At 37.5% G+C, this 123,890-nt stretch overlaps 1 protein-coding gene across 1 annotated transcript; it reads left to right on the top strand.

The window, feature by feature from the left end:
* The first annotated feature begins 18,631 nt into the window (after window positions 1-18,631).
* On the top strand, window positions 18,632-95,583 carry LOC148871529 (cationic amino acid transporter 4, vacuolar-like). Its single transcript, XM_088967486.1, is given in 18 exon segments — window positions 18,632-18,800; window positions 18,879-19,147; window positions 19,878-20,079; window positions 20,256-20,340; window positions 21,271-21,411; window positions 21,490-21,608; window positions 21,702-21,798; window positions 66,108-66,280; window positions 66,402-66,468; window positions 87,570-87,728; window positions 88,353-88,494; window positions 88,497-88,592; window positions 90,836-90,944; window positions 93,361-93,473; window positions 94,725-94,800; window positions 94,965-95,076; window positions 95,078-95,222; window positions 95,300-95,583. Coding segments are annotated over 18 exon segments (2,211 nt in total). The 5' UTR covers window positions 18,632-18,738; the 3' UTR covers window positions 95,344-95,583.
* The last annotated feature ends 28,307 nt before the right edge of the window (window positions 95,584-123,890 follow it).

Genomic DNA, 123,890 nt, shown 5'->3' on the forward strand with positions numbered 1-123,890 from the left:
TGGTTATTTTCTTGTGCATTGCACGAGCCCCACTAGTATTTTATTAAAGATAATAAAAACATAAAATGTGTATCTGTTTCAATATGTATATATAGAGATTATCTAACTATATTGGTGAATTTCTATACTTGTGGCAATTGGACGTTACTCAAGGCCACCGGTTTCTACTTATAGGGAGACTATGGCCACTCATTCCTTCACTTTAGTCATCTACCTCTTATTTTTTGCAATTTTCTTAAGGCTCAATTTGGTAGGAGTATAAATACAAATATATAGAGTGCAAAACCTTATATTTTGTATTATTTTGTATGTATTTGCACCATATATATTTTATTTGTATTTGTATTCTTGCCAAACTAAGCCTAAGGCTCCATTTGGAAGGAATACAAATACAAATATGTAAAGCGCAAAGCCTTTGCATCATTAAAGATTCTAAATGTCCTTTCATGCATTGACTTGGCATTGTAAAGATAGGCCTTGCGTGGAAAGCTGTCAAGCCGTATTTAACGTGAAAAAAAAAATCAAAGAGGAAAAAATTAGAAATCAACTTTCTGAAAGAGATGGCAATTTGATCCGTCCTCATGAGACTCCACCCCACCCCACCCCACCCCACCCCAGTTGAGGTGGGTTTTCTGATCACTTATCAGGGTTTGGGGCAGGTTGCAGGGAAACTTGAAACTTTGGAGATTGGGGATAGGGGAAGGATGGTATTTGTCCACTCAACCCTGATCCTGGCCCACTGAGATGGGGTAGGGCAAATTTGTGGATCCCTATTTTCCACTGGGACCAGGATATAGTTAGAGTGAAGATGAGGCGAAGCAATTGAATTTGGGGTCAGAGATGAAATATACAAAACCCAGCCACACCTGCCTCGTTGCCTTTCCTATTTGCTTCTGAAAAGCACACTGATCAATAAAATTCAATCAAAACTGAAGCATTCCCAAACAGACCCTATGTAGAATGAATGGTATAATTGTAATAATCTGTCCAAACTCCAAACTAATTTTGGGTTGGCCCACCTAATATATGGTAGATTGATAGCAATAAGCCAATCATCACTAAATAGTGGGTCCTTTGTCAAGCCAATGTTATCAATAATTAAATACTGGAGCTTTATTTTGCAGTCACATACTCTGGCCCAAACTTGATATCTTTACCAAAAAAAAATTGCAAAATGGAAGGAGGACAAGAACTCTATCTCAGACAAAGGGCCAAGCAGTCTTTGTCCTGTCGATCCGCCATCATATTTCTTCATTCTCACTCATAAATGATATTATCTTCTGCTCATTAATACATACACCGACAAACTGTGGGGTAATTGAAACACATGCACATTAAATTCTCAAGAAAATTATTGCCGACCTGATTGATTTTATATCATCAATCTTGTCACGCAAAATTACTTAGAACCAATCAACTGCTATCATAAAGTATATATTTGGCATGGATGTTGCATTCAGAAAATGGTGGTGTATATATGTGGGTTGAAAGTGTTTTTTTTTTGAATAATAGTAGTACTTTCTGTTTGGTATCCGTGCTTTATATCTATTTTCATCATTAGTATCCATTATAGTAAGTCTATATTACTATCACATCATGTTTTCATCGGCAGCAATGAACTCCAAATCGAGAAAACGTCAAATTCGGCGTTACTCCAAACCATGCCTTTTTGACTTCCAAGGTGTGGTTTGGAGCACCATGTTATATGAAAAAATGGTTCCAAACATATTACCGTTTTCTGGAGCATTAATTTTTCCAATGTGGTGCTGATGTGTCACCATTTTTTGGAGCAATGGCATCGGTTCCAAAAACCGCCAAAATTGGTAATCAATCAATTGAGTTTTAATTAAAATTTATGGAGAAATACACTGCAGCCCACTGAAGAATCCTGAAATTACAACCCCCCATAGTCTATTAATAGCCCCCCTATAAACCGCATCCCATCCATGGATTTGGAATCAATCCACAGTCAGGATTCACCACCCCTGTTCGATGGGGCTAAGAATTCTGAGGTGGGATGAATAGTCATTTACCCTAGAATTTATAGGGTTGGAGTTTTTTTTTGGCATCGCAGATTTTCCCTTTTACAAACATGTCCAGGTGGTCGGTAATTCGGTATAAGGCTTGTCCACCCTAGAAAGAGGTCAAACCTCAAAACCGTTCTTGCAATAGCTTATCTCGATGCGAGTCTGGATCTACTGGCTATAATACATTGCTGGTCACATTCATCCAGCGGCATAATAGGAACATCAGCTATATATATTACAGGAGATATTCCCAATGTGTGGTTGGAAGAATTTGGCCAGCAATATGTTGTGATCAGGTCTATCAATAGGCCACTGATACAATATGGCCAATACATTGTTAGGACTATCAACGGATCGAGTCTAGGCCAGGACCAGTTAGAACAGGAATCCATCTGAAATAAAATATTGAGGATCCGGAACTGAGCTGGACCCGTTAGGGTTATAATTTTTAGATTCAGAACCAAACTAATTGGTTCTCTGAATAATCGGGTCTGACCCGACGACCCAATTATAATAAATAATAGATAAATATATATTATGCATGTAGCTCGGGTCAGGTATGAATCGGCTCGGAACTGAGTAGAATCAGTTCCGAATAATAATTAGTACACCATATCAACACCCAGAACCAATACATCAATTCCAGTTCCTAAAATCAGAACCGGCCCAATCGATTCGGCTCCATCGAATCCATCAGGTCACACCCGACCCATTGACAGCCCAATACATTGTACAGTTTTGATCCTTGCCTAAAATAAAACCCTCTTAGGCCAGCTCTAGTGGCATACCAGATTCATTAACTATTTTCAATATTCCAACAGTTCATTTGTACATGATGTAAAAAAGGCGCAGTTCTATCTAGGGGTGAGCATTCGGTTTATTCAGTTAAAAACCTAACTGAATAAATCGATTTTTTAAAAACTGAACTTATAAAATATAAAACTGAACTAAAACTGAATTATTAAGAAACCAAAAAAACCAAAATTGAATTTTTGGTTATTTTGGTTAAAACCAAATTTTATTAATATGAGCATTCGGTTTATTCAGTTAAAAACCTAACTGAATAAATCGATTTTTTAAAAACTGAACTTATAAAATATAAAACTGAACTAAAACTGAATTATTAAGAAACCAAAAAAACCAAAATTGAATTTTCGGTTATTTCGGTTAAAACCAAATTTTATTAATATTATACTAATACATATTATATATTATATATATTAATATATTTATGTATATTATAATATATGTATATGTTAATGTATTTTATATATTTTAATATTATAATATATTATGTTTTACATATTAATAATATATATTATATTATGTATACTAGTAGGGATCCGTGCATCATTAAACGAAAGCTAAATAATAGAAAGGGTAATTTACTAAAATACCTCTTATAGTTTCATGGATTTACTAAAATTTATCCAATAGCTAGCATTTTACTAAAACACCACTTATAATTTGCAATGTATTTAATTGATCTTCCATTAAATGACAGTGGAAAATGATAATGTTGACCCTAATGTTCATTTAAATAAATTTAATCAAAAGAAAATAAAAATAAAAATATCATTTTTGCCCTTAATAAGACACGGGCAACCATTCTATTGGCCATATTTGGTCAATTTTGTTTTTTGTGCAAAAAAAAATGTTAAGGGTATTTTTTGAATAAAAAAATCATGGGTGTAATGGCAAAACAAACACTCCTTAATGAAAAGTTGATTAAGTAAATAAGTTCTAAAATATATGGGATGTTTTAGTAAAATTAAAACTGAAAGGTAGGTTCAAGTAAATATGTAAAACTATAAGGTGTGTTCTACTAAATGACCCTAATAGAAACACACAAGAGTATACAATTGTTTTATATTTTCAACATTTTTAAATAATTAATAATTATTCATATTTTATATATTATTTTTAATATTTTTTTTATAATACAAAAATAACAATAATTAATTTAAGTTAGATTTATTCATCAAACTGATGAAACCGACCAACCCGATCAACTTGACTTGAGTTGGTCGGTTTTCTAGTATTTTAGGTCGGCTTTGATTAAAAATTTCTCAATTTGACCAAGTTAAATCAGTTTCACTTTGGCCATTTGTAAACCGAGCAACCTAACCATGGATATATAATGTTTTATATTTTAAATATAATTTTTAATATGGAAAAGTGGGAAATTTCCCATATTTCTTAGTCTAGAATGTTTTATATCAGAAATCTAATTTTTAATTTTATTTTTTATTAATTGCACTGTAATTTTTAAAATTAAATTAAATTTTTAAGTTTAAATCTTTTGAACTGACTAACCAAACAAAAAAATCAACACAAACTGATATAACTTGAGTAGGTCAGTTTTCACATAAGGTCAGTCGATTTCAGCTGACCAACTCCCAACCTGTCCAGGTCAATTTGGTTGGCCAAATAGCCTACGACTTAACCGAACCAACTAATGAACACATAGTTTTAGCTAAATTAGTAGTCTCATCTCTAATAAATAACAATAGTTTAATCTCCAATAATTATTGAAAATTTATAGCAAAAATATACAATTATTGAAAATATAATGACAATGAAAAAATACAATAAGTACTAAAAATATATTAACTTATTCAATAAATAGTATAATCTCAAATAATAGTTTAATCTCTAATAAATATTAATCAATAAGTTGTAACAAAAATACAATAAATACAATAAGTACAACATATTAAATTTAAAAATTTCAATAATAGTAGCTTAATCTCTAATTATTATTGAAAGTTTTCTGTTAATTAACAAAACAAAATAAATTTATACATAATCATTGAAAATACATTTATCACAAAAAAAAAAATAATTACTGAAATACCATAAATATTAATTTTAGTATATATAATTATATAATAAATACAGATTAAGAGTTTAAAATTATTATTAATAACTATTAATTTTTTAGAAAGTTATTTTCTCGTATTATTATTTGATATAAGTGAAATTATTTATTTACAATATTATGTAAAAATATTAAATTGTTATTAATTTCAATATTATGTTATAATTATTTTTCTACTTTTCAGACTTTTTTTTTTAAATTTATTACATAATTTCTTTATTTTAACTATTTAAAATTTAGTTATGTTAAATATTTTGCTATTTAAAATGTTTAGTTATTTAAATACTTAAATAATATGTAAAATATTTAAAATTTAAAATATTAATTATTTATTGAATTTAATTATCCATAAAATCATAATTTATACTATTATTACATAATTTTGTAATATATTAAATTATTGTTAATTTCATTATTATGTTAAAATTATTTTTTTACTTCGAAGTTTTATTTTAATTTATTCATAAATTCGTTATTTAGCTATTTAAAATATAGTTATGATAAATATTTATTTATTTAAATATTGAAATAATCTATAAAATATTTATTTATTTTTTTTTATTTGCATTTTATTTATTTAAAGATATTACATATTATTAAATATTTTAAAAACATTTAAATTGATAATCCAGAAAAACATAATTTAAATTGTTAGTACATAATTTCGTGATATACTTTGTAAAAATATAAAATTATTTTTTGTGTTTTTAATAAATATTTTAAAGTTATTATATAATTTTGTTAGAATATTTAGATAATTCTTAATTTTTTTTTATCTTAGATAGATATAGATAAAAAGTAGGGGAGAGGATAAATTGGAGTTAGAGATAATTTAGGAGAGAAACTCTATACCAAATTAGAGATAATTTTGGAGATAATTAGGAATTAGAGATTATTTTGGAGAAAGTGGGGGAGATAGTTTAGGAGAAATTTTAGGAGAAGTGATTATTTAGGTTATTAGGAAAGTGCATCTCATTGGTTGTTTCAAAAATGACATGGAATAAAAAATTAAAAAATTAAAAAAAGGACAAAATTTCTTGACCGCTTTGTTTATGTATATATATAGATAGATAGATAGATAGATAGATAGATAGAGATAGAGATAGAGAGAGAGAGAGAAAGATGATAAATTTCAATTAATTCGGTTTTTTCGGTTAACCAAATTTCCAATCCTGAAAACTGAAACTGAAGCTGAAATTTTTTAAAACCGAATCAACCAAACCAAAAAAACCAAACAACCGAACCAAATGAACCAAAATCAAAATTTTCAATTTGATTTTTGGTTTTAACCGAGCAATACTCACCCGTCAAGACTCATTTATCAATGCCGCTCAAAGATTATGCAAATGGATTTTACCAAGTCCATGTTGAAGCCTCGAAAGCCATATTCATGAAGATTTTGCTAAGGCCGTTTGCTAATAGCTTAAGTAGAACAATAAATCATTCAGTTCAGTCACTTAAAGCCATTATCAGTCAATCCTGAGAAAATCAAATGAACTAAAATTACATGTTAAAATTTTAGTTGTCAATTATAATAAGGTCTTATTAAAATAGATCCAATAGTACACATTTACATATAGGGTTGGGATCGAAGCTACCCTGACCCGGACCAAACCCAAGACATTGATAGGACCAAATTGTTGTAAAATTAAACTAGAATCTTAGTTGAGGCTCATTCAGTGGTAAGTCTTGATTCTTGAAAAATTCAACATGTGGTAAGTTATGAAGACCCTAGATCCCTATATGGCATCGTTTTCCAAACCGGATCAGACTGGATGGTCGGACCAGAAAATGGGAACCGGTCAGGTTATCAGTTCCGATTTTCCTCAAAATCGGATTTTTGCCAAAAAAACGTTGATTTGGTCAATAAACTACTGACCCGGGCGGTTGAACCATTCAAACCGTTCAATGGCTTTGACCATTTTTTGGTCAAAATGAGTCATCTATTCGGTTCAAACGGTCAGACTATTCAACCTGGGAACCGGACCCCTGACTGATTCGTTGTCTGAATCAGTCTTAAAAACCTTGTTGTATGGTCCTTCGTCTCCAAATGAAAAGATACCACCATATTTAAGAGCCCATTTGGGAGGGCTTGTGCGTTGAGTTGAACTATGGTGATTGAGCCACATATGGTTGCTAATCACTTGTGTTCCGGGCAAGCTACTTGCAGTAGCTTTGCTTTATAGTTGTATTTATTGTGTTCGGAATGCCAATATTGGCTTTTCAGGTTTTCACCAAACACTACTTATATCATATTCGTGTGGGGCCTAGCTTAGAACAGAAGAAGTCGTATCCCAAAAGCCCTCCCAAATGGGTACTAAATACTATTATCTGCTTAACATAATGGCCATTGCAGTGGAAGGAATGTTAATAATAAGTTAGATCATTTTGACAAGGGATACTATATATACTATTATAAAAAGTAGGTGTAACTTTTCTTGACTAAAATGTTCATATTTGTGGAGATTGGATACTATATATACTACTAAATACTATATATACTATTATAAAAAGTAGGTGTAACGTTCGCATAACCTTTACAACCATGCATTGGGAATATCTCTGTACTTGTGTGCTTTTTCTTTCATGGGAGATATTTCCAATACAAGGCTGCAAGAGGTTGTGCGAATGGTGTGAGTATGGGCTAGTGAGCACTAAAGCCAGTTTCATATTTGTGCATTTAGTCCATCTCTAATTGAAGGTTGAAAATGTAATTTCAATTATTATTTTTCACCTCATTTAATCTCCACATTAAGTCTTATATTTAAGGTATTAACTCCCATTCTCTCTTATTAAGTCTTATATTTAAGTTATTTTTTCACTAAGAAATGCTACTAATTAGATCTATGTTCAATACATTTAACAATGTAAACCCACATGCTTTAAAATAGATTAAAAAACAAAATCATTCTTTATCCAAGTGGTGATTAGGCAATTCAACCATTTGAATCAAATTGGTCAACCCATGAAGTCACTATCATATAATAAACTTTTTAAAATAGAAAGAAATATAGAAAATTACAAAAATATAAAAAAGTTAGATATATTTATGATATTTTCATTAATAAAATTTAAAAAAGTATAATAAATAAGAATTATTTTTATTAATGACGAAAATGAAATATATAATAAAAAATTGACCAAAAATGAAATTATTTTCTCTTTGGCGAGATCAATATTTCAACTTTGGGGTCAAATCTATCAACCTTTAGTGTCATAATTAAATAATAAAAAATAAATAAAATATAAAAACACAAAAATGAAAAAATATAGAAATTAAAAAAAAAACATTTTGGCACATGTAGAATATCATATTAAACAAAAAGTAAGTGTGACATATCAACATTATTTTTGCACACATAGAAATAAAAAAAAACAGAGAAAATTTTGAACACATCTATAATTTTATATTTACACCACTTTTAAAAATATAAATAATATTGCGGAACTTTCTTTTGATTAAAACACTAATTTTCTGAATTTAGTCCTTATTTAATAGTAAGGTTTAAAATGTAATTTAGACCATTACTTTTCACCTCATTCAATTCATTCTATTTAAATCCTACTTTTTTATAAATGAACAAAAAAAGATACACTAAAAAGATAAAACATTACAAAAAGAAAAGTCCTACCAAGTAGGTCGGCCTAACAAGGATACCTAAAACTCTACAACCCAATATGAGGTGTTTATGCAATCGGATTCGGATTTTGTAAATAAATAGGGACTAAATTCAAAAAATGCATTTACTAATTTTCATAAAATTATTTTAAAAATAATAATTAATTTCTCTTATTTTTTTTTCTTCTTTTAGGTGATGTTTGTGAGTACCTATTATTTTTAAAGTGGCTTTTTGGATTAGAGGTATTTTGGATTAAATAAGCAGCTTATGAGTGGTCATAGAATATGCAAGCTAAAACTATCCTTTTATTTTTTTCTTATTATTTTTATTAGAAAAAGACAAGTTGGTTAGTGGCCATAATTTAGTAGGTAAAGACAAGTGCAGAATTTTAAGTTCTGTTTGGATTAATTAACATATAAGATTGTCCTACCAACTGAGCCATTGTTTGTTTTTTATTATTAAATAATGCAAAAGGGGAATTCTTTCCACCATATTTTATGTAATTCCAAATCATTAATCTTATGTAACATTACAAATGGGCTTCCTTTCTAATGGGGGACTACTTTTTTTTTTTAAGCTTGATAAAGCAAAACTCAACCAGTAATGCTGAATAAGATAATAGAGAGAAAACATTTCACCTAGAAACAGACCAAAACTGTTGAACTAGAAAATGAGGCCACTAAGCACAAGAAGATAGCTAAACTCAAGAGGACTCTGTTAGCATAGGTAATTTAGGAATGCAAATGGATTGGAATTAATTTGAATCAGGGTATATTCAAATTTAATTTGATAGTACATATCTTAAACCTGATCTGATTTCACAAATGATTATTTGAATTCAAATTCATTCAGAATGTAAGATATCTGAATCTGAATGGATTCGATTTAAATTCTAAAAATTTCAATAAATTAATAAAAGAAAAAACATAACAGTTTATGTAAAGGAAAACAAAAAATCGGACCAAATCGTTTTAGATTGGATAAAGGGTGATTCAAATTCAATGTGATTTTTAATCGAATCCCATTAATATCCAATCAAATGGAATCCAAAAATTCCAAATAGGATTATCCGAACCTGACAAAAATAGGATTGAATTTGGATCGATCCATTTACACCCCTAAGGTAATTGATGAGATGCTAAGCCAATCCCAAACATTACAAACTTGCGCTTGTTGTTCACTATTAAAAGTAAACTATGCATGAAACAACAAAGGGTTTTGTTTAGAAGATGTATTCTAAATCATGGTTTTAAAAAATGACCCAGAAACGGAATCGTTTTGGCCACCAGTTTCCGGGTCAATGGTTCAACCGTACGGTTTGAATAGACGGCTCGTTCTGACAACAAAAATTTTAAAAATAAAAAATAGTTAAAAACCATTGAACAAGTTGATGGTTCAATCACTCAAATCAACAAATTGTTAACCGATTCAATGGTTTGGCTAAGGAGTAGATTTAGGGTAAAACGAAACCGGTTGCCTGTACGGTTCTTGGGCCAAACAGTCCAACCATCCAGGTCAATGGCGGTTCGAAAACCATGTTTTAAATTTTTAATGATTTGCCAACAAACTCAAACTAGACATAAAATCGATTTGACCACTAGGTCATGAATTGAATGGCTGAAAATTATTTTGCATCAAAATAAACTGGATAGATATCATTGCAAACAACACATGCACTTTATACCTTTCATCACCAAGTAAATATTTTTAAGATGTGGGACACTCTAAAAACTATTCTGTTTGTTGGTTCTTGCTCCATACATTGGATTGTTTTTAATAAATTAATATATAGAAAGCTGCAAGCATATTTATTCTTTCCAAGAATTTGATACATTCTGGAAGTGGGAACATTGCTTTCGATTATAATTAAGAGGATGTTTGGAACCCTGGTCGTTTAAAAAAAATGGTGTCATGTTGGATCCACATAGGTGTTTCAACAAACGTCTATGTATCTCATTGTTTGGTTCAACCGATTATTAAAAAAATGGGCATGCCCCAAAAATTGGGACCCCACCGATGCATGAAATGTATCGGTGAACCGTTTCCCCCAATGGTTGACTGATGTGTATCCTGTGTGGTATTTACCGTCGGAACGTACATGAAAAATGGTGATGAAAATCACCTTATCAAATAGCATAGTGTTGCTCATTGCCTACGTGGCAGAAGCATTTTTTTTATAAAAAAACGGGTCTTAAAAACATGGGCATTTTTTCTTAAAAATTGATCCCAAAAAATACCCACGCTTCCAAACACCATGTAAGATAGACCACTGATTGGGTGCTCTAGGCTTGATAGGATGGTACACAAGATAAGAAGAACTAAATGAAGAGAAAAAACCAAAATAAACTTAGGGTCATTCAGCATTCACTGTTTCTTTGCTAAATTGTGTGGTTCCCAGTAGTCAAAGGCCATTTCAGGTGGAGCTTCCTACCATTCCTTGTTGGATGTTCGAGAGTATTAAACATAATATCCACCCAGTCACTTTATTGTATAAAATATTAGTGTGCTTTGCACTTGTACAGAGGGTTTCAATTTGCAAGTTGTATTTGGGTTCTTTGGGGAGCCCGAATCTTCTAGTTGCATACCCATGTGGACACCATGTGTGTGGAGCATGGTTTTCAAAACCAGACCGAATCGGATGGTCGGACCAGAAAAACCAGGAATCGGTCAGGTGACCAGCTCTATTTTTTCTCAAAATTGGATTTTCTCCAAAAACTATTGATTTTGGTTAATAAACCACTGACCCGGCCAGTTAACCGTTCGAACTCTTCGAATCGTTTGAACCATTTTTTAATTTTTTTAATTTTTTGTTAGAACGGGCCGACCATTCAGTTCAAACAATTGGACCATTTGACCCAATAACCGGACCCTTGACCGATTCGGTCTCCAGGTTGGTTTTAAAAACCATGGTGTGGAGTACTGGTTTGTCATTTCTCATGTTTGGTCACATATCTCATTATATACAGAGCTCCTAATAAATGGTAAAAGCAATTAAAAAAAATTGGGACTTAACCTAATAATCTACAAAGGTCATCTATATTGTATATACTAGTAGGGTCCTATGTAATATATGCATGGGAAAATCAGAAAGTTGATTAATTTGATTAATTGATAATCTGAAAGATGCCAAGGATATATTTATTATTGTTAATTTTTTGCAGATGTAAAAAATATGGGAAAGGTTTATATTGTTACTCCATGGTGCTACACAATTGGTGGATCATCCTCCAAACCCATAAAGCCTCCCAACTCTAGTGCTAGCTCGATTTAATCATAAGTCTCCGCTACAACCAATAAGAGACCTTACCGATCAACTAGTTGATACTTTTATGGGATGTTTAAAACTAAATTAATAAAAAAAAAATCTTTCTTTATTGTTGTTTGCACAACAGAAAAATAAAAAATAGAAAGAAAAGCTTGAATATCTTAAAAATCATTAGTAAAAATATTGATATGAATAAATTACTTTTCAAAAATTTATGAATTGATATGAATAATTTTTCAAAATTTATTGATAGTAATACATTAATATTCACTCAATTAAATTGCCAAAAACATGTAAGCTAGTTTATGGAAATCACTACACCAAAACTTCCCATTAAATACCAAAAACCAATGTAAATAATCGATAATTATGGAAAATATAAGTAATTACCAAATATAAATAATAAATATTAAACTTCTCCAATAACTTTTCAATTTAATAGTTACCAAAAACCAATGTAAATGAAAATATCAATAATTAATTTTTATTACCAAAATTAATTTTTAAAATCAATCATTTTCAAAGATTAACTAAAAATCATTGAAAAATATTTTTTTGGAATTTTAAAAATAAATAATTATTTGAGAATTATTGAATCTTTTAGGTAAAAATTATCAATTTTAAATAATACAAATATAATTAATTTCATATAATAATAATAAAATTAGTATTTAAGTATTACATAATTAATATTTTTATAACAAAATTATTATAATTAATTATTAAATTTTATAATGACAATATGAAATAATAATTTAAATAATTATTAAATATTATTAATTTATTTTTATTGTTTATATTATTATATTATTTATTTTCTTCTTATTAGTGTTTTAGATACTTTTTACCCATCTTATTTCAATGTTTATGTTTTAACTTAAGTTGCTTTTAAAAAAATAACTTAATCATTAATGTTTTAATACATTGATAAAAAATTAAATGCATGTATTTAGAAGGTATAAAGAGAGAGATAGGGGTGGGAAAGAGGCGTTGGAATTAGATGGTTTATTGTGAGGTAGATTAACAGATGTTTTAGGAAGAAGTTTTAGGTGGGAGAGATAGTTTAGGAGTTTGGGAGAGAGAGAGAGAGAGAGAGAGAGAGATTTTTAAGGGGAAAGGAGAATTTCTAATTGGTTGTTTCAAAAATGACATGGAACAAAAAAAAAAAAAAAGATCAAAACTTCAAAGAAAAGTGAAAGAAGTAAGACTTCCTTGTTTTAGTGTGTATCTGTGTGTGTGTGTACAACCAAGTCAATACGGAGCTGGAAGTAAGTACTATTGAACTTATGTGCTTTGATAAAACTCATTGAAAGTACTAATGTTGTGCTAAGACTGCAATAAATCCAAGTAAACTTCTCTTATCCGTAATCTCATTAAATATATCATGATGAAGAAAGTGGAAGATTTACTTGTAAGTATCTTAATAATATCATCACCATAACTCTCCAAAAAGAAGAAGAAAGCTCTAAGGAAGATAAAGAACTACAAAAAGAAAAACAAGAAGGAAAGGAGCAACTCACAAAGACTTTAACGTCAACTCAATAAGGAGAAAGAAAGCATCAAGTCCATGAGTTTAAGTGTTCTATTTTTAGGTTCTTGATGTAGAGATGCACAAAACATTAAGCTCAACAAAATCAAACTTGGTTGAACCAATCTTAAACACCAATGGTCGGAATGGGTTTAGCTCCTAGGCTTTCCTATACTTTAAATTGGAATTAAAATGTTGAAAATCAATTTCATAAGCCAAGGAAAAAATTTCCTAAACATTTGAACTGAAGTTTTTGCAATTTCTAAGTATTGAATCTATCACTAACCGACTACCCTTGATAGTTGAGAGTGTACCAACTTATAGTCAAGTACCTATTTTAGCATATTCAACTACCCTTGATAGCCGAGACATTAAATGCATAGACACCATTCAGAAATCAACTACCCTTCACAACCAAAACAATGAAATTGAATGAATCAACTACCAAGAGGAAGTAGTCAATTAGAGGAGAAAAAAGATTCCTCCTTTTAACTTGTAGTTGGCTATTAGCTCATTATAGTCAGCTACTTCAACTAAATTTTGACTATTGTAGGGCATAATGGCTAGTTCCATATTTAGTATGCCTATCTTGTTTGTTAAATCTTCTTGTATAACTATTTTAATCATATATTGCACACACACACACATACACTAAACCTTTCATTCTTTTGCATTCAGTTTCAATATATTGAAGAAGACCTAGATCTAATTTTTTAAGCAAGTTTTGGATGTCATACCCAATACAATCCCCCCTTCTTAGGTAAGGCCATCGAGTCCAATAAGTGTGAGCTAAGGAGCTTGATTAGTTTTTAAGGTATGTTGAGGTATGTAAGGAACAATGAGGGTAGAGAATAAACCTAGGGGAGAGTCATACCTTAGAAAAGATGCACTATTTATAAAGTGGGTCTTTACAATTGTGGAGAAATGGTTACTCTAGTCGATTTGAGATTTTCACCTGTAACAGCAAAATCACTTAAAGGATTCAAAATCTTTTAGAAGGCCTTTGAGTTTTAAGGGTCATTTTTTTTCCCTTTTGATGCACTGTCAGAGGGGTTAGCTCAACATGACACATGGTGATACTAAAGTGAGGGAAACGAAGAGTCACGACCCAAGACATTGATCATACTTTAAAAGGGGAGGCATAGAAAACCCATTCTCCTATCATTTGTCTTCCCATCTTGTGTGCAATTAGGTTGGTTCCTTAAGTTGTTTTTTTGGTCTCTTCAACCTTTCCAAGCTCTTTACTCCCTTCAATTCACTACGTCATTTCCTCTTTTCTTTCTATTCTATTGTTGTAATGTCTTTCACCTCTGAGTTTTAACTCAAGGTTAAGCCTTCCATTTGGTCTTGACAATGTTAGTAGTATCCCTAGCAGTTCTCAATCAAGGTTGGGGTTTGAGACTCTGATCTCTAGACATCGTAAAGAGTTTGTTCTAGTTAGTGCCAACAAGCTTTAAATGTATGACAATAGCCTTCAGCCTGGGCTTAGGTTCCCGATTTGTCCATAAGTTGGCAAGATTCTATTTTACTATGGCTTAGCCTTGATGTAGCTCGTCTCAAATTCTTATAGGTTTCTAATCAAGTTGATCTTTATAACTTACCACAACAACTTCTCTTTGAACTTGACCTTATTTCAAGCCATCAAGACATTTTTGCTTTGAAGGTCCACCCAACAAATAGTGGCTAAGGGTACTTCTTTGCTTGGCTCCATACAAAGGTTCTCTTCAAGGCTCCTTCTTCCATCCATGATTGGGAGAAGAGATTCTTCTTTGTCTCCTATGAGCAGGGACGCTTTTGCAAGAGTAAAGTAGGGGAGTTTGCCCTCTCGAGATTGATCATTGATCATTTCCTTCAATGAAAAGGTGATGGTGGTGAATTTAACATCCATGAAGGCTTGGGTTAGGCAATACTTGACCAAGGGCATGATATTGAGTGTGTGGTTAAGCTTGGATCGCCTAGGTATTAGGCATTTCTTGATTTTACTAGAAGAAATATAATACAACAATAATCCTAATTGTAAAGTAGAAAAAAAGGAGAAAGGAATAAGAAAGAAGAGGTTGTTCAAGAGAAAGAAGGAAAGAGAAGAAAAGGGAGGAGAAGAGAGCTAAATTGAACCCCTCTCTTATCCCTTAATCAATTTGTATATGATGAAATAAAACAAGGAAATTACATGGGTGCCCCTATTAGGCAACTAACCCAAAGCACATAAGAAATTAAATGTTTTAAGGCCTATAAAGAAATCCCATTACAATAGAAATAAAGTAACTAAATAAATAAACAAAACTAAGGCCCACTCGGCCCAATCTCTCTACACTCCCCCTTAAGTTAAGCATAAATGTCAATCATGCCTACCTTGCTTATATAGTGTTGGAGCTTTGCCTTAGGAATTCCCTTGGTCAAGATATCTGCTAGTTATTTTTCTAAAGAGATGAAAGGAATACACACTTTTCCTTGCCACTCTTTCTCGTATAAAGTACTTGTTTACCTCAATGTGTTTAGTTCTATCATGTTGAACTAGGTTATGAGAAATGTTAATGATAACTTGATTATCACAATACAACATCAACGACCTACCATAAGAAATTCCCATTTCTTGTATAAGAGATTTGAACCATAAAAACTCCAAAACCCCATGGGTCATAGTTCTATACTTTACTTCAATTGAAGATCAAACAACCACAAACTACTTCTTACTCCTCCAAGAGACAATACTTCTAGCTACTATGGCATAATAATCTGACGTGGATCTTCTATCATCTGTACTACCTACTCAATTAGCAATTGTATAGGCCTCTAACATCATATGATCCAACTTATAAAAATGTATACCTTTCCCAAGAGTTCCTTAAGATAACACAACACTCTTTCTGTAGTAGTTATATATGTGTCTCTACAAGCATGCATAAACTAGCTAATCACACTCACAATGTAGGAAATGTCTAGTTCTGTGTTATAAAAATATATAGAAGCTTCCTCAACAATTTTTGAAACACTCCCTTATTGGTTAAGAGCTCTCCATTATTAGACAAGAGCTTATGGTTCATGTCAATAGGAGTAGAAGCATGTTTATCACTAAGGCACTAAGCTTCCTAGTCTCAATGAGAAGATCTATCACATATTTTCACTGGTTGGGGAAGCTTATATACTTAGTTCTACTCAAGCGTATCTAACAAATATAACTCATTCGCCTTATGGCCACTCCCAATCACATTTTGTGATGTAATGTCCTAAAAATCACAATAAGAAGGGAAGTGTAACACTACAGTTCAAAGATTTAGTCAAATTATTAATTGAAATCATATTAGTATTAACTTTTGGTACATGAAGTACGGAGGTCAAATTAAGGCAATCTGAGGTTCTAATGTCTCTCTTGCTTGAGATGGGGACAAGAGCCGTCAACAAAGGATATTTTTCCATGGCTAGATAAAAGTTGATAAATATGCAATAGCACAAATACCCAATTGAGAATTGGCAGAATGGAATTGTTACTAGGTGGAGCAGAAGTTGGGGAGGTAAATACAAAATGACTAATGATACAACCATACTTCTCATATTTAGCCCTGGCTACATTAACCTTGCCCCCTTTTCCATTCTTACTCTTTCTATCATTATTATTATTATTTTTTAAATCTAGGAGGTAAAAGCTCTAGAGACAACTTTCAATAGGTGTTTTTTGTGTGCTTTGGCTTCTTGTAGTATTCACGTACAACCTCCTTCCTTTCAGTGATCACTTTCTTCTTCATCCTAGCATTAGAAAAGTGATCTATTGAGATTTTCACAATATAAACTAATCTCCTACTTTCCTCACTATTGACCATAGCATAAGCCTAAGAAAGGGTCACATCCTCTTTAACCAAGATATTCTATCTAACTATATCATATTCAGGGTTGAGTCTAATAAGAAACTCAAAAAACCCAATTCCTCTCCACTAGTTTGCTATGAATTAAAACATTTTTTGTGCACTCCCATTAAACTATCTGCATCAAATCAATTTCCTACCAAAGAAACTTCAGCATTGAGAAATGCACAACTAAGGGCTTCTCCCCTATCTCAAATTATTCACATCATTCTTTAATTTATAAGCCCTAATAACATTCAAACATTATGATTAGGTCTCTTTAACATTGTCCCATACCTCTTTAGTAGTATCTATCCACAAGTAATGTTGACTGCTATGAGGCTGCATATAATTCACTAACTAACCTACAATAGTGTAATTTAATTTCCTACATCCACTTCTCATAGGTAGGGTCATCTTCCTTAGGTTTTTACCTTAATCCTAGTGATGTACCCCCATTTTCCTATACTATAGATATAGATTTTTATTGATTGAGACCATGCCAAATAGTTTGTCTCATTTAGCTTGACAATAGTCATTGCCTCAAGTAGAGTCTCCATAGATCCCCAAGTTACATCTGGAGTTTGTAGGACATTTTGTCTGAACTCTAGTTTTCTCCATTGATTAAATAGAAGTAAATGAAAATAAAAATAAGGTACTAGTAAAAAAACCAACCCGAAGCCAAACTTGTTTCTCTATAGCCAAAAGCTAAGGTTTCACAACACCTGACATAATATATATCTATGGTGGGGTCGGTTTGATTTTGGTTGATTTACAAATGGCTAAGTCGAAATTGACCCGACTTGGTTAGGTTGAGAAATTGTTGAATTGAAGCCCACCAGAAATACTAGAAAACTGAACAACTCGGGCCGAGTTGGGTTGGGTTGGTCAGTTTGATCAATTTCATCGATTTGATGAACATTTCTAGCTAAAATTAATTATTATTATTTTTGTATTGTAAAAATTATTAAAAATAGTATATAAAATATAGTTAATTATTAATTATTTAAAAAATTAAAATATAAAGGGAAAAGTACGGAAACACACGATGCAGAATTCTGAATTCCTGCCTCCCCTACAACTAGCCCTCTCCCCCCTATAAACCACATCCTGCCTGTGAATTTAGCATCAATTCACGGTCAGGATGCATTCCCCTTGTACTTTGGGCCTAATAAATTCTGATCTGGGCTGATTTGTACTTCTCCCAAATATAAAACAATTGCCTACTCTTATATGCTTCTATTGTTCAGCTTTGGCTTAAGAACCCTATGCATTAATCCCCGTTAGCAACTTTTTTATTTTAACTCAACATAGACATTCCTAAACTTGGTTGTGATCATTGCTTATGAATCAATCAAACTCCTGGACACTTGTATGTGGACCAATAATTATGTGAGAGGATATCCGAACTCCACTAGGGATCTTTTACACTTCTTTGAACATCTCTTTTGCTTATAGATAGTCTCTCTTGGAGAATCCCGGTCAGATCGGGCAGCATCTCGGGTTCTTGCCTTCTTTTCCATATATCGCGGCTGGAGTATGCGGGCAACGGGCAGGGTGAAATAGTTAGGAGCTTTCATGCACGGACGACCCTCTGCTTCAGCTTCTCCTATTTCTCCCTCCCCTGTTTCCGGGTTCGGGTGAGATTTTTTATGCCTTTTATTTTACTTAATCTCACCGCTTTCCTTGAAAGAGGTTTGAATTTTGTAGGATTTCAGGACAAGTGGCGGGTGGTTGGGTGTTGGGTTGTGCCCAAATCAACCCTGTTTTGGTGATTGTGTGAGGGGTGGACGGGGAGGAGAAGAAGCTGGTGAATTGATGGGGCGTGTGGTTGATTCTGAAATGGGTTGTCGTAGTGGAGATGGTGGAGGTTCTTCATGGGGAATTCGATGTGTTTTGAGGAGAAAGCAGGTTGATTCGGTTCATGTGAGGACAGAGGGTCAGCAGTTGGCTAAGGAATTAACTCTTCTTCAGCTTATTGTAATTGGTAATCATTTTTGATTTAGTCATTGAAAGTGGATCGGGGAGCTGAACTATCAGCTTTACTTGATTTATTTCATTGCTTTTATATGATTTCTTTAGTTAAAATGCCATTGGTGAGTGTGTCATTGTTTTTCTCCACTTATATGTTGTTTCTTTGCTATGACTTCGATGGTTATATTAATGGGTTTCTTCTCTTTTACTCGTCTTGTTGGGATTGTATACCCGAATTATTATTGTTATTATTTTTCTGGATTGCCTTTGACTTCAACACATTTGGGTGGTTGTTTCGAATTTTCTTTCTGGATTTTGTTCTCTGCATCATTGTTGAATTTGTTTTTTTCCTGCCCCAAAGATGGGTGCATTTGTTGTTTTAGATTGATGTGAAGCTTTTGTTTGCCATTATGCAGTTTTGGAGTTTGTTTTTCCTTTCTTCTCTTTATTGAGTTCCTCCTTTTTTCATGGTGAAGCATATTGCTTTGTTGGTGGGTAGTTTGGTACTCTGTGGCTAGTTTTTCTTGTGTAACAGATACAGATGGAACAACCTATGTATTAGAAATATTGTACAGAGTAGGAATGGTTTGAGTTGTGGTGTAGTCAGACTTGAAAGTTTGATAATTCTCTAATAGTATGACAAAGTTCTAATCATACCACATTGCCACTGACTTGCCTGCATTTATCCGTCTGAGTTGGGTATTCGTATATTTCTTACTGTTGAACTTTCACTTTATTATTAGGTGTTGGATCAACGGTTGGTGCTGGAGTGTATGTTCTCGTTGGAACAGTTGCTAGAGAGCAAACGGGACCTTCCCTTACTATTTCCTTTCTAATAGGTGGAATAGCAGCTGCTCTTTCAGCTTTTTGCTATGCAGAACTTGCAAGTCGTTGTCCATCAGCTGGAAGTGCCTATCATTATTCATACATATGTATTGGGGAAGGGTAAATATAGAAATTCCTAGATCATTTCAGTCTTCTAACCTCTATATAATTGCTTACATAAGCATTTCATGCCAAGAGAGGTTTTGGGTTAAAATGGCAAAACCAATGACCTAGGGGACTTCAATTTGTTTTCAGTTTTTTATTTTATTTTATTTTAGTTTTCTAAATGGTTTCAGTGTTGCTTGGTTGATTGGTTGGGCTCTCATACTGGAATACACTATAAGTGGCTCAGCTGTTGCTCGAGGCATATCTCCAAATCTGGTGAATTATGTCTTCCTTCTACAAACTCTCTCTTTACAATTATTTTCTTAATGATTTTTATAAATCTTTTTTAGGTATTTGCTGCTTTTTCTCCATTTAAATAATTTGTTTGCTCATGATGTCTGTTTACTAAAGGATCTGTTCTCTCTCTCTTCCTCTCTCTCTCTCTCTCTCCCCCTAATTATTGTCCTTTCTCTCTAAAGTTGTGCACATCTGTTTATTTGTTACAGCTGTGCCTATTATAGAAGATGGTTTTATGTTGTTTATGAGATGGTATCTTTTTATACAGTCCTAAGAACTTTTTCTAGAAAAATTGAAAATGTTGGTGATGCCATTCTGTTGTATGAATTTAAGAAAGTCATCCTTCCAATTGGTCCTAGTTTTTGCATATAAAATTAGTAACATGTTTCAGGATCAGTGGCGTCATTATCTCTGGCAGGAGATGCATCTATGGTTGAGGGTTGTATTGATTTCTCACCAGAAGCCCCAACAAATCTGTCATTATTTGGATTTATTCCAGAATTGTCACAAATAGTACTGTTCTATCCCTTTGGAAGTGTTAACAAATCATTTGCACAATAAAGCAGGAGTCTTAAGTGGAGGTTCCTGAGATCAAATACCTTAAGCAGAATAATTTCAGTAGGATGTTGGATTAGATTCTTAGTATTTTTTTTTTTTTATATTTGAATTGTAGTATAAACCTACTTAGGCACATGCCATGGTGAAAAAATGTTGGAAGATGAGGTTTAGTTGAGCAGTTCTATGCTTTTACAATTTCACTTTTTTAAAATAGAAAAAGACCCAAAGTAATGCATTAGGTTTCATTTGAATTTTGTTGCCTACACTTCTGCATGTTTAACTTATGTTGCAAAAGGTTTTGGAGAAACTTTACTCATTATGAAGAGAATACTTTCTCCCTTTTCTCTCCAGGCATTGTTTTTTGGAAGGGAGGATCATCTTCCAGCTTATTTAGCTCGTGTATACATTTCTAGGCTTGATGTAGTGGTTGATCCATGTGCTGCAGTATTAATCCTTATAGTTACTGGGATCTTATGTGTGAGAATCAAGGAGGTATCTTCTTAACAAAATGTCCTCTACATGTCAAAAAAGAATGTTTATCCGCCTCCTATTTAACCCTTGTTCTTGCAGAGTGTACTTGTTCAAGCCATTGCTACAATAGCAAATGTCTGTGTCATGGTTTTTGTCATAATAGTTGGTGGATATCTGGGTTTCAAGACTGGATGGCCTGGATATGAACTTCCTAGCGGGTAACAGAAAGCCATTTTCATATACTTTATTTTGATGGATGAAGTCTTTCTTTGATGGAAGCTTGATTTTTCTTATGCTTTTGAATTACTCAGCTATTTTCCTTTTGGAGTCAAGGGGATGCTTGCTGGGTCTGCAACGGTCTTCTTTGCATATATTGGGTTTGATACAGTTGCCAGCACAGCTGAGGAGGTATTTGAATCAACCTGGATACAACAGCAGATGGAGACTGATGGACACTTATAGATGTCTTCTATATGACCTTTTTTATTTTTTTACTGTTATGTGGATGTTCATTGGTTAAACGTCTTTTCTCTTCACAATGAAAGAATTTACAAGACATTTTACTTCCTTTCTTGACTCTGCATTGCAAGATCATGATCTTGCTTTAGTTTTCTTCTTGCAACCTTGTTGGATTTTTTTTTTGTTGGTAGGGCTTAAAACTGCATTTCCTTTTAGGGTAAATTACTCATACGTCCCCTAGGGTTTTAGTCAAATACTTAGAGACCTTTCCTTGGATTTACCTATTAATTAACTCACCCCTTGTAGTTTGGGGTTAAGTTACTTTTACCTGTAGGGAAGATGATTTTCTAAGTAGTGGTGTGTCATATTAGTGTGGTCCCAATGTATCATATCATGTGTTTCCTTTATTTTGTTTTTATCTTTACTTTATACGTTTGCTTCTTGGTCCATCTTAGGGACTTACTTGTAATAGTAAACATTTTACCTTATGATACTTGATTCCTTTTTGGGTGGGAAGGGGGGGGGGGGGGCTGATCATGAGATACACCCTGTATATTGAAGTCTAGGTTTCCTTCTTCCTTTGTTCCTCTATCACGCTAATTCTGATCTCTAAAGCTAGGCTATAACTTTCATAGTATAAGAGCAGGGTTACTAAGGAGTAATCTAATCAAGGAAAGAGGGTTGCTGTGTCTAGGAAGTTGAAGAAGACATCAGTCAATAGTCAGAAGTTCTTGAAATGGATTATCAATCATATTGGGTATCAGGACTTGCATCAACCATTGCTTTATGCTTTTGTTTAGTCAAGAAAATTATATTTTAGATCCAGAAAACTTTCCAGCTTTTTTTCTGTGGTATTCTTTGATTAATAAAGTTCCTTTAAAGTTGTTGATAAATCATGTATTGATGATTGGGGACCTTCACCTGTTTTGTCACATCTAGGATATAGATACTTTCTTCTGTTTATTGATGATTACACTAGATATACATGAGTATATTTTTTTAAGAAAGAAATCTAAGGTGCTTCCAAATTTTAAAATATTTCATGCTATGGTTACCACCCAATTTAGTGCAAGAATCAATATCTTTCATCTAGACTTAGGGGGACAATATTGTGATGAGAAATTTCAATCATATATGATGATCCATGGTATTTAGTTGCAAAAATTGTGTCCGGGAGCACCACAATAAAATGAGGTGGAAGAGAGGAAAAATAGACATCTTGGAGTGTTACAGTTTGAACTCTCCTACAATAATCCTAGATACCCCTTACCTTTTGGGTGGAGGCTACCTTAATTTCTGTGCATCTCATCAATTGCCTTATTTTTCCTCGTCTTGATAATTCCTCTCCATTTTAGTTACTACATAATAGCTTGCCAGATTTCTCTTGTCTTTGCTGTCTTTTTTGTTTATTTTCCTCATCTTTAATGCACTAAATTATCTTCTCAATCTGCACTATATGTGTTTGTTGGTTATAGTTCTAACCACAAGGATTTTATGTGTTATGAGTTATGACACTAGTGTCCAATCATATTTGTGTCTCTTGGAATGTAATGTTTCTTTAGAACATCTATTATTTTGCATCAATTGGAAAATCCTCTACCACTATTACTGTTTTGGCTGACTTTGACATTGCTGACTTTGTTCTTTATCCTTCCACTAATACTGATGCATGACATCTTTTGGTATATCAAAGGAAGAAGCATGATCTTCCACCTTCAGTCTCTTCTCTGTCTCTCTTAGAGTAAGTTGTTATAGTAGACATTCAAGACTGCTATCAGCCTTGAACCCTAATAGATTTCAGGCTCGAAAATAGAAAAAAAAAAGTATAGAGAAGAGAGGAGAAAGAGAAGAGAGAGTAGTAGAACACAAGGGTTAAAAGGAGAGACAGAATCTTAATGTTCTGCCGCCGCCACTTCTATTTAGTATTTATAGGTTATGCTCATTACATGGAAAGGACAAATCTGCCCTTAGTATTTACATAACAAATAGAACAAAATAAAACCGAAATAGATACCAACTGAAATAACCAACTGACCACCAGCTAACCCTAGGATGACTAGAACACATTCTACCCTACGGGACCATAGCTGTGGGGCCCACATCAGTGTTCTCTACACTCCCCCTCAAGTTGGGAATAAATGTTTATCATTCCCAACTTGGAGGGATCCGCCTCTAGCTTCTTCCTTGGTACAGCTTTGGTGAGGATATTTGCTAGCTGCATGTTGGATGTGATGTACGGGAGACGCACTTCTTGTGATGAGACCCTCTCTCGTACAAAATGTCGATCAACTTCAATATGTTTAATTCTGTCATGCTGCACTGGATTGTGTGCTATATTTATGGCCGCTTGATTATCACAGTACAACATCAGGGGTTTCTCATACTCAATACCCAACTCCTCAAGTAGTGATCTCAGCCATAGAATTTCAGCCATTCCGTTAGCCATTGACTTGTATTCAGCTTCAGCACTAGATTGGGAGACAACACTCTGTTTTTTACTCCTCCAAGAGACAAGGTTACCTCCCACAAGGGCACAATATCCAGAGGTAGACCTTTTGTCATCAACACTCCCAGCCCAATCGGCATCCGTATAGACCTCCACCTTCATGTGGTCATTGTTCTTGAACAGTATACCTCTACCCGGGCATCTCTTCAAGTATGCTAATATTCTTTCTGCTGCAAGAAGATGCGTGGTTCTAGGAGAATGTATGTACTGGCTGACAACACTAACTACATAACTGATATCTGGCCGAGTGAGGTAGAGATATAGGAGCTTTCCCACTAATCGCTAGAACATAACTTTGTCTACAAGAGGCTCCCTACTCTCTGCACTAATCCTGTGGTTCTGTTCAATGGGTGTATCCGCAGGCTTGACACCTAATTTTCCAGTTTCCGCCAACAGATCTGTTAAAATAGTGTTAAAATAATTTAGTTGCTGATGTTAGGGCCTGTTTGCAAATTAAAGTATTTTTTATTTCGTTTTTTCTTTCTGTTATGTTTGTTATTGTACTCAGGGGCACAAGGGTCTTTTCCCTTGTTATTTCTGCCGCTCTATATATATCTTAAAATAAAGGCTAGCGCCGCCAGCACTGTTACATTGCAAAACCCTTCTTTCTTCTCTCGTTTCTTTTCTTCTCTTCTCTTCCTCTTATTTCTGGCCGGCCATACTGTCAAGATGGTATCAAAGCGGGAATACTGATTAAAGAGAGCAGATTGAACAACCTTACTGAGAGCACAGGTCGAACAGACTAGCTGAACCTGGGTGGAACAGAAATCTGCTTCTGGACTAAAAAAATAGCTCTACAACTAGTACAGTTCTCCCCATTTTCTCTTCTTTACCCTCCTTGGTCATGTGCCGAGTGAAAACCCTATGAGTCTGGGCGGTTGAATGTTGTCGAATCTGTATGCCCCCTGTTTTTTTGGATCGTGTGATCCTGTTCATGTGTTGAGACAACTGTAGGTCAAAGATGACCTGTTTTCTCAATGGTTTGATTTGACTATAAGTAAGAAGGATCTCTCCTGCTGATTAGTGGCTGTTAGACATTCTGGAATTCTAGTAGGTTGGGACTGTTAAAACTATACAGGTCTGAAATTTGCCGAATAATACCTTTGTTTTGTTCGGAATTTGGTACTGTTTGTGCTCAACCTAGTTGTTAAACCCAAGTGTGTGGGTGTGGACTAAGTGGAGCATTGTTTTGTGGAGTAAGGAGGGGTCCTAAGTCCAGTGTTTGGGACTGATTATCTGTTTGACTATGTCGACTGAGAATTCTGCTACTTCAGAGATTTCAGGGAGCTACAATGGAGTGAGTGGGGGAATAAATATGAGCTTTCCCATGGCTGTTATTCCCTTTGATGGTCTGAATTACCTTGAGTGGTCTAGGGGAATAATTGGATACATCACTGCTAGGAGGAAAATTGGATACATCAATGGGAGAGTGAAGGAACCGAAGTATGGAAGTGCTGAGCATGATAGTTGGAACCAAGAGAACAGTATGGTGATGTCTTGGCTCTTGGTTTCAATGCTGCCACAAGTAAGGAAGACTTTTATGTGGGCTGAAACTGCTTGTGAGATATGGGAACAAACGAAGTCCACCTATTCAAAGCAGAGACACTATGCCAAGATATATCAACTGCAAGCTGAATCCTCTACTTGCAAGCAGGGGGAGAGGAGTCTCTTGATGTACTATTCTGATTTGACATCAATATGGAAAGAACTTGATCACTATCAGAATGTGAATTGGAAGTGTTATGAAGATGCAAAGGCCTATAAGTCACTTGTATCTCAACAACGAGTGTTTGCCTTCCTCCTAGGGCTGAATCCGTCGTATGAGTCCATCAGGGTGCAGATCTTGGGTAGTAAAGACTTGCCATCAGTTCAGGAGATGTGTGCCTTGGTGCAGTCATAAGAAAGCAGAAGAAGTGTGATGAATGGTGTAGAGGGGGAGTCAGTTGCCCTAGCTGTTCGGGGAAATTCAGATACAAATGTCGGAGGTGGTTTTAAAAAGGGTGACACTCAGAAAAAATCAGATGATAAGAGCAAGCTTTGGTGCACTCACTGCCAGAAGACACGAACACGAAAGATACATGTTGGGATCTCAATGGAAAACCTAAATGGGCACAAGATTTGGGTAAGAAGTCAGCACCTGATCAGGGCAAGAAACTAGGCCAGCAGAATCAAAAAAGGTATAACTCAGCTAATATGGCATCGACAGAGACTAGTCATTTGGTAACTCAGGAGAGGCATCCCAGTTCTGACCCTAAGGAAGATATTATCTCTACCTTGTTTGCGTCTACATCAGGTAAATGCAACAGCCTTTCATGTGTCATCTCATACTATTGATTCTCCTTGGATTATTGACTCCGAAGCCTCAAATCACATGATCGGTAAGTCAAATTTGTTTCAGACATATAACCTTCTCTCTGGGAGAGATAAGGTAAGACTGGCTAATGGTTCTTTTTCTACCATAGCTAGCTGAGGCACCATACCTCTCCCACTTGGCCTTACTCTTCCTAATGTACTGCATGTTCCGAAATTACCTATTAATTTGTTGTCTATTAGTAGTCTGACTCACTCCTTGAACTACTCAGTCACTTTTTTTCCGTCTTCATTTGTGTTTCAGGATTTGACCTTGGGGAAGACGATTGGTGGAGGAAACATGGTGGATGGTCCCTACGTGTTGGAGAATAATGCTGGTCTAGTGGCGATAGAGTCCACGAGTTCGTCAAGTGAGAGTCAAGCCTATTTATGGCATAGTCGTTTAGGTCATCTTTCTTTTGAGTCGTTAAAAGTTATGTTTCCAAAGTTGTTTGAGTCCTTGTCGGTGAGTCAGTTACAGTGTCAAACTTGCCAGTTGAGTAAGCATTGTAGAAGTTCTTTACCTTTACGAAATAAAAGATCTGAATTTCCTTTTCATATTGTTTATTCTGATGTTTGGGGCCATGTTACTCTACCTACTGCGGCTGGATATAAGTACTTCATTACCTTGATTGATGATTATTCTAAATAGACGTAGGTTTACCCTATGCGATCCCGAGATGAAGTGCCACAAATTGTGAAAGATTTTCAACACATGGTGCTCACTCAGTTCCAAACAGAAATCCATATCTTCTAGTCAAACAATGCGAAGGAATATTTCCATAGTGATCTCACAAAGTTTTTTGCTTCGAGTGGGTCACTTCAATGAAGCTCTTGTGCCAAGACACCCCAACAAAATGGTGTGCCTAAACAGAAGAACCGTCACCTTCTCGAAGTCGCTCGTGGCTTGTTGATTCATATGAATGTGCGAAAACAGTTTTGGATGGATGCAGTCTTGTGTGTGACATATATCATCAATCGCATGCCCTCTCGGCTACTAGAGTATAAGGCCCCACATCAGCTCTTGTTCCCTACAGCCCCGTTGTCCACCATTCCGATGCGTGTTTTTGGGTGTCGTTGTTTTGTCCATAACCTATTCCTTACTCGTGGTAAGCTTGATCCTCGGGCTATTCCTTGTGTTTTTCTTGGTTACCCTTTATCTCAAAAGGGGTATCGCTGCTACGATCCCATTGCTCGCAAGTACTATGTTTCCATTGATGTCTCATTCTTTGAGAATCAACCTTTTTTCTCGGTTTCTCCTCAGGGGGAGAGTAGGGTTGAGGAGAAACAGGCGATGACTCAAATTCAACTACCTTCTTTACCCGATCCTCCTCCATTCCGGGTTTTTCATCGTCGCCATAAGAGCCAGTAGAGTTCAAGAGCCGTGGAGCCTGACACTATGCAACCAACATCATCGGATTTGCCCGAGGAAGATCCGTCTCATCAGCCAGGTACACTTGCTCCCATTGATATATCTGTTCCTTTAAATGTTGATTCACCTGTCACCAATGATCTTAATATTCCTATTGCTAAGAGGAAGGTGTTAGGTCTTATACCACTAATCATCCTATCTCTAATTTTGTGTCCTATGAGCATGTTTCGCCTTCCTATCGTGCCTTTCTCTCTTCTGTGGACAGTGCCCCCGTTCCTAAGACTGTGGCAGAAGCTTTGTCAAAACCTGAATGGACAGATGCAATGCAAGAAGAAATCGATGCTTTACACAAAAATGGCACTTGGGAGTTTGTAGACCTTCCTGAAGGGAAGGAACCAGTGGGGTGCAAGTGGGTGTTCACAGTGAAACACAAGGCTGATGGAACTGTTGAAAGGTACAAGGCTAGACTGGTAGCAAGATGCTTTACACAGGTATATGGAGTGGACTATGCAGAGACTTTTGCTCCAGTAGCCAAGATGAACTCTATCAGGATTCTTCTTTCCTTGGCAGCAAATCTTGACTGGGATCTTCACCAATTGGACATAAAAAATGCTTTCTTGAATGGTGACTTGGAAGAGGAAGTGTACATGACCCAATCCCCAGGGTTCTGTGCCAAAGGCAGTGAACAAAAGGTGTGCAAGTTAAAAAAATCTCTATATGGGTTGAAACAATCACCTCGGGCTTGGTTTATTAAGTTTCATTTAGCAGTTCAACAGATGGGGTTCAAACAATGCCAGTCAGATCATACTCTATTTGTGAAAAGAGGTGAAGGCAAAATCGCAACCGTTATTGTGTATGTGGATGACATAGTGATCACAGGAGATTGGGAGGCTGAAATCTGGAGACTAAAAAAATTCTTAGCCACTAAATTTGAGGTGAAGGATCTAGGCCCCTTACGATACTTCCTTGGAATAGAAGTTGCGCTCTCTCACAAGGGCATCTTTATTTCCCAACGGAAGTATATACTAGATCTACTAGAAGATACAAGCAAGTTGGGGGTAAAACCATGTGATTCACTTATTGAACCCAATCACCATCTGGGAGACAGTTATGGAAAGTTTTTGAAAGATGTAAAGATGTTCCAGAGACTCGTGGGGAGGCTTTTGTATTTGTTTATGACCAGGCTTGATATTGCCTATGCAATGGGTGTCCTTAGTCAATTCATGCACAGCCCTAGGACAACTCACTTTGAGGCTGCAAAGAGGATCTTGAGATATCTCAAGAAGTTTCCCGGAGCTGGTTTGTTGTTCCAGAAACACAGTCACTTAAAAGTGGAAGTATATGCTGATGCAGATTGGGCAGGAGCAGTCAATGACCGAAAGTCTACCAGTGGGTATTGCGCCTTTGTAGGAGGAAACCTTGTCACATGGAGAAGCAAAAAACAAAGTGTGGTGGCTAGATCTAGTGCTGAAGCAGAGTATAGAGCAATGGCTCATGGGGTTGCGGAAATCATGTGGATAACAAATATGTTAGGTTAACTGGGTTTCACAGTAAGCAATCCTATGTCACTCTACTGTGACAATAAAGCTGCCATCAATATTGCTGCTAATCCAGTTCTGCATGATAGGACGAAACACATTGAAGTGGACAAGCATTTTATTAGAGAGAAACTTGAAAGTGGAGAAGTGTGTACACCATATGTCAGCTCAGAAGAACAACTTGCAGATATCTTCACCAAAGGTCTTCATCATGTGCGGCACAAAGATTTGTGTGGCAAGTTGGGCATGATTGACATCAATGCTCCAACTTGAGGGGGAGTGTTAACATAATGTTAAAATAATTTAGTTGTTGATGTTAGGGCCTGTTTGGAAAATTAAAGTGTTTTTTATTTCGTTTTTTCTTTCTGTTATGTCTGTTATTGTACTCAGGGGCACAAGGGTCTTTTCCCTTGTTATTTCTACCGCCCTATATATATTAAAATAAAGGTTGGCGCCGCCAGCACTGTTACATTGCAAAACCCTTCTTTCTTCTCTCCTCTCTTCTCTTCTTCTCCTCTTCTCTTCTCTTCTCTTCCTCTTATTTCTGGCCGGCCATACTGTCAAGAAGATCTAGAACATATTTCCTTTGGGAGACAAAGATCCCCTGTTTAGATCTAGCAACCTCAATACCCAAAAAATACCGTAGTGCACCAAGATCTTTCACCTCAAACTCTTGATGAAGGAGCTGTTTGAGGGACTCAATCTCATGGCTATCATTTCCTGTCACCCCAATATCATCAACATATACTGCAAGTAGTGTAAGAGAGGACTCCACCCTCTTGATGAACAGTGTATGATCTGACTGGGCTTGTACATAACTGAACTTCCCAAGGGCTAGTTTGAATCTATCAAACCAAGCTCTAGGTGACTTCTTCAAACCATACAATGCCTTATTGAGCCGGCATACCTTCTTACCTGTCTCTGTATCATAGAATCCAGGAGGCAACTGCATGTAAACCTCTTCCTGCAGGCCTCCATTCAGAAAAGCATTTTTAACGTCCATTTGGTACAAAGGCCAAGTGTGGCTTGCTGCAAGAGATAATAGAAATCGAATGGTGGTCATCTTGGCTACTGGGGCAAAGGTCTCCAAGTAATCTATACCATAAGTCTGGGTGAACCCTTTTGCAACTAGCCAAGCTTTGTACCTCTCAATGGAGCCATCCGCATTGTGCTTCACAGTAAATACCCATTTGCATCCAATTGGTTTCTTTCCTTTGGGCAGATCAACTAGCTCCTAGGTATTATTTTTCAACAGGGCATCCATTTCAACTTGCATTGCACATCTCCACTCCGGGACTGATAGGGCTTCTTGCATTGTTCTTGGAATAGGGACATTAGCAACGGAAGTAAGATAGGACCTATAGGAGGGAGATAGGCGATCATGGATAAAAATTGGGAAATGCAGTGGGTTGTAGATGTGGTGCAATGCCGTTTCCCTTTACGGACGACAATGGGAAGGTCAAGGTCGTCTACAGGAGGTGAAGTAGCAACAGTGGAAGGAGTCTCTGTGGGCCCTGGGACTGTAATACCTGGACTTGGAGCCGCAGAAGAGGTTGGAGTTGGCCTGGACTGCTGATGATCGGGATCAACCTGCCTGCATCGCCTGTGATAGACTCTCAACTCCTGATCCCTTTGACCACCCTCACTACTGCAGCCCTCATCACCCAATGGAATAGGTAAAGGAACAGCCCCAAAAGTATTAACCCTACCCTCATTGCGCTCCCCATGAAGAAAAGGACCCAAATCCCCACTCTCATTGCTCTCCCCCTAAGGAGAAACCCGAGAATAATAGGGTGTCTCCTCAAAGAAAGTGACATCCATGGAGACAAACTTCTTCCCTGAGACAGGATCATAGCAACAATAACCCTTTTGAGTTTGTGCATAACCAAGAAAGATGCATTTGGAGGCCTTTGGTTCGAACTTGGAGTAATGGGGTCCGAGAAGCTAAACAAAACAGGTACAACCAAATGTTTTAAGGGGAACAATAAACAACTCCTCATTTGGGTATAGAAGGGGAAAAGGAGGTTTCATATCAAGAACCAGGAAAGGAACCCGATTAATAAGATATACCGCCGTGAGGATAGCATCACCCCGTAAGCGAATAGGGACATTGGAGGTAAACATAATACTTCTAGCCACCTCCAAGATGTGCCTATTCTTCCTTTCTGCAACCCCATTCTGCTGAGGTGTATGAGGGCAAGTGCTCTGGTGGATAACCCCATGATTAAGAAGGTAAGATGCCAAGAACTTTGATCTTGGCATCAAACTGGGTTAGGATCATTTGGTGGAAGTTTTGGGTCAGGGCGGGAACCTCATCTCGTGAACGCATAAGATAAGCCCAAGAAAACCAAGTATGGTCATCAAAAAATAACAAAAAATATCTGTACCCACCCATAGAAGGGATGTGATATGGCCCCCAAACATCAGTATGCACAATATCAAAAGACCTATTACTCCTTTTATTACTCAATGAATAAGAGTTTCTACAATGTTTAGTAAACTCACAACTTTCACATTTCAACTGGGACAACTCAACAAACTCAAACAAAGTAGGAAACAAACTCTTTAAGGATCGAAAAGACAAATGACCCAACCGGTTATGCCAAAGCATAACCGGACTCACGATCTGAGAAACAGGTGACTTCTTATCCACTGACTCTTCCCGACGAGAACTCTCCCTGGGCAGATAGATCCCATTCGTCTCACGGCTAGTCCCAATCACCTTCTTCGTCTCCAGGTCCTGAAAAACACATCGGTCAAGGAAGAAAGTTACTGAGCAGTTCATATGTTTGGTAATACTACTAACTGAAAGAAGGTTAGTATCAAGCTTAGGAACATGCAAGACAAAAGACAAGGAGATAGTATCCGATAGCTTGATGTCACCCTTGCCAGAAATGGGGACAAGAGAGCCATCAGCAATAGATACTTTATCCCTACCAGAAGATAAATGTTAAGTGGTAAACAATGAAGGCAAGCTAGCCATATGGTTGGATGCACCTGAATCTATTACCCAATAGGGTTTAGTAGTACCTAGAGCTAAGGCATGGTAGGCTGAGGCTTGAGTACCTGAATGTGCAAAAGTGTTAGAATGTTAGAATGATGTCTCTTTGTATGAGTGTTCGGCTGATAGGAGTTCTTATTAGCCCATACTTAAGTTTAAGTTATCCTGTAACTGGGCCTGTGTTAATGGGCCTAAGCCTGTTTAATGTTTTAAGTTAACTGGGTGTCCCATCACTAATCAGGGGCATTCCAGTACTTTCTTGTATCTTGTACTACATTCAAGTATAAATAATAGCTTGGTCAACTGGCTAGTACAGTTCGACATTCCAGCATCTCTTCTTCTTCTCCTCTTTTCTGCTACTTCGACTACAGTGGTTCAGCTTTCATGGTATCAGAGCTTTGAGCACCTTCCTGGTTACAGCCGACGCCATCTCCTCTTTCTTGCTGTCTTTCTTCTTTTTTTTTTTTTATCTGGGTTGCTGCTGTGAAACCCTAGGGTTGTAGGAGAACAACACAAGGTTCGACCTAGGGTTTCCCTTGGTTGTAGGGCGCAAGGGAGGTAAGACCCTGAAGCTGGAGTCCTACTAGTTTCTAGTAGTTAGCAGCTATTTGGCTGCAAAGAAGAGGTTTGTATAGGACAGACCTAGTTGAGGACTGATTTCAGCAGTCCTAGTGTTGTCCGTAAGGAGGGGAACTCCCTTTACAGTTGCAGTACTCGAAGTTCAAGTGGAGTCTGCATAGCACAGGTCAGTTACTAGCCCAAAACACCTTTTGCTGCTGTAACTGAACTGCTTCAGAACTGTGACAGTCTCGGCAAGTCTGAAACTGTGTTGCGAGCTGTTAGCGCCTGCTGAGGTTACTTCGGCTAATCAGAACCTGCATCAGAACTGGTTCAGAACTTTCAGATCTGTTTCAGCTAGTCTTAAATTAGTGCCATCCACACAGAGGCTGCAGTCAAGATGCCTTTAATATCCGGAGATGTTTCTTCTAAGGATAACAGACCTGCGGCAAGGTCCTCAAATCTGGAAAACCCTAATCTGCACAGCCTGTAGATTACAAGTGTACTACTGGACGAATACAACTTCAGGGAGTGGTCCGTTTCCGCAATGCTGTTTATTACTTCCCATGACCTCATAGGCTACCTAGATGGGAGCAAGAAGGAACCTGATGTTGGCAATGCAGATTATGCTGTGTGGCGCAAGGAGAATGCCACAGTTATGTCCTGGCTGCTTGCCTCTATGACTCCTCGGGTTGCCAGGACTGTTCATCACTTTCCTACAACAGCCAAGAATTGGGAAAAGGTGTCTAAGACCTATGGACAAAAGAAAAACAATGCTAGAATCTACAGATTGAATCAAGACATTGCTGCCCTAAGGCAAGGTGATATGACAGTTGCAACATACTTTGCAACTCTGGAAGGTCTTTGGGAAGAACTTGACCATCACTTGATGTTAGATTGGGAAAATGCCAGGGACAAGGAGAGACATGATAAGCAAATTGAAGAGAGCAGAGCCTTCAAGTTTTTGGCTGGCCTAGACCCAGTATATGAGGGTATAAGGTCACAAATTCTAGGGAGAGATGAATTGTCGGAGCTTCACCATGTCTATTACCTGGTGAGGAATGAAGAAGTCAGGAGAAGGGAGATGCAAGTTGACTCCCAGACATAGTCAATTGGACTATCTGGAGAACATTCAGCCCTAGTCTCCACTAAGGGAAATAGATATTCAGACAAGAAGTCCCTCAAGTGTACCCATTGTGGTGGTGAGAAACATACAAAGGAGAAATGTTGGGTCTTGTATCCTCATTTGAAGCCAGCTGCTCTGAGAAAGGACAAAAGGCAACATAAGGATCACATAGCAAGTGGGAATCTTGCCACCAACAACAGTGGTGACAACTCACAGAGTACTCCGACAGTGTCCTCTTCCTCCACAGGGCAGGCTGCCGACTCCTCTGGACCAAGTACTTGTCACAGCTAGTGAGGTAAAGGTTCTCAGTCGGACATTAGCCCGTCTGAAGAACAATCCTTTAGCTTTCACCTCTCTTGCCAAATCAGGTACAGCCTCTGCATTTAGTGCGACTACTTCCATTAATTCTACCAGTAGAAGATCAAGACTGTAATCAGTCTTGAATCCTAATAGGTTTTAGGTTTGCAAAATAGAAGAAAAAAGAGGGAGAAAGGAGAGAGAATAGAAGAGAAACAGGAGAACACAAGTCGTTGAAAGGAGGTACAGATTCTTACTGATCTGCCGCCGCCACTCTCTTAATATTTATAGGTTATGTTTAGTACATAATGGAAAGGACACATCTGCCCTTGGTACTCACATAATAAATAAAGTAAATAAAAGCTGAAATAAATAACAACTGAATTAACAAACTGACTCAAACTGGCACTACTATAACTGAAACAAATAACTACACTGCTGGCCTACGAACACAGTGGGGACCACTGCAGTGGGGCCCACATCAATGTTCTCTACACTCCCCCTCAAGTTGGGAGTAGATATCTATCATGCCCAACTTGGATAGGTCTGTCTCTAACTTCTTCCTTGGTACAGCCTTGGTGAGGATATCCGCGAGCTGCATATTAGATGTGATGTACGGAAGACACAGTTCTTGTGATGTGACCCTTTCTCGCACAAAATGTCGATAAACTTCAATATGTTTAATTCTATCATGCTGCACTGGGTTGTGGGCTATATTAATAGCTGTCTGATTATCACAATACAGCATTAAGGGCTTTTCATAGTCAATACCCAACTCTTCAAGTAGTGACCTCGGCCATAAGATTTCAGCCACTCCATTAGCCATTGACCTGTATTCCGCTTCAGCACTGGAGCAGGAAACAACAATCTGCTTCTTACCCCTCCAAGAGACAAGGTTACCTCCCACCAGGGCACAATATCCAGAGGTAGACCTTCTGTCATCAACACTTCCAGCCCAATCGGCATCTGTATAGACTTTCACCCTCATGTGATTATTGTTCTTGAGCAATATACCTCTACCCGGGCATCTCTTCAAGTATGCTAATATTCTCTCTGCCGCAAGAAGATGAAAAGTTCTAGGGGAGTGCATGTACTGGCTAACAACACTAACTGCATAGTTGATATCTGGCCGAGTGAGGCAGAGATATAGAAGCTTTCCAACCAACCGTTGGAACATAACTTTGTCTTCAAGAGGCTCCCCACCCTCTGCACTAATCTTGTGATTTTGTTCGATGGGTGTATCAACCGACTTAACTCCCAACTTTCCAGTTTCCGTCAACAGATCTAGAACATATTTTCTCTGAGAGATAAAAATCTCCTGCTTGGATCTAGCAACCTCAATACCCAAAAAGTACTGTAGTGCACCAAGATCTTTCACCTCAAACTCTTAATGAAGGAGCTGTTTGAGGGACTCAATCTCATGACTGTCATTTCCTGTCACCACAATATCATCAACATATACTGCAAGTTGTGTCAAAGAGGACTCCACCCTCTTGATGAATAGTGTATGATCTGACTGGGCCTGTACATAACCAAACCTTCCAAGGGCTAATCTGAACCTATCAAACCAAGCTCTAGGTGACTACTTCAAACCATACAATGCTTCTTGCACTGTTCTTGGAATAGGGACATCGGCAATGGAAGTGAGATAGGACCGGTAAGATGGTGATAGACGATCATAGGATAAGAACTGTGAGATGCTGTGAGCTGTAGAAGTGGTGCAATGTCGTTTCCCTTTGCGAATGGCAATAGGGAGATCAAGGTCATCCACAGGAGGGGAAGTGGCAACAGTGAGAGGTATCTCAATAAGCTCTGGATCTGGATCCGCAGAAGGAACTGGAGCTGGCCGGGACTACTGAAGACTAGGACCAACCTACCTGCATCGCTTGTGATAGACTCTCAACTCCGGACCACCCTCACCACTACAACCTTCATTATCTAGTGGAATAGGTAAAGGAGCAGCCCCACTTCCACTCTCACTACTCTCCCCCTGAGGAAAGAAACTCAAAACAGCCCCACTCTCACTACTCTCCCCCTGAGGAGAAACCCTAGGATAATAGGGTGTCTCCTCAAAGAAGGTGACATCCATGGAGACAAACCGTTTCCCTGAAACCGGATCATAGCAACAATAACCCTTTTGAGTTTGTGCATAACCAAGGAAAATGCATTTGGAGGCCTTAGGTTCAAATTTGGAATGATGAGGCCCGAGAAGCTGAACGAAACAAGTACAACCAAAGGTTTTAAGGGGAACAATGAACAACTCCTCGTCTGGGTATAGAAGGGAAAAGGGGGTTCTCATATCAAGGACCCGGGAAGGAACTCGATTAATGAGATAAACTGCCATGAGGATAGCATCACCCCAGAAGCGAATAGGTACATTGGAGGTAAACATAATGCTTCTAGCCACCTCTAAGATATGCCTATTCTTCCTTTCAGCAACACCGTTCTGCTGTGGTGTATAAGGGCAAGTGCTCTGGTGAATAACTCCATGGCTAAGAAGGTAGGAGGTCAATGGCTGAGCAAAGTATTCCTTTGCATTATCAAATCTAAGGACTTTGATTTTGGTTCCAAACTGAGTGAGAACCATCTGATGGAAGTTTTGGGTCAGAGCAGGAACCTCATCCCGAGAACGCATAAGATAGACCCAAGAAAACCGGGTATGGTCATCAACAAACAATAGAAAATATCTGTACCCACCCATAGAAGAGATATGATATGGCCCCCAAACATCAGTATGCACAATATCAAAAGAGGAGTTACTCATTTTATTACTTAAAGAATAAGAGGTTCTACAATGTTTGGCAAACTCACAACTCTCACACCTCAACTTTGATAACTCAACAGACTCAAATAAAGCAGGAAACAGACTCTTCAAAGATTTAAAAGACAAATGACCTAATCGGTTATGCCAAAGCATAACCGAACTCACAGACTGGGAAACAAAAGACTTCTTATCCACTGACTCCTCCCAACGAGAATTATCTCCAAACAGATAGATCCCGTTCGTCTCACGGCCAGTCCCAATCACCTTCCTCGTCTCCAAATCCTGAAAAACACATCGGTCAGGGAAAAAGGTTACTGAACAGTTCATGTGTTTGGTAATACTACGAACTGAAAGCAGGTTAGTATCAAGCTTAGGAACATGCAAGACAGAAGATAAAGAGATAGCATCCGATAGCTTGATGTCCCCCTTGCCCGAAATGGGAACAAGAGAGCCATCAGCAATGGATACTCTATCTCGGCCTTAGGACAAGTGATAAGAAGTGTGATCAGTATACCTGGAGTTGAAGCATGGTAAGCTGAGGCTCGAGTACCTGAATGTGCAAATGCAGATGTGGCAGGAGCTGATGGTGACTGAGATGGCTGAGCTGAACTCCCAACTTCATTTTCCAACTGTATGAGGGCAGCCCGAACAACAGCTAAAGTCTCTAGGGATGTGCCTGATGAGGATGTTGAATCAGTGTTCACTGCCATATGAGCATTACTCTTCTTATTTCTTAGTTTTGCTGGGACCAAGTGAGGATGTAGCTTCCAACAAGTATCTTTTGTATGCTTGGGTTTCTTGCAGTGTTCACATACCAGATCCCGTTTATCTTCCTTCTTCCGGTCCCTTTCTGAGTCACCCCTGGCTTGGGTTTAATAGCTGTCAAGGCTGGGAAAGAGGGTTGAGGCTGCATCATGACTTTCCTCCTGGTCTCTTCACTATGCACCAAGGAGTATGCTTGAGAGAGGGTCACACTATATCTTGTCAATATCTGTTGTCGCACAATGTCATATTCTGAATTCAAACCAACCAGAAACTCAAATACCCTATTCGTCTCGACTTGCTTTTTGTGAGTGTGCATCTTTGGGACTCTCCCACTCAAGGGTCTCTAGATGGTCAATCTCATGCCACAAGGATTTCAAGGTAGAGAAGTAGACAGAAACTAGCTTCTCTCCTTGTTTAAGGTTGTTCACCTCACACTTCAGTTCATAGGCTCTGGCAACATTAAGGGGTTGGGAATAGGTTTCTTTCACAACATCCCATATCTCTTTGGCTGTCTTTGCCCACAAATAATTTCGGCTGATATGTTTCTGCATAGAATTACACAGCCATGCCATAACCAAATAGTTCTCTTGAACCCACTTGGTGTATGTTGGGTCCTCCTTGGAAGGTTCTTTCACATCTCCCAAGAGGTAACCCAATTTTCCCCTTCCTCCAATAGCCATCATGGCTGATTGCGCCCACTCCAAATAATTTGACCCATCAAATCTCATAGTTGTAATATGAAACCCGGTTTCAGATACACTACCATAACTGTGGTTTCCAAAACTACTTTCTCCCTGACCCTTAAACTCCATCTTTGATCAAGATTCAGTGGCTACAAACTGTTAGAGCAGCTATACCAGAAAACAGAGTCAAACAAGCAAGTCTGAAATCTGATCCGAAACCAACACAAATCTGATCTGATCCGATCTGAAACCAACCAAAATCTGATTTGAAATCAATCGTCTATCACAGTATATGCAAGAAATCAACTCAAATCTGATCTGAAATCAATCGGCATGCACAGTACCAGGCAGCCTATCAATCTGAGATGCTATTTTCTGAAATCACTACTGTGGGGTCCACTGCTGCAAGAGCAAAATTAGGGTTTCAACTGTAGGTCTGGAGTAAGTGCTCGGCTGCACTCACCAAGCAGTCCGCACAAGTGGGACTTGTCGTAGGGCAATATGAAACCCTAAAAACTAATCACCTTTGAAGAGGGGGGTTCGGCCCAACAGTCAAACCCTAGAAACAAACTTAAACACCGTTCGGCCCCTCTTTCTAGATAGGTCCAACCTATCTCGACTGATTGCAGTCTCTGAAACTCAGTAAAAAAACTTACTTATGTACTACGGTTTACTGTCTTCTAGGGTTACCTGAACCCTAACCTTCGTTGCCTCTTCCTGATTACCAACTCTCTGCAAGCCGTGACAAGTCTTCAACTACTGCGAACCTCTCCTAGTAATCTCCAAGATTCAGCCACCGAAAAACCTCTTCAAGGTTTCCAGCCCTAGCTAGTCCTCTTGTGGTCGACTGGACTAGACACACATGAGAAGCCCTAGATAGGCTCTGATACCAAGTAGAAGATCAAGACTATAATCAGTCTTGAATCCTAATAGGTTTTAGGTTTGCAAAACAAAAGAAAAAAGAGGGAGAAAGGAGAGAGATTAGAAGAGAAACAAGAGAACACAAGTTGTTGAAAGGAGGGACAGATTCTTACTGATCTGCCACCGCCACTTTCTTAATATTTATAGGTTATGTTTAGTACATAATGGAAAGGACACATCTGCCCTTTGTACTTACATAATAAATAAAGTAAATAAAAGCTGAAATAAATAACAACTGAATTAACAAACTGACTCAAACTGACACTACTATAACTGAAACAAATAACTACACTGCTGTCCTACGAACACAGTGTGGACCACTGCAGTGGGGCCCACATCAGTGTTCTCTACACTACCTCTTGGGTGATTGATTCCGGAGCCACTGACCATATGACACATATGTCTTCCTTATTCTCTTCATATCATTTGTTGTCTGGCCAGGATAAGATGAGAGTGGCTGATCGGTTTCTCTCAATCATCTCTGGAAAATGGGTAATTGACCTAAGCAAGGATCTCTCACTCAAATCATTCCTACATGTTCCTAGTCTTACCTCAAATCTGGTGTCTGTTTCAAAGCTTACAAAAAATTTGAACTACAGTATAACTTTTTTTCCCTCTCATTGTGTTTTCCAGGACAAATTGACGAGGAGAACGATTGGGAGTGGTCATGAGTATGGGGGCCTCTACTATTTTGATGCAGACATCAGCTCAGCCCTACAAGCTTCTGCTACTACTAGTCCGGAAAGTGTGGAGTCAATAGATAGGTTGCACCTGTGGCATGCTAGGCTAGGTCATGTGTCTTTCTCTTCTTTAGCAATGTTGTTTGTAGAATTATGTAAGGGAATTCCAAGTCAAAGTTTAATTTGTGATGTGTGTCAAATGTCAAAACAATGTAGAACAATGTATCCAATTTCTAGTAATAAAATTCAAGCTCCTTTTGATTTGGTTCATTCTGATGTTTGGGGACCTTCACCCATTGTTTCCATTGATGGCTTCCGTTACTTTATCAGTTTTATTAACCATTATTCTTGGTGCACTTGGATTTATCTGTTAAAAGGACGTGATGAAGTTCCACGGGTAACCGTGATTTTTTGCAAGATGATTGAAACACAATTTGAGAAGAAGATTAAGCAATTTCGGTCGGACATTTCAGCTGAGTACTTTGAAAGATCCCTGAACTCATTCGTGGAAGATGCAGGCATGTTACACCAATCATCATGTGCTTACACCCCTCAGCAAAATGGGGTTGCTGAGCGCAAGAACAGGCACCTATTGGAGACAACCCGAGCCCTACTTTTCCAGCACAAAGTGCCCAAGCAATATTGGTCTCAAGCTATACTCACTGCATCATACCTGATAATCGGATGCCATCTAAGGTATTGGGTATGAAGACCCCTTTCTCTGTTTTGTGTCCCACTCTTCTAGAATTTCCTCTTCCTCCACGGGTTTTTGGCTGTACATGCTTCATACATGTGAAGGATCCAAAGAAAACCAAACTAGATCCCAAGGCTATGAAGGGAATATTTTTGGGGTATTCTCCTATACAAAAGGGGTATAAGTGTTATGATCCTGTCTCCAAGAAAAAATGTCACCAGAGATGTAGTCTTTTTTGATTCTCAACCCTATTTCCAGTCTTCTCAGAATCCTCTTCAAGGGGAGACTTGTGGGTTGGAAGAGGATTCTCATTCTCCCTTCTTTTTTGTTCCCCTTTCATCACCTTCCACTACTCCTAGCTGTGACATTCCGGGTCAACCTAGTGAAGCTCCCACTGTGCCAGTTACTTCTCCCGATACAGCAGATGCTCTTGAAGGTTCCAGTAGGCAAGAAAAAGAGATATATACAGCAGAAGGAAGAAGGGCCCTCAATCTCATGATTGCAACCAGTTGAACTCAGATCAATCCGTCTCTGCAATCCAAGGTAATTCTAACTCTCTCGCTTCGGATTTGGATCTTCCTATTACTCTCCGTAAGCCTGTTCGTTCTTGTACCACTCAACATCCCATAGCTGATTATGTTTCTTACTCACACTTATCTCCTGCCTATCATTCCTTTATGTTTGCTCTTTCCTCTGTATGTGTCCCTTCTAGGTACTCTGAGGCGGCATCTGATCCAAGGTGGAAAGAAGCCATGAATGAAGAAATGAAAGCCCTAATGAAAGCAAGAACGTGGGAATTGGTGGACTTGCCAGAGGGGAAAGGCACTGTTGGGTGCAAGTGGGTATTCACAATAAAGCACAAGGAAGATGGGTCAATCGAGAGGTACAAGGCCAAACTTGTGGCAAAGGGATTCACACAAAAGGAAGGAATTGACTACAAGGAAACCTTTGCCCCAATAGCAAAGCTCAACGTAATTCGGGTTCTACTGTCACTAGCAGCAAATTTCTCTTGGGAACTCCATCAGCTGGATGTGAAGAATGCCTTCCTAAATGGTGATTTTCATGTAGAGGTATTCATGGAACCTCCTCCTGGCTATGATGTTGGAAAGAAGGTGTGTAAACTAAGGAAAGCATTATATGGTTTGAAGCAGTGTCGCCGGGCATGGTTTGAGAGACTTTGTATGGCCATGAAGAAAGTGGAGTACACTCAGAGCAGTGCAGATCATACATTGTTTACAAGGAGACAGGATGAAAAACTTAGGGCTCTCATTGTTTATGTGGATGATATGTTGATTACTGGAAATGATGTGGAAGAGATGAAGAGGCTGAAGGAGTTGTTAGCTTCAAAATTTGAGATCAAAGACCTGGGAAATCTGAGATATTTTCTTGGAATTGAAGTTTCTAGATCAAGAGAAGGAATCTACATATGTCAGCGGAAATATGTGCTAGATCTCCTAGAGGAAACAAGCATGATGGGGTGCAGGCCAGCACAAATAGAACCGAACCATGGACTACAAGAATCAATGGGTGAGGAATACTGTGATAAAGAGAGGTAGCAAAAATTGGTAGGAAAACTGATATACTTATCCCTTACTCAGCCAGACATTGCCTATGCAGTGCATGTTGTCAGTTAATTCATGCACTCACCAAAGATCCCTCGTATGAGAGCAGTGGAAAGAATTCTCAGATACTTGAAGACTTGCCCAGGGAAAGGAATTCTATTCAGGAAAAACAACAGATTTGAAATTGAAGCCTACACTAATACTGATTGGGCTGGATCTGTTGGAGACAGAAAATCAACCTCAGGTTACTATATATTCTTGGGAGGAAATCTTGTCACATGGCGCAATAAGAAGCAGAATGTTGTGGCTAGATCAAGTGCAAAGTCAGAATACCGAGCTATGGCACACGGGGTTGCTGAACTGTTATGGCTCAGAACTCTTCTTTATGAGCTTGGTATTAAGGCTGAGAGTCCTCTCAGGCTGTATTGTGATAATAAAGCTGCTAACAACATTGCCAACAACCCCGTGCAGCATGACAGGACAAAACATATTGAAATTGTAACACTTTGTCAGAGAGAGAATTGTTTCAGGAGAACTCTGTGTGCCTTATTCTCCATCAAAGATGCAAATTGCAAATGTATTGACTAAGGGACTGGCAACAACAAAGTTCAGGGACATACTTAGCAAGCTAAACATGATTGATATCCATGCTTAGCTTGAGGGGGAGTGTTAGAATGTTAGAATGATGTCTCTTTGTATGAGTGTTCGACTGATAAGAATTCTTATTAGCCCATACTTAAGTTTAAGTTATCCTGTAACTGGGCCTGTGTTAATGGGCCTAAGCCTGTTTAATGTTTTAAGTTAACTGGGTGTCCCATCACTAATCAGGGGCATTCCAGTACTTTCTTGTATCTTGTACTACATTCAAATATAAATAGTAGCATGGTCGACTGGCTAGTACAGTTTGACATTCCAGCATCTCTTCTTCTTCTCCTCTTTTCTGCTACTTCGACTACAGTGGTTCAGCTTTTAGAAAGCAGATGTGGCAGGGGCTGATGGTGACCGCGATGGCTGAGCTGAGTTCCCAACTTCCTTTTCCAACTGTTTAGAGCAGCCCGAACTGTAGCTAAGGTCTCTAAGGGTGTGCCTCTTGTGCCAGACGAGGATGCTGAATCAGTAGTCACGATCACATGAGCATTACCCTTCTTGCTTCTCAACTTTGCTGGGACCAAATGAGGATTCATCTTCCAACATGTTTCTTTTGTGTGTTTGAGTTTCTTACAATGCTCACATACCACATCCCTTTTATCTTCCTTTTTCCTGTCCCTTTCTGAATCACCCCCTGGTTTGGGTTTAATAACTACAAGGGTCGGTGTAAGAGGCTGAGGTTGCATCATGACTTTCCTCCTAGTCTCTTCACTATGCACTAAGGAGTATGCCTAGGAGAGGGTCACACTATCTCTAGTCAAAATCTATTGCCGCACAATATCATACTCTGAATTCAGACCTGCCCGAAACTCAAACACCCTATTTGTCTCGACTTGCTTTCTATGGGTCTGTGCATCTTTGGGACTCTCCCACTCAAGAGTCTCTAAGTGATCAATCTCATGCCACAGGGACTTCAAGGTAGAGAAGTAGACTGAAACCGGTTTCTCTCCTTGTTTAAGAGTATTCACTTCACATTTCAATTCATATGCTCTAGCAACATTAAGGGGTTGGGAATAAGTTTCTTTCATAACATCCCATATCTCCTTGGCTGTCTTTTCCCACAAGTAATTTCGGCTGATATGAGGCTGCATAGAATTACACAGCCATGTCATAACCAAGTAGTTTTCTTGGACCCACTTGGTATACGTGGGGTCTCCCTTGGAGGGTGTTTTCACATCTCCCAAGAGATACCCTACTTTACCCCTTTTCCCAATAGCCATCATGGCTGATTGGGCCCGTTCCAAATAGTTTGATCCATCAAATCTTACGGTTGTAATCTGAAAACCTATCTCAGAAACACCACCATAACTGTTGTTCCCAAAACTGCCTTCTGCCTGATTCTTAAACTCCATTTCGGTCAAGAACCAGTAGTCTAAAAAATTAGGGTTACTACAGTCAAAGAACAACACTTGGACTATCAATCACAATAAAAAATCAGTATAGAACCAATCTGTATTCACGGTATATGTGCATGAAACAGGTATAAGTCTGATCTGAAACCAATTAGCAAACACAACAGCAACAGTCCGTACAGTTTTCACCCCTTAAAAGAGTTCGAAACCCCCCAAAAAATCTGAAAACAGCTTGGAGAATAATCTGATATGCTGAAGCAAAATTAGGGTTTTAATCAGTCCTTAAAAAAAAATTCTCAGCCGCACATTCCAAGCAGTACCGTACAGATAAGACTTGTAGTAGGGTTAATATGAAACCCTAAAACTGATCAATGCTGAGGAGAAACTTAAGAAGAGCTTCACAAGTAGATCACAAGGCTCAGCCCAGCATTAGGGTTTGCCGCAAGGTTAAGAGAAAACCCTAGAGAATAGAAAGAAGAAAACCCTAGAGTGGTTCGGCCGCCCTTTCTAGATAGGTCCAACCTATCTTCTCTGATAGTACTCTCAGAAAATAAAATAACCTACAAGAGAATGTTGTTCGCTGCCTTCCAAGGTTACCCGAACCCTAGCCTTCTCTGATTCTTCCTGATCACCAACACTCTGCAACCGTGGCAAGTCTTCAACAGCTGCTAAACCCTTTGGCAATCTCCAAGAACCAGTCAACGAACTCTACTTTCTCAGCTTCCAGCCCTAGATGGTTCTCATGTGGTTGGCTGGACTAGACTCACATGAGAAACCCTAGCTCTGATACCAAGTAGACGTTCAAGACTGCTATCAGCCTTGAACCCTAATAGATTTAAGGTTCAAAACTAGAAGAAAAATTATAGAGAATAGAGGAGAAAGACAAGAGAGAGCAGTAGAACACAAGGGTTGAAAGGAGGGACAGAACCTTAATGTTCTGCCGCTGCCACTTCTATTTAGTATTTATAGGTTATGCTCATTACATGGAAAAGACAGAACCTTAACCAACTGACCATCAGCTAACCCTAGGATGACTAGAACACATTCTACCCTACGGGACCATAGCTATGGGGCCCACATCAATGTTCTCTACAGTTATTATAACAAGAATAAATAAATAAAGATGGTAAAAACTTCAACCCCACTTTTCTTTAGTTATAGTTGAAGAACATAGGGATGAAGCAATACAAGTTCAACTCCCTCCTTACTTTCCTTTGAAGATAAGCCTTACTTTCTTGTTTCTCCTAAGGGGGAGTGTAAAAATGAGGAGTCAGCTCCCTCCTCTTCCTGATCGTCCTCCCTTCCATGTTTTCTTTTGCCGCCACAAAGGCCAGCTAAGTTCAAGAGTTGTGGGGCATCTGGAAGTTATATTGCCAATGCCATCGAATTCCCTAGGGGTGGATCATACCCAACTAGGTACCCTTGTTCCCATTAATGCATTTAATCCTATTGCTATTGATACCTTTTTTTCTAATGACCAAGATCTTCCTATTGCTCAAAGGAAGGGAGTTAGGTCTTGTACCACTAAGCATCCCATTTCCCATTGTGTTTCTTATGAAAACATTTCACCTTCTTTTCATGCCTTTCTTTCTTCCTTTGATAGTGCTTCTATTCCTAAGAATGTGGCAGAAGCTCTCTTAGTGCCTAAGTGGACAAATGCAACGAAAGAAGAAATCAATGCGTTACATAAAAATTTATGTGGGAATTTGTGGACCTTTCTGAAGGAAAGCAACCAATTGGATGTAAGTGGGTTTCTACAGTAAAATGTAGGGTTGATGGCACAATGGAACGGTATAGTAGAAATCACTGATTGCAGATTTAGTTGAATTCCTTGTGAAGGGAGAGAGGAAGATGAAGATTTCAGTAGTAGAGAAGAACAGAGGAGGAGAAAAGAGTAGGAAGTCAACCAGGATTCTTAGATAAACCCTAGCTGCCAACCCCTCATTATAATTTATACTTAACTTAAAGGATGAGATATTACATGGATGCCCTTAGTAGGGCGGCTACTAATGTAGCTGAACAGTCACAACTTAAAAACATAAACTAATGGGCCTAAAGCCCAACAACTTCCTAACTAAATAACTTAAAATAAGAATAAAAACAACTAGGCCCAACTCAACACTCCCCCTCAAGTTGGGAGTAAATGTCACACATTCCCAACTTGCGTAGATCATGCTCCAGCTTGTTCTTTGCAACACCTTTTGTGAGAACATCAACGAGCTGTAGATCAGAAGCAATGTATGGAAGACAAACTTCTCCAGAAATCACTCTTTCTTTGATAAAATGTCTATCCACTTCAATGTGCTTAGTTTGGTCATGCTGGATAGGGTTATGGGCAATGTTAATTGCTGCCTGGTTATCACAATACAACATCATAGGTTATTCTGCCTGTAAACCAATTTCTTCTAATAGGGAACGGATCCAGAGAAGTTCTGAAACTCCATGTGCCATGGCCTTGTATTCAGCTTCAACATTTGATCTTGCCACCACTGTTTGTTTCTTACTCTTCCACGAGACAAGGTTACCCCTAACAAGGGTGCACAATCCTGAAGTTGATCTCCGTCATCAAGGCATCCTGCCCAATCTGCACCTGTACAAACCGCTAGTTTCGACTGTCCATCATCAATAAACAATATGCCTCTGCCCGGGTGTCCCTTCAGATAAGCAAGAATTCTGTCAAATGCCTCCCAATGCTGAACTCGTGGAGCATGCATGTATTGACTTACCACACTTATTGCATAGGAAATGTTTGGTCTTGTCATACACAAGTATAGCAACCGACCCACAAGTCTCTGATATCTCCCAATGTCCTTTACTGGCTCACCTTCTGATGCATTGATTCTATGGTTCTAATCAATAGGGGTACCGATTGCCTTCGCTCCAAGCTTCCCTGTCTCTTGAAGAAGATCCAAGACATACTTCTTTTGAGAGATAAAAATTCCATGTTTTGATCTTGCAACTTCAATGCCTAAGAAATATCTCAGTTCTCCAAGATCCTTAATTTCAAATTCTTTATGTAGATTCCTTTTCAAACAATCAATCTCACTTAGGCCATTCCCTGTGACAACAATATTATCCACATAAACAAGGCAATCAAGGCCTTTTTGAATTTGTCAAACCATGCTCTGGGAGATTGTTTCAAGCCATAAAGTGACTTCTTAAGCCTGCATACCTTTCCCTTTTCAGCATCACTGTAGAAGCCAGCAGGAAGATCCATATACACTTCCTCTTGCAGATCCCCATTTAGGAAAGAATTCTTCACATCAAGTTGAAACAAGGGCCAAGAGTATGAGGCAGCAAGAGAAAGAAGTATTCGAACAGAGGTCATCTTTGCAACTGGTGCAAAGGTCTCTAAGTAATCAATGCCATAGGTCTGTATGTACCCTTTTGCAACAAGTCTTGCCTTGTACCTTTCTATACTTCCATCTGCCTTATATCTGTGTAAACCCATTTGCATCCAACTGTCTCCTTGCCCTCTGATAGATCCACAATGTCCCATGTCTGATTATTAATCAAAGCTTCCATCTCTTCCTGCACAGTTGTCTTCCACTCAGGTTTGGAGAGAGCCTCACTAACACCCTTGGGTATAGACATAGATTCAAGAGAGGAATAGACATAGGGACACAGGGACTGGAACTGGGGGAGGAATAGACTACTGACTCACTTCCCCAAAACACTTCCCTTGAGAAGGATTCTTTGAGAAGTATGTGGATTCAAAAAAAGTGACATCCATGGTAACATACTAGCTCCTAGAGATTGGATCATAGCGGTAGTACCCTTTCTGATTTTCTGCATATCCAAGGAAGACACACTTCTTTGCCTTGGGATCAAGCTTCGAGTGGTAAGGACCAATGATATGTGCAAAGCAGACACACCAAAACATCCTGAGAGGGCAACCTGTTAATCAGATATACTGTTGTGAGAACTACATCACCCCAAAAACGAACTGGAACTGTAGATGTGATCATCATGCTTCTTGCAATCTCAACAATGTGTCTATTCTTCCTTTCTGTAACACCATTCTGCTATGGACTGTAGGGACAACTGCTTTGATGGACAACACCATATTATAACAGATATGAGACAAGGAGTTTTTCAAAATATTCCCTGGCATTGTCTGATCTAAACACCCTTATTATTGTTCCAAACTATGTTAGCACCATCTGATGAAATTGCCTCACCAAGGATGGTACTTCATCGCGGGATCTCATCAGGTAAATCCAAGAGTGTCGTGAGAAATCATCCACAAATAAGACAAAATATCGATAGCCTCCCATAGAAGGAACATGGTAAGGTCCCCACACATCAGAATGAATAACATCAAAAGAAGAACACCTTTTATTACTAGGTTTAAATGAATGTCTACAATGCTTTCCAAGTTGACAACCTTCACACTCCAGACTTGACAAACTAACAGACGAGAAAAGTTTTGGAAACAAAAAACTCAAAGAAGAAAAAGGTAAATGGCCCAAACGATTATGCCAAAGCATAATTTGACCCACAAACCCTGACTCACTAACCCTGCTGACATGATGACTCTAATGAGGAGGAAGCACATCCAGGAGGTAGATCCCATTCACTTCATGACCACTCCCAATCGTCCTCTTTGAATCCAGATCCTGCAAAATACAATGACTAGGAGAAAAAATTATTGAGCAGTTCAGGTTTTTAATCAAACAACTAACAGATAACAAATTAGTGCTCAATCTAGGAACATGAAGGACAATGGGAAGACAAATAGAATCACTAATCTTGATAGATCCCTTCACAGCAATGGGAACATGGGATCCATCAACTGTGGAGACCCTATCTCTACCAGAACAAAGCTGGTAAGAGGAAAAAATAGTAGAGCTATGGGAGTGCTCTGAGGCTCCAGAATCTATAATCCAAGGAGGTCCCTCCTTACCTGAAGTAGAAACATAATTTGCATTGATGTGTGAACTACCTGTGTGAGCAAAGGAAGTAGAGTGGACTCCACTAGTACCACTTGTACCTTGTTGTCCGCTTGCTGCTGAACTAGAACTGGCTGTACCCCGCTGATTCAAAAGTTGCCCATACCTCTCAAGTTCGGCCCTTACTGCAGCAGCTGCAACAGACTCCAAAGCAGTTGTAGTAGGAGGGGCCAGAATGTCACTAGTAATTGCCATGTGATCATTTCCCTTCTTATTTTTCAGTCTAGTCAGCACAAGATGTGGGTGAAGCTTCCAGCAAGTATTTCTTGTGTGTTTAGGCTTGTTACAGTAATCACAAATCAAATCTCTTTTATCTTCCTTCTTGATTTCACTGCCACCCTGATCTCCACTTTGTTTAGGTTTCACATTACTCATCATGACAGATTGATTAGAAACAAGATTTTTCATCATCACATCTCTCCTGCTCTCCTCCCCTGACACAAAGGCATATGCCTGGGAGAGAGTAATACTGTTCCTGGAAAGAAGATGTCGTCTTGCAATATCATACTAAGGATTAAGGCCAGCAAGAAATTCAAACACCCTATTCTTCTCTAGATGTTTTTGATAGGTAGTTGCATCCTTAGTGGTTTCCCAAGCAAATGTCTCTAAATGGTCAATCTCCTGCCACGGGGTTTTAAGGGCTGAAAAATAGGTTGCAACAGGTCTATCTCCCTACCTTAGAGAAATAATTTGATTTCTCAACTAATAAACCCTAGCAACATTCTCCCTCTATGAATAAGTTTCTGCAACCCCATCCCATATTTCCTTAGATGTATTTTCCCATAAAAAATTTCTACTTATATGGGGCAACATGGAATTACACAACCAAGTCATCACCATATAATTCTCCTGTACCCATTGGGAGTTGCTAGTTTCGGGTTTCACTTCTTCACCAGTGATATACCCTAATTTCTCACGAGCACCAATGGCCATCTTTGCAGATTGTGACCATTCCAAGTAATTTGCACCATCCAACCTAACTGTAGTAATGGTCCCAGTTCCAAAAAGGTCTCTAGCACCTCCTCTCACTGGTCTCATTTCACTCCCAGGCTTATTTTCAACTCCGTGACCCTCCATGCTTCTCAAAAAGTGTAAAGAAAATAACTGAAATATGCAAGAAGATCAAACGAAACATTTTTGGAATCAACAACACCTTTCTGGTGTCTTAGACTGTCTTTCCACAAAAGATTCCTTTTCTGCGGGACGGGAGAAGAGAGAGAAGAGGCAGCCGCTCTCTCTAGAAGCCTCCAAATCAGGCAGAACTTGAACCGCCCCTTATAGAAAACTCCAAGGAACCCAAAAAAATTAGGGCACCACTTCCTAGGTCAAAATTGAAGAGTCCAACAAAAACATGACTCTTACCCTTTCTCTAGTTTTTCCTGATTTTGATGAGTGTTGAGTGGGCCGATTTATGTTTAGTTTGTTTTCTTTTAAATTAAGAAGTTGTTGGGCCTTGGGCCCATTAGTATTTTATTTTTAAGATAAGTGTAAGTACTTAGTTTGAGTTTCCGCCCTACTAGGGGCATCTTTGTAATATCTCATATTTAAGTTAATTATAAATAGAATGAGGGGCTGGCGGCTAGGGTTATGAATCACTATCCTAGTTGACCTTCTTCTCCTTTTCTTCCCTTTCCTCTGTCTATTGCTGAAACCCCCAACTTTCTCCTCTTCCTTTCACAAGAAGCTTGGCCGAATCAGCACATAAGGCTTTCTACTAGTTTTTCCTGATTTTGATGAGAAACCCTAGACCAGCTACAGGGCAAACAGATCCACCAAAAAAATCCAAAAACTGGGCTTACTTGAGATCTTCAATCAGCCTCTTAAATCACCATGCAGTCGGTTGATCTAGGGCTGCATGAGAAAACAACTCAAGGAACCTTTGGCCTGCTCTGATACCAAGTAGAAATCACTGATTGCAGATTTAGTTGAATTCCTTGTGAAGGGAGAGAGGAGGAAGATGAAGATTTCAGCAGTAGAAAAGAAAAGAGGAGGAGAAAAGAGTTGGAAGTCAACCAGGATTCTTAGATAAACCCTAGCCGCCAACCCCTCATTATAATTTATACTTAACTTAAAGGATGAGATATTACAAGGATGCCCTTAGTAGGGTGGCTACTAATGTAGCTGAACAGTCACAACTTAAAAACATAAACTAATGGGCCTAAAGCCCAACAACTTCCTAACTAAATAAATTAAAATAAGAATAAAAACAACTAGGCCCAACTCAATAGGTATAAAGCTTGATTAGTGGAAAAAAGGGTTTACTGAAGTGTATGGAGTAGATTATGTAGAGACTTTTGCACCAATTGCTAAGATGAAATCTATTAGAGTCCTTTTTTCTTAGCCAAATCTTGATTGGGACCTTCATTAGTTAGATATCAAGAAGTGTACATAGTGCAACCTCTTGGTTTCCAAGATCAAGGCAATGAATAAAAAGTGTGTAGGTTGAAGAAGTCTTTATATGGCCTAAAACAATCACCAAGGGCCTGGTTCAACACGTTTCATGTTATTATATAGTAGAGAGGCTATAAGTAGTGCCAATCTAACCATACACTATTTGTGAAGACAGGGGAAGGTAAAATTGTAGCCCTAATAGTATATGTTGATGATATAGTTATCACTAGTGATTGGAAAGATGAAATTCCAAAGTTAAAAGAGTTCCTTGCTACACAATTTGAGGTAAAAGATCTAGGTCCTTTAAGATGTTTTCTCGTAATTGAAGTTGCCCGCTCACAAAAGGGGAACACATTTCCTAGAGAAAATATGTTCTAGATTTGTTATAAGATACAGGAAAATTGGGAGTGAAACCAACTAATTCCCCTATTGGTCCTAATCACAAATTAGGTGATTTCTAGGGTGAGCTTGTCAAGGATGTTAAGCAATTTTAGTGGCTTATAGGAAGGATATTATATCTGTTTATGACTTGGCCAGACATCACTTATGTTGTGAGTGTTCTTAGTCAATTCGTGCATGCCCCTAAGACCACCCACCTTGAAGCAATTGAAAGAATTCTCAGTTATCTTAAGAAATTTCTAGGTGTTGGTCTATTGTTTCAAAAGCATTGGCATTTGAAGGTTAAAGTGTATATGGATTTAAATTTGACAGGATTACTAGATGATAGGAAATTTACTAGTGGCTATTGCACCTTTGTGGGAGGGAACCTAGTCATAGGGAGGGGCAAAAATCAAACTAGTTCTAGTGCTGAAGCTGAATATCGGGTAATGTCTCATGGAGTGGATAAGATTGTGGTTAAAAAATTTGAGTGATCTGGGATTTACTATTGATGGACCTATGATTTTATATTGTGATAACAAAGCTGCCATCAATATTGCTACCCACCCAATTCTACATGATAGAATCAAGCATATTGAGGTGGACAAGCATTTTATCAGAGAAAAAGTTGTCAAAGGGGAAGTGTGTACACCCTATGTGAGTTCCGAAGAGCAACTTGTAGTATTCACAAAGGGCTTACATCACTTGCAACACAATGATTTATGTGACAAGTTAGGCATGGTTGACATTTATGTCCCAACTTGAGGGGGAGTGTTAAAATGTTGTTTTACGTTCAATGTTAGTACCACAAGGGTATTGTTGTAATTTCCTATTATTTTATGGTTGCCCTAATATAAATACAAGATCTGGTGCCGCCAACTTGACCTTTTGGCTCTCAAACTTCTTTTCTCCTCTCTTCTCTTCTCTCTTCACCCTTCTCTTTTCTGGTTGACAAATCAAAAGTTGGGTCTCCTCTCTCAGGAGTTTCCCCATCACTGAGTCCAAGTCTAGAAGGGTACCTTAGCTTAGAATGTTAGACCTAGGTTGTGTTTGGTACCATTGCCACTTCTACTTGCAAAGTTTTGTTTGGTTAACATAAATTTTTGAGAAATTGTCTTGTCACATCAAATCAGATAACCACTTCCACTAAAAAATATAGGCATTAGATTAGGTGTTGGTATTTATAGTAGAAACACCAAATTTGATGTTTCCTAAAGAAATGGCAATGGTACCCAATGCTGTATTGATAACTCAAAGCATTTGTGGTAGAAAAAAATATATATATTCTCATAAAATTTGTATTGATCAACTTAAAACATTGCAAGTAGAAGTGGCAATGGTACCAAATACAACCCTAATTATCTCATATTCACTATTCAGGTCTAAGCCTCATTAGAAACTGATTCACCTTTCGTTTCTCAAAGTGTTTCTAAAGATACTCAACACATTCAGGAGGATCAGAAGAGTCAATGTTTAGTAACTCATATTCAGCCCACAAGTCCAAAAATCCGGCATAATATTCTTTTATTTTCCTATCTCCTTGACAATATGCAAAGATTTCAGATAAGCATACACGTCAAAAGAAGTTATAATTCTTCTCATGGGTATAGCAATACGAGTTTCAATGGAACATAGAATCCAAGACACCAATTTTCCATTGTTGAAAAGCCTTTTTCTTTAGCTTCATCTGGCCTAGTAATTGTACCATTTAGATAACCTTCCAGACCTTTTTCCTCGACAAAGAAAACAAAATGGAACTTCCACATAAGGCTCCCCTTATCCCCCCTCCCTTTTCTTTCCTTGTAGTTAGTTCCATCAAACTTCACAGGTATGACATCACCCTTATCAGCCATCTAGGTTGACAGTTTCCAGTCTAGAATGATAACAGGAATGAGTCCAAGTCTGAGAAGGACCAACAGGAAGCAGTTCTTCAGGTAATATTGATTAGAAAGTCTTCTAAACACTATAAAAAATGACTAATAGCCAAATAAAATGTGATTCTTGAAAACAATAATCCAAACAACTAGATTTTAGGTCTGACAGTCCAACAAAATGGAAGGTTACAGGCCTGCTGAACTAAAGTAGGGATCAAAAACCTTTAGAAAATCTTCAAGCCAATCAGTGGAACATCTAAAGTAGGTCATGGCGACACAAACTCACCTGGTATGCGTCTTTTTCAGAAAAAATGACCCCTCTTATTCAGATCATAACTCCCTCCGGAAAAATCCAATTTCCACGAGATTTTACAGGTGTAACAATGAGGTTAGGGATACCCATGATGCAAAATCTCAGCCCCAAAAGATAAGCCAATCAAGAGAGAGAACAAGATGACTCAAAGGGTGTTTTTCCCAGAAAACGTAGCTCATCTTGTACTGATCAAAACAGTCACAAAGAGAAACCTTTAGCAGCTCTAACAGGTTGATTTGAACACCCTAATCACAGTCGTAACAACCAAGAATGAAAGCTATGCTCTGATATCATGACAACTAGAGAGATTGAACAAGAGGAAGACAAACAGTTTCAGGATGTCAATCGAATAGTTGACCACCACCCTGAAAGAGCCTCTATTAAATGAGAAGATATGTAAAATTATAAAGATGCCCATAAAGGGCTAAAAGAGAAAAGGAACAAATACAAAGGCTATAGATTACAAAAAAAGTGTACAAAAGGGACTATTATAAAATTACACATCATTCTTAGATTCTCCACACCCATATCTCCTTGGCTGTATTCATCCATAAATAGATTTTGTTGATATGTGGATGCATGAAATTCACCAGCCAATAGATCACTAGATAGTCCACTTCTCATAGGAGGCCTCAGACTTGTCTAGTTGTTTAGTACTGCCAATTAAATATCCCAATTTACCACAACTACCAACATAGATCTGAATAGACTGCCTACTCCAAATAATTTCTCCCATCCAAATCCCATTGGAAACATCTTGGACTCTGAGTAATGCTTGGAATTAGTTCCAAACTTCTCCATTGATCAAAATATCAGATAAAAATTTACTGTAAACAATAGTGTTTAGAAAACCAGACTGGACCAGCTGGTTGGATTGGTGAGACTATGACCTGAGCCCCTTAGCCAGTTCAGTCATGCCTTAAAACTATAACTCATAAAAAACTGACTAACCGGATGGTTTAACCGGAGAACCAGTCCGGGTTTCACAAAACCACCTGGGTCACTAAATGAATGGAAATTTTAAATGCTAAGGGCAAGAAAATGTGAGTTGAGAGGCTCAAACCCTCATCATTTGCTTTAAAACTTAAGGAACTAGTCATCTATTTACCACATTCAAGCATGTTGGCATTAGTAAATATATTATATATTATTTATGTGATCCATAGTATGTATGTAGACATCTTATGCCATCACGGTCTGACCTCAGTTGAACGTCTGACCTGTGAACCTTTCCCTTTCCGGTTCTATGCCTGGTCCAGTTCTCTACTAATTGGTAAACAATAAAAAGATATACCAACCTCCAATCTCTTTATCTACAGTCATGAACTCAGAATAGGACTAGAGTTTCACCAACCCTACAACCCAGGAGAAACTTGAAAACTGCTAATCGCTCCAACCAGCCTCTACACTAGGTCTTCCAATGCAGGTCAATCTCTAAATCAGTCCAGAAGATGCCAAAACTTTCTGAGCGCCAGCCCCAATCTGTCTCCTTGGTGTTCATCCTAACTGGGTCTTACCTCTCTTGTAATAAGATCTTAGGCAACGACTCCTGTCATAAGATCTGGCCTTGAAAATGACAACCAAATCTCTCCAAGAACCTCTACCAACCAGGTGAAAACAAGAAAAGAATAATCAGCCTATTTGATCCCTATACACCTTGATGGTCCTAGAGGAGTATGGGTCCTTTTAAGAGGATGAAAGAGAGAAAACCTGCTCTGGTACCCAGTTGGAAATCAAAGACAGGAAAAAAGCTGAGATTAATCTAAGATTTAGAGAAGAAAAGTGAGTGTGAACAGTTCAGATGGTGGAAGAAGAAAAGAAGACACAAGAGAATTGAGAGAGAATTCAAATCATGGGCTGCTTGCAGCCTTATTCCTTGTATTCATTTATTGATCCCTTGTGGTTTGGGGTTAAGTCACTTATACCACCCCTCTTTTAATGGACTGTTGGCTTTAGGTGGTGTTCAATAAATCTAAGCTCTGAAATCTGGAAAGCAAGAAAACCTATGGAAAAGCTCTGATCTCAATCCCAAGAAAATTTGCTTTTCTGCTTTTGCAGAACTCTGAATGCAATGAAGTTGTTCAGTGATCCAAATGCTGTTATTTCTGGGAAATGTGTACTTCACAATTTTACCCCTCATAATGAATCTGTTTGATACTTGTGAATGTTTTTAACACTGAAGATTATGATATGAATAAGTAAATTAAATAATTGACATCAATAAAATGGTATAATAATAAAATAAAAAATAAAATCAAGTATAATTAAATAAATCATACATTAAACACAGCAACACATATGCACAAGAACGATTTGAACAAAGCAACTTTATCACCAGATCCATCTCAAGAATGACTCCAAACAATGATTCCTCACAAACCAAAAGAACATATTCAGACAATTTGAAAGACAAAATAGTAACCACAATGAGAGAGGGAGAGACACACCTTTTGTAGAGGAAGATCAATGGAGACATCTCCTTGATTAATCCGCAGTGAAGACATATTTTTAGAACAAAAATGGGGAAAATGATGAAAAATGAAAAAAAAATGGAAGACGATTACTGGTGAAGGTGTAGTCATCATCTGATATTTTTCATTCCTGACCACCAATATGGTTCAATGAGAATCACCAGTTGGCACTGTTGTGCAAGAGAGAATGCTGAAGAGGAAAAAAGGATTTAGGGTTTGGGGAGGAAGGGTTTAAGACATGCGGGCAGAGTTGGGGTTTTTATTTTCATAAAGGGGCATGATTGGAAAGTGAATTTCATCTGATACCTCCAAATGTGCTTAGTGGGTTAGCTTGAATGCTAACAAGTCTAGGGTATTTTAGGTGTTCAGAGGTTTGGTTTGGAGGTGCAAGTGAACGACCATGACTGCTAAAACAGCAACTTTTCAGCATTTGGCAATTGGTTCTCTACTATCAAATACAATCTTAGTGAAGATGGAAAGTGTTCAGATGACATTCAAAACTTTTCAAAAGCCTATTTTACCCTTTTTATGGAACCTTCTTATATCTTATATGGATGAAAACACCCTTATTATACTTCTTGAAGGGACAAATTTCTTTGCCATAATGTTAAGGTGAGAATGAAAATTTGAAAATGGGCTCAGAAAAATAAAATAAAAATTTGAGACGGCAAAAATGCATTTAATGTTTTTATAGGAAAACCCAGAAGGAGGTCTTGGTATTTGACTAAAACTCAAAGGGAGGAATAAATAATTTACCTTTCTTTTTACATATATCTTTTTTTGACTGTGGTCTCACATCCAGACTTCCACTTTCCTTGAAAACTTCATTATTTTGGGATTGTTCCTTGAGGTATTACCTAACTGCTTCCAGATTTACTAAAATCCTATTTGTAGTCTATTGCTAAATTTCAGAGATAGTTTTGAAATGATGCATCTTATCCAACCTAACATGGGTTAGTCAGTTTAGTTATTGGTGGCCAGGCATCGCCTAGACAACAAATATATGTATATGTGTGTGTGTGTGTGTATCTGTGTGTGAGTTATAAGAAAAATGATCTCTTGACTAAGTATATCTATGTTTTAATATTTTTTTCACCTAATTAGAGTTGAATGCTGATTTTTCTAGTTATAGTTTTGAAGTGATACATTATACATTTTATCCATCATGGGTTAATATTGTTAAGGCAGTCACCTGATTTTCAAGAAAAAAAACATAAATTCTTGAATTACTTGGTTTAGAGTTCTAGGCACAAAAACAAGCATTTAAGACATTAATTTTCATGTCTATTGTCTATGTATACCTGCATCAACCCAAAACTTTTCACAGATATTTATAGTGAAGGCTCATAATATGTTGAGATTGGGCCGAATTTATGTTATTTGGCCCAGCTTTGTTTTATTTTTATTTACTTAATGCAGTTAGGAAGTTATTGGGCCTTAGGCCCATTAGTTTATGTTAAGTTAAGTAGTGACTGTTCAGCTACTTCAAGTAGCCGACCTACTAAGGGTATCATTGTACTTTTCTATTCTTTTTATAAAGTATATAAATCAAAAGGGGGGTGGCCAGATCTATTCAATTCTGGCGACATCCCATTCTTTTCTCTTCTTTCTCTTGCTGAAACTCTTCAACTTCTGATAATGTTGTCTTAGACCCCACTAGGGCGGATTCTAGAATTTGGACACCTACCCCCAATGGCATCTTTTCTTGTGCTTCTTTCTTCAAAGTCTTAAGTCAGTCCACCAGTCCTACTTTCCCCCCTTTCTCTGTTGATGAGGTTTTGGTGCAGAGCAATACCTCCTAGGGTTGGTAGTTTTTGTTGGGAAGCCTATCTAGAAAGAATCAACACTGGTGATCTACTCCAAAAGAAGAGGCCCAATACTTGCTTGTCACCTCATTGGTGTGTTTTTTGTAAAGCGGATGGGGATACTGGTTTTCACCTACTGGTGTCTTGCCATTTTGCGAGGTCAATTTGGGATTGGGCTTTCTCCCTATTTGGATGTAGCTGGAATCCTCCATCAGACTTGCAGGGCCTTTTTTCCCCTTCTTTTTTCTGGTGGCGGATAAAAAGGGGAAGGACTATGTGGAGAGGATTAAGGGCTGCAGTATGTTGGACACTTTGGGAAGAAAGAAACTCTAGGATATTCTCAGAAGCTGAGAGAGGAGCAGCAGATCTGAGGGCTATCATACATATTAGGGTTGTACAGTGGCTGAAATCTTTGGAGCTATTCACAGATTACACTGTGGATGACATGTTGAGGAAGTGGGGTGAAATTGCAAATTGCACACAGACCAAGTCAGTAATGAGTGTGGCATGGACGCCTCCACCTGGTGAATTCTTGAAATTAAACTTTGATGGGTGTAGTAGGGGAAATCTGGGACAATCGGGGATTGGGGGTGTTTTTAGGGATGAGAATGGGGTCATTTCTGCCATGTTCTCAGGACCAATTGGAGTGGGTGACTCCCTTAGAGCTGAGATCTTTGCAGTTGTGGAAGGAGTTCGGCAAGCTAAGGAGTTGAACATCAGGAAACTCATAATTGAAGGGGATTCAGAGGTGGTGATAGGGTGGCTGATTAAAGATAACAATGGCTTATGGAAGTACAACAATGAGAGGAGGAAATTCAAGTGGCTGGTGTGGGAGATGGAAGTTAAGATATGTTGGGTTAAAAGATCGGCTAATTCCCTAATTGACGGTTTAGCTAAACAAGGGGCAGAAAGGGATTCACTGTTTTGGGATAAGTTGTAACTTTAGTGTTTTTTCCTTTTTTTCCTTTTCTTGAGGTTCTTTGTTGCTCTTGGAAGATAAGTGTTTTTGTCTTCCTCTTGTAAATCTTCTATTTGATGATTTAATGAAAGTGTTATTGATCAAAAAAAAAAAAAAAGAAACTCTTCAACTTCTTCTTTTCTTTACAAAGATCACGCAAAAACAATTTTCATCAACTTCTACTTGGTATCAGAGCAAGCTGAAGGTTTCTTGAGCTGCTCCATCATGCAGCCCTAGATCGGCTAACTGCATGGTGAGGTGAGAGGCTGATCAAAGACCTTAGGTAAGCCCAGTTTTTGGATTTTTTTTGGTGGATCTGCTTTGTCTTGTAGCTGGTCTAGGGTTTCCCACCAAATTCAGGAAGAACTGGAGAAAAGGGGAGAGTCCTGTTTTTGTAGGACTCTTCAATTTTGACCTAGGAAGTGGCGCCCTAGTTTTGTTGGGTTTCTTGGAGTTTTCTAAAGGGGGCGGTTCAAGTTCCACCTGTTTTGGAGGCCTCTGGAAGGAGCAACTACTTCTTCTCTCTCTTCTCCTGCTCTCACAGAAAAGGAATCTTTTGTGGGAGGAGTATCTAGGGTACCAGAAGGATGTTTGTGGTGCCTGAAGAAGATTATTTCATATTTTTTCATCTTAAAGTGACCTTCTAACCCTTTTTTGGGAATAATGGAGGGTCACAAAGTTGAAAACAAACCGAGGAGTGAAATGGGACAAAGGGGGAGGAGGTGTCAGAGACCTTTTTGGGGTTGGGACCATCACTACAGTTAAGTTAGATGCTACAAACTTTTTAGAATGGTCACAATCTGCAAAGATGGCCATTGGTGCTTATGGGAAGTTGGGATATATGACTGGTGAGAAAGTGAAACCCGAGACTAACTACTCCTGATGGGTACAGGAAAATTATATGGTAATGACTTGATTATGCAATTCTATGCTGCCCCATACAAGTAAAAACTTTTTGTGGGCTAATATAGCTAAGAAATTTGGGATGGGGTTGCAAAAACCTATTAATAGAGTGAGAACGTTGCTAGGGCCTACCAGTTGAGAAACCAGGTTATTGCTACTAGACAGGGAGATAAACCTATTGTTGTTTATTTTTCGACCCTTAAAACCCTAAGGCAGGAGATTGACCACTTGGAGATTGTGGTTTGGGAAAGTAGTAAGGATGCAGCAACCTACCAGAAGCTCTTAGAGAAGAATAGAGTCTTTGAATTTCTTGCTGGCCTTAAACCAAAGTATGGCAACATATCCTTTCCAGAGTTAGTGTTACTCTCTCTCAGGCATATGCCTTTGTATTAGGAGAAGAGAGTAGGAGGAATGTGATGACGAAGCATTCGGGCCTTGAGCAATCGGCTACGGTTAGTACTTTGAAACCTAAACAGGGTGGAGACAGGGGTGGAAATGAAATCAAGAAGGAAGATAAGAAGGACCTGATCTGTGACTACTGTAAGAAGCCTAAACACACGAGGAGATACCTACTGGAAGATTCACCCTCACCTTGTGCCGAATAGACTCAAAAACAAGAAGGGAAATGTGAACGTGGTAGTAACTGGTGACTTTCCTGGACCTCCTACTACAGCTACTTTGGAGTCTGTTGCAACTGCTGCAGTGAGGACCAATCTAGAGAGATATAGGCAGTTACTTAGTCAACGAGATACAGTCAGCCATAATCCGTTATCAAGTGGACAGCTAGGTACAGGTGGTTCTGGTGGTGGGCATTCTACTTCTTTTGCCCATACAGGTAGTTCACATGCCTCTACAAACTATGTTTCTACTACAGGTAAGGAGGGACCTCCTTGGGTTTCTGAAGCCTCAGAGCATATGACCCATATTTCCACCATTTTCTCCTCTTACCAACTATGCTCTAGCAGAGATAGAGTTTCCACAGCTGATGGATCTCATGTTCCCATTGCTGGGAAGGGGTCTGTCAAGATAACCAATTCCATTTCCCTACCCTCTGTCCTTCATGTACCCAGATTAAGTACTAACTTGTTACCGTTTAGTAGTTTGACCAAGAATTTGAATTGCTCAGTGATTTTTTCTCCTGGCCATTGTGTTTTGCAAGATCTGGTTTCAAAGAGGACTATTGGGAGCGGTCGTGAGGTGAATGGAATCTACCGTCTGGATGTACTTCCCAATCATCAGATTCATCATGTTAGCAGGGATTTTGAGTCAAAGTCTATGGTTCAGATTATGCTTTGGCATAATCGGTGGGGACATTTGTCTTTTTCTTCTTTGCGTTTCTTATTTCTAAAGTTATTTGAGTTTGTTAATATGTCTAGCTTAGAGTGTGAAGGTTGTTAGCTTGGAAAACATTGTAGACATTCCTTTAAAGCTAGTAATAAAAGATGTTCATTTGCTTTTAATGTTATTCATACTGATGTGTGGGGACCATACCATGTTCCTTCTATGGGTGGCTACAGATACTTACTTTTATTTGTAGATAATTTTTCTTGGTATTCTTGTATTTACTTGATGGGATCCCGTGATGAGGTGCCATCCTTGGTTCGGTAGTTTCATAAGAAGGTGCTAACACAGTTTGGGGTACGAGTGAAAGTGTTCAGGTCAAACAATGCCAAGGAGTATTTTGAGAAGAATCTTGCTTTGTATCTATTAGAGTATGGAGTAATTCATCAGAGCAATTGTTCTTACACTCCACAGCAAAATAGTGTAGTAGAAGGGAAAAACAGACATATTGTTGAGATTGTGAGGAGCATGATGATAACATCTACTATTCCAGTTCGATTTTGGGGTGATGTAGTTCTCACAGCAGTCGTTTTGATTAATAAAGTGCCTTCTCGTGTTCTTGGATATAGCACCCCATTCAGCCTCCTTTTTCCTGAGGAGGAGATGTTCCACATTCCTGTCAAGGTTTTTGGTTGTGTTTGCTTTGCACATGTTCTTGGTCCTCATCGCTCGAAGCTTGATCCGAAGGCAAAGAAGTATGTTTTCCTTGGGTATGCAGAAAATCAGAAAAGATATTGTTGCTATGATCCAGCCTCTGGGAGTCGGTATGTTACTATGGGTGTCACCTTTTTTTGAGCCCACAAAGTGATCATAGTGACAGGTGAATGATCGGGGATGCACTCTCTTTGATGGAAACCAAAACTGCCGGCAATTGATTTCAACCGTTGAAATTTGTCTTGCAAAATATATTTATATAAAGATATACATATATTTTATGGTTTCAAAATGCTTGCAAAAGGTTTTAATTCCCGGGATACATGTAAGTAGAGAGTGTAGCACTATGCCTTGCAACCGAGGGAGAGGTCCTCTCTTGTCGAGCAGTATTTGATCATTATGGGCTGAAAGGTTAAGTGTAAAACCATTGAGGGTAATACCTGATGGGCTAATCTTGCATCCGCCCGCAGTCCTTGGGTTTTTATAAGATGGCTTGACCCAAGGACAATTTAGTGTAAATGTTGGGCCCATAAAGAGCCCATGGTGATGAACTCAGGGGTTCACTGTCTCCTATAGTGAATTTGGCCAGGCCTTGTAACAGAGGCTGGGCTGAACCCATGTGGCTGATGTGTAGATCAATGTTTAGGTCCCACTCCATACAAGGATAACTAACCGGGTAGCAGATTGAGGGGCTAGTGAGCACATTAGACTTAATGGGCCTAAAGCCCAATTCGAACTGGCTTAATAAGATTAATTAAAAGAGGGTGGTTCTAGGATTTAGATCAACAGATAGAATAAGGGATTATCCCTATCCACTCAAAGAGTCTAGATCCAAATAAAGATTTGGATCAGGAAACTCCTAATTTGATTAGGAAGGCTGACCTTTATTTGTAGATAAGATAAGGGATTATCCTTATCTCTTAAAGAGAGTCCATATCCAAATAAAAGATTTGGATTAGGAAACTCCTAATGGGATTAGGAGAACCTCTCTTTAGGCTATAAATAGAAGAGCAGGGCGAACCTCCAAATCATCTTACAGACTGTTGAATTATAGAAAGAGACAACACAGTTTGACTGCACTGTCTTCTCTCCTGCTCTTGCTGCCCTATCAGTTTGATCTCCACCAGTGGGAGTGATCAATAACAGTTCTTGATATTGCCTTTTGGTAGAAAAGGCAATTTGAAGTCATGCTCACCTACCCTCGATCACATTCTTGCTGAAGAATTCGGTTCTTGCTGAAGAATCGTCCTGTTGATTCTATTTCACCACACACCGTGTCATCTTCAGTAGAAGCAATCTTTGGTTCTCTCCTTGGGCGTGAACACCTTCATTGGGAGTTACTGTTACTCTGTATCAGGTATATCCCTCTCCTCCCTTTTGGTTTCAAATCTGGTCTGGTTTGGTTTCAAGATTGATCATTGAAAATGCAGTTTTCTAAAATAGAGAATGTGATTCCCACATGGGAGAGAGAAATTTTTGAAATTTCACCCAACCTTCCTGCAGGGTTCGGCCATCCATATGATGGATCCCTCATCCCTTCAGCAAATGGGTTTATATAGTCAAATACAAGGTAGATGAAAGTATAGAAAGGTATAAGGCAAGATTGGTTGCAAAAGGGTACAGTTAAACCTATGGCATTGACTACTTAGAGACTTCTACACCAGTTGCAAAAATGAACTCTGTTCGGATCCTTCTCTCTCTTGCTGCTACATACTCTTGGCCCCTTTTCCAACTTGATGTGAAAAATGCCTTTCTTAATGGGGATCTGCAAGAAGTATATATAGATCTCCCTACTGGTTTCTATAGCGATGCTGAAAAGGGAAAGGTATGCAGATTGAAGAAGTCTCTTTATGGTTTGAAACGGTCACCTAGAGCTTGGTTTGATGGGTTCAAAAAGGCCTTGATTGCTTTTGGCTATACTCAGACTCAATCTGACCATACTTTGTTTGTGAAGCGGAGACCTAAGTGAGATTGATAGTTTGAAGAAGAATCTACATAGAGAATTTGAAATTAAGGATCTTGGGGAGCTGAAGTATTTCTTGGGCATTGAGGTAGCAAGATCAAAGTATGGCATCTTTATCTCACAGAGGAAATATGTTTTGGACCTTTTACAAGAGGTAGGGAAACTTGGGACAAAGGCATCTAGTACTCTTATTGATTAGAATCACAAAATTAATGCATCAGACCAGACCAGACATCTAGGGCAATTGTTATATTTATGTATGACAAGACCATACATCTCTTATGCAGTGAGTGTGGTGAGTCAATACATGCATGCCCCTTGAGTTCAACATTGGGGCTGTTGATAGGATTCTTGCTTATCTGAAGGGACACCTAGGTAGAGGTATACTATTTGCTAACCATGGACAGTTGAATCTAGAGGCTTACACAGATGCTAATTGGGTTGGATGCCTAGATGACGGGAGATCTACATTAGGAGTCTGCACTCTTGTTGGAGGCAATCTGGTTTCGTGGAAAGGTAAGAAACAAATAGTTGTGGCAAGATCAAGTGCAAAAGCTGAATACAAAGCCATGGCACATGGAGTTTCAGAGCTTCTTTGGATCCAGTCCTTGTTAGGAGAAATTGGTATTGAGGCAGAAGAACCTATGATGATGTACTGTGGTAATCAGGCAGCAATTAACATTGCTCACAACCCAGTTCAGCATGACAGGACAAAGCATAATGAAGTGGACAGACATTTTATAAGAGAAAGGATGACTCCAAGGGATGTTTGTTACATTGCTTCTGATTTGCAGCTTGCTAATATTATTATAAAAGGTGTTGCAAGAAACAAGCTGGAGCATGATCTACGCAAGTTGTGAATGTGTGGCATCTACTCCAAATTTGAGGGGGAGTGTTGAGATTGGGCCGAATTTATGTTATTTGGCCCAGCTTTGTTTTATTTTTATTTACTTAATTCAGTTAGGAAGTTATTGGGCCTTAGGCCCATTAGTTTATGTTAAGCTGTGACTGTTCAGCTACTTCAAGTAGTCGACCTACTAAGGGTATCGTTGTACTTTTCTATTCTTTTCATAAAGTATATAAATCAAAAGGGGGATGATCAGATCTATTCAATTCTGGCGACATCCCATTCTTTTCTCTTCTTCTTCTCTTCTTTCTCTTGCTTAAACTCTTCAACTTCTTTTCTTCACAAAGGTCACACTAAAACAACTTTCAGCAACTTCTACTACTTATTTTCTCCACTGAAAAGTTTATATTATACTGCCTACCTAGTTGGTCATCTAGGTTTAGGCATCCAAAACCAAGTCTATTTTATAATTCACAACTAGGCGGTGCTTTACATCATGTACAAATTTCTCTCATAATCACAAAGATAAATAAGCAAATGTTTCTTGAACGTCCAATCAACTATTGTTCTTATCATTACATATTCATGACAGGTGAAGAATCCTCAACGAGATTTGCCATTGGGTATTGGGCTTTCACTGTCTATATGTTGTGTCTTGTATATGCTGGTATCCACTGTTATTGTTGGCCTGGTACCATTCTTTGCCCTGGATCCAGACATCCCGGTATCTTCTGCCTTTTCTAGCCATGGGATGCAGTGGGCAGTGTAGGTTCAAAAAAGCATTATTTTTATCTTTAATCATTATTGCAGTTTGGATGCAAATTTGAGAAAATTTTTGGGTAAAGCTTATTGGTTTCAGTTTTTCATTTGTTGGTTTTAATTGTAGATACATAATCACAACTGGAGCAATTACTGCACTTTGCTCAACCCTTATGGGTTCATTACTTCCTCAGGTAAATAATTGCTATAAAAAGCTAAGTGGATATTACATTACCGTTTTGTAATGATTCTTTCATTTATCTAGTTAGTGCATGCTTGAATTTTGTTTTTATTTATTTTTTATTGTAAATGGTAATGTAAACTGCTGTTGTTACATGCCTATATATTCATGGTATAATTCTCCAATATATGTTGGGCCCTAGTGACAATGTTTTGACACTCAAATAGAATGGAATTGGTACTTGCCAATGATGCAGTATTATATGTTTTGTTGTTACCCACCCTGTTCATTATCCAAGCTGTGCATCATTTCTACCTTTATCTATAAGAACTCCAAAACAAGATTTTGTTTATTGTTTTCAATTCCCGGATACCTTCCATTCAACAAGACTTCATCAAGGTATCACATTAATATTAATACTGGATACTCCATTGGTTAGTCCAGTACAATATGTTTTTCATATTACCTATTTTACTGAAGTTATTTCCTTAGTTCCTTTTTTCTTATTTTTTTGATAACATAAATAAATAGTATATTGTCATATCTTTCCCTAAACCTTACTCATATTAGTTCAGTTTATTTTGGCATTTTTCATAAAAAGTAGATAATCTTAAAAACTTCAAATGTAGTATGATATCATTATTGTAGATAGGATAATAAGTTCGAAGCCAAGTGGTCATGTATAGAATTTTCTGAAAGTTTTATGCATTTCTACACTTTTAGATAGCATGTTTGTTTTGGTCATTTTATTTTCCATTTATAGGATGTAGCCTTGAATTTTGATTTGTCTATTATGATTGGTTTATACTTTTAAAATTTTAGAGCCATTGATTAAGTAGTTGAGGAGTTAGTAGGTTTCTTATGATAGTTTCAATCATGTTCCATGTTTATGTGTAAAATCGCAAAAATGTTGTAAACACTATTTGAATGATTTTTTCTTCATATTATGCTTATGCAAGCAGTTCCCATAAATCCTACAGTTGGTTCTAGGTCCTTTGTTAAGTGGTTCTGGATTTTCACCCTTTCTATTTTTATTTTTCTCCAACTCTGCAAGAAGCCATTATAGATATCTTGGTAGAAAGAAGGAGAAGAGAAGGAGAAGAAGAGAAGAAGACAAGTTGAAAGAAAAGAGAGCAATAATCTGGCCACCCCCTTCACTTATTATTTATACTAAAATAATAGAACGGTACAAAGACAACTATGCCGTTATAGGGCGGCAAAACATAAAACAGCATATATAACACTCAAAAAACATAACAAAATTTGGATTCACATAACTATTGTGGTCCCCACCTCCTAGCTAACAACTAACATAAAACATCTACTCAGAAAAACATCATAAAACTAACTAATCTTCAACACTCCCCCTCAAGTTGGGAGTAAATGTCACACATTCCCAACTTGCGTAGGTCATGTTCAAGCTTGTTCCTTGCCACCCCTTTAGTGAGAACATCAGCCAGCTGCAATTCTAAAGAGACATAAGGCAAACAAACTTCTCCGGTTGTTACCCTTTCTCTTATAAAGTGTTTATCAACTTCAATGTGTTTTGTCCTATCATGATGAATTGGATTGTGGGCAATATCGATTGCAGCCTGATTGTCAAAATATAACATCATAGGTTCTTTTGCTTTCACCCCAATCTCACTCAAAAGAGATCTAACCCAAAGAAGTTCTAAGACACCATGAGCCATGGATCTATACTCAGCCTTTGCACTTAACCTTGCCACAACCGCTTGCTTCTTACTCTTCTAGGAGATCAAGTTTTCACCTACAAAGGTACACACTCCTAATGTAGACCTCCTGTCATCTAAGCATCATGCCCAGTCTGCATCTGTATAGGATTCTAGCTTCAGATTCTCATGATTTGAGAAAAGAATGCCTTTGCCAGGGTGCTTTTTCAAATATGCAAGTATTCTTTTAATAGCTTCCCAGTGCTGAACCCGAGGTGCATGCATGTACTGACTCACAACACTAACAGCATAAGAAATATCTAGTCATGTCATACACAAATACAGCAATCGGACCACCATTCTTTGATATCTCCCCACATCCTTTACCAACTCACCATCCACACCATTAACTTTGTGATTTGGATCAATAGGAGTGTCTGTTGGTTTGATCCCCAGCTTCCCAGTCTCTCGTAGTAGGTCAAGTACATACTTTCTTTGTGAAATGAAGATCCCATGCTTGGATCTTGCAACTTCAATCCCTAAGAAGTATTTGACCTCACCAAGATTTTTGATCTCAAATTCTTGCTACAATGATTTTTTAGATCATCAATCTCCTCCAGATCATTTTCTGTCACCACTATATCATCCACATACACAATCAGAATTGACACCAGAGCATCTCTCCTCTTCACAAAGAGGGTGTGATCAGACTGTGTTTGTGTGTATCTAAAACAGATGAGTGCCCCTCTGAACCTATCAAACCAAGCCCTAGGTGACTGTTTCTATCCATACAAAGATTTTCTGAGTCTGCACACCTTTCCTTTACCAACATTTTCATAAAAGCTTGTTGGAATGTCCATATATACCTCCTCATGTAAATCACCATTGAGGAAAGCATTTTTGACATCAAGCTGGAACAAGGGCCATGAATAGGTGGCTGCTAGAGATAAAGAATGCGAATTGAACTCATCTTAGCTACTGGTGCAAAGGTTTCCAGATAATCAACACCATAGGTCTGAGTATACCCTTTTGCTACCAACCTTGCCTTGTACCTCTCTATCTTGCCATCAACCTTATACTTCATTGTGAATACCCATCTACATCCGACTATCTCCTTGTCTGAACTATTTCCCAAGTTTGGTTTTTGACCAAAGCATCCATCTCATCTTGCACGGTTGTTTTCAATTCAGGTTTGGAGAGAGCCTTAGTAACATTCCTGGGTATAGACACAAAATCCAGAGAAGAAAGACAAGCACGGTAGGAGGGTGATAAGGCACTATAGGAAAGATGGTGTGAAATGCAGTGGGCTGTACACTTTTTCTTCCCCTTACGAAGTGCAATGGGAAGATCAAGGTCAGTGGGATCAGCTGCAACAATGGTGTTAGGGACAAAAACATTATCATCAGAAAACATAACAGGCTCAAGCTCAAGAGGAATACTTGGAACTGTATCTGCCGAATCTGGAGTTTCAGAAGGACTCACAGAGAGTGGTGTGGGTTGAGGATGTGTGGAGTCAACCATCATCTGCCGGCGCTGATATTTCTGTGAGGCTACCCGTAGTGGCTTAGGTAATGAAACTGGAGGTGCAGGTGTTGGCTGAACTGATGTAGATGCTGGATGAACTAATGGAGGCACCACGGAAATAGGAAGAGGAACAAATTGTGAGTTCTTCTCCCCAAAACTTTCCCCTTGAGGAGAACCACTCGAGAAGAAGAATGTGGATTCAAAAAAGGTAACATCCATAGTGACAAATCTGCTCATCGACACTGGGTCATAACAGCAATACCCCTTTTGGTTCTGAGCATACCCAAGAAAAACACATTTCTTGGCCTTAGGATCCAATTTCTTGCTATGAGAACCAAGAATGTGAACAAAAGAAACAACCAAAAACCCTCAGAGGTGTATAAAATATCTCTCCATCTGGAAAAAGAAGGCTAAATGGCACCTTAAACCCCAAAGTCCGTGAAGGAACACGGTTAATCAAATGCACGGCTGTAAGAACTGCATCTCCCCAGAACTGTATAGGAACTAAAGCACACACCATAAGACTCCTTGCCACCTCTACAATGTGTTTGCTTTTCCTCTCAGCAACTCCATTCTATTGCGGTGTATATGCACAACTGCTCTGATGAACTACACCATGTTCTAAGAGATACGTGGTCAAGTCCTTCTCAAAGTACTCTTTGGCATTATCTGATCTAAAAGCCTTAGTTCTCACTCCAAATTGTGTGAGAACCATCTGGTGGAATTGTCGTACTAAGTTAGGAACCTCATCACATGATCTCATCAAATATATCCAAGAATATCGTGTATAATCATCCGCAAACAAGAGAAAGTAACGGAATCCTCCCATGGAAGGGATTTGATATGGCCCCCATACATCAGTGTGAACAATATTAAAAGCAGAAGTACTTCTTTTATTACTTGGTTTAAAAGATTGTCTACAATGCTTTCCTAACTGACAACTCTCACACTCCAAAGTAGATAATTGAACAGACTCAAACAACTTTGGGAAAAGACATTTCAAAGAACTAAAAGAAAGATGTCCCAAGCGATTGTCCCAAAGCATAATCTGGTTCACCGACTCTGACCCACTACTACTGTTGCTGCTAACATGATGGCCCTAATGTCTCAGATTCTCATCCAGAAGGTAGACTCCATTCACCTCACGACCACTCCCAATCATCTTCTTTGACTCCAGATCCTGCAAAACACAATTACCAGGAAGAAAGGTCATGGAACAATTCAATTTTTTTGTCAAAGAACTAACAGATAGTAGGTTGGTATGAAGTATAGGGACATGTAAAACAAAATACAGAGTTATATCATTGGTCACTCTAATTGTCCCCTTCCCAGCAATGGGCATATGTGAACAATCTGCTGTAGAGACCAAAGCACAACTGATAGGAACTAAAAATGGTAGGGGCATTAGTTATATGCTCAGATGATCATGAGTCTATAATCCAAGGGGGTCCCTCCTTACCTGAAGTGGATGCAAGATTTGCAGTTGCATATGAACTACCTGTATGTGCAAAGGAAGTGGTGTAGTTGGCTCCTGCATTCTGCTATCCATCTGGAAGGCTAGAGCCGGGTGAATCTTTCTTACTCATAAGTTGTCCAAACCTCTCCAATTCTGTTCTCACTGCTGCTACTGCAATGGATTCCCAATCAATTTGGGAGAGAGGGGCTGAAGAGTCTCCTATAGTGGCTACATTTGCATTTCCCTTCTTGTTTCTTATCCGAGTAAGCATAAGATTTGGATGAAGCTTCCAACAAGTGTCCCTGGTATGCTTAGGCTTCTTGCAATAATCACACACCAAGTCCTTCTTATCCTCCCTTCTAGTCTCACTACTGCCCCTGTCTCCATTCGGCTTAGGTTTTGTTGTACCAACCATAGCCGACTGGCCAATCCTAGGCTGTCTCAGCAGTACATTCCTCCTACTCTCCTCTCCAGAGACAAAAGCATAGGCTTGAGAGAGTGTCGCACCCTCCCTAAAAAGAATATGCTGCCTAGCAATGTCAAATTCAGGGTTCAGCCCTACCAAGAACTCAAAAACCCTATTCCTCTACCAGTTTGTGATAAGTTGTTGCATCATTTACACTTTCCCATACCACAGTTTCTAAGTGAACTATTTCCTGCCATAGGGTTTTCAACATGGAGAAATACATAGTAAGAGGTTTTTCTCCCCGTTTCATACTTATCACCTGATTTCTTAACTGATAGACTCTGACTTCATTTTGCTTTTGAGAGTAGGTTTCAATCACTCCATCCCAAATCTCCTTAGCAGTATTAGCCCATAGGAAATTTTTTGCAATATGAGGTAACATAGAATTACACAACCAGGACATTACCATGTAATTCTCTTGCACTCATCGGGAAGAGTTTGTATCAGGTTTCTTCTCCCCAGTGAGATACCCTAATTTTCCACGGGCACCAATAGCCATCTTAGCTGATTGTGCCCACTCCAAATAATTTGTACCATCAAGTTTTACAATACTAATGATCCCAGACCCAAAAATATCACTACTACCTCCAACACCCAGTCCCATAGTACCGGTAGATTTCATCTCGGTATTCCAACTCTCCATCTTACTTCAAACAGTTCAATAGTAAGAAAAAAATAGATTGGAGACCTTCAAAAAATAATTTAATATCACACACAGAAACCAACCCTTCCAGAAGAAGAAAATCCTAGCTGGAGGGAAATCTCTCTCCTCCCCATGCCTCCCAACAGAGAGAAAAGTGAATCGATCACTCCGGGAAGCCTAGAAAATTCCAGAAACCAAACCATCCTCTTCAGTAAATCAAAAGAAAACTAACAATACCTAAGCGCCCAAGATCAGATCGAAAACAAAGAGTCCAACTTTTCTAGGACTCTTCCTAGTACTCCAGTTCTTCCTGATTTTGATGCCGAACAGTAGGTCACCTTCCTAATGTCTAGATCCCACCAAAAACTCCAAGAACTGGGCAATCTATAGTAGATCGATCAGCCATTTACTACTTCATGCAGTCAGCTGATCTAGGGCTGCATGAGAATGCTTCAGGAAACCCTAGTCGATGCTCTGATTCCAAGTAGAAATATGTTGAATTAAAAAATATGAAAGAAAAGTAGTTTCTTGAAGAGAGAAAGAGAAGAAGAGAAGTTGAAAAGAAAAAAGAGCAATAATCTGGCCACCCCCTTCATTTATTATTTATACTAAAATAATAGAACAGTACAAAGACAACTATGCCCTTATAAGGCAGCAAAACATAAAACAACATATATAACACTAAAAAACATAATAAATTTTGGACTCACATAACTACTGTGGTCCCCACCTCCTATCTAACAACTAACATAAAACATATACTCAGAAAAACATCATAAAACTAATTAATCTTCAACAATCTTCATCCCACTGAAAGTGGTCCAATCACATGTTTCTTTGGTTTACATCACAAATTGAAATTTCTGAATTCTACCTTTTTAACCATCAATATTACCAGTAAAGGACAACAAAAAAGGATGAGAGAAGAGAGGAGAAGATAAGAAGAGAGAAATTGATTTCATATCCAAAACTCACTGGCGCGCCGATTCTAATTGTTATATATAGGGTGACTTATAAACTAAGACAAAATGGCAGTTGTGTCCCTGCAGCACTACATATACGAGAAAACTAAATATTAGCAGTTCCAAGACCCCCCCTCAAGGTGGGACATAAATGTCAATTGACAATCATGCCCAACTTGTCACACAAGTCATTGTGCTGCAAGTGATGAAGGCCCTTAGTAAAGATATCTACAAATTGATCTTCTGAGCTGACATAGGGACTACATACTTCTCCACTTACAAGTTTCTCTCTGATAAAGTCCTTGTCCACTTCAATATGTTTTGTCTTGTCGTGGAGGACTGGGTTAGCTACAATATTGATGGCAACCTTGTCACAATAAAGTGACATGGGACTATTAACTGTAAAACCCAGTTCACTTAGTAGGTTCTTTATCCATATGATTTCAACAACTCCATGGGACATAGCTCTGTATTCATCTTATGCACTAGGCCTTGCCACCACACTTTTTTTTTCTGCTTCTCCATGTCACTAAGTTTCCTCCCACAAAAGTGCAATATCCGCTGGTAGATTTTCTATCATCAACTGCTCTTGCCTAGTCAGCATCTTTGTACACTTCCAACTTTCAAATGCCCATGCTTTTGGAATAACAAACCAGCCCCTGTAAACTTCTTGAGGTATCTCAAAATCCTCTTAGCAGCCTCAAAATGTGTACTCTTTGGGATTATGCATAAATTGATTGAGGATGCATTAGTATAGGCAATACTAGGTCTGGTCATGGATAGGGGTGTCAATTGGACTGGATTTGGTCCAATCCAATCCAGTCCAATGTGAGTCAATTATAAATGGACCAGGTCCAATCCAATCCAATGAATATTTTGGACCATTTTGGACCGGTCCAATTCAATGTCTGGACCATCCAATCTGTTCAAATTCATTTTGATTTAGATTGGTTTCAACCCAAACCTGGTCCATTGACACCTATATTCTTATCTTATTATCAATGGATCAAATATTGGCTTAATCCAACCCAATCCAATATAAATTTATTACGGATGGACCAGGTTCAATCTAATCTAATAAATATTTTGGACCAGATTGGTCCAATCCAATATGTCTTGTTGGTCCGTCCAATCCATCCAAATTGATTTTGGACTGGACAGGGTCCAACCCAAAATTGGTCCATTGACACCCTTAGTCATGGACAAATATAAAGGTCTTCCTATGAGTCTCTACTACTGCTTCACATCCTTTATAGCCTCTTCCTGACTATCCTCCAATAGATGATTAAGGTCAATGAGTGAATCAGAAGGCTTCAACCCTAGCTTTCATATGTCTTCTAATAGATCTAGGACATATTTCCTTTGAGAAATAAATATTCCCTTTTGTGAGCAGGAAACTTCAATCCCAAGGAAATAGCATAAGGGAACCAGATCTTTCACTTAGAATTGAGTGGCTAAGAATTCCTTCAATTTCTGTATTTCAGTCTTCCAATCACTTGTGACCACTATGTTATCCACATACACTACCAGGGTTGCAATTTTTCATTCACCTTTCTCTACAAAACATATGATCTAAGTGACATTGTTTAAAACCCATCTGCTGTCCTAAATACAGCCGATGGAATCACACAGGAACCACTTCTGACACAAGCCAGCCCTAGACTAATACCAGAACTACAGTCCACCTAGTCTACTTCTCTACAGTAAGACCACAAACTGCACCACATGCCCCCCAAAAAATCAGGTTTTATGACAGTTTTCAAGTCAAAATTAATCTAGCAGCCACAGTATACCACAATTCCAGGGCACCTAATCACCAGAACCAGAGGAGACAAAACAACTCGTGCTGTTATACCAAAAGCAGGTCATATGTGACCTACAGAAACCTCATACTCAGCCACCAAGGATCACATGATCCACAAAACAGGGGTTAAAGCACCATTAAACCCTCTCACAGGATTCAGCCACTTCGGGTTTTTTTAGATTTTCTTGGCACACGACCAAGAGAAGAGAGAACTAAAGGAAATCTTGTTCGAATCTGATAAAGTTCAGACCTGAACTAGAATTCTGTTAAAATTAGAGGAAGATTAGAGGAGATAGAGGACAGAAGAAGAGAAGAAAGGTGAAGAAGAAAACTGGTTCGAACAAGAGAGAAAAATCACTTTCTAGTCAGCCAGGTTATTTTATATGTTTCTATTAGAATAAAACAAAAAGACTATCACGTCCCTACTTAAGTATGGGACACATCACTTAACATAAACATTATACATCAGCTTAAATATAAATAGTGGTAGGTCAAGTAACTATGACAGGAATACTAATACTCGTGGACAGGAGTTAGGAGAGATAGTATGTCATTACTGTCATAAGCCAAGACATATGAAGCGGGATTGCAGGAAGTTGCAGAATAAGAAAACTCAGTCAGCCCATATTGCATCCACCACGGATACTTCTGAGAAGTTTGTTTATGATATCTGCAGATGAATATGCCAAATTTGCTCAGTACCAAGAATCATTGAAACCTCAATCTATTTCTATTAATGTCATCGTCGAGTCAGGTAAACCCAATACATGTCTTGTTTCCTCCTCTTCAAAATGGGTCATTGATTCTGGAGCTACAGATCATATGACAAGTAATTCAAGTTTGTTTTCTACCTTTCAGTCACATAAATCTACCTCTCCTGTTACTTTAGCAGATGGGTCAACATCTTGTGTTATTGGGTTTGGCACAATTAGTCCAACACCATCACTTCCTTTGTCATCTGTTCTTAGTTTACCTCAGTTATCATTTAATTTAATTTTTGTTAGCAAACCCACTCGTACTCTTAATTGTTGTGTCTCATTTTTTCCTGATTATTGTTTGTTTCAGGATCTTACGACGAAGAAGATTATTGGTAAGGGACATGAGTCTGGAGGTCTCTACATCCTTGATACACAAGTTCCAAGATCCATAGCCTGTTCTGGAGCTTTAACCCCTTTTGAAGCACATTGTCGGTTGGGCCACCCCTCTCTCCATGTGTTAAAGCAAATTTGTCCTCAATTTCAGAGTTTGTCGTCATTAAATTGTGAGTCTTGTCAGTTTGCTAAACACCATCGTCTTAGTTCGAGTCCTAGAGTCAATAAACGAGCTAGTGCTCCTTTTGAATTAGTCCATTCAGATGTTTGGGGTCCGTGTCCAGTTGAGTCCAAAACTGGGTTTAAGTATTTTGTTACTTTTGTTGATGATTACTCTCGTATGACATGGTTATACTTAATGAAAAATCGTTCTGAGGTGTTTTCTCATTTTTCTGCTTTCTGTGGTGAAGTTAAAACTCAATTTAATGTTACTGTACAAATATTGAGAAGTGATAATGCTAAGGAGTACTTGTCAGAATCTTTTCAAACTTACATGCTTCAGCATGGCATTCTTCATCAAACTTCTTGTGTAGATACACCATCTCAAAATGGGATTGCTGAACGGAAAAATAGACACCTTCTTGAAACTGCAAGAGCTTTGTTATTTCAAATGAAGGTTCCTAAACCTTTCTGAGCTGATGCAGTTTCCACAACATGTTTTTTGATTAACCGTATGTCTTCATCTGTCCTTCAGGGTAAGACTCCTTATCATGTTCTGTTTCCAAATAAAACATTGTTTCCTATTGAGCCTAGGGTATTTGGGTGTACATGCTTTGTTCGGGATGTTCGTCCTCAAGTTACCAAACTTGATCCAAAATCTTTGAAGTGTGTTTTTCTTGGGTATTCTCGTGTTCAAAAAGGGTATAGATGTTATTGTCCTACTCTTCACAGATATCTTGTGTCAGGTGATGTTAATTTCCTAGAAGATACACCTTTCTTTCCATATACTCCTCATTCAAGTCAGGGGGAGGATGATGATTTGTTAATCTATACTGTCACATCATCTGGTTCACATCCTATTGAATCTGCTCCTGCCAGGCCTAAGCCACCTACAGTACAGGTTTATTTTCGACAACCAACCCCTCTGGATCCATGTCCTGCACCAGCTCCTTCGTCGGCAGATCCAGTCTCAATTGATCCTGTTCCTTCGTCATCAGAACCAGTCTCTAATGATGATCTTCCTATTGCTCTTCGTAAAGGTAAGCGTAAGTGTACTTATCCAGTATCTTCATTTGTGTCTTATAATCATTTGTCGTCCTCTTCTTGTTCTTTTATTGCATCTCTTGATTCTATCTCTGTTCCTAAGATTGTTAAAGAAGCCCTTTCTCACCCTGGATGGCGTAATGCTATGATTGAGGAGATGAATGCTTTAGAGGACAATGGTACTTGGACCTTGGTAAATTTACCTGCAAATAAGAAGGCTATTGGGTGTAAATGGGTGTTTACAGTTAAAGTCAGTCCTGATGGGTCCATTGCTCGACTGAAAGCCCGTCTTGTTGCTAAAGGATATGCTTAGACTTATGGAGTGGATTATTCTGATACCTTTTCTCCTGTTGCTAAACTTACTTCTGTCAGGTTGTTTATTTCTATGGCAGCTACTTATAATTGGCCCCTTCATCAATTAGACATCAAGAATGCTTTTCTTCATGGGGATCTTCAAGAGGAAGTTTATATGGAGCAACCGCCTGGCTTTGTTGCTTAAAGGGTGTATGGGAAAGTTTGCTATCTTCATAAGTCTCTGTACGGGTTGAAGTAGAGTCCTCGCACCTGGTTTGGAAAGTTTAGTCAAGCAGTCGAGAATTTTGGTATGAAGAAAAGTAAGTCTGATCATTCTGTTTTCTTTAAGCACTCTGCTACCAGCATCATTTTGTTAGTTGTGTATGTGGATGATATTGTCATTACAGGGAGTGATACTATAGGGAATGTTGAAATACTTCTTAGGTGTCGAGGTAACAAGAAGCAAGAAGGGAATATTCTTATCTCAAAGGAAATATGTACTTGACTTGTTGTTTGAGACGGGAAAGTTGGGAGCTAAGCCATGTAGCACTCCAATGGTTCCTAACTTGCAGCTCACAAAAGATGGTAAATTATTTGAAGATCCTGAGAGATATAGAAGATTGGTTGGAAAGTTGAATTATCTTACTGTAACTCATCCAGATATTACGTATTCAGTTAGTGTGGTGAGTCAGTACATGTCCTCTCCAACAGTTAATCACTGGACAGCTGTAGAACAAATTTTGTGCTACTTAAAAGGAGCACATGGGCGAGGAATTTTGTATGGAAATCATGGTCATACTAGAATTGAATGTTTTTTAGATGCTGATTGGGCAGGATCCAAGGAAGATCGAAGGTCTACTTCAGGCTATTGTGCATTTGTTGGAGGGAATCTAGTTTCATGGAAAAGCAAGAAGCAGAATGTTGTCTCACGTTCGAGTGCAGAATCGGAATATAGAGCTATGGCCAAGTCTGTGTGTGAAATAATGTGGATATATCAGCTTCTGACTGAAGCAGGTCTTAAAACATCAGTACCAGCCAAGTTGTGGTGTGATAACCAAGCTGTTCTTCATATTGCATCTAATCCTGTTTTTCATGAACGAACTAAGCATATCGAGATTGATTGCCATTTCGTTCGTGAAAAGATTCAGCAAGGTTTGATTTCCACAGATTATGTGAAAACAGGAGAACAACTGGGAGATATCCTCAAGAAGGCTCTTAATGGGGTTAGGGTTGATTATCTTTGTAACAAGCTGGGCATGATTAATATCTATGCTCCAGCTTGAGGGGGAGTGTTACAGACTGTATAATTAAAATAGGAAGATGTTACAGACTGTATAATTAAAATAGGAAGTAAATACTAGGGAGATATGATTTACCTTGATTGTAGGACTGATTTGTAGGAATTAGATTAGTCTTCTTTCCTAATATATTATTTCCTAACATAGAATTTGTAACTTGTATATATACATACGAGATTGATGAATAATACAACAAATTCTTCTTCTTCTTCCTCTGTTTACTCTTATTTTACACCTACAATCTCATAGAGTCACAAAGTTCATCATTCTCTGTCATGGGTCTGGTATGAATGGGTGAAGAAGTTGGTTTGGTTTGAGGTGGTTCGATAGGTGCAGATACGGATTGAACTGGTATAGATGTCGAGTTTGGGTGTTGAGAAACTGTAGGTAGACCAAGCGGGAACAAATCTCTGTCCTTATCTTCAATGAATGACAAGGACTCCCCCTGAAGATAAGGTTGAGTGAAATATGGTGTTTTTTCTTCAAAAGTGGCATCAATAGAGACATAATTTTTTAGTATGTGGGTGGTAACACTTATAACCCTTTTGGGTGGACTTATAACCCACAAAAATACACTTGATGGCTCTTGGATCTAACTTCCCTCTATTATGGGTATGAACATGGACAAAAGCAATGCATCCAAAGATTCTTGGAGTGAGATTATTTGTTGTACATAGATCGGGATAAAATTGAGAAAGTGTTTCCATTGGTGTTTTAAATCCCAACACCCTCGAAGGTAATCGATTTATAATGTATGCGGCTGTAAGCACAGCTTCCCCCCAATAGGTTTTTGGAACATGCTGGTGGAAAAGTAAGGCTCGGGTTGCAGCTAGTAGATGACCATTCTTCCTTTCTGCTACTCCATTTTGTTGTGGAGTATTAATGCAGGAGGATTCATGGATAATCCCTTCTTTTTGAAAATATGGGGATAAAGTTTGGTTGAAATAATCTCGTGCATTATCTGATCTAAATCTTTTGATTCTGACCCCAAACTGATTTTGGATCATGCTATGGAAATTTGGGAGTACACTACTTACATCTGATTTAGATTTAAGAAGAAAGATCCAAGAGACCCTAGTGCAATCATCAATAAAAGAGACAAACCATCGTGAGCCAGACACATTTGGAACTGTGGAGGGTCCCCATATATCACTATGGATCAAAAAGAATGGGATTGAACTTCTCTTGTTACTGATTGGAAAGGGCACACGCTTGTGTTTTGCAAATTCACACACATCACAATGAAGATATTCAACACTCAATCCTTTAAACAATGAGGGAAACATAGTTTTTCAAAATTCCAAAAGATGGATGTCCTAGTCTAAAGTGATGAAGCCAAATGGTGTCTTTGTTGGATGATGAAAGGAATGACAAAGATAACTTATCCTGGACAATATTTGATTTGCATGATTCTTCAAGATAGTAGAGTCCATTTTTCTCCTTAGCAAGTCCAATCCTCTTCCCGAATCCTGGTCCTGAAATATACAGTAAGTAGAATAGAAAAGCACATTACAGTTCATGTCGTGGGTGAGTTTTTGGATGGATATCAGGTTAGCGGACAATTTTGGAACATGAAGGACACTTTTTAGTGTAAGTGATGGATTAATATGGATATCCCCAAGGCCAGCTACGGTAGTAAGGGAACCGTCTGCAATGGCTATTTTTCGATTGCTTGGGCAGGGGGTATAAGTGCTAAAATGTAGTGAGGAGTGAGTCATGTGATCTGTGGCTCCTGAGTCAATAACCCATAAATCCCCAATAGGTTCATCTGAGACATTTAGTCTGTGAGGAATAGAAAACTTACCTGAGATTGCAAGAGAGCCTGTACCACTAGGTTTCTCCAAAGCCCCTTAACTTTTCGATCTCCTCCTTATTGAACTCGGTCTTGTCTGGAGGCTTTTCTTGACTCGGCTGATTTGTGGTGAAGTTAGCTTGACTTCGACTCTTCTGTTGTCCTCCTCGGTAGCCCCATTCCCTATTCAATGGTTTACCATTCAGCTTCCAACACTTCTCTTTGGTGTGCCTTGGTTTCTAGCAATAGGTACACCAAAGAGACTCCTTGTTGTCCCGTGCAGAGGACAAATCTGTCTTCATTCTTTCCAGTATTTTCGGTTGTTCCATCCTTGTAGTCATGGCTGAACCTTCTAGTACTTGGGGTTCAAGCATAACCCCCCTACGGCTTTCTTCAGCACGAATCAGAGAAATAGTCTCATTTAGAGATGGTACCTCTTCTTTGCCGAGAATCTGGACCCTAACTTGATCAAATTCTGCGTTGAGTCCTGCAAGAAAGTCATAAACGCGATCTTTTTCGATAAAACTCTTTAGGATTGCTGCATCCGCTGCACATTTAGTCTCAATGCACCGATAATGATCGAGTTCTTGCCACAGGTTCTGCAGTAAATTTGCATACTCGGTAATTGTCTTGCTGCCTTGTTTAGTTGCTCCGGTCTTGACTTTGATTTTGTACACTTGTGCTGCATCACGTGCTTTTGAATATGTTTGTCGGATGGCATCCCAGATCTCTTTAGCCGTGGATAAAAACATACACACGTCACTGATTTCAAGGTTCATTGAATTCCATAACCATGACACGATCATGGAGTCAGCTTCGTCCCATGCATCAAATCTTGGATCTCCTTCCTTCGGTCCCGTCCCTAAGAGATGGCTAAGCTTTCCTTTCCTTTTAAATATGTTCGAACAAACTGAGACCACTTCAAATAATTTTTCCCGTTCAACCTATATGCTGCCTGAATGTTTTGCAGGTCGCCAGATGCTTGATGTGAGGAAACTTCTTCCAATTGTGCAGTGGTATTTGATACAGTGGCTTCTGACATATTGGGCGGGCTTCAAGAAAGAGAGAAAAACAGACAATGAAGGTCTGAAAAACTTAGTAAGGGTTGGCAATGAAGGCCTAAAGAATCTTTCAGCCAATGTAAAAAAAAAGGTAACTGTAATGCTCCACCAAACTGAAGAGTGGATCGAAACCACTCAAAATCAAAACTGATCCAAACCAAACCAAAGGGATTCTGTAAATCTGCTCTGTGCAACACCAGATCTAAGATTTCAGACTGATCTGATGTCTCTACAAAGAGATCCAAGAAAAAAGGATGAATCCGATGGCGCAGCAGTTCAGAAGAAGCAAAAATGTAGAGTTCAGATCTGTAGCCGATCTCGAAGAAGAATCAAGGACACTCAAGAACCTCCCAAATACTGTTAGAGAGTTCTTGAACCAGCAGCAGAGATGACCAAAGAGATACTATGTGTGGATTAAGTCGTGACCAGCTCTAATACCATGTGAAAATTTGAGAGAAAAAAATGAATTGATTGTATTGTATTGGAAGGAGCATATACACAACTTTATATACAATTACAGAGCTAATTTACAGGGTGATAAAATAGGAAACTAACTTTTCCAAAAAAACTAATTTCTATATCAGTGGGATTCTCCAATTAATATCCCATGATTCTAGGAAATTAAGTTTCCTAAACTGATGGACCTAAAATTATGGAGAATCAATCAGAGAGTCAATCTTCTACCTTCCAACAGAAACTTCTTTGGGTATTGAAGACATCTTGACTGCAGCCACTGTGTAGGTGACACTGATTAAGACTAGCCGAAGCAGTTCTGAAGGTTCTGAACCAGTTCTGGAGCAGATTCTGATTAGCCGAAATGATCACAGCAGGTTCTGACAGCACTCGACACAGTTTCAGACTTGCCGAGACTGCCACGGTTCTGAAACAGTTCAGTTACAGCAGCAAGCAAGGAGTTCTGGGTTGGTAACCGACCTGAAGCAAAGGATTCTCAACTATTGTGCCATGCAGACTCCACTTGAACTTCGAGTACTGCAACTGTAAAGAGAGTGCCCCTCCTTGCGGCCAATACTAGGACTGCTGACATCAGTCCTCAACTAGGGTTCACAGTGCTGAACAATCTGGAGCTGGCAGCTCCCTAGTAATCTCACAGTAGTGGTGAGGGGTTTCGGGCTGATGACCAACCTGAACTTGGAGCTGTTTACCACTTTGCTATGTTGGTAGAAGTGTTCACAGTGCTGGTAGAACACTAGATAGACTTCACTTGGGCTGAACCGAAACTGCAACAGTCCGGGTACAGTAGCAAGTGAACAGTTCGAGGCTGCAACAGTAGCAGAAGCTAAGTCTTCACCACTGTTCTGTGCAAGTCTTGCTGGAGCACCGAAGCTTCAACTGTAGAGGAAACTCTCCCCCTTTCAGCTAGTGCTAGGACTGCTGAAATCAGTCCTCAACTAGGTCTGTCCTATACAGACCTCTCTTAGTAGCCAAATAGCTACTATTTGCTGGAAATAACCTAGTAGGACATCTACTTCTGGGTCTTACTTCCCTTGAGTCCTACAACCAAGAGGAACCCTAGGTTCGAACTTGCTTTACTCTCTTACACCCATAGGTCTTCACTGCAGCAACCCAGAGAAGGAAGAGAGAAGATGAAAAGACAGCAAGGGAAGAGAGTGTGCGCCGGCTGAAACCAGGAAGAAGCTAACGCTCTGATTCCATGAAAGCTAAACTACTGTAGCCAAAGTAGCAGAAAGGAGAAGAAGAAGAAGAGATGCTGGAATGTCAATCTAACCTAGCCAGTCGACCATGTTATTATTTATATTTGAATGTAGTACAAGATACAAGTAATTACTAGAATGCCCCTGATTAGTGATGGGACACCCAGTAACTTAAAACATTAAACAGGCTTAGGCCCATTAACACAGGCCCAGTTACAGGATAGCTTGAACTTAAGTATGGGCTAATAAGAACTCTTATCAGCCGAACACTCGTATAGAGAGACATCATTCAACATTCTAACAGAGACCTCTCATCGGGATACTAATATCCATTGAGATAGACCCAAGTATTCATAATGTAACTTGAGCATTTTCAGTTCTCCACTATTTCAGCCCTTTGACATCACTTGTGTCAGGCATGGGAGTGGAACCGTTAATGTAACCCCACATGCCTTTCCCTTCAACAAAGTACTGAAAATGAAATTTCCAGAGAGCATAGTTGCTCCCATCAAACTTGACGGAAATGAATTCACTCTTTTCCAAAGCCATACTGAACAGAAAATAAGTGAAGACAGATCTAATCGAGCAGCAAGGAAGTAATAAAGGTATGAGAATCAAATAAACTGATAATAGAAAGCCTCTTACAGTCACCAGAAATCGTCCAAGATTCAGCGGAAGACAAAAACTTGAAACACGGAATAAAAGGAAAGTCTAGGTGCAGCCGCCCAGAAGAGATGTATAGATCTCTCTCAAATCTTCTCAGATCTCGATGATGTTTTCAGAGTATGATGAGAGGGCCTAGGCGACACTTCCTTTCAAATCTCACTGCAAACTGAAGTCGTATGAGAGAGATCTAATAAAAGCTCTCCTTAGATGCGCAAAACAGAGAAAACTGATCTCTGGATAGATCAAAATAATCCAGATTCAATCGGCAGTAACAACAGATGTCACACTGATCAAAGAGAGGAGAAAAGGATCAGAGAGTAGCATGTTCTGATACCATGTCAGCTTGAGAAAGAGAGAAAGACAAAAGTCCAGATCTGTTAGGGTTGATCAGTCTGATCAAACCAACCCAGAAAAGATGTATTTATATTAAACTTATGTGAATAGACAAGATTGTCCTTACAAAGAGAATAAAAAGGGTCTGTACACTAAAGTACACGCCGATTATAGTACAAGAAAGAAAAAATAAAAGTACAGAACAGTAGAATTACAAAACTACCCTTCAGTAGTTCTTCTACATTGACAGCCCAGGCCCAGAATTATTCTGCTTATGTAAAGGAACTTATGGCTGTTGTTTTGGCCGTCTAGAAATGGCGGGCTTATTTATTGGGCCAGCATTTCATCAGTCGAACAGACTGTAGGAGTCTCAAGTTCTTGTTGGAGCAACGGGTCCACACAGAAGAGCAACAAAAATGGATCTCAAAGCTTCTTGGGTATGACTATTCTATTTAACAAAAACCAGGGGCCCACCAACAAGGCAGCAGATGCCCTCTCCAGGGTAGTTGAGTTTCATCAGTTGACAAGCTCCCAACCCATTCACCCATTATTTGAATCCATCAGGTTGGAAGCTCGTGAGGCACCAGAATTGGCCCAAATACGGGCCCGTTATCCACAAGACCCCACCACCGTACCAGGATACACCATGATGGGCCCAGATCTGCTATACAAGGGGCTGTACGTGTTACCTTCCTCCTCACCACACATTCCTACTCTCTTACAACTATTTCACGACTCACCTCAAGGGGGGCACTCTGGAGTTCTGAGAACTTATAAACGATTGTCCTCACACTACTACTGGGCTAGTATGAGAAGGAGGGTCCAACAGTATGTGGCTGCCTGTACTATTTGTCAGCAGCAGAAGTATGATTCCCAGGCACCTCCCGGATTGATGCAGCCTCTCAAAATACCCACACAGGTATGGGAGGAGATCTCGATGGAGTTCATTACAGGGTTGCCCAAGTCCAACCGGTATTCAGTTATAATGGTGGTCATTGATCGTCTAAGCAAGTATGCACACTTAGCATTTCCACACTCTTATACTGCTGCAATGGTTTCTGAAGTTTTCATCAGAGATGTCGCCAAGTTACATGGAACTCCCAAATCGATTGTTTCGGATTGGGATCCAGCCTTCCTTAGCCAGTTTTGGAGAGAGTATTTCCGACTCTAGGGGACTAAGCTATACAGGTCCACCAGTTATTATCCACAATCCGACGGCTAAACTGAGGTGGTAAGTAGGTGCTTGGAGACATATTTGAGGTGTTTTATAGGAGACAGGCCACGGCAATGGGCCCAGTGGTTACCTTGGGCCGAGTACTAGTACAACTCTACATACCAAGGGTTAGCGGCCGTGACTCCCTTCAAAGCCGTGTCTGGAAGGGATCCTCCTGCCATTATGCCGTATGAATTAGGGTCCAGTAATGTGGCCGCCGTGGAGACACAATTGATCAACAGAGACAAGGTTCTGCAGGAACTTAAGTCCAACCTGAACCGGGCCCAACAAATAATGAAGTATTACTACGATAAGAAGCGTTGGGAGGTAGAGTATCAGGTTGAGGAATATGTTTACCTGAAGCTGCAACCCTACCGTCAAGTCTCGGTCACAAAGAGGGCCTAGCCGAAATTGGGGCCCCGTTACTTCGGCCCTTACAAGGTTTTGGAAAGAATTGGACTGGTTGCCTACGAACTGGAGATTCCTCCCTCCTCCTGCCTTCACCCAGTCTTCCATGTATCCTTGCTCAAGAAATGCATCACCCGCCAGTCCATCATCAGCCCAACATTACCCACATTCACTGACAACGGAGGCTTAGTTACTGAACCGAAGAGCATTACGGACTTTAGATGGATTAAAAGGGGGAAGCGGTTCATCCAGGAGGCTCTAGCAGAATGGAAGGGCTGCCTACAAGAGATGCCACTTGGGAACCTTACGAGGAGTTGCAAACTCAGTTCCCAAATTTGGACCTCAAGGCCAAGGTCATTCTAAAGAAGGGAGGAGATGATAAGAACCCAGTGGCTGGCCCAAGCCCAGCCCGCTATGCTAATGAGCCACGACCACCAGTCACGGTGGTGTATACATGGAAGAGGAACACCCGCCCTGCACCAAAGCAGCTCCAGACCACAAACGAAGGAATCGCAGCCAACTCCATGACCTAACCAACTCAGTTGTTAACTCTAAAATGTAACGGCTAGCTGCAGTTATATAAGTTGTGCCTTCTACTAAGAAAAGAATAAGAAGAATACAGACTTTTCCTCTCCTCTCTCTCTCTAGAGGTCGGTTCCCCTCCAAGGATCCCTGAGATAGGCAGTAACCTATCACCCTCCTTGGAATGGGATTCCCATACCATAGCTTGTCAAGAAGAAAAGAACTCTTGACAAAAAACCCCAAGTCCTAATATTATAAATATTAGTAAAATAATAAAATATTGTTAAAGTAATAATAAGATGATGATAATAATATATTAATAAATATAATAAAATAATAAATCATTAAGAAACTATTAGTAAAATAACAAAAACAAAGGGCAAATAATAAAATAACAAAAACATATATAAATTAATAATAATAATGTGCAAATAAAATATTAATATAATATAAGTAAATTAATAATAAAATACTAATTAAAAATATGAATAAACTATTCAACAAATAATAATGAGGCATTAATAATTAAATAATGAAATACTAATAAAATATTATTAAAGTAATAATAATAAAACGATCATGATGATGATGATAATAACAATAATAGTAGTAGTAGTAGTAGTAGAATAATAATAAGACAATACTAAGAAACTATTAGTAAAATAATAAAGTTGTAATAAAATATTCATAATAAAGTGCTAATAAAACAATAATAAAGTATTACTAAAATAATAATATAACAAAAATAGTAAAGTAATAATAAAATATAAAATATTAATAAACTAATACAAAATTGAAAATTTTCGATTGATTCCGATTTGAATTCCAATTCTTGTCTTGATCACAAACCAAACAGACCCTAAATTTCAAATGAACAGTCTCTTGTTGTACATGGGTTCTTGTTGGTATTTAATACAATTCCAATACTTTAACAGTTTTCAAAAACATGTTCTTAGTAATAATCATAGATTTTCACACAAAAAGGGTTAATTCTGGTAAATTTGTACTGAGATTAAATGTCCTTGACTTTCTCAGCCTCGAATCCTGATGGTAATGGCTAGAGATGGATTACTTCCAGCTTTCTTTTCAGATGTACATAAGCACAACCAAGTTCCTGTCAATAGCACAATTGCAACTGGAGTTTTTGCTGCAATCCTAGCATTGTTTATGGATGTTTCACAGTTGGCAGGCATGGTAAGTTGATCTTGTGGAGAAAGTTTGGTGTGGTAAGATATCTACTGCCATGTTTGAAATCGAAGAAAAATGCTTTTTGATAATAATGGAAATCCCATACACCTAATTTGGTAATAGCATAACAAAGGATTTATTCACATGATTCATATGAAAAGGTGGTGCCCATGAGGAAATATTTAGCGCTTATTGAATTACTGAATGGACATAATTATATAATACATATATTGATTAGTTTACACACAGTATGGATTTGTTGAAAAATAATAGTGACCTACTTCCTGATCCATAGTGTGCCAAAAGGACCCTAGGATATAACATTAGATTGGATCACTTTTGTATGGAAATCTTCCAATCAGGATCCATTCCTATCTCTATTTGAACTGCTTGGATGTATGCATCATGAAAGATTTGGTAGATCTTTATACTTCCTCTTGGATGGGTTCCACTTCGTGACAACCCTTGGACTCACCTGCATGATCTGGCCCACACCATTATTTTGTGATATAAAAATAGATAAACAGGCATTTGGACCACCACTTACAAAACAACCTAACTTGTTGCATTCATGTCAGATTTTATTTATATTATGAATAGCCAACTTTTGGAGGTTACTCTTTTTTGCAGGTCAGTGTGGGAACACTTCTTGCATTCACTGTTGTTGATGTTTCTATTTTGATACTCAGATACATTCCACCAGATGAAGTGCCACTTCCATCATCACTTAAGGAGACAAATGATTCAGTATCATCATCGCATGGTAGTGGTACTGTAATGGGGAAAATCCAAAAGATTCTACTTACAACTTTGAGGATAATACTGAAGTAGCAATTGCTGATCCCCTTATTCCAAAAGTATTTGACCAAAGTAAATATTAGATTGCACATCTGTTATCTTTGATATATAAGGTACTTGCATTAAGTTGTCATGTATTCATGGAGTTGGGTTGATTATGGATCAACAATGCAATTGGTAAATTGGAGATGCAGTTATAAGGTGTCATGCATTGCAGAGTAGGATTTATGGAACTGTGTATCAACGGCACAGTGGGTCATACTAAGTAGTTTACTTACAACTATTTGCAATGTTGCATGGACTTATCAAATGAACTATTTTTGTTTGACACACATCAAACTATCACATAAATGAAATAATACATCGCCATTTCTTTACTTTTTTTAGTTTTTCCTTTGTTCACTTGACGTAAGGAACATTCAACATCATCATCATCATCATTGTCATATCCCAACTATATGGGGTCTGCTACATGAATCCTGTTTTACTAATCCATTCTGTCTAAATCTATATCCACTATTAAATTATTTAGTGCTTAAATTTCTTACTATTTCTATCCATGTCCTTTTTGGTCTACCCCTAGCCCTTCTAGCCCCTTCAACTTATAACAATTCACTTGTAACTGGTTTTGTTGATGGTCTTCAATGCATGTGATGAAACCATCTTAGTGTACTTTCTCTCATGTTATCACCTATTGGAGCTACTCCCTAAGTTCCTATGGATGACTTCATTCTTGATCCTGTCCTTTCTAGTCTTTTCTCTCATCCATCTTAGTATTCACAGTTCTATCACACTCATTTTCTAGACATGTTGTTTCTTAACTACCTAACACTCTATTCCATACAACATAGCTGGCCTTACAACTATTTTATAGGATTTTCCTTTTAATCTAAGTTGTATTCGCCTATCACACAAAAGTCCAAATGCACCTCTCCTTTTTACCCAACCTGTTCTAATTCTTTGGGTGACATCCTCCTTAATCTCTCCCTTGTTATGAATTATTGAACCAAGGTACTGTAGCATATCCTGATTTACACTCCTTTTGTTACTAATTACATGTCGTATGCTCTATTTTAGTCTTACTTATTTCAAAACATCTTATTTCTAAGGCGTTTGTCCATAAGTTTAATTTTGCATTTAATGCTTCATTAGTTTCATCAATTAAAAACAGCATCGTCTGCAAACAACATGCACCATGGAATTTCTTCCTGCATATGTTTAGTGAATTCATCTATGATCTATACAAATAGGTAAGGGCTAAGTGTTGAACCTTGGTGAAGACCCATCATAACTATAAAATTTGAAGTCTCTCCTACTAGTGTTGGGACATTGGTTGTTGCCTCCTCATACATATCCTTAATTAGGTATATATACCTATTTTGAACCCCTTTCTTTTCCAATACCCACCATATTATCTCTCTAGGTACTCTATCATATGCGTTCTCTAGATCAATGAACACCATATGAAACGTCTTTCTTCTTATCTCTAAATTTTTCTGTCAATCATCTCAAAAGAGATATAGCTTCCATGGTTGATCTCACTGACATAAAGCCAAATTGGTTCTCTAAAATACCTGTTTCAAGTCGTAATCTTTGTTCAACTATTCTCTCCCAAAGTTTCATAGTGTGGCTCATGAGTTTAATCGCCCAATAGTTATTACAACTTTGTATGTCACCTTTGTTGTTAAATATAGGCACCATGTGTAAGGGACATCTAACAAACACCAAGAATTCCATCTTCCCTGTGAAAACTCCTAATTGGAAAGATGAACATTTTGCATTTATTAAGACCTTTTCTATAGGTGAATGAATGTTAGATTCTCCTTGTTCAATTAATATAATTATCATTATTGCTATAATTATTAGCATGACTCTAAAGAAAGCCCATGTTCTGTAATTTTGTGGAATTAAGACTGGACATAAGATGCTTGTTCCATCTGCATCCATGTGATACTGTCAAGTGTCACCTAGAAATGTTTTTAGTGGATGATATGTAATCATGTTATCACCATTCCTTTTGAATCATCAGAGAGATTTTTGTGGGTGGTATAGAAAAGGAGTCTATTTAAGGGCCTCACGTTCCCAAATGGGTTGATATTTAGAATTATTGATCTCTTAGAGGGCACGGGAGATATCTTAGCCATCATTTTGACATATAAAGATATGTTAATGATCAGCAGGCACTGCAGTCTGGTAATCCTTATGGTTGATATCCACTCCTTACATGTACTTTCTTGTTGTGTCTTTTATTTTCTGCCTTTACCCTTCATCTTCTGGGGACTTCTATTTCTTTATATATATATTAATTGTTGCAGATAAGTTAAAGAAAGAAAAGAGGCGAAAGGTTGCTGTGTGGAACATAGCATTTGTTTGTGTAGGTGTACTGCTTCTTACATCTGCAGCTTCAGCTGAACACCTACCAAGGTAGGTTGTGCTTAGAAGCCCTTCCTATTATACTCTGAAATTGATGCTAACCAGCCTTTAATTGATGAGGACAGGCTAGGGGTCGTACAAATTCCAAATTCGGTGGTGGGCTTTGTGGGGTGAAGAAGAGGTTTGGGATTATTAAGAACGAAGAACAGGGATGGAAAACAAGTAAATAGCTTGGTGTCCACCAAAAAAATGAGTAAGAAACTAGAAAGAAAGGGAGAACAACTCTTGCTGTTAGAGCAAACAATGAAAAATAACTAGAAGAAGAAATAGGTGAGAGAAGAAAATAGATGAAAATTCCTGGCAACAACCAGATTCATCAAACCAAACTTTATTTCATTAGATCAACTCTTTCTTAATTGCAATTACAATGACTCTATTTATAGATTCAACTCATAGACTCGGATGTCCCTTTATAGGCTTGAATTTGGACTAGGATACTAACCCAAATTAACTTCTAATTGCTTTAAAACTACGACAAATCCATGGGTAATGTATAGGGACAGTCAAATAACACTTGCATACCAAAAATAGTAAAACACAAGTTTACCATAAATAGAAGTATTTACAATAATTATTATAAATAATAAGTTTGAAAGTTAACATAAGGTGTAATTTTGAAAGAACAGTAAATTTCTGGAAAACTTAAAACCCTATTCTTAAGACACCTATAACTAGAAAATAAAATTAAAAAAACAATAGCAATATCCTATGGCCCTAAAATTCTGAAGTTGGTATAGGAATGGAAAAACTGATTTGTTTCTCCATGCATTTTTTCCTTGCTTCAGCATCTTCATCAGTTATGTTTTGCATTCATTGATAAGACTTGTTATTTTACTCTTATTTTTAGGTGTATGGGTATTTCTGTCTGTATACATATTTTAATGTTCACCATGTGATCTTCCATAGATGAGAGTTAGAAGAGAAGATAATAGAGAGAATATAGAGCACAAAGAATAGTGGGTGGCACCCTCTTCTATTTTATTTAGATTGAAGCAAGGCATATACTTGTAATGAGGGAAGCTCCTTACACCCAATAATCTGAACTATAATGGGTCCATAAGTAGAGTTTAAACCAGCTAAAAAGGCAGATGCTGCTGTTTCACCAACTTTTTATAGGGTGCTGCATCTTCCTCACATTTTCAGTCAATTACTTTATAGTGACCCAGCTCTTTCCACTTTGTTGTGTGGAATAGTAACTAGATAAACTCTTCTCCCCTTGTTTACATGAGGTAGATTCAACCTACAGCTGATAAACTCCAGCATAATGACACTGTTCAACATATGTAGACTTCTCTTGGTCCCATATTTCCTTGTTGTTTCTGCCCACATGAAAGTTTTCCTTATTGATGGGTCTATAGATGACACTAACCAAGACATTATCATATAATTCTCCTGCTTCCATTTGTCATAAACTTAACAGCCTTGGACTACTCAAGATAATTTATCCTTTTAAGGGAATAATAGAGATAGGAAACCGAACAGCTTCAAGGCTACTACCAGCCATAGGATCCAGTCCAGAGGTGATAGAGCTACTTGATTCATTTGTAGCTATAATAAATTTAATGACTATCATTCACACGCTTCCCAAAACAGCCAAACTATGGCCAACACAAACCCTGCTGTTTTGCCACCAAAGTTTCCTCACATGACCATGCTACTGATCAAACCTGATCTGTCTAGATCATATAACAAACAAACATACAGCTGCAGGTTGCTTGCAGGTATAGAAAAGGTTCTGTCAGCTTATGTTTTGACTAGGGAACATGCTTTGTACTTACAGGTCATGATCAGACTACTTGGACACCTTATAGTCTAAAGAAAAACTTGTGTGTGTGTGTGTTAGAGAATATCATGGATTTATAGGTGCATATTAAGGGTGTTAGAGAATATCAACCTATTCAGGAACCTCACCTAACAGCTTAAGCTTTTTTGTTGAATGGTTCTTTGAGAAAGGGAAATAAAACAGTTGACAGGGGTTAATAATCTTCTACATGTGGAACTGTGGACAGAAAGGTCTGCCAATTCTTTGACAGATCAGCTAGCAAAGCAGGGGGTTAATAGAGAACAAGCTTTTTGTCCTTGGGTCCAATGGAAGACTTTTTAACATGTTTCTTTAGGTGGATAGGGTACCATGCTAGTTTAAGGGGTCTCTCAGACACAATCCTATGTAGATATCATTCTTAGAAAAGAAGATTCTAATTATGATCTACCTATAATAAGTAAAGCTATTCTTCTAAATACAGCGTGGATGCAGTGTCTCTATAGCTTAAGTTTTCTGCCATGTATAAAAAGAAATCATGTAGTTAATGGTTGAAATTTCTTGTTACGGAATAGAAAGAAGTATATGTTATGATTTGGTGGATGATTTTTATGTTGCTTTGCTTCTGATTTTATTTTCTTGTATCAGAATACCTCAATTCACAACGTTCGTGGTTGGTTGTGCACTTATTTTATGTGGTCTCATTGTTCTCTCTTGGATAGATCAAGATGATTCGAGGCACAATTTTGGACATACAGGAGGTATGTTCCATTATATCACACAATGAGATTAATGAGGTCTGGCTGGACATAGACCACCTTCTGTCCTAAATGCACTAGTCACTTGGTAAGAAGCATGGTTTGCAATATTGACAATATTTGGCAAAATATCCCCGATATATCCCCATTTGCTAGGTGGCGATACAGAATCTTTCAGGAATATTTTTCTCCAAATATCCCTGATATTTTGCCAATATGTTGGAGACATATGAGATTTCATTGATAAACTATATATTTAAAGTTTAAAATTTTAGAATATTATTAAAAACATTTCAATATTTCATTTAAATCATCAAAATTTTTTAAAAATAGTTTTCTAAAACAACCAGCAGAGAATTATTGGATAATTAGCTTACTACTTTGATATGATTCACTTACTAAGTTACTACAATTCAAAAGAAAAAGAAAAATGCATAGAAATACAATCTAACCAAAACATATAGTAACAATAAAGACTAAAATTAAAATGGCAAGCAATTGACATATATAAAGAACAGAATATGGCTAAAGACCAAAAGGAAGACAAAAAGAAAAATACCTATTACAATCGCTTAATTTTTTCCCATTTGATTTACACAATTCTTTGTTATGGTTTTTTGAGCCTTAAATGTTCAATTATATTTCTTTTAGTGTTCTCTTTGAGGTTTATAAACTAATTTACTGTTTCTAGAAAACGTTCCAGATTTTTTAAAATTTCCAAATATCTTTCCCGAAATTAGCGAAATATCTCAAAATTATATTGATTGATTGAGTCAGGTGTTTAACTGTTTGTATCAGCAGCAGCCCAAAGATGGCTGTTTAACTATTTTGAATTGTCTGGCAGTTGGCTTGACAAGTAAAACTGCCTGGGCTGCTGACTGGACAACCAATTGTGCATTCCAGCTTTCCACTTTTCAGAACATACTGATTTCATCTAGTGCATCATCCATTGAAAAAAAACGAAAAAAAAAAAAATGAGGTTGTCTGGATGATGCCAGCCATGGCCATTAAAACTTTGGGTGTCTCTGCTAGTTTTTCTTGTATGTTCATCCAATCGGCTTGATCACTTGCTTAATGGACCTTTTAGAGCTGCCTAGCTATTTGGACTTGCTCAATATTCCACTGTAATTGTATGTAGTTGCAACTCATTTCGTATAGATTGACCTTCAGATTCCTCTGTAATTGTGTGTGTATAACTCCATAGACGTGCAAGAGATTAGAAAATTTATGGATGATTCATTGACATCTCTGCAGGTTTCATTTGTCCATTTGTACCACTTCTACCCACTGCATGCATCCTCATAAACACCTACTTACTAATAAATCTTGGGTGAGTACCTGAAGAATTTCCATTATTCATTTTCGTCGCAAATCTTCTTGAGTCTTCTTTTATGGGTAATTTTGTTGAACCATCTTCTCCTTGGAGTAGTGTAAAAGCTGTAAGTGCTGGGCATTGGTTCCATACTTGTCTAACAATTTTCTTTCTGAACTCAGAGCTTCTACGTGGCTCCGTGTCTCAATATGGTTTTTGGCCGGAACGATCATTTATATTTTTTATGGCCGGACCCATAGTTCACTTCAGGATGCAGTTTATGTGCCCATAGTCCACACCGATTAGATCTACCACAGCCCACCTGAGTAGCAGAGTAGAAGAACACCAAGTTATTTTCTTATGCCATTACCAGGCTCTCTTCTGCTCTCTTCTCATTTCCAGTATAGAAGAAATATTTATGCCATCATCATGGCAGCCTGGTAATTAAACTGCCCGACCTTTGTATAGTGCACGTCTTTCTCTTCCAATTTATGTTTATCATCTTGTTGTTTAGCAGGACTGATGAACGGCAGCAATCAATCTCGTGTTTGTACACACTAGCATTCTACACCTGGTGCATGGGCCTTGTTTAATTCTTGTGTAGAAGAATATAAATAGATTTGCATGCAACTGTGCAAGTTTTTATGTAGTAATTTTTGGATTTCAGAAACTCTACGGTTGTTCTTCTTTGTGGGAAATTGGTAATAATGGGATTAAGAGGGGGAACAGTATTCTCTCTGGATATTGTTATATCGAAGGTTCAAAATATTAGAAATGCAATTTTAAAAGACATATTAGGATACATTTTGGATATGTATCGAAGGTTCAAAATCCTGGAATTGAATAAAATCAAAGCTTGATAACTATAAATAATATATGAGAAATGGCAATATCTATGATGCCCAAACAAGTATGATATTAGAAGAACTTTGAGCAATCGAAATCTCACGTTTATTTTAATGAATACCAGTTGATTTGTTTCCACTTATAATATTCGTTTATTTGTTATCATGTCTTTTCAGGTATGATGCCTACACTTTGAAAGCCAATACAAATTTAATAATCAATTAATTTTTTTTTTAATTTTTTTATTGATAAGCAGTAGCACTAAGAAGAGTAAGTTGTTAAAAGTTTAAAATCAGCAACCAAATTTTACCAAAACATAAAAAAACTGCATATAATATCCATATATCTATATTAAAAAGAACAGTTTAACGCTTTAAGTTTCGTCCATGATCGACTTTCTGTTTTTTAAAACTATCCCTGAAAATTTATAAAATGCTATTAATAAGACAAAAGTAATCATTATTATACTCTTTCCCCTTTTACATTTGTCACCAAATATCAAATTATTTACTTTCATGCTACCATATGAAACAAAAATAATGAAATTCATCATTTCTTCTCTCTCTCCTTATTTAGGGTTGCAAACGGATCGGACCAGATTCGGTAAAGGGTATATCTGAACTGATCCATAAGAAATCCGACAAATCCAATTCAAACAAATCAGGTCGGATTTGGTAAAGGGTATATCCGAACTGATTCGTTAAGAAATCCAATCGATCTGATTCCAATAAGAATCCATAGGATTTTTAAGAGTATGGTTTGAATTTTAATTTTAATTCGAATATCTTATCAGATATCTAATTTGATAATAATTGTAATAAAAAAATTATAATATAATATAAATAATATCTTATATTATTTATATAATATAATAACATATTATAATATATTACATAATATATAATATTTCATAACTAATGGATCGGATTGGGTTGTGGTGGAATGGATCGGAGTATATATGAATTTGATCCATTAACTAAACGGATCAACTTTCTGACCCGATCTGATCTGATTTGTTAGGATCAAGAGATCCGAATTTGGCTCTTATCAGATCGGATTTGGATTCAAATCGGATCTGATCTAACTTATTTGCAACTTTATTTTTTTCATTTATTTATTTTATTTTTATCTATAAAATTAGATAAATCTTTATTTATTTAATTTAATGTATTTAGAAATAATTACTATTTATGGTCATGCCACCATGTAAAACAAAAACAATGAAAGTCATCTCTCTCTCTCTCCCAATATCTAGGATTGTCAATAGGTTAGGTTTGATTTGGTATATCTTGTACCACTTCCATACCAATAAATTTTTATTTATTTATTTATTTTATTAAATTAAATAAATAGTATCTATAAATTTTGTTTATTTAATTTACTACATTATTTATTTATTTAGAAATTTATTTATTTTTTGGGTTTGGTTCAGAAAGCATGTACCATTCCTATCCCAATAAACCTTTATTTATTTATTTATTTTATTAAATTAAATAAATTATTATCTATATACCTTTATTTATTTTATTTATTTGTTTAGAAATAACTTACTAACAAATTATTACAACTAGTAATTAATAGACCCAAAACCATCCCAATTAATACTCTCTCTCTCCCAAAGCCCAATTTTTAAGCTATCAACGGGTCGAGTTTGGTTCAGGATAACTTGTACCAATCCCGTACCAATAATAAATAAACTTTATTTATTTATTTATCATCCTCACTCTCTCTTCCCCCTTGAGCACAATATTTAGAACTATCAAAGGGTCTGGTCTGGATTGAGAATGCCTATATTAGTCCCGTCCTAATAGTTTTATTTATTTATTCATTTATTTTTTCAAATTAAGTGAATTGTCTTCTATAAACTCTTATTTATTTGATGTACTCAATTATTTATTTATTTAGGAATAACTTACTAACAAAAATTATACTTGATTAATTCTCTCTTTCAATACCTTCTCTCTCTCTTTGAGCTAAATATTTAGAGCTATCAACGAGTCAACAAATTATTATTTGGTTTCATAATTTATATGTGCCAAGCTCGACATTAATTAATGTTGACAATTTCTAATCTAAATGACTATAAGAAGAAAAACAATGTTTTGCCGACTTCCTAAACAAATAGGGTGGTGGTGGATAATTGTTAGGAATGGCAATAGGGCGGAGCGAGGACAATGAGCCACTCCCTATCCTGTCCCTGCAAAAATCCCTATCCCCATTCCTGTTGGTGGGGACAAGGTTATCCCCATCCCTATCCCCACTAGGATCCCCACTCCTCATGCTTTTCCTCAAATGTTAATCATTTTGTTGTTGTTTTTTATTTCATTTAAAAAATTAAAATAAAATAGTTAAGATTTACAATCTCCTATTAAAATATTTAATATTTAAAATTTATAATTTCCTATGATGTTAATCATTCTGCTTGCATACATATACAAGTAGAGATCCCCAGGGGCAGGGCACAGGGACCCTAAGGAAAATTGCAATCCCTAATAGTAATTGCTATGGCTCAGTTTGGAAGGAGTACAAATACAAAAATGTAGAGTACAAAACCTTGTATTTTGCATTATTTAGTTTGTTTTTGCATTGTACATATTTCTATGTACTCCTTCCAAACTGAGCCTATACTGTTAATTTCCTAGAAAAATAATGTTTTTATTTTCTAATTATATATATTGATAATTGTGTCTCGCCCAAAATTATTATCCTTGGCTAAGCGGTTGTTGAAGCGTAGCTTTAGGTGTCGAATCTACAGAGAAGCTGATTAAACCAACAAAATGATTTATCGCTAAGAATGAATAACCTATAAAAAATGATTTGCTAAAAATAAAAAGAAGAACAAAAATATTTAAATAAAATTAACAATGATTAAAGGATGAAAAGTAGTTTGTGATGAACAAGCTTCAAAATTCACTTGATCGATTTGTTTAATTGGTATTGACTTTGATTCCTATTTATTACTCAATTGCAAATTTTACATCCCAAACAAACAATTGGAAAATATAACTTTGAAACCAATGACAAGAACAAAAGTATTTGTTCTGAGAGAATTAATTTTCAATGAAGAACAAAACGATCTATTCTTACAAGCTACCCAAGAACGACAATATATCAGATTGACAGTATTGCAATCAATGATCAACTCATAAAATGAATCTACCCAATCAATTATTTTCTAACAAATTGCACATAAAAAGAGCATGACTAATCTTATATTGAAATTGAAGAATATAACATTAGGGTTTATTAAAATAATAAAAAAAATCTCTCAAGAACAAAATTAAACATTGAAATCTTTCAAGGAATCAAAGTAAAATAACAAGTAAAACTCATCGATCAAGATCCTCCCTATCCTTGTTGAAGCTTTAGCCATGCTTGGACGTCATTCTCCCCTCTTCTTCCCTATGAAAGACTGAGAAAATAATGCCAAAATAACCTCTGCAAGTAGTTCCCACTTTTAGGTCAGATTTTTCCTTTTTATTATGCTGCCAGGCTCCTCTATCTTCTCAGCCTGGATCTGTGTCTTATACCCCAATTTTCGTCTTGATAGAGATTGATTTAGAAAAAAATTATTAACAGATGAATTGTATCCCTATCTCTTAGTTGTTCATATCTTCAAGAATCATTGAATTTTGACATATTTAGAGAAAGATATGCCCAAAGCATTGGATCTTGTTCAGAGTAAAGCGGGAAACGAATAAGCACTCATACTTGGGTCATGGAACTTGGGCTTGGGTTTCTTGGACCTATGTTTGGGCTTTTCTCCATTCAATTATTAATTCTTTCAGCATAAAAATTGCACAAATAATAAAATTGACATTTATAAAATTATTATAAAAAAATATTACTTTTAAGCTCTTTATTTTATAAATGTCAATTGTTGAGCACACTTTAGATATACATTTTCATGCTATTGTCATTAATTATTGATAATTATCCACTCTCTAGATTCTTTTTTTTTTGTATATTATTTATAATTATTGATTTGAATAATTATCACGTAATCAATTATTCTTCAAAGTCTTAATAATCTTTGTACATTATGATTATGAAAAAAAATCTTGTTTTGTATAATGTATTTTTTCTTGATTTTATTTTAAAAAATATAATTTTTTCATATTAAATAATTTTTACTATTATATATATTCCAATAGTATAAAAGAAATAAGTCTACATTAGCAATGTTCTATACTCCTCAATTGTCATGACCTAAAATTTTTGTGAAAATTATGGTCTATTCACCTCACAAAATTTTATTTATTTTTTATTTTATTAAAAAAAACCACCTATAACCCATCTACACCCCTTGTATTGTGTCCAATTCCCCCACCTATCACTATAACAAACAGTGACAAATTTGAGAGGTGAAAGAATCAATAAGTTGCCCAAAAACTTTCTCCATTATTGTATTTTTTAAAAGATAAGGTGTTGAGAAATTTAAGTATTTTAGTTAAATTTAATTACATTTAAATATCTAATAAATTTTATTTGCTTGTGGCTTGTCTTAAAAAGTATTAAGCAACTTTTCTCTTTATTAGTAATTTGCCTTTTCATTGATTGTAACTTTCTTTGAATTCATATACATGGAAAAGATGCTCTCTTTTTTTATGTTTCATTTTCAATGAAAAGTTTACCTCTTTTCCCTAATTAGTGTATCTTGTCTAATTAAAATGAAAACCTTGGATGCGAAACTTATTTTCTTAGAGCTAATATGTTAGGATGTAGGGATAATATTTGCTCAGTTCCCTCTCCGACCCACCCCTTGCACTCCGGATACCCAATCAAACCCCACCATTCTTTCTAGAATGTGTCAAAACCAAAAGAAACTAAACCCGGTTCATATACCTGCAAATCCACAAGATACCCTTCCAACGATCACGACTGTGCCACCTCACCACACCTATCATACAATCAAACTCCATCACATAAAACAAAACCTTTTAACAACCATTCACACCAAATCCCAATCTCAAATTCCTCCAAATCCCTCTAAAACAAGCAAAATTCCATTTTTGAACAAGCTCAAAATCTTGATCTGAACCAATCTGCACCTTCAACTAAAGATCCATCACTCACATCTAATTTGGAATGTTCAAATATGTCTACCTGTCAAATTTCATCTAAAAATTTCCAAGTTTGACTCTCCATCGAGTAAAGATTCTAGTTCGGCAAATCTCATTAATCTAAATTTATCGGCCATATATCCCCATCATCCTGATCCTATTTGACCAATTAAACCTCACCATTGTGGTTAGAGACCAAAAAAACCCTAGTACACCAATTTTCATGACCCAATTCGCCCGTTTGACCATTAAACCAAAAAAAAAATTATGTTTCGACGTACTAAATTAAATCACCCTTTCATGTGTCCCAACCTAAGACCACAAAAGAGAGGGGCTGATGCCAGGCCTTCACTTAATCCCTCCCTGACCCATTAGACCAATTCAGATAAGCCAAGTAGACCAAAAGAACTTGAAAACCCCCAAAATAACCCCTTAGGACCATAGAAATTGACATAAGAACCATCATGGTCATTTCAAATTTACATTTTCTACCACTAAGATGTCATGTTTGAATTTGGCATAAGTAGATTTGAAAATAATGCCATTGGGCGTAAAAACCAAAGGAAATCATGAGAACCTTGAATTGACTGATTAAACCCCTGAAAATATTCTAAAAAGCCTAGTAAATTGAGTTTTTGGGTTTCTTTACATGTTTAGGAATGTCTAAAGTCTTGAACATGTGGTGAGAACGGGTGGATACGAGTCGAGCCAAGCCGAATATTTGGCTATTTGAACTCAGCTCGACAATAAAATACCAAGCTCGAATTTGGGCTCGAGCTCAATTCGAACTAGAAATATCAGTTCGAATTCGGCTCGAATAAAAAACACTTATATTTGAGCTTGGTTCAGCTCGTGCTTGATAATGAACCGAGCCTACTCGAGCTTGAATCCGAGCTCCAAATACTTGCCTAGTTGCCCTACTTGTTTAACAATTAACTTTGTTCTCGATCATTGACCTGGGACTATCAAAAACATTTACAAATCCTTACAAATCTAGACCTACTACTATCGTGGTTAGCTATTCTAAGTCTCTAAGTTTAGACCCAACACATTATGGGCCTCCTACAAGAAAGCAAGCATCTACCAGAAATAAATCCTACAATTTTTTTATATTAAACTTAAAAGATGGCTGAAGCATTGTAATAAAAGTTCTTGTTTATAAAGAGACAAAAAAATTATATAGCTGTCAAATTTTATCCACATAATCAAAAAAAGACTAATGCACAAATCCTCCCTTGGATAGCTTCCAAAACATTCTTTGCATCTGGAGAAACAAAAAGATCCTCTAGCTCACAACTTTCCACCTTTATCCAACAAAAACATCATCTAGCTCACAACTTTGTCTTCCCTTCTGCATGTCAATCAAAGAGAAATAAAAATAGGATTAGGATAATCCTTCCTATTTAAAAGAGAATCAAAGTCAATGGCCTGCAGCTACAAGTTTTAGCACTATTTGACAAGACCATGACAACCTACCATCTTGACAAATGACAACAAAATGAAACAAGCATATGTACAGAAAGTGGTGAGATAATTTAGATGGCCTACAGAAAGTTTCTGCTACAAGTTTCAGCACTATTTAAAAGAAAATGCAAAGTCAATGGCCTACAGCTACAAGTTTCAGCACTATTGCATGAGCCCACAAGGCGGCAAGCTTGCAACGTCTACTTAATTCTGTGTATCAAAACAAATTTGGACTTGTCTTCAGGTTCTTTTTTTTCCTTTTCTTTTCTATATCTTTTTCTTTTCCTTTCATTTTGTTCATCTTGTCTAATTAATAGCTAGACACCATAAAAGATAGAACTAAGAATAATCCACACAAATAAAATTTAACCAAAACAAAAGAAAAATATGCTTGATGTGGTTCTTTTTTTTACTATAAAAAATGTGCTTCTTGACATGCAAATCTTCAATTTGTACAAAAATCATACTAACAATGGTATACATCCTAGAAACAAGTAATCCCATTAATCACCTGTGGATGTAAAGTTCAATTACCTTGTTCAATATAGCGCTTTTACGGTCATTTCAATAAACAACTCCTTGTAGAGTTCAATTGTAATTATTACACTAGATTATTGGCATCTTGTTATTGCTTGCGTTGGGTTAGTTCGTGTAGATTTTATTTCCTTCATCCTTGGTGTGGGTTATGCAATCTGTCCCATTTTCTCTATTAGGAGGTTTTGCATCTGGTTATAAGGGTCCAATATAGGTGGAACGGTTGGTAAAGAAAATAAGCAATTAGGATTAGGGGAAGTTTGCATTTCAGGTTTAAGGAATAAGGAAAAATAGAGGAAATCTGATTAATGCATGTTGTCTTTCTGGTAAACAGAATTCATTAAGCTACAATAAAACCAAACTATCTCATTGAGATAATGAGTAACCATTAACGAAGAAACAATGCAACATTTCTATTGAAAAAAGGATTACCTGTATGCACACTTTCAGCTTTGAAACTTGCAAACCACTATCCAAAAATGGGTAGAATTATCTCTTAGACAGTGCATGCCCTTAGCTCCAATCAGAATGATGTATATTATGACATTTAATGAATAAAATACATATTTGATTCATGTTATTATGGTGTGCTTATGTGTAATACCCTTAAAATGGATACATATGAGACTCATGTTAGTTTAGAATCTTTACAGCCGTTGGATAGATCTTGGGAGATTTATCCTAACAAAACTGACACTGATGTGCCGCCAAGTTGGTTGGGGTGACTTGTCTCAGCTACCAGGGTGAGACCTGAGGTACATGCAGTGTGGGTTTTCTTGAAACCCTGAATCGGACCAGAATTCCAATATTGCCCTGGACCTTGGAGATATATGGGCAAAACTGGAATGTTACACCTGACACCTAGATACGATTATGATACTACACTATGTATCGGATTGGGTTGTCTTTGATATGCCAATCAGTGAGATCCTTAGAGGGGGTCAAAACCTGGGTATGTTGGGACAGTCCGAGAATTCATCTGAGTGAGTGATCATAGTGACAGGATCAGCCCCTTTGTCGGACACAGTGAATGATTGGGGATGCACTCTCTTTGATGAAACCTAAACTGCTGGCAGTTGATTTCAACCGTTGAAATTTGTTTTGCAAAATATATTTATATAGAGATATACATATATATATATATATATATATATATATATATATATATTATGGTTTCAAAATGTTTGCAAAAGTTTTAATTCTCGGGATCCATGTGACTGAGAATGTAGCACTATACCTTGCAGCCAAGGGAGAGGTCCTCTCTTCTCGACTAGTGTTTGATCATTATGGGCTGAGAGGTTAAGTGTAAGACCATTGAGGGTAATACTTGATGGAGTAATCTTGCATCTGCCCACAGTCCTTGGGTTTTTATAAGGTGGCTTGACCCAATGACCATTTAGTGTAAATGTTGGGCCCATTAAGAGCCCATGGTAATGGACTCAGGGGTTCACTGTTTCCTACAGTGAATTCGGCCAAGCCTTATAACAGAGGTTGGGCTAAACCATGTGGCTGATGTGTAAATCAATGCTTGGGTCCCACGCAATACAAGGATATCCAACTGGGTAGCAGTTTGGAAGTTAAGTGAGCACATAGATTTAATGGGCCTAAAGCCCAATTCAAACTGGCTTAATGAGGTTAATTAAAGAGGGGCGGTTCTGGGATTTAGATCAGCAGATAAGATAAGGGATTGTCCCTATACACTCAAAGAGTCTAGATCCAAATAAAGGCTTGGATCAGGAAACTCCTAATTAGATTAGGAGGTCTGATATTTATCTACAGATAAGATAAAGGATTATCCTTATCTCTTAAAGAAAGTCCAGATCCAAATACAAGATTTGGATTAGGAAATTCCTAATGGGATTAGGAGATGCTCTCTTTAAGGCTATAAATAGAGGATCAGGGCGAACCTCTAGTTCATCCTTCAGTCTACTGATACAAAAGAGAAGATAACACACAGTTGGACTGCCTCTATCTTCTGCTCTTGTTGTCTCCTGCTATTGCCGCCATACCAGTTCAATCTCCACCTGTAGGAGCAATCAAAAAAGAGTTCTTGATATTATCTTTTGGGAGAAAAGATAATCAGAAGTCGTGCTCACCTGCCCTCCATCGAATTCTTGCTGAAAAATTCAGTTTTTGCTGAAAAACCACCCTATTGATTCTACTTCACCCTACGCTGTGTCATCTTTAGTGGGAGCAATCTTTGGTATTCTCCTTGGGCGTGAACACTTTCGTTGGGGGTTACTACTACTCCATATCAGGTATATCCCTCTCCTACCTTTTGGTTTCAGATCTGATTCGGTTTGGGTTTAAGATTGATTTTTTAAAATGCAGTTTTCAAAAATAGGGAATGTGATTCCCACGTGGGAGAGAGAAATTTTTGAAATTTCGCCCAACCTTCCTATAGAGTTTGGCCATCCATATGATGGATCTCTCATCCCTTTAGTGGTATCAGAGCCAGGTTCAAATCTTGAACCGAAATTGACCAGATCTGAAACTGTGCAAATGGGCAGAAGGCGTTCTACCGATTTGCGCAGATTGTTGATTTTCTAGGAAATTGGTTCCCAGATTAAGGGAAATTGATATGAAATTAAATCTTTTTAAATCTGATTTATATTTAGAATTTTTCTTTATATTTATCTTGATTTATGGATTATTCGTATGGTGGAGATCGAAATCTTCATTGGCGCAAGTCAGTGCTCCTACTATTCTATTCATTCTTGTTTGTAATTAATTTTTTTTATTTTTAGACAGAATGTATAGGAATTCTTTTTTATGTAATATTAATAGAAAATTAGGGTTTTCTATTTTATTACATTCAAATTAGAAGCAGATCGCGCAGAAGGAAGAAGTTTCGCAGATTAGGGTTCGGCTATCAGTGATTTGTAATTTAAGAAACTGCAAACTGCGAACAAACCTCTGTTTTACAAGGTAGCAGATCTACAAATAGCCCTTCTATTGATTCTTGAGTGTCATTTATCAGTAATTTAATTTCATATCATAACCTTGAATTAAATCTTGAATTAAAGATCAAACCCTAGACCCATTTGAACTAGATTGGACCAAACTTTGGACCGAATCTGTGGTTCGATGGGGCTGTTCTCAGCCCTAATTTTCCACTCATGGGTCCAGGAATTGATGGTTGATTGCAAAGTTCAATTCGGCCCGCTCCTGTAAAACCCTGTTTTAATGTATTAAAACTGCTTTAGCCCATTAACTACATAAAAGCTATATGGGCCGAACTGCTTTTTGCAATTCAGCCCATATACCTAGATAATATTAATTAGTAATATTATGGATAATTATGGGATTTAATTATGGGTTTTACAGATATTAATTGATTGGATCAATTCTGTTTTTTATGCATGTGATGTATGGATGTGTGATGTGCAACGTTCATGGGCCATAAGTACTTAGCCTATGTTGATACAATAGTGGCTCTTATGCACACCATGATTGAATGCACATCATTGCCATGGTGTCCTTAAGATCATTGGATGATTTCCCTTCATGGTGGGCCCCACACTATCTTCCTCCCCAAGAGGAACCATGTGGATCCCTAGTCGTTTAGGGCTCATCTAAATCTGGCTTTATGAAAGCTAGTGGGAGCCATTTTGGTTTGACCTAAATTAAACTAAGGCATAATATTTCGTTCCCTCCGCTGAAATATGAGTGCATGTGATAAGGAGATTCATATGATGAACTTTCTAAAGGCCTTCCATCACTAGCATGAAGATGGGTGCTTCAGTAATGAGAAAACACACCATAAAATTGGGATATCCATTTGCTACTAGATCTGTTGGAATGTTTCATAAGATGATAAGGGAGTCATAGACCAATGTGGGTGGGGCCTATCCTAAAATGGAAGACTCTCTCACGGTACCTTGGCATTCACGAATATGATGGGTAAACATTCACTGGACAGAAATGTTTAACCTAAAATGGCAATAAACCTTGTCTAACAGAGGCCAAAGGGAAAGCTCATAAGATGAGTGGATATGATCCTTCACAGAAAGGTGGTGGGGTTATGCAGTTAAAACAGTTGGCTCCATGCACCCTATGTGATTTTCCACATTTCTAGAGACATAATTCGCAGTCTCTGCCACTGAGATAGAAGGGAAACCTCAAAAATGAATAAATAAAAAGGCAACATAGATTAAAAGCCATATCTATGTAGATAACATAAATCAAATAAGATTGTGGACTAATATTTGCTTTTTATCAGAAATGGCAAACAGACAATTCGCAAAAATGTTGGATGACAACAAACTTAATGGCCCAAACTATTCTGACTAGTACCATAACCTTATCTTGGTCCTAACATCTGAAAAGTTGGACAAAATAGCTAAAAACCTACCCTGGAACGTCCGGGAGATAGGGCTTCTGAGGCCCGTAGGAGGGACTACCAGGAATGGGAAGAGAAAAATTCCCTTGCCCACTACTACATCATAGCATCCTTAGACAATTCGATACAATGACAGTTCGATCAGATTGAATTGTCCAATGATATCCTGGATAGTCTGAAGACGATGTATGAAGAACATAATCGTTCTACTCGACAGAAGGTCTTGAAACAGTTCATGACTGCGTAGATGTCCAAGAATCAGCAAGTTCATGACCATTGTCTTAAGATGATGGGATACATCAATGAACTTGAGGATCTTGGATCAGGGCTTGACCATGTCACTAAGGTGGATGTCATCCTAAATTCTTTGCCTCCTTCCTTCAATCAGTTCATCATGAACTATAATATGAATAAGCTAAATGTTAGCATCCAGGAACTCAGCAATATGTTGCAGAGGGCCGAGGAACTGATCAAGAAGGATGAGCCCATTGCCATGCTTGTTGAAGCTGGAAACAGGCCGGCCACTAGAAGAGGAGCTGTCCTCAATACCTAGAGTCCAAGAAACAAGGTAATTTCGAATCCTTTGTCATAGAAACCAATTTGTTGGTAACTTCTGCTTCCTGGTGTATTGACTTCGGGGCTTCGACTCATGCGTGTAACTCATTGCAGGAGTTTAGGACAAACGGAAGAATGAGTGACGGAGAAGTGACTCTTTACTTGGGGACTTCTGCAAGTGTTGCAGCTACAGCCATAGGAACTGTAGAGTTAATTTTCATAGAATGAATCATTGTACTGAAATATTGTCTTTATGTATGGAATTTGAGAAGAAATTTGATTTATGTTTCAAAACTGTGTGCGGATGGATATTTTGTTCTCTTTAGTAATATGATTACTATCAAAAAAATAACAAATTCTTCGCATACGGAGAACTTGAGAATGGTCTCTATGTTCTCCATCCTTCTCTGAAAACTAACATAACTGAAACTACATTGGATGATATCCCCAAGAAAAGAACCCATGATACAGTCAATTCCATGTGCTTGTGGCATTACCAACTTGGCCACATTAACATAGATCGTATCACAAGGTCGGTAAAGGATGGTCCTTTGGATTTTCTAACTGTAGAAGATCTTCCAACCTGTGAACCTTGCTTTCAGAGTAAGATGACGAAACAACCATTTAACGGTAAACCTGAAAGATGTACAAGCATGCTTGACCTTATACATACTGATGTGTGTGGTCCCATGAGTGTTAGGACACCTAACCAGCATGTTTATTTTATAACATTTACCGATGATTACTAACAGTATGGATACATGTACCTAATGAGACACAAGTTTGAATCCATTTAAAAATTCAAAGAGTTCAGACAAGAGGTCGAGAAGCAGTTAGGGAGAGAAATTAAGACCTTTCGATCGGATCGAGGTGGCGAGTATCTCTCTGACGAATTCAGGGACTACTTAAAGGACAATGGGATAGTATCACAATTAGCTCCTCCTGCTACACCACAGTTAAATGGTGTATCAGAGATGAGGAACCGGACTTTATTGGATATGGTCCGATCACTTCTCGTACACTCAAATTTACCCACATCCTTTTGGGGTTATACATTAGAGACTACGATATACATGCTGAACCGGATTCCAACCAAATCGATTCCAAAGACTCCCTATGAGCTTTGGACCGGTAAGAAACCAAGTGTGAGACACTTGAAGATTTGGGGTTGTTAGGTACATGTTAAAAGAATGAGTGCAGACAAATTGGAATCCAAGACCAGTCGTTGCCTATCCATAGGCTACCCCAAAGGCTCTATGGGTTACTTATTTTATGACCCAAGAAAACAGAAGGTGTTCTATAATCGAAATTCCCATTTCTTGGAAGATGATCACATCCTGAACAATCATCAACAAGAAGTTGTTCTTGATGAAGAAAGCTCAGGGGTAGTGGGAGATGTCCCACAAACTCCAGTTAATGACCAACCTAGAAGATCTACACGGGTTTCCAGGCCTCTAGTTCATTTCGACTATGACCAGGATAGTTACTTGGTGGAAGCCATGACCAATGAGGAGGATCCCGTGACTTATATGGAAGCTATGTTGGACATAGATTCCTTAAAGTGGGTCGATGCCATGAGAGCTGAGATAGACTCAATGGAGACCAATGGAGTCTAGAATTTGGTAGATCCGCCCCCTGGGGTAAAAGCAATTGGTTGCAAATGGATCTATAAGAGGAAAAAGGGCCCCGATGGTAAGGTTGAGACCTACAAGGCTCGTCTTGTGGCGAAAGGGTACACTCAGAAAGAAGGAATCGATTATGAGGAAACATTTTCGCCGGTGGCTATGCTTAAATCCATTAGGATCCTGTTATCTGTAGCAGCGTACCACGATTATGAGATTTAGCAAATGGATGTCAAAACTGTGTTCCTGAATAGAGGTCTTAGTGAAGATATCCATATGCAGCAACCACAAGGTTTTATAGTTGCAGGTCAGGAACACATCGTATGTAAATTAAATCGATCCATATATGGACTTAAGCAAACTTCTAGGAGTTGAAACATCCGGTTTGAATCTACTGTCAAAAAGTTTGATTTTAAGCAAAATCCAGATAAGCCTTGTGTCTATAGGAAAACCAGTAGTGATAATGTTACGTTCCTAGCTCTGTATGTAGACGACATTCTACTCATTGGGAATGATGTAGGAATGTTGACTACGGTGAAAGTATGGCTTTCACAGCAATTCTCCATGAAAGATCTTGGAGAAGCCTCCTATATACTAGGTCTTCGGCTCTATAGAGATACAGCATGGAGAACTCCAATAAAGGAAATGTTCCTTTCAGGCATGGAGTCACTCTCTCCAAGGGTATATCTCCCAAGACTCTCAAGGAGATTGAGGGCATGAAGGAAGTTCCCTATGCCTTAGTCGTACGGAGCATCATGTATGCCATGTTGTGCACTCGCCCTGACATCTCTCAGGCAATGAATGTGGTAAGTAGATTTCAGTCAAACTCAGGGAAGGAGCATTGGACTGCTATGAAAAACATACTAAAATACCTTCGAATGACAAAAGAATTTTGTTTACTGTTCGATGGTAGTTCACTATAAATTTAGGGGTATACTGATGCTGACTTCCATTCAAATCCAGTTGATAGAAAATCTACATCTGGATACGTTTTCACGATAGGATCGTGTGTTGTTTGCTGAAAAAGCAGCAAACAGGGGTCCTGAGTGGTAAGAATAACAGTCCACAACCCAAGCCGAACACATTGCCGAAAGTGAAGCTGCCTAATGAATGAAGGTGTTCATTCTGGAATTTGGAAAAAGCACATCACCCATTCCACTGTTGTGTAACAACACTGAATCTACGGGAGATTGATATTAAAAGGTAGCATCAGCGGAGAATGTAGCAGACTCATTGACTAAGCCAATGACACAGAAAGTGTTGGAAAAACAAGTGGAAAGTCTGGGAGTCTGGCTTGTACCCGATTGGACCTAAGTGCAAGTGGGAGTTGTTAGACAGTGTATGCCCTTATCTCCAATCAAAATGTACATTATGACATTTAATGAATAAAATACATATTTGATTCATGTTATTATGGCGTGTTTCTGTGTAATACCCTTAAACTAGAAACATATGAGACTTGTGTTAGTTTAGAATATTCAGAGCCGTTGGATAAATTTGGGGAGATTTATCCTGCCAAGGCTAACACTGATGTGCCGCCAAGTTGGTTGGGGTGACTTGTCTCAGCTGCCAGGGTGAGACCTGAGGTACATGTAGTGTGAGTTTTCTTGAAACCCTAAATCGGACCAGAATTCCAGTATTGCCCTGGACCTTGGAGATATATGGGCAAAACTGGAATGTTACACCTGACGCCTAGACTCGATTATGAAACTACACTAGGTATCGGATTGGGTTGTCTTTGATATGCCAATCAGTGAGATCCTTAGAGGGGTCAAAACCTGGGTATGTTGGGACAGTCCGAGAATTCATCTGAGTGGGTGATCATAGTGACAGGATCAGCCCCTTTGTCGGATAAAGTGAATGATCGGAGATGTACTCTCTCTGATGAAACTTAAACTGTCGGCAATGGATTTCAACCATTGAAATTTGTTTTGCAATATATTTATATATATATATTCAAAATGTTTGCAAAAGGTTTTAATTCCCAGGATCAATGTAAGTAGGGAGTGCAGCACTGTACCTTGAGAGTAATACCTGATGGGCTAATATTGCATCTCTTGTCGGGCAGTGAGTAGAGAGTGCAGCCAAGGGAGAGGTCATCTCTCGTCGAGCAGTTTTTTATCATTATGGGCTGAGAGGTTAAGTGTAAGACCATTGAGGGTAATACCTGATGGGTTAATCTTGCATCTGCCCACAGTCCTTGGGTTTTTATAAAGTGGCTTGATCCAATGACCATTTAGTATAAATGTTGGGCCCATTAAGAGCCCATGGTGATGGACTCAAGGGTTTACCGTTTCCTACAATGAATTCAGCCAAGCCTTGTAATAGAGATTGGGATGAACCCCTGTGACTGATGTGTAGATCAATGTTTAGGTCCCACGCAATACAAAAATATCCAACTGGACAGCAGTTTGGAGGTTAAGTGAGCACATAGACTTAATGGGCCTAAAGCCCAATTCGAACTGGCTTAATAAGGTTAATTAAAGATGGGTGATTCTGGGATTTAAATCAACAGATAGGATAAGAGATTGTCCATATCTACTCAGAGAGTCCAGATCCAAATAAAGGCTTGGATCAGGAAACTCCTAATTAGATTAGAATGGTTGATCTTTATCTACAAATAAGATAAGGGATTATCCTTATCTCTTAAAGAGAGTCCAAATCCAAATACAAGATTTGGATTAGGAAACTCCTAATAGGATTAGGAGATGCTCTCTTTAAGGTTATAAATAGAGGAGCAGGGCGAACCTCTAGTTCATCCTTCAGTCTATTGATACAAGAAAGAAGATAGCACACAGTTGAACTACCTCTATCTTTTGCTCTTGATGTCTCCTGCTATTGCCACCATACCAGTTCGATCTCCACCTGTAGGAGCGATCAAGAAGAGTTCTTGATATTATCTTTTGGGAGAAAAGATAATTAGAAGTCGTGCTCACCTGCCCTCCATCGAATTCTTGCTGAAGAATTTGGTTCTTGTTGAAGAACCACCCTATTGATTCTGTTTCGCCCTACGTTGTGTCATCTCTAGTGGGAGCAGTTTTTGGTATTCTCCTTGAGCGTGAACACCTTTGTTGGGAGTTATTACTACTCCGTATCAGGTATATCCCTTTCCTACCTTTTGGTTTCATATCTGCTTCGGTTTGGGTTCAAGATTGATCATTGAAAATATGGTTTTCTAAAATAGGGAATGTGATTCCCACATGGGAGAGAGAAATTTTTGAAATTTCGCTCAACCTTCCTGTAAGATTCGGCCATCTATATGATGGATCTCTCATCCCTTCATTATCTCAGTTTGTTTTTTGTCCACCTGCAAAAGGATATATTAAATTACTAATAAATAAATGAAAGTATAAATGAGGTACCACTAAGCAATAATAAACTGGAATTAAATGTAATATACCTTTTGTTTCTTCTTCGCCCAATGAATGACACGAGTCAAATCCCCCTCCACAAATCAAAGCTTGAACAGCTTATGGAGCAAAAGATGTACAATAAGGATCAATTACCCTACCATCAACACTAAAAGTAGCTTCTGAAGCTACTGTAGATATTGGAATGGCAAGAATCTCAGTTGGCATCTTTGACAACACTCGATATTTCAAATTATTAGCCTTCCACCATACCAAACTATTGAACTCATAATGTGACCTTTCTTCCTCAAAAATATGACATTTTTCAGAATCCAAAACAATATTCTCTACATTAAGAGTTCAGAATCCAAAAATATGACATTCACCAATACCAATATACCTCTTAATGTAATTATTGTACTTTTAGAGGTCAGACATCAAAGCAAACGAACAAGCCCTAAGTCTCTCCAAAAGGACTATACACACCAATCTCCATCAAGTTGAGATTCCCTTGCACTAACAATTTGGCCAAGTAAGAAGCAGTTATAACCAGCAGCCTTGAGGCAACTACAGAACTAGGGGTCGAAGATCTAGATGTTTTTGGTGATTCCATCCTAATTATCCACCAGATCCAAGGAAGGTGGAGGACAAAGATGAAAACTTGATTCCTTATTATAATCACATTAAGGTCTTAATTCAAAAGTTCTAAAACCTTAGCTTCTCTTATCTACTAGAGCGAAGAATTTATTTGCAAGCAAGCACACGGCCACCTTATTTTCAAAGATAGCTTCAAAGATACCAATTACATATATTGGACATGAAAAGGTTGTAAGACCTTTACAACCTCCAAGAATACTAGAAGAAGATGGCTACAAAGGACACACCTACAGGATTTGGCTCTAATCCATCTAATTCATCCACTTGGTTCACTCCTCAACAATCAAGCAATGATGATATAACTGTCGAAAGCAAAGGTGATTTAACCTGTAGATCTTAACTTTGGGAGTTGGGGTCTAGTAGCCAAATTTATAGAAGGTATGCATTGCCACTCAACGACATTGCAAAATCCTCTCTCATAGCATCTAGCTCTACCAAGGTCTAGGCAAGTGAAGTTGGAACAGAAAAGTGGAGTAGACAAACACGGTTAGCTCAATCAACTAGAGATAGCTAGGAACTTGTATTCCAACTTTAAAGAAGAAATGAGCATGCAAACAACATGAAAGCATTCAGCCAATGAAAAAACCACTTGTCCTTCGTCTGATAGAAAATCTTGGCCACCTAGCATGTTCAAAGTGCCACCCTACCTCAATGATGGAACTTCCGAAAAACTCACCCAATAGCCTTTGATGATCACAATGGAATGCCAAGAGAAATAAGCATGAAGGAACCAACATGTACAATAGACTACAAATTTCTTCTATAGTTGGACATAACCCTTCCCAATAGAAACAAAGACATGGACAATAACTGTTGGGAAGTGGGGTTACAAGTAAATTTGTTGTTGGGTTACAAGTAAATTTGTTCCCAAGATACAACATAGCCTTGGGTGAAAAATTGCAACCAACAAAGTTGAAGATTCTCCAATGAAACCTTTTGTGAGACAATAGCATATCGGGCTAAGAGTGACATGAGTGATTTGCAGAGGGAGGTGATCAAAACTTGTGTAAAACTGACTTGACCTACATCATTTTTATAGTTCTTGAAAGGTCACTACGTTTAGAACATTATTTTCCCCCACTCAATTTCATTGAGTTTACTGTTGAGTTACAAGAAAATTATTTCCTAGGATATAACAGAGTCTTGGGTGATCAAAAACTGCAACCAACAAAGTTGATGATTCTCTAATGAAACCTTGTATGAAACAGTAGTTGATTGAATTGAAAAACAATAGTGTTTTGCGGTGAGAAGTGATCAAAACTTATGTAAAACTGACTTGGTTTACATCCTTTTAATAGATTTTGGAGAGTCATCATGAAGAGGGGTGTGTTCGTCTGAAAAGGCTCTTTGTACAATTACAAATTCAAATTATGTGGTTGTTCACGTACAATTAGTTAAAAGTTAATAACTTTTAATGTTTGAATAATGTTTCTTGGTCACACTCGATCAAGCCATGACTATTGGATTAACTTAAAGCATCAATAGTCATTGTTCAACTTCCAAGACTCAAACACACCCTTATATACGATTCATATCAAATGCAATTTTCCTAACTTGCTATTTGTGAATTGCGAGTCACAACTTGTGATTCACAATTTTGCAAAATAGCGGTATGTGATTTTGTAATTTCAGAAATGGCTTACAACTTGCAATTTTGAAATTTCATAATTTCATATTATGATCACAAATTATCTCATCACATTAGGTGTCATTGCACTAAAGTTATATTCACTTCATGCGAAGTGCGAACAAAATGCACATTTAAAGCACTTCATTGCATTGCACATGCGTGTGTGCGTGTTGCATGGTAGCAAGTCTCTATACTCTTATCTCTATAATTCTAAGGAATGTAATCAAACTCCTACTTAAAAGCTCAAAACAAGTAAGGTAAATTTCCAATATGAGACAATTTTTAAAAAGGAAAGAAAATAAGTTAAAACAAATATTCTTTGTGGGACTTTAAAACCATTTTCAAAGTGCATGTGAATGTGCGTCTTTCCATGTAATTAATTAATCAAACACCCAAGTATAGTTTTAACTTAACTTTATAATCAAATTATAGAAAATAAGATTACAAAATTGCAAAAAATATTTTTGAAAATGTATTGTGTGTATGTTAATATATTACACCATATATATATATATGCTATATATACATGTCATGCATACGGTATTTATATGTATATATATATGGTAAAATGTTGTGCCATATAAGAAAGATTCCATATGATTACCATAAAATATGTAAGATACTATACAAATAAATAAGGAATTTTACCAATTTTTTAGTATGTATTATAAATATACATACAACTTTTGGGATGGGTTGGGTTTGTTAAACATAGGGCTTGCTTGGCTTGGGCCCAAACCACATTATGTGTGGGCTTGATGCGAGTCCATTCTAGACTAGGCTTGAGAGAAATTTGATTGCCTAGGCCTAAGAATTTGCAAATCGAGCAGGTCAAATTGGTCGAGTCAGGTTGAGCTAGATCATAAAAGGTCATCCCTAGCCATCAATATCTCTAATCCCATGTTTGTAAAGCTAAGCATATCCCTAAAATTAGAGTGAATATTGTTAGTTCATAGAAACAAATAAGCTTTGAAATGGGTCGTTGTAATGTATCTTATACAAAAAATGGATGATTTATTTTAAAAGATACAAAAATGGATGTATGGAATAATTCTACAAGTGTGCAGGCCATTTTCCCAGTTTGGCACAATCGCTTATATATTTTTGGCCCATTGAGAAGGTGGAAGACCAATTAAACTATAACCAAGATTTCATCATTCAATGTTAACTTGACACAATTAAAAAGAAGAGGTAAATTGTTGTTTGGTAATTGCAATCACCTCCTTTAAATTTTCCAACACTGTTGCAAGTAGACCCCCTCTATTAGAACCCTCTAACAAGAGATGTGAAAATGTCTAAAATACCATGTAATTACTATTTTCTTTTGTTCATAAATTTTGTATTTTTTTTTTTTTGTAGAAATCATCCACAATAGTAACTGCATGGGTATTTTGAACATTTTTGTGTCTATTACTAAATGATTCTAATAGGGGGTCTACTACTTACAACTATGCTAGAAAGTTCAAGGGAAGTGATTGCAATTACCAAATTTCAAGGGAGGCATTGGTCAAAAATTTCATGGGAGGTTTCAGCAATTTACCTTAAATAAAAAACTCATTATTCATTCAATGCAACAACCAATTGAAAACACGGGATTCAATGATAATTAGCACAATTGTACATGAAATAGAAAGATACTTTAATACACCATCTACTAATAATGATAGAAGAGTGAAATATTAAATATACTTTGATCTTTGGGCACTTACAATTGCCATTCATGTTGAGAAATTACCTTCATTAATTTTAGTCTTTATTTAGGTTTTATCAAGCACATTATAAAATACTTGTTTTTTCCTTTTTTTTTTTAATTAGAAGTTGCATGTTGCAATATGAAGTAAAACCATATCGGTGTACACGACTTCCTAAATAACTATTTCATTAAACTCACCTTGGTGCCTGCCATATCAATCATATAACCCTTGGCTAGCATATCATCTACAACTTATTCATTGTTAAACATAATGAATCTAAAGCCCTTGAGAATGATTGGTTGCATGATAATAAATAATCTAATGATCCACCACCTTCCCATACTTGAAGAACATTTTGAACTCGTCTTTTGTGACAGTTGTGGCACCCCACCAACAAAAATCTTCTTTGTTTTAAAATCCTTGGATTGTACAGTGCCCTTAGATATGATTCTTTTAATTTCAACTTGTTTTCTATTAATAAATTAACATGTGAAGAGAAACTACAATCTTTAATTTCAGTCTTTAAATATGTTTTATTAAACACATGAAATACTTATTTTGCTTTTATTTATACTTCAGAAAATATTAAATAAAAGGGTAAATTTTGTCCAACCAAAATTCCATAAATATCTTGAGATAAATATTGAATTTTCTATCCAAAATGTCTTTAGTATGTTTCATTATAGTACACATCATATAATTCTCTAACAAAAGCATTCAAACTATGTATCTTGCATAAACTATCATTAGTTTTCGAAGTCTTACTAAAATGCAATGTGTAAATTTCAATTCTCCGTTAGGTGTAACAAGATGTGGTGCGTCAATGATAAAAAAACAAATATGGAAGTATAGTTTGGTCTTGGACAGGCCAAGCAAAGGGTTGTTCACAGCATCCATCATTTAAACCAAAATTGTAGGAAATCAAATTAAAACTTGTTGAAAATATAGGGGACATAATTTTGTTTAAACAATAAATCCAACATAAAATAAATTTGAAATATCAAAGAAGTTACAATAATAATAAATCTACATCAATATAAAAATGTAACCGAACATAAACAAGGCAAACTCAAATGTTTGCAACAATAATGCAAATCTATAAAAGAAAATTTATTGGTTTTAGATTGAGGTATATTGTAACAATGCTGCCCTTAAATTTGATTCTGCCCCCTTATGGATCATATTTACAACACTCAATTTTGTTGGTGTTAAGACTATAGGATACAACTAGTAGGGCCCGATGAGATTTTAGGTAGACTTTTATGGGTAAAGGAGAGACTCTCATTGGTTGTTTAAAAATGGCATGAACTTAAAAAATAAAAAGGAGAAAAAGGAGAAAAATCCTAGACTGCCTTATTGGGAATGAGAGAGAGAGAGAGATTTTAAGTAAACTCTTTTGGGTAAAGGAGTCTCTCATTGGTTGTTTCAAAAAAAATGACATGGATTTAAAAAAAAGAGAGAGAGAGAGAGAGAGAGAAAAATCCTAGGCTGCCTTGTTTTAGTATGTGTGTGTGTGTGTGTGTGTGTGTTTGTATTAGCACCTCTCATAGAGCTGTGTTGAACCTCCAATATGTGTCTCTAAGAGAAAACTTAAAGAATAAGTAAGTACAAATGGGATTTCCTTTTCTTTGTGTATGTGTGTGCGTGTGCGTGTGCGTGTGTGTGTTTGTGTTTGTAGTAGCACCTCTCATAGATCTATGTTGAACCTCCAATATGTGTCTCTAAGAGAAAACTTCAAGAATAAGGAAGTACAAATGGGATTTCCTTTTTTTTTTTGTGTTTTCTCGAGTGTTTTTAAGAGTTATCTCAAGGAAGATATATATAAAGAGACTGAGAGGTGGTCAATATCACCCATAGCCATTAGTCCACTACCCTCAAAATCCATAAAAAATTTCGCAACTCGTAATTGTTCCAATAAGAACAATTCATCCATTTGGCCTTTGAGATTGGAGTAATGATTAATAGAGACAACCGGGGGCATTCACATTTCGTAGTGGTGAAATTCTTGGATTTATGAAAGATGAATCACTACAAAAGCATTTGCCAAGAATGTTTTCATTAATCAATAACAATTCATCATTACACATCGAACAACGGGAAACAAGCAAAAGGAAAATATAGTCTATGGAGTTGTCCAACATATGTTTGTGCACATAAAACATTCCAACATGACACATCGTGGTGGGTGAGTGTGATAGAATAACCCAACTTAGCCCCCACCAATATGGTGTGGCATGCCTAGTAACCATGGTGTGAGCTTTGGGAAGCTCATGGCTGGCTCAAACAAAAGGAGTCACCACCCATTTAATTCAAGGGGAAATAGGTTCTTTGTAAATTCTGAAAAGTTGACTTCGTAAATTCCAACATGACACATCATGGTGGGTGAGTGTGATAGAATAACCCAATTTAGCCCCACCCGATATGGTGCAACATGCCTAGTAACCATGGTGTGAAATTTGGGAAGCTCATGGCTAGCTCTAACAAAAGAATTAATTCAAGAGGAAATAGGTTTTTTTGTAAATTCTGAAAAGTTGATTTTGTTTTGAAAATAGCGGCTCCATCCTCCATTGAAAAGGCACTTACAAGGGATTCTAAATCTGCTATGTTTGAGAGAGGGAACATATTAGGCATCCCTTTCTCCAAGTTGTAAATGACAACCCGATGTGAGAGTTGTTTAGGCTTTGAATTTTGTAAATTTAAAATTAATAGAGATAAAAGTCTAAAACTTGCAAACAAAATCCCTTCTAGCATCTTTTAATCTCAGTTTTAAGGGGATGTTGTCGGGATTTAAGTGCTAATTTTACCCAAGTCCCTCGCTTCTCTCCCTTTAATTCCAAGATTACATGAAGGTAGTAAGAAAGTTTTCACAAATTTACAATTCTAGTATCCATCAATCTGAAATTAAACTATGTGATTTCTAGAAGGAGACTAATGCAAAGCAAGTAACCAACAATGATGAGAAATCACAATGAAGGTCAAGAAACTTTCCTATTTGATGTAGCTTTTACTAAACTTTATAGCAGCAATTTTCAGAGCTTGAGAATGACGTCTTTTGAGGTTTTTGAATGAGGGAGATCGTGCAACAAATTCTTAATGTGTAGCATTGGACATTTGAAAATGGCTGTCTTTCTAGAAGGTTAAGATTTAAACAAGGAGAAATGGGGCATTTTATTGGACCATACTTCGAGATAGGAGTTCATTCTCAAGTTTCTTGCTAAAATGGTTGGGGTATTCGAGTGAGAGTTCTCTCCTATGGTTTTTCCTCTCCTAGAATTCTCTCTTAGAGCCCAAAATCCATTCTATTTATAGATACGGGAGGCTAGAGCATGTCTGAGACAACTCACCACTAGGGGTGGATATGAACCGAGCTTTTCACGAGTCATTCAAGCTTGGCTCGTGAAAAGCTTGACTCAACTTGGTCCAGACCGAGCTTTGAACCAAATTTGAGCTTGAGTACCAAGCTAGTTTACTAATCGAGCCGATCTTGAATACTATGCTATTCGGTTCGTTCGGCTCGCGAGCCTATTCAAGCCCTACATATATAATTTTTATACTTATATATAATATTCATATATAATTATATGATTCATATTTAATTTTATTGGTGTATACACACTTATATTGTGGTCCTTATTGTATCTTAGGTTTTCTGTTACTTTGTGAAATGGGAATATGCCAATATGGGATGGGAGGGAAATAAAAAACCCTCATTTGATTGAAACTTTAAGTCTTGAATTATCGAACTGGTTCGAGAAGTGAGAAGACTAAGAACAAGAAAAGTCACAGTCTCACGAATGAACAGAGAGCAAGTGAGCACTGAGCAGTGCGAGTGTGTGTCAAGCGAAGACACCGAAGAGGATTACCTACGGTCTATGACTCTGTGACAAGCCTGCAAATTGCCAAATTGGTTCCAGCCTTCCAGATCATTGGCTCGTTGCAACTTGCAAATCACTACGACAAGCTCAAAAGCCCTAGAAAAATCGACAAGTTGCAAATCGATTCTAGGTCTCCTTCTTCTTCTTCTTTCGGATTTTCTTATGGCTTCCACAGGGGCTTTGTGATTTTGGTCCATTTTTAGTATAGGACCTTTAGGTTCAACCATTCATCTTATAGATTCATCTGTAATTCTTATGGCTTCTATAGTGACTTATGTGATTTCGGTTCATCGTATAGATTCCTTTGTAATTTTTAGTGTGGTTAGTTTTTTTTTTTCTTGATTTGTTTCTAGTTGTTTTTTGTTATAAAATGTTTTTCTTTTTTCTTTTTTATGTTTTGATATTCCTTTGACTTCTCAGAAGGGGCGAATGATTACCCATGCCATGTTTCCATTTTATATTTTTTTTCTTGATTTGTTTCTAGTTTATAATTTCTTTTTTCTTGATTAGTTGAAGAATAATAACACTACTAGGATTAGTCAAGGCTCTTATGTTTGCAATTTTAACATGTAGTTCTGTTTGAATACCTTTATTGACAATTGATATTTTGATTTTGGTGTTGCATTTCATGTTGCGTGTTCCTTCATTGATATTCTGATGTTCATGAAGTCAGAGTTTGAGTTTTATTGGATGAAGACTCATTGATGAATGCGTGTAGTTGTCTACTGCTTTGCTATTTAAGGGTTTTTGCACACGAATAGAGGGTTAAAGGTTGAATTGCCGGAGAGAGCATCAACCTAGCATCTTCATAGCTCGGAGAGGCCATTGTCATCACTCCCCGACTGTTTAAAATTTAGGCCAGGAATTACTATTCACATTGACAATATAGAGGGGTGCATAACCCCTTCATTCTCTCTTCCCCAAATTACCTGGATAGGCTTGTTCAAGCATTGGAGTCACTACTATTTTCAAATGTTTTTCAAATTTTAATCAAGGAGACCCATCATTCCCTTTCTTCAATGTTGATGGCAATGTTCAAATTATCGATATGCTCGATATGTAGGTAGGGGCTTATCGAGCCATATTGGTACTTTTTTTTTTTTTCAAAACCAGTTTAAGGGGGTTGGCTTAAGGCTCCTCCACCCCCTGAACCGGTCAGGGGATGTATCTGGGAGCTCCCAAAGTGATACATATCGGCCGATACGAGCCGATACATGTCGATACTTTGAACCTTGGCTGATGGGTGGTGATTCTAAAAATCCCAACCATGAATTGAACTTCGATCCGATGTTCACACTACCCCTTGCCTTTTTTTACTCTCCATTGTCTTAGTTATCGTTGGACATCGTTAGCCCTGCTTTACCATTACAGTTCACCATTAGCTTTAGGTTAGTTGAACCAATCTCTGACTTCCTTCTAGCATCAATGATTGAGCTCAGATGTCCAACCAATGTGTGATGGAAAATCAAAGTCTGAAGGAAAAGTACCTGTCATTAATCAGTGACTAGCCACCGCAATCCTTGTACCCAATACAAATGATGGCATCAAACACGGTTCGATGGCTACAATAGAAGTAGTCTAGCTACCTCCTCAAAAAATAAATATTTTTAGTAGTGAAAATCTTCTTATTTTGTGTTTTTTCGGAGATTTGCATTCTAGTAATTTTGGTTTGATTGCCTTTGAACTTGTTTTAATTTTTTTATCAATACTTCGAAAAAGGATTTCATAAATTGATTAAAGAGGCACAACAAGTAGTTGTGAAGGTTACAATTGAGCCCAAAACCCCAAAATTACAATTGAACCCAAAACATAGATTGTCTATGTACCCCTTGTTTGGCTAAATTATCCGCCAAACTGTTGGCCGATCTTCTAGTCCAATTTATTTAAGTGAACATATCCCTAGAGCAATGTTTTTTTGATCAATAACACAATTCATTAATTATCATAATAAACTACAGAGAGGAAGACAATCTTTCTTATCTTCCAACTACATCATGAGCCCCAAGAGAGGAAACAATAGAGAAAGAGAAGAAAATTAAATTACGTCTTTGCCTAGAACATGACATTTCTGTCCACCCCTTGTTTAGCTAACCCATCAACAAAAGAATTAGCTGATCTTTTTACCCAATTGACTTTAATTTCCATCCTTGAACTAGCTATTTGAATTTCCTCCTCAAATTACTATAACTCAATAAACCACTATCTTCTTTGTTCAGTCACCAACCACCACCTCCAAGTCTCCTTCAATTATGAATTTCTTAATATTCATCTCCCTAGCTTTCTGGACACTTTCCACAATTACGTGAATCTCAGCTTTGAGAGAGTCGTCCACTCCAACTGGGCCTGAAAACATGTTAAAAATAACCCCATTCTCATCCTTGAAGACACCTCCAATCCTTGGAGCAATGTTTTGAAAATTGTAATAGTATCGTAAATTATAAAGAAAGTTGAATGGAGTCGAATTGTGAGTCTTAAGATTATTTTTTTCATAAACTTGTCAAAAAATTAATTATAGATATATTAAAAGGCTAAATATATATAGGAAAGTGACATTACCCTATTTTTAATCTATATGTACCATATAAAATGAAAGAATTTACCACTTATACAATAGAAGCTTGAGATGATATAATAAATGGCTCTATAACCTACATATGATGGAAAATAAATTCAATTTCTGATCTTAAATAACGTAAATAAATCATTTTCTAATCTATCTATATATATTAAAGCAGCCAAGAAGGGCCTTTGTTAAGACGACGTGGCCTCTTCTTCCCACAAGAATTGGTATCCGCATGTGAAACCTTCATGTCCGTGCGAATGTATCTCAAATGTCTGTTTTTTTGTCTCTTTCGAATGGGATGACATGGTCTCTTGTTCTTGCAAGAATCGATATCCGCTTTAATTACTAATCTTCCTCTCAGGGTTCCAGCTTTATTTCCTCCCAGAAGCTTTGCTCTAATGACTCCATCAGATCACTCGTCAACCATCTCTTCCTTTCCTGGTTAAAACGGGGGACCTCTAATATTCCATTTCAGGGGACTAAAGAAGAATAAAAAAAGAGGACGAAAAGGAACTAGTCCTTTGGGTGGCCACCCAAGTTAGGCAAAAATTGCGATGTGGACTGAGAACAAATCAAACCCACCAAAACTCATTGAAACCATGATTTCAAATGTTGCGGCATTTTGCTAATATCGCCCAACATATGTCGATCTCGAGGCTCATCGACATGAGAATGGATGGTAGTATAAAAATTACATAATTTCGGCTGGCATTTCCTATATTTAAGAAATATGATCAAATAACAAAAAAAAAAGTCAGTTTTTCTTATTATGTCTACAACTAATGTACATTAATAATATAATATATTAATATAAATTATTCCATTAATAAATTTTATTTAATATTTCAAATGAAATATTTATAAAAAAGAATAAATTAACTACTTTATAATATAAAACATAAAAATATTTTTC

The sequence above is a fragment of the Nelumbo lutea genome, chromosome 2, assembly GCF_056320005.1.
Source record: "Nelumbo lutea isolate HS-2025 chromosome 2, American lotus-T2T, whole genome shotgun sequence".
Lineage (NCBI taxonomy): Eukaryota > Viridiplantae > Streptophyta > Magnoliopsida > Proteales > Nelumbonaceae > Nelumbo > Nelumbo lutea.